The 113,674-nt window shown below is 43.4% G+C and overlaps 2 protein-coding genes and 1 pseudogene across 9 annotated transcripts; 1 reads left to right on the top strand and 2 right to left on the bottom strand.

The window, feature by feature from the left end:
• Window positions 1-21,627: 21,627 nt before the first annotated feature.
• On the bottom strand, window positions 21,628-30,904 carry LOC148814655 (C-C chemokine receptor type 7 pseudogene; annotated as a pseudogene). Of its 3 annotated transcripts, none has more exons than XR_016086100.1 (2): window positions 30,661-30,904; window positions 21,628-23,307 (listed from the first exon to the last, which is right to left on the bottom strand). The product of XR_016086100.1 is annotated as a C-C chemokine receptor type 7 pseudogene, transcript variant X3 (transcript). The 3 variants fall into 3 exon arrangements; XR_016086099.1 differs by lacking the exon at window positions 30,661-30,904 and adding an exon at window positions 28,515-28,611 and having other exon boundaries at window positions 21,628-23,330; XR_016086098.1 differs by lacking the exon at window positions 30,661-30,904 and adding an exon at window positions 28,515-28,611.
• A 4,166-nt stretch (window positions 30,905-35,070) lies between these two features.
• On the top strand, window positions 35,071-74,969 carry cntnap1 (contactin associated protein 1). The gene is made up of 24 exons (XM_088906024.1): window positions 35,071-35,248; window positions 47,385-47,486; window positions 48,443-48,636; window positions 49,264-49,411; window positions 50,548-50,751; window positions 51,383-51,567; window positions 52,176-52,328; window positions 52,582-52,843; window positions 53,276-53,425; window positions 54,100-54,271; window positions 54,921-55,027; window positions 55,845-55,967; window positions 56,440-56,643; window positions 57,339-57,495; window positions 57,792-57,919; window positions 58,141-58,314; window positions 58,646-58,864; window positions 60,061-60,300; window positions 61,645-61,878; window positions 63,519-63,646; window positions 64,243-64,336; window positions 65,646-65,876; window positions 68,953-69,000; window positions 70,155-74,969. The coding sequence occupies exons 1-24, from the start codon at window positions 35,185-35,187 to the stop codon at window positions 70,349-70,351; spliced, it is 3,918 nt and encodes a 1,305-aa protein (XP_088762150.1). The 5' UTR covers window positions 35,071-35,184; the 3' UTR covers window positions 70,352-74,969.
• A 151-nt stretch (window positions 74,970-75,120) lies between these two features.
• On the bottom strand, window positions 75,121-108,809 carry ezh1 (enhancer of zeste 1 polycomb repressive complex 2 subunit). 5 transcript variants are annotated; one of them, XM_088906019.1, is made up of 21 exons: window positions 108,598-108,809; window positions 107,721-107,787; window positions 105,586-105,719; window positions 104,331-104,456; window positions 102,809-102,931; window positions 101,664-101,781; window positions 100,136-100,354; window positions 98,909-99,008; window positions 97,536-97,699; window positions 97,279-97,370; window positions 96,397-96,568; window positions 92,736-92,914; window positions 90,567-90,658; window positions 88,468-88,508; window positions 87,655-87,780; window positions 85,527-85,705; window positions 84,610-84,705; window positions 83,620-83,701; window positions 82,479-82,559; window positions 82,068-82,152; window positions 75,121-81,098 (listed from the first exon to the last, which is right to left on the bottom strand). In XM_088906019.1, exons 3-21 carry the CDS (start codon window positions 105,712-105,714, stop codon window positions 81,038-81,040), a joined length of 2,265 nt encoding a protein of 754 aa, XP_088762145.1. In that variant the 5' UTR covers window positions 105,715-105,719; window positions 107,721-107,787; window positions 108,598-108,809; the 3' UTR covers window positions 75,121-81,037. The 5 variants fall into 5 exon arrangements, with proteins under 5 accessions (XP_088762145.1, XP_088762146.1, XP_088762144.1 ...); XM_088906020.1 differs by lacking the exon at window positions 107,721-107,787; XM_088906018.1 differs by lacking the exon at window positions 108,598-108,809 and having other exon boundaries at window positions 107,721-107,934.
• Between the last annotated feature and the right edge of the window lie 4,865 nt (window positions 108,810-113,674).

Here is a 113,674-nt window from a genome sequence, read left to right as displayed (position 1 = left end):
GAGTTTGTATACACCAGGAAACAGCTCTGTGTTTTCCATGTCTGTTGGCAATCTTTTTCTTCTGCCGGGAATCGCTGTTTTGTCATGAGAACCAGAATGTCAGTGCAGAATGTGAAACTTTTCCATCTACTGAGATTTTACTTAAGCACTGGAGTTAGATAAAAGTCGTATACCAACCTACAATGCGAGTTGATGACTTAAAATCCACACTATCAGGTTCAAATCCAGGCTATGCCATTTGCTGCAGCAGACAGGGGTCCCCAGAGAGATTGCTAAAACCCACTACACACTGCAGCATGCGATTCATTGACACCGACAGCGAAGGAAACATGAAGCAGTAACATCACACAATATAAAACGTTTGAACATCGCATACCAATTGAAATTGATCAGTCCTTCCTTTAAAAATGTATCTCAAGGCATCATACAAAGGTGACTGAAAAACTGTAATGTGCCGTGTGTGTTGATGTTGAAGTAGGGGAGCTGCGTCAGCATGCGTAGGCTGCAAAGGAACAGGTAAAGGTTTATTCCGTGCTGAAAGGAAAAGAAACATGACGTTTGGGCTGTGGAGCCTTCTTCAGGTGTGTCTAAAGAGAAATGTTGTGTCTCTTTTCTTTTCTTTTCAGCACAGAATAAACCTTTACCTGTTCATGTGTGACAATGAGACTTTTCTCAATCCCCATACCGCTGAGTTCAAGAGTAACTTTTTAAAGTAAAATGTTTAATTTCATAGCCAACATATTCCCTTTACAAAGGAAAAGGGAAAATCGTTTGTAGGGGATTAATTGTATCTGGCCAAGGTGCTGCCCATCATCTCCTGATGATTTTCAAGGGCAATAACAGGTTCTGACTGAAGAGTGAGCCCGCAGGACACTCTTAAATAAAAGAAATCTGGCTCACTGGGCAGGTTGTGGCAGTGAACTGAATTTGATAAATTCCGTGTTAGATACATTTATTAGCATGCCATTTAGCGAAACAAAAGCAAGAATGTTGCTTATTAAACTGAAAGGTATTAAGACATATTAAAGTATCAGGATTCTGGGAGAATTTATAGAGCCACACAATACCAAAATACCATCACGGTTACTCAGAAAGGCTTCAGTCCTAACAAATAGTACCAGTGGACTGCAGTTTTTACTGTTGACACTACAGTCACGCCTGCAAACTCACGTCAGCACTTGTGTTTCCAGGCTTTCAGTGTACCCAAAAGATGTTACGGCCCAGTGTTTGAAATAAAAGATGAGTTTTAACGCCCTGATGAATACTATTTTCTGAAGAACTTAACTCACCAGGCTTATTTCCTGGACGAACACACCCCTTTGCAAGCATGTGTTGTGTTGCATCTCTCTGCACAGGCCGGGACTCGAATGATCAATCCTAGGAGCAGGAATATTATCCTGGAAATGAAGGGAATACTGTGGAATTTGAACGCCCGTCGCTATGTGATAGCTTGTTTCACAATAAACAAATTGATCAAGAAAACAGCAGAATTCAAATTTGAAGTCACAGGCTGACATGAAAATGGATTAATTGGCAACACAGTTGTGCACAGAATTCTGGGACTAGATCTGAGCTCTCCAGGGCCTTTATCAAGTGTGCCTCCAGGAACATTCTTGGCAAAGGACTGAGACTGTACATGCAGTGAAGCCATAGAGTAGCAGGCATTTATATTGTTATTTAACAGACATTCAGAAGGAGATCAAGTTATAGTGTCGCACTTCAGCTCCCCCAGATATAAACACAATGCTGCACACATTGTTTCTAGCTCCCTCCACCCCATCTTCACTCTTGCAGCTGCCTCCCTGGCTCATTCCTCATAAGTGAGAGGGGGTTGTGTCATCACAGTCATTTCCTCAACCAGGCAAGTTAATGCCAAAGTGTTAAGCACAGTATTTCTTTATAGTCCTTGGTTCATTTTGTCATTATTACAATTTGACTGCACTACTGAAATATCTGCTTGCTGTAGGCGGGTTTGTTCTGGGGCTGCTTCGTGTGAGAAGTGTGGCTAGGGTGTGGTTAAGGGATGTGTGAGTAAGGAATCCCAGATGAGGCAGATCGTTGTTCCACGAAATGTCATGGGCTCTGTACAGATCTAATGCTCTTACTCCAAGTAGTGTATTGATGAACCCCTAATGGCAAAATCTGAAATTATATGGACATTTTCAATGCTGATCTGTGCATATACTGTAAATTGTACCATTTTACTAATTAAAATAGTGGCCTGAGCTGGAGATTGTGAGGTCACAGAACTCACATTTACAAATCTGAGCACCCCAAGCGATGACTGAATCATTAGTGATCATTCTTTTACAGTGGGAACTTAAATGCATATTACAATACTGGGTTAAAAAAAACAGATATGTGCAAGAACCATTTCATTGATATTTTTAAAATAGTGCTTCTTAGCTCAAAGCTCTTTTCCCCTCCAAAAGATTCTCGAAACAACCTGACTGAAGGTAACGACCCATTGTAACCAATATCTGTTAAGAGTATTGGAGTGTTTGGAAAATCTGGGCTTTCTGTGCCTCCTGTAACAGATTAAATACCTCAATGAGAAGCAGATGAAGTCTTGTTTGTGCAAAGAACTTCAAAACTTGACTCTGTCACACAGAAAGGTCAGTGCTGCTGGAAGGGTGGAGCGTTTCTGTAATGCTTTACCCCGTAGATGAGTGATGAACACACAATCAGAATTTCCAATGGCAAGAATAACTCACCATTTTTCAATCCAGTGATATTTTGCTTTGCTGTTTTCTTTTATTTCTTTCCAAAACAAACAACCTCTCTACTGGAAATGTCACGCAGGGGTAAGGCTTATTTACTTAACTTTTACCCAACTACTTCTTGGTCTTGCAGCCGAACTGAATGAGCAAATGGTGCTGCCTGTCAAGTCCAATCAGTCATACAGTACAAGAGTAGAAACAAAGAGCTCTTGCCAGACTGTTCACACGTGAGAAGTATCTCACTGCAGGAACACACTGTAAAAAAATCAAATCAAATGCCCTTAGTTGTGCTGTAAATAGGACTTGTTTTCCAATTTCCATGATGTGAGGCACATTTGTACATTTTTAACAAACCATCTAATTTTTCTGCTCATTTGCATTCTGGCTCGCTCTGGTGAGAGTGAGTTGAACATCTCAGGGTGGAGTCTGTGTCGTGTTGGAGACAGCCACAGATCCCCATGCTTCTGCGCGTACAGGACAGGTTCTTACTCCTGAGCACCGAAAAGGAAACAAAGGGATTTCTCTCCATAGTCTAGCCGGGAAAGCCTAGTCATTCCAGTAGTCCATTTACTTCCTTTCCCTCTGTTCCACTAATCACAGTTTGTATAATCAAGTATTACAATCGATTAGAGAGCTGCAACCATGTTACAGAGTGCAGGTATAGAGAGGCTTATTGGAAGCAGGTTTTACACCCTTATAAATACAGAAAGTATAGCATATTTAACATATTATACCCTGGTCTCTTCCAATGACTATTCAGATTCCCAGACTCAAGGGCCAGCCTTTAGGTCTGTTGTTTTCTGTGCAGATCCACTGGGAACTTCCAGATCAAAAAGGTTTTTTTTTTAAAAAAAACTCAAGTTCCGAACATACACAATATGTTGGTACCTGGGGCACTGGCAGATGGGGACAACCTTGGTAACCTTCTTGGTCAGAAGGAGGTAAGAGGACTCCATTCTGAGAGCTGTACTGTTTCCATTGAATCCAATAAGACACGTCTGTGCTGGAGTGCTGGAAAAACGTTTTTACTAGAGGATCTCTGGGCTGTCTTCACTTGCTGAGAGAAGGACAGTGATGGGGGGGGGGCACTTCCTACACAACATAGTAGTGATTTCCTATGTGTCTGCTCTGCGGAGGAGGTCGACAATTCCTGCCTAACCCCCATGTCCGCTCTCTCTCCACAGCTGCCTGATCGCTATGATATTCCCGAACAATAGGCAGGGGACCTAGCTTACAGGAACAGATGTTTTATTTTTAGAGTTCAAGAGACCCACATGAGTTAGGGAGAAGGAGGAAAAAAAACTTTTTTTTTCTATATATGGTCAGGAAGGGCAGTGTTTGAAAGAAGGCATATGGTTATTATTACACTAATAGATTTTCAGAATTTATACCTTAAATAAAGATAAAAGTGCAAATGATTTGTTTGCTGTAACAGGACAGCTTCTTCCAAGATATACAGAGCTGTGCAGAAGTGAACAATTACTGGCTTCTAACTTGCACAACTCTGCTGGAAAAATACAACCTAGTGCACGAATGTTTCAGAAAACCTGATACACTGTGTGTACTTGGAGAGGTTGTGGTATTTGAGGTTTTCTACTGAAATCTGTAAAATGTTCCCTTGCCGATCTTAAAGAGACAGGTTTCTCTCTAGTTTGGTCTGCAGTATTGCTCTTCACCATCACATCATTGCATGCACTGCTGGTTCACAACAATACAGACTGGTGAAGCTGGGTGAAGTATTGTTAATTTGGGGTTAAATATCTTGATGCGATTAATATTAAATTAATTAAATTAATGACATTAATTAAATTAATGTCTATTGTTTGTTTGCACTTTGTCTTGTTTTTTACACTTGTTTTACAATCGAGAGACTTTCTGTAAGTAAGAATTCCATTGTACCAGTACCGGTTACATATGGCAATAAAGTTCAAGTTCAAGTTCAAGTTCAAGTTAATGACACAAGAGGTCTAGGAGTTTGTATGTTCTCCCTGTGTTCATGTGGGTTTCCTAGGGGTGCACCAGCTTCCTCCCACAGTCCAAAGACATCGTGGTAGGTTAATTGGCTTCTGAGAAAACTGACCCTGGTTGAGTGTGTCTGTGTCTCTCTGGCCTGTGACGGACTGGCGTCCTGTCCAGGGCGTATCTTGCCTTGCACCTGTTGTTTGCCAGGTTAGGATCTGGCTTCCACAGTGATCCTGTACTGGATAAAGTGGTTTAGAAAGTAAACTGATGGATGTGACAGATGAGAAGCATCAAACAGTTTATCTGAACAAAATCAGTTTTTCACAGCAAAAAATATATGAACATGTACAACTGGAGTTTTAAATAGAAGTTCAGAAGGAGGTCAAACCCTAGTATCACCCATTTCTGCCTACCTACATATAAAAACCATTATTTTTGCATGTTTCATTTTCAGTACAAGCACTGATAAGGAGACATTTTACATGTATCCGTTTTGCAATTGCTTTTGCAACAGTTAGTACAGGTTTTGAGCATCTCAGTATGTGCTATGCAAACTGGAATACAGTTCTGATATTTGTGCTAACTGTTCTGAAAATGTGAACAAGGTTTCTAGAATTGCATTCAAGCAAATGAGAAAAACTGTTCCTCCATGTAAATGTATAGGGTTCCAGTGAAGCAGAATTTCCTCTTTAAGATCTAGACCAAACTAGAGTTCTTCTTTTTCAGTTGCAGTTTTATTTTAGTTGTGCAGAGTGTAACAGGAGATGATGAGATAATGTTCTTCTGGGACAGGACTGCTTTCGCCCATGCCAGCTAGTTACTAGCTGTGTGTTAGTGTGAGAGAGTGTGTGTATGCGTGAGTATTTCCTGAGAGAGTGTGTTTGTGTGTGAGAAAGGGAGGTTGTGCGATTGTGTGACAGAGAGTGCTTGTGTATAATAAAGTGTGTGTTTTTGTGAGGGAGAGTGCATGTTTGTGAGAAAAAGAGTGTGTGCGTTTGTGTGTGTGAGAAAGAGAGTATGGTGTGTGCTGAAGGAACTTCTCTACAGTAAATATCAATGGCGAATGGTGGCCTGGGCAGTTGTCATGGACTGGAAACAGCACATAACGGACATCCTCTCCAGACTCCTGTCCTCAACTCTATTATGATATTTCCAGTCTTCGCCTAGTCTGCCTCCTGTTTGCTCCAATACATATGAAATATAGATCTGCGAAGAAGTACAATTCCCAGCCAGTTTACAAACACTGTAAACACTACCTTTGGGACAACACACTAACATAATAATACAGGGAACATCATATTAACACAACAACCTTTACACCTCTACTTTCATATCTTATTCCATGCTAAAATTATTACACATACCAATTTCAGATACATTTCATACAACATTTTTTTAATCTAAAATAAAATTGTAAAAAAAACTTAAACCTAACAAACAAATAGCCAGCAGCCATATCACCCTGCAATGGGCAGCCCACTGAAGCTCAGCAGGTGGGAGGCTGGTCAGTAGCTGGATGGGAGACATCCTGGGAAAACTAAGGTTGTGGCTAGAAATGGTGTTAGTGGGGCCAGCAGGGGGCACTCACCCTGCAGTCTATATGGGTCCTAATGCCCAAGTATAGTGACAGGGACACACTATACTGTAAAAAGGTGCAATCCTTTGGATGAGACATAAAACCAAGGTCCTAACTTTCTGTGGTCAAATTTCAGGGAGTTTCTCTAACAGATTAGAGGTGTTACCCTGGTGTCCTGGCCAAATTTCCCATTGACTTTTACCAATCATGGCCTCCTAATAATCTCCCTCTATGAACCGGCTTCATCACTCTGCTCTCCCCCTCACTGAGAGCTGATGTGTGGGGAGTGTACTGGTGCTCTTTGGCTGCCATCGCATCATCCAGGTGGGGGGTACACACTGGTGGTGGTGGAGGGGATCCCCATTACGCGTAAAGCGCTTTGAGTGTAGGGTCCACTAGCTGTAAGTGTAGGAATTATTATTACTAAATACCAGATGGCATATCTGATTTTGCCCAGCAGTCTCATCTGTATCATCCATCAGTTTTCTAAACCTCTTTAGAAAGGTTTCAGTTCAGTTCAGTACAGGTTTGTGGGGGAGCCAGAGCCTATTCCAGGAAGCTATGGGCTTAAGGTTGGATACGCTCTGGATGGGACACCAGTCCATCGCAGGTCACATACAGACACAAACACGCATACACTCACACAAGGGTCAGTTTTTTTCAGAAGCCAGTTAACCTGCCAGTAAGTCTTTGGACTGTGGGAGGAAAGCAGAGCACCCAGAGAAAACCCAGGTAAACATGGGGAGCACATGGAAACTCTACACAGACAGGACCCCAAGAATTGAACCCAGGGCCCCAGCACTGCAAGGCAGCAATGCTTAAAACTGCACCACCATGATGCCCGTATTGTAACCCATAGCAACAAAACAGTTTGATTAACATTAAGATTAACTCATATAGGGAGAGTTCACAGGCCTTAGACAAAAGGTGCTGGAATGGTATTTGCAACATTCGCAGAAGTTTATACAACTGAATGTTTAAGAACGTCACTTGAAGATTAAGTTAAGTTTCTGTCTGAAGATAATGCACTAGTGCTCCTTTAAATGATGCCTTTAAAAGAGCAGAACTATTATTTCAACCTTAGGCATGACAATCTGGGTAATGCTATTCGGTCTCTTATAGATGCAGCATTACCAAGCCTGTGTTAAGTGCAATGTGAATGAGATTTTTACTTTAGCCATTGTTCGTACAACCTGAGGTTTGTGTCACCTACAGTACATACTCCCCCCTCCCTCCACACCCACACACTGTGGAGTGTGGAGGTCCCATGAGTGACTCGAGGAAGGCCTTCCATCCTGATGCAACAGGAAAATGAAAGACAAGAAACATATCCATTGAAGTCTTTACACCACCAGCACCTCAGCAAAGTTTACTATCATTTCAAATTGGGTTCAAAGTGAACTGTTATGAAGTGAGACCAAAGACTACACTGCAATCCAAACGTCTGCTCTTTATTCTTTCACCAGCCCCCAAGGGTGTGTGTCCTACATTCTGGGATTATAGTAAGTGTCATAATGTTTAGTAGCCCTTTAAGATTGTGGCTGGCACGCTGTAATCCTATCTCCCACTAGACAGTGTGTGAATGTTTCTGTATCTGCTCTGACTCCAAGCAGTCGGTAATACGCAGTCACCCATCCCCTGCACGAAGCTTAGTTTTCGTCAGTGCTCTGGTTTCTTAAATCTCCCCCTGTCATCACAACCGGCATGCATACATCACACAAAGTGCTTCTCTGGAAAACAGCTCAGATGCACTGCAGAGCAGCCTGATTCATTTGAAATTTTACAAGTTGTGGTCTGTTGTATAAACTGAGACCAGGTGCTGGATGTTTCATTCTTTATTACCTTGAGAAGATTTGCACAGACAGACATGCACAATGCTAAATGATATTAAATGTGTGTCTTTTAAGCTGCAATAGTACAATCAGTGCAGTTAAAAAAAGAGGAATGAATCAAGCTGCTATACAAAGCAATTTGCTATACTTTTTATAATAATTTATAATATAACTTTTTGCTTATATTATATTACTTGTGTGATATTGACATGGGTTGAATTCTAACCTTTTTTCTATGCCACTGCACAATACACAACGTTACAATCATTGTTTTTACAATTTGGCAATTGTGTTGGAGCTATGTCACCTTGGATAAAGGGAAAAATAAACAAATTAACAATTAATCTGCAAGCAATAAATCATTAATTCACCTAATTACTTTTTCCCAGCCATGTTAAGAGGAATCCTATTGCGGTTACCATCTTGCAGGATTTAACAGTATCTTTAGAATTATCACATGATTATAATTCAGAAACTCCACTCTCGCAGATCTGGCCTTATCAGTCCTGCTACTGTTTAACTTGGCATTGTGGGATTGGGTAGCACTGCCTTTCAGTCACAGCTCCACATGCTGCAAACTATTAATGACTGTATCAGAGCAAAGATCAGCTGCTGCCGGGTGTGAAAGCCAGGTTATTCAATAACTGGCCCCAAAGTGCAGTAAGTTAAAGTACAGTCTCACTCAGCAGCATTATCCTCACTCCCGTTGGCATTATTCAGAGATCATTTACCACATTTGCACTTTTTTATTGTGAAAGCATCACTGAATGTCGCCAAACCCCAGCTGTGCCAGTGCAATCTTGCTTTTCCAGGAAACACGCAATCTGAGTTTGAAGAAGGAAGGAGAATGTCAATCGTATTTTGATCATTTGCGCTGCATTTTGGTTGAAAGTTTTGGTTTGCGTGAGGGACATCTTAACTTTAATTAATGCCTGAATTCAAAGGTTGTTACTTTTTCTTTAATGCGAGTTAGAAATGGAAGTAAAAAGTAAAAAGGACATGTGGTGCTACTCATCTTTGAAAACACAGTTTAGTTGTGTGTGTGTGTGACAAAGGGCTGTGCTAGGCCCTTCTTGCATGGTCTTTGTGGTCTGTCACAGGACATTTGTGCATAGTTTTTTTTAAAGTATCTATTGCTGTGTTATTTCTGTATTATATGTATTGTTGTATTTTGTTGTCTTACCTGTTGTGGATCCACAGTGTTCTCTTGCACCTGTCTGTCCCACCATCTTGTATCAGATTACAGAGCCTGTTAACCTGCCCCTTGAAATGGAGGTTCACCTGTCCATCAGGAGGACTAGGGGTGGGGCTTATCGTATATAACATGGCCTACGTGGGGTATTGGTTGTTTAGTTTTGTTTTGTCCTGCTGTTTTTCTGGTAAGGGAATTGGGTTCCCTTATTAAATCTGCATTTATGTTGTTTCCTTTTCCTGGTGGTGCAGTGTGTTTTTGGCTGATTACTCATGCGCTATATACCATGCTGTTATTTTAGAGATTTACATTTCTTAGGGCTGCAGTTAGCATTAGACTGTAGTGTTTTAAAAACACAACTTGCACCTCTGGAGTCAGTACAGAGGGCTTTGCTGCTGTTGCATCATTGGGTTGCTCCCATTGAAAGCAATCTGATAGTCTTTTCTGTCATTGATATATTGCAACACATTGAAATCATTAGCATATTTGACTATTCAATTTACAGATATGAGGACACAGGAAACCTTGTTCTCAATTGAGCTGTAATTGCGACAGATAAACTAGACGCTATTGGACTTAAGTCCAAGCATGTGCACTGTGAAAAAGCTTGTTTCCGACAAAGCAAAACTGATATTTCCTCAGTGGGTCATGTTACAACATGAGATGGTTCTTTATATCGTCAATTTTCAAAGTGCTTTGTCCAATCTGGGGCCGCGGGGGACCGAGAGCCTGTTGTCAATGCAATGGGTGGCAAGGCAGGACACACACCGGGCTGGATGCCAGTCCATTGCTGGCCACACAGATACACACCAGGGCCAATTTTCCCAGAAGCAAATGATCCTACCAGCTTGTCTCTGGGCTGTGGGAGACCACCAGAACACCAGGAGGAAATCCACACGAACGTGAGGACAACATACAAACTCCATGCAGATAGCACCCTAGGAACTGAACCAAGCGTCCAGCACCGCAAGAGCAATGCCAACCACTGCGCCACTGTGCCACCCACATCTGGTATCTTCTGACCTGGAATTAAATCGTGAAAAAGTGTTTCATGATGTCCAATTAAAAAAAAAATCAAATTATTTCACCCATCGGGCCATGAGAACGGCTGCTCCTTCTTGGATGCAGCGGGTTACATGCATGAGGGTCTCGGGAACACATTGGGGGATCTGGAAGAAGCTTCTTCCCTAGGATACTGGATCGGGATGAATGTTACAGTCTGGTCAAAGCAAACATTTGCCCTGCGTCCAAAGTAGTCGGGCCTTTTGGCCTCCTTTCATTTTAAACCTTCTAGTCCTCCCATGTGTCACTGACCTCCAGAGGCAATTTCCGCCTGGATTGATGTCTCCAGTATAGATACAGTATATCAGTAAGACAGTGTCATAAGTATAGACAGATCAGTAAGTACAGACAGTAGAGGTCTGGTTTAGGGTTTGAATTGACACCAACCTCCCTTTGAAGAGGAAAAGCAACACCCAAGAGTTAAATGTGAAAATGAGTGCTTAGTGTTTAGGATTTGGCTTAACTGTCCTGGCTGAGACCATGTCCCCTGGCTGTTGAGCAGGAAGGCTGGGAACCCCCTGCAGAGTGAGGAGTGACCCAGGTGGAGACTGGCTGGGGGAGGGCTGGAAAAGACATTGTTGGTTTTTTTTTACTGTAGGGGACATCTGGAATGATCTCACAAGTGAAGAGTGAACTTGCCTGCTGTGATTCCTCCCATTTCTGCAACACAATTTCTAACGTTGAATAAGAAATTCCAGAATGTGGCTGGCTGACTTATATAAAATAAATCGTAATTAAATGTAATGCATTACAAAGAACTGCAGGGAATTCTAACAAAAAAAACCCCGAAAGGCAGGATGGCTTTCATTTGCGTTTTATGGCACACAAGACAAATTTCCTGGCAAAAAAAAACAACCTTGACATTTCATCGGAGGGCTGGCTGATCACCCTGGATATTTGAAAAAGATGTCTGTTCACGCAGCCACATGGGGTTAGGCTCGCAAAAGTCCCAGGAAGAAAGGGGAAGCCAATCCATGGGTGAAATTTGCAAAGTAATTATCGCGGTGTGCATCCAGACAGATACTCCACACATGATGACCTGATGACAGCAAAGACAAAGCAAAGAAGTAATGATGTGTGAGGGAGAAGAAACAGCCTCCACCGGGAAACAGCCAGACCCCACTCTCATGTCACTGAAAGGTACTTGCACTTTAAAGACAGACTGAGAGAATGTTGGTTCCTGCAGTTCAAGAGCAGTCTGTCCCTCTGGCTATATTTAGATCTAAAACACAACATAAATCTTCCCTTAGAATCAGACTGGATCTGGTTACTTATTTATGTGCTGGATGCAGAGTGTGATCGCCAACAGTTACAAACTAGATGCATAATATTAATTAAGCCCCCCTGCAAGGGGGGGAGGGGATACGTATTCTGAGAATTTTCTCTCAGTACAAATGACCTGAATTGTTTAACCATTCTCAGTTAACAGAAAAATCCATAAAAACATAACCTGTAAATTTCTTCTGGGCATCTGTTGTTCTATGTGGAGCTTAGGCTTCAAAATAGGGAAGCTAACTAGTTAGTCAATTAATTACGAAGTTTCTGCCTTATTTTGGAAAGAAGTTTACTAGCTTGGCTCTCAGTGCTTTTTTTTAAAACATAAACAAAGCTGTGAATGAGCTGAGCACTTTGCTCTCAAGCTTTGTCATAAACACTGACTTTTGGTAAGAAAAACAGGCTTTGATTTTAAGAAAACACAAAGAAAAGATCAAGACTTCCTAAAAGCTCGCTTGTTGTTTCTATGTTTAGGAAAAAAAAAGAAAGTTTTGATAGTGCTATACTAGTAGTGTTGAGTTTGACTGAACCGTCCAGAAATACATGCAGATAAACTTGTGAAAAAAAAACTAATATTATTTTAAGATTAAACAAACCTATTTTTTCTTCACCAAACAAGGCCTTTTATTCACAATTAAAAATGCAAAGGTGTCATTCAACATCCCAAATAAATCCTTGTGCCAATAACAGCTAAGTTCAAAGTATCTAAACTTTTATTTGTGCTTCTTGGATTTCAATACTATTATCAAACAAGGATTAAAAATCATGTGTTCTGTACCCATTCAGGGTTGCGTCCGTCTGAATGCCCAACAGAGATGAGGCTCAGTGGATTGACGTTGGTAAAAAACCTAAACCACATGGTGGAAGGCAGCCATCTCACAACCTTCTTACTGTGAGAAAAAAGAAACATTTGGACCTAGCCAGTTCTGTTGCATAACTTGTTTCTTTTTCACAGTAAAATCTGTCTTTGCCAATGCGATTCCAGGCCACACTTCAGCCAAAAGAAAGATCTGAAGAGCCTCACAGCTTCTCTGATCTCTCCAGTTAACACCCTTCAGAGACTACACAAGACCATATGAAGGTTGCAAAAGGAGCTCCAGGCATTTGGCCTCCTCCTACTTGTTTGTTTGCTAGTTGCTTGATGATCTGAGGACCTCGCCCAGTTCTCTGTTGAAGGCTCTCGGGGAAAGGGCTTCAACGCCTTGGTTTCCCAGCTTGTTCCAGACACCCACCACCTTCTCCTCATTTTGAATACTTGGATCAAGTCCTGTCTCAACCTCTGCTCTGCTCCAGACTGCAATGAGGTGGCTCCTTTTCAACCTGGGTGTCACGAAGTGTTCCTTCAGGACCCTATGCGGACAGCACAATCCGGAGAGGAGTGAGGAAAACACAGGGAAAAAGCATGCAAAGGGGCTGGAAGGAGAACTGGGGGGCGTGTTCGAGGTGCGCTGGTGTTCAGGGGGGTGTGTCCGAGGCAAACAAGTCTAAGGGAGTACGTAGCAAATCCAAGAATGTTTCAATGTCCAAAACCGGGAGATCCATCCAGACACAGACAAACAGAGTTAAAAGCCGGAGCAGGATCCGGCGAAGAGTCTGGGGAATTAAAGGGGGGTAACGGGACCAGACGCTCCCAGTCCCGGACCCAGATGGTCAGGACGCTGTTGTGAAGCCGATGCCATCGAGTCGCTCCTGGACTCACTGGAAGGCGGGTGTCCATCTTCCAAAGCCGAGCCCAGATTGACAGGAACGTCTGTCTCTTATAGGACGGGGGGCAGGAACTGGAGGCAGGTGCAGGAGATAAACACTAAACAAGGAAGGGCTGGAGCGTCCTTAAGAGGAGGGGTTTACGAGCATGACACTGGGATTATTGTGCTTGCGCAGGGCAACTCTCTTAGCACACAGGAGGCCACCTGGGCTGTCAGTGTAGACACAAGTGGTTTTTGTCTTGTTTGTGTTGGGGTGGGATGCTTCTCTCATCCCAGTGGGGTGTCATCTGTGTTTTGGAGTGCGCTGAGAGGGGGGTTCCACCTGTGCCACCTGGTTTCTCTGGGGCCAGCGTCTTGCGAAAAAGGACCAGGTGACTTTGCTTTGATGTACCAGCTGATGAAGCAGCATTTTATTACTTTTTGCAATTTTTTCTTTGAACTTTTTATTCTCTCCCTTCGTTTTTCCCTGGCGTTTCACGTGCACAGACTTGCAAAATAAGAGCCCCATCTTGCTGGGGTGAGAGATGCTACAGAAAGAAAACTCAGGACAGGCCTGAGAGAAGAAAAGTGTCCTTTCAACGGGAAAAGGAAAACCTCCAGCCCCAGACCTGTCCACCTTTGGTTGAACTAGATTAGTTAATTCTTGTTTTGTGTGTGAGTGGTTATAATTTCCACTATAATTTATACTATACTATAAGAGTGTAATAATAGGAAAGGAAAAATGAGCAATTGCTTGGCTTGTTTCCATTATTATTTGTGGTATTATTACACCATTATGGCATTATTTTGATATTATTACACTAAGGCAGGGGTTCCCAACCAGGGGTTCGTGAGATTGTGATGGAAACGTCAATGCCAAATTAAATAGTCCTACTAATAAATAACAATAATAATTGAATAAGAAAAACAGTAGTAATATTAATATTTTACAAAGTGAAAAGAATCATGTTAAGAGGGTTGCCGTAGCATTTATCTACATTTATTGAAAAGTTTAATTTAGTTAAAATCTCAAGGGGGTCCTTGAGGCAAATAATTTAGGTTGAAGGGGTTCAACTGACAAAAAAACCTTGGGAGTCCCTGCACTAAGGGAACATTATAGACCATTAAGACATGTTTGCCTCTATCAGAACTGCATCCTTTAAAACCAGAGCATTTCTGAGCGGATCTCGTTTACTTTTTATGTGTAAAGGTATACTCAATGAATAGACAGGTAGTGAAAAATGTCACATTTCATTTTCCATTCCATGCTGCAATGTGCCAGTTCAGGCTTCTTCAGAGGTAACAGGCCCGTCAACAAATCCTTAGCTCTGGCCTAGTTGGTTGCCAGGTTACACCAATTCCAAAAGCAACAGGCTTCTAGGCACAAGGCTGAAAACACAGCTGTGAGGTTCAATTATTACCCCCTTGTACTAAATGTTTACACTGTTTTTTTAGACATGGTTTCCAATAGTTTGCACCCTTCATTACTATATATTTTTAACTTAGCTGGATTTCACTACACTTTACTCGTGATTTACAACATTCTGACATTCTAATGTTTTGTGATCCTATTCTAATGTTTTGTGATCTATTGTCTCAAAAACACTAATTCAGTTTTTGAGACAATAGACAGGTCTATTATCTCATAGCTCTAGTGTGGGACTGGTGAAACAAAAAAGAAAGCCACTGGCTTGTTTTTAAAAACACTAAAGACAACAATAACTCAGACACCACCTAGTCATCTAATACTAATCCTTCTACAGAACTACAGACGCGTGTGTGGGGTTGATTGTGTCTGAATCGATGACAGCTGAAAGATTATTCTTTGCAGAAGCATATAGCTCTCTGAGACACAGAAAATAAGGACACATTATAAGACGCAGTGAAAGAAAAGCAGCACACAGACTAAACACCTGAGCTCGTGAGATTCTCAAGCTTGTGGGCCTGGCTCGGGCTGAGAGCTGTCATCTATGTTTTAAGAGGCCACAACAACAGAAGGCTCTTCAAGGCAGCAACAGCTGTTGATGTTTTAAATAAGAAAGAGCTGCACCATCTTTGGGGAGCTGTCAGTGCACATCATTGCTGGCTGATTTAAGGCATCTCCGATGTCTCTCTGCTTAAGACAGCCCTGTCAAAAGACACTTTGTTTTACCATGCAAATGCAACTGGAGGTGGACTAGATAAAAATGACAGCGCCACAGTAATGATGCATCTACTGTACTGTAGGGGAGATAGGAAATAACTTCATTAGCTAGAAGCCATAGCAGAGCTGGTTCAAGTGTACTGAGATAATGATTTATTGCACAATGAATGTCAACAAACCTGGGAAATCAGTTACATGAGCATGTAACATCTGCTCAAACACTTGACATTGGTAAACCTGTAAGATGTACCCTGACAACAGTTTATTTCTCACTGTATATTGGTAAAAGCACTAGTCTCTGGGTGATAATGCATTTAGATTACATAGAGAACAAATGCAAATTAAAGGAAAGGAATGCTGATGAAAAATGAAATCAACATTCTTCTGCATAAGTCTCTGTTTGTGTTATGCAGAGCTTTTTTTTCTGCTGACAGCAGGCCGTGGGAAAGAGCCTTGCTGTGTAATAGCAGCTGTCTCTAAGATACCAGATGAACAAACACAGCCACCAGGGAGCTGGGATGGAGACAGACGTACAGAAGCTGTCTGATAGGTGAGTTTGTGGATGGGTCCAGACAAGTCGAAGTTTGTATTCACTTCCAGGTAAACTATACACCGACCTCAGGCGTGGGGTCCTTCAAGACAGGGGGACCAGCTTCGTCCACCATAGCAACACAAAGACAAGCACAAAGCAGAGCAGGCACAAACATCTTCACACACGTTGCTACTGTATGCTCCACTACTCTGGGGGTTGGGGGTTTATGCATTAATATTGGAAAGCTCCATAGCTGAGGTATCAATGGAAATACTAGCCATCCGTATTATTCTGTGTGCAAAATTAGCTTTCCTACCCCTTCTGCTTTCAGATTTTGTACTAAAGAGATTCAGAAACCGTAATATGAAAACATGAGAAAAATATGGGAGATGATTGTTTTTTTAAACCACACTTATTTGCTTATTGGACAGGGAAACCTCATTTAATTTTACAACAACAACAACAACAACAATAATAATAATATTCATGGACACTCCACTCAAAGCAATTTACAGGTAATGGGACTCCCTTCCACCACCAGTGTGCAGCCCCACCTGGAGGATGGGACAGCAGCCAGAGTGTAAAGATGGGGATTATTAGGGGGCTATGATTGGTAAAGGTCGGGGGACAGTGGGGTAACACCCCTAGCATTTTCGAGAAACACCCTGACACCTGTCATGAACACGAACAGTCAGGACCTCAGTTTTACGTCTCATCTGAGGGACAGTGCCTTTTTTAAGTTTATGGAAACGATTGCCCATCGTACCAAACATTGCATTGGCAATGGACTCCCTGTGTGCTGCATGCAGTGCGCAAGGAGAAATCCTCATCTGTCATCAACTGCACGTTGTCAGGGAAGTGTGTCGCATTACCACCTTCCTCTTTCGGTGCTCGGTGTGTGTTGTGTTTGCTGTTACATGGGTGAGAAAGTCCAGATGACGTGACACTCAGTTCACCATTTAACCGCAGCAATCTTCCTCCTCACAGGCCTCCTGTGACAATCAAATACACATTAGTGAAACAGCTGAGGGTGAAGAGGCTGGCGATTTTTACTTTCACAGCTTGGTCTTTGGTTCCTTTCGGAAAGGGTCTCTGTACGATTGAAGGGAACAGGTTTCACAAAGGCTGGGACAGGCTTCACAAAGGCTTGATGGGGATGAAGAGGAGAGGAGCCTGTCAGGGCAGGTCAGCGGTCATCTGAATGACGCTGGGAAAGTCCGATTTGCTCGCTCCTGCTCCGTAATCACTCCAGACCCCTATGGAAAAGCGCCTGACCTGTGTTGGTTGAGGGGGGGAAAGGAACGTGATTCCTGTGGAAAACAAAAAAAATTCCCTGCGGCAATTTTTCGTGCGCACAGCTATCACAGGTGACTGCTGCCGATTCTTTATCTCACCATGTTTACAGTTAGACCAGCTCTTGTCCTAGTCAAGACAAAGTTTGTCTCTTGTGAAAAATGTGCTGGTAAGAAACAAATCAGAGCCTTTTATTCTTATGGTTTTGCACAGCCGGTGCTAGTATACTGTAAGCACAGCGAGCGTCACCAGGGTTTGTGTACAGAGAAACCCTCTGTTCTGTTCAAAACTTGATTCAACAGCTCAAGGTTTTGGTGGTGTAACATTAAAACCCCTGCCACAGAGATAAAGTGGTGAGGCTTTATTTGAAAGCAGTCTTATCTGCTTAATAACATAGCCTCATAGCCTCCACATACAGTGCTGTAATAACATTCATCATCTTTTAAAGGTGTAGGCACAGTGGCACAGTGGTTAGTATTGCTGACCTGCCGCTCTGGGGCCCTGGCTTCAGTTCTGGACCTGGGGTACTATCTAGGTGGAGTCTGCATGTTCCTGTGAGTGTCCAAAGACATGCTGGTAGGTTTATTGGCTTCTGGGAAATCCAGTCCTGGTGTGAGTGTGTCTGTGTGTCTGCCCTACAGTGGCCTGGCATCCCATCCAGGGTGTATCCTGCCTTATGCCTGTTGCTTGCCAGGATTGGCTCCAGCTCCCCAGTGATCCTGATTTGGGAGAAGCAGTAAGAAAATGGACGGATTAATCTTTTAAAGGCATTTTGAAGAAGGACATAACAGTTATATTAATGGTAAAGATGTTTCTAATCCTAATTCTGATTGCAGCTTGGCTTGTAACACATGCTATGAAGTCTGATGTGGCAAATATTCTGCATTATTATGACCTCTGTAAATGTTTTGAGTTTTGGAACAGTTTTATCACAGTGTCAGATGTAGCCTCTGAAAGATGTTATGCCAGTTATATAAGGCAGCTTGCACGTCCACGTATGTGACTCAAAACCAAATAGGGCCAGACAGGGCATGATAAACAAAACTGGCCATAAAATGAAATTACTGCTCTGTTTGAGTCTGCTCCCATCTATGCTTGAGCTTTTGTCGCAGCTGGATTACCTCTGTGCATACAGCCTTGTGCAGAGCTCCTGTACATGTTTCTCCCTCAGCTGTCCTGCTTACTCGCAGAAACTGCTCCTAGATGTATCTGGCGGGGCTTCGCCGGCTGCCAACTCAGGGGCAGTGTGTCGTTGTGAAAGTCCTGCTTTCTCTAAAGGCCGGAACCATCACTCCCCCCCACCTCCTCGTTCTGCTCTTCCGGAGTTGGCCCACGTCTGTGGCTCCGTCCTCTGCAAGAGGAAATGAGAAAGTGTGATGAAGATCAGCCATCGACCGGAGCCTAAGAATAAAGGAAATAAGGAGTTACACCTGATGAAGGGGCCACAGGCTGTTGAGAAGGGTCAAGACGTCCTCCACAGAACCAGGCTGTCTCACACTGGGTCGTCAAGGCAGCTTGACTTGACCTTCACTCTACAGGGCTCTGCATGACTTGGCACCTCAGGACCAGTTCCTGCTCCTCACCTCACAACCTTCGTTCGTCCGCCAAGCTCGTTTACATACTATGGATGTCAGGGCCTTTTCCTGCTGTGCTCCTAGGCTCTGGAAGTCTATCCCCAAGGAAATTAGAGAAGCATTCAAATCCAGACTCATAACTGCCTTCTTCAGAATGGCTTTTACGTACAGGAATTGGCGTCTGCGTCTGTTCCTTGCTTTTTTCACTAAATAGCTAATCCCTTGTGTTTCCTGCCAATTTTATCTCCTGTCTTTGTTGATGTTTTTCTCTTTACTTTTCTATAAAGTGGTTTGAGAAGATACTTTTAATGGCGCTATAGAAAATAAAGTTTCTTCCTCTCCTTATTGTTGTTGTTATTATTGTAGGTAGGGTTGCTGACTGCAAGTGCTTTCTGAAGCTCTGACTTCCAGGGACAGTGCTCTTAAGTGGTTTGTAGGTGAAGGTTTCCTGATCACCTGGAAAAATCTGCTCACAGAAAAGCAGGAGTAGCGCGGGTTAAGATCTTCTCTAAAATGTACTGTAAAACGAAATGGTCCACAAAAATCAGCCACACAGCTGAACATTGCTCTGCTCTCAACAGGTCTCATTAGAATACCTTCCACCTTCTTGGACTGCAGAGATTCATTTTTTCAGTAAAATACCATTTTTGCCAACCAAAGAGCTAACATTGATTGCTTACACTTTGCTACGGAGTCTGGGTTTTGTGAACCCTGCTCAGTTCCAGGGCTCCGATATCATATTTAAATGGAGGTACAGATCATCTTACAGGTGAATAACAGCTTCATGGGAATGCAATGTTTGTCCTTTCTAGAATTCTGGGAAATGAGGTTCCTGTACATCTTGGAACAATTAGGACTGTGGAAGCTTTCATCACACAGCCTGGCCTAGTGACAGGAATGACTAAGGTCACATGAACCTTGCCTGTATTGACGTCCTGCTCCCTGCTTTGTTTAAAGCCTCAGATTTGAAGAATGTCTGTGATTTCTGCAAATGTTTTAGGTCCACATCTCACCTTGACAAACAGGAGTGAGAAGGCTGGTCTTCTACTTTTGTTGTCACGAGATGAGAACTCAGCAGAAGGGTGGTGAAGGGCAACAAAAGTCACCCAATCAGTAACACAGTGTGTGCTCAAACAGCCAATAGCAACAGCACAGTATTCCTTTCATTTCACACAAAGGTGCATTGTGAATTTTGCCTTGCCTTCTCCGAACAGTAGAATGTGGTTTATCTATTTTCTACTTAATATACTATTTAGAATTTGCCTAATAGCTGTTTGTGTTAAACCAGGAATTTAATATCACAAATATTTAATATTAATATTAACAGTAGTATTAAAACATTAAGAAGATAACAATATTAAAAAGAAGGGAAAAAAGTTTGCTGGGTCTAAATGGATTGTGGTTCAGTCTGCTGAGGCCAACATGAAAGAAAATTAAGGCACAAGTGCCACCTCGTGGCCAACTGTGATATTGCATAACTAAACAAGCATTGTAAGATCTATCAGGTCATTGGTATATGTGAACCATCTACTTGTTGCCATTCCAGACTGAATATCACCTTAATCTAGGAATTTTCTAACCTAGTCTCGGAGAGTGTGCACGCAGGATTAAGTTTCAACTCTTAATGACCTTATCAATTCATTGATACGTTTGAAAGTAATTGCTTGGTCCAGTACTGTACAGGGTCGCAGTGAGATACACTTGGCTGAGGGGTGACCTCCTGGCCAGAGGACAAGGAGGCTGGGACCCCCTGCAGAGTGAGGAGTGACCAGGGGGCAGCTGGAGAGGGGCAGCTGGGGTGGGAGGGAGAGAAGGGGATTGCGCAATGTTTATAATCTTCAAGTGAGGAAATGGCATCAGGAGTGATTACTAACTAGGACAGCGGAGGCCAGTTAAACTTGGCTGCTGTCATCCCTCCCGATCTTTTCAATTAACCTACTAGGGAATCAACCCACACGTCATGTTTTTGCCAGGTCTGTGCAAGGAGACCGGTGCAATGAGAGAAAACCCATGCAGAACATGCACACTGCCCACTGAAGTCCAGAATCAATCCCCAAGGCCGAAGAATTTTGAGGCAGAAGCACTATCCAACACGCCACTGTTGTGCCATAAGCAACTAACAATTGGTTTATGAGTAATTAATATTTATAATATACAGTATCATACATTAACCAGTTTAGCTTCTCCACACAGTCCACAATGTAGCATTGCTCTCTGCTACATACTTTTGCTCTTAATTTAATCATTTAAATGTTCTGCATAATTTCCGGGCACTAAAAAGTGGCACATTTTAAGTTACTTAAAACATAGCAGTTAAATTTAAGACCCATTGCTGTTTAAATGCTGAAACCAAATAATAGCTCTAGTCAATGGAATTCTCAATTAAGGGGTCAACAGCCTAAAACGTATCCATTCGATTAAAAACCAGCATCCGAAAATCAAATGTCATTGTGGGAAGATGGAGACACCAGGACCAGGACAGGAAAGCTCTTAGGTTATGAAGTTTTGTTTTTTTTCATCTTAAAGCATCCAGCACGGCATGTTTTGCATGTCTGTTACATAACATAAAATGTAAAAAGAGAGAAGAAATCTGCTCTGCATTTGTTAAATATAAAACCAGCTGGCTTTTCAAATACTAGGTATCAATCACATTGTTTTTGTGTGGAATTGACTGGAATTGTATCTGAAGGGTAGCTGTTATAATGTACTTTACCCAGAGGGTCCTTTTAAACTGTTCTCATTTACTGCAATCTATTCTTAGACAATAAAGAATACAGTACATTTTTAGCAACACAAAAACAGACCTCATGTTTTGTTTTATTTACACTTCAATTATGCATGAGTTTTTCATTTTCAAACATGTGGAACTAAGCTCATGAACCTTTCCGCCCTCTAATGTTTTTACATAACTAATTCAAACAAGAACAAATAAAATATGAATACCTATAAAACTGACAAAATTCTAATGGCATTGCAGCGTTACACCACAATTATCCTTGAGAAAATATTTACAGCAGATTTTGTTTTTCTGCAAAAAAAACGCAGCATGACGAAAATGAGCTAAACAATGTCTTTTGAACCGTAAATGAAACTGACAGTGCGACACTACCAGTGTGGTCATCGTCAGCATCAGAATCCTTATGACAATGGTCAAAACATCTGTTTCACTCCAGAAAAACTGTCTGCCACCAAGACAGTGTTGGTTTGATCATGCCGAAAACGACTGAAATGGAAGACAGGTACACAGGGAATGTATACTGTATGTACAAAAACAACTAGCTTTTTATATTAGGTAATAATTCTCTGAAGAATGAGTCTGTTCTCTGCAGTCTGTCTGGGAGGTGGGGATGGGGGTTCGTCTGCTTTGTGTCTCAGAACATGGAAGAGGTGTCGGTGTTGGCGGCCGAGCCGGAGGCGAAGGACAGGCGCTTGGAGCTGCCGGCACGGGCCGCGATGTAGCAGGAGTACTGGGCCCGGCTGATACAGTGCAGGTCCCGCAGGAGCAACAGCACGTCGTTCCGGAAGCGGACGCCCACGAAGGCGTACAGCAGGGGGTTGAGGCAGCAGCGGATGAACGCCAGGCTGCCGGTCACGTACTCCGCCACCAGGGTGTTGTGCCAGTCGGAGCAGCTGGTCCCCAGCAAGCCGGCTGTCTTGAGGAACAGCACCACGCTGTAGGGCAGCTGGAAGATGACGAAAACCAGCACCAGGGCCAGAATGACGCGCAGGGCCTTGTGCTTCTCGAACCTGCGCCCCTTGAGCAGGGTGCGGATGATGACGGAGTAGCAGAAGAGCATGACGAAGAAGGGCACGCAGAAGCCCACCGTGATCTGGGCCAGCCGGGTCCAAGCTTTGATAGACAGGCTCTCCTCTGTCAGGAGGGTCTCACAGAGGAGATCTCCGTCCCTGGCTTCCACGGTGGTGAAGATGATTTCGGGAAGACTCAGGAGTATGGAAGCCACCCAGACCAGGACGGTGCACCGCTTGCTGTAGACGACGGTCTTATTCCGCAGCTTGTGGGCCATGGTGGCCATGACGATGACCACATAGCGGTCAATGCTGATGCAGGCCAGGAACAGGAAGCCGCTGTAGAAGTTGATGGCGTAGAGGCTGCAGGTGATCTTGCACAGGGGCATGCCAAAGACCCAGGAGCCCAGCACCATGTAGGTGGCCTTGAAGGGGATGGTGAGCAACAGGAACAAGTCAGCCATGGCCAGGTTGAGCAGGAACACGTCGGTCATGGACCTGAGCTTGAGGCGGCGGTAGAGGATGTACGTGGTGAGGACCAAGGAGTTGCCCAGAATCCCGATGAAGAAGATGAGGGCGAAGATGCAGGACTGGAAGACCTTGATGAAGCTGTGGGTGCTGCCAATGTCACAGAGCTCCGGGATTTCCGAATAGTTGGAGGTGTTGTAGTCATAATCCTGCGTGGAAGTGCTGTAGTCATCCACCGTCGTCATCCTGGAAGGGATGGATGGGGGGAGCTGTTACAGAGAGATCGTGGTCACAAAGGCATCCTCCTTTCCGATAAAGCAGGAGTCTTACACCCCCTTCCTGGAGTATACATAACTGATATTTCTTTCTCAGTGTGAATAACTTTTCATTTTTAGAAGTTTGCAGTTTTTGCATACAACAATGCTGCAAAACGTGAAAAACAAATTAAACTAAAAATAGGCTGCAACCAAAGCAACAGGTAAGCTCAGTTAAGCTCAGCTGATGGTTTACTGCTTCAGCATCTTCTGCCTCTTGTTTCAATCAGGACTCTGTATCTGGTTCTTAACAGGTCATTGCTTCACACCTGCTGCATCTCCTCATTCAATTAACCATTAGAGCAGAAAAGCAAGTGAGCTTTTTATTACAGTGAATCCCAGGGCTCTTAGAGACCCTTGTCCAGCACAGGTTTCTGAAGTCATGTGGAGAATGTGAAACTGACAGCACTGAAGCTTTGTACTTCTGTACACAGGTTTACTCAAACAGGAAACACACAGAACTAAAATAAAAAAATGAACCCCTGCCTTCAAAACACTCAGTAACAACCATTATCCTTTACATCCAATGCCGGTTCACAATTAATGCCTGTATACAAGGCACAGGTTTGTGATGCTGTCAAGGTTAATAGATCCAAGATTATATAATTACAGAAGGTCTATGAAAAAGCTTAAGGTTTTGTAACACTGACTGGACTACTTACTATATGTGTGCATGTAACTGTATGCACATTATTTTTCGGTTTACTTTTCTCTAGAGCTTCTGCTGCCTTGGAGGTTTCTCATTTGGTTTCCTTGTGGTGTGTGAAAGAGAATGTAGACAAGCAAATTGCAGATCTCACTCCACTGTTTTAAAGTTGCAACATTGTCCTGTTCGAACCCAGGGCCCCACCACTGCTAGGCAGCGACATTAACCACTGCACCACCATCCCACCCAGAAGTTTGAAATAAGTTACCGTATTACTCATCTGTCATGGTTAAATTCTCAGTCGTGTGAAGGCTACACCATTCTACCGAAGGGCTGTTTCATGCCATTATCACATGATCTCCAACCGTATGAGGTAAACATAAGCACTGTTTACTCACCTGGTCCCTAACATCTACTTCCAGGTTTTTCATTATCATCCATCATACCAGAGCACACGAAAAGAAAGGAATATTTCTTTAGCTCACTCCTAATTACTGTTATTATTATTTAGCTGTTATTCTTAATTGAGTATTGGATGCTGACTTTTGCTCTTGTACTTATGTGTTAATAATTTCTTATGTGTGACCACTTGTTGTGACTCCACAATGAGCCTCATTGTTAGGTTTGTTATCTTTCAGTCCATTCCACCATTTTGTGTTGGGTTACAGAGCCTGGCTCCCTATTGGTTCAAATGGATTCCTACTTGTCCATCAGAGGAAGTGGGTGGAGCCTAGGGTATTTAACCTGTTACTCATGGTGAGCAGCTAGCCTTTGTGTATTCCTGGTTGTAAAAAAAAAGAAGTTATCCTTGACTGTGTGATGTTCCACAGCTTGGTTTCCCTGAAAAGCCTGATTCAGAACTTTCAGTGGTGAGTTCCCTGAATAGCTACATTTTTGTGCTACTTTCTTGTTGTTTTTTTTTTAAATGTTTTCTGCCCTGGAGCACACAGAAAAATGGACACTTGTTTTGCTCTTCATTTTGGTTTCCTTGATTTTTTTTGCTACCGTGATTGCCTCTTAATTTACAACAAGGCTGTTCTGTCACATCTACACTCAATAATCTTTCAGGTATCTCTTCAGCTACAGGTCACATAGTTTGGATTGTGTGATATAGGGGAACATTTGAAGACTGCATAAAATATTTTTTGTAAGCAGAAAGTTGTCAGTGCATCAGAACCCTAAAACTTTCTGGAGGTTTTGTTGTACAGTCAAAACATGCTCTCAGTGTCATAGTGATTTTTCACAATCTTTATTATTCACACTGAATGATGGTACTGTGTCTTAAATTAAATAATCTCAGCTGTGTTAGATTCCAGGTCACCAGCTTTTGAATGATTTAATGTCCCTTTTTTAGTTTAGTAGGAAAAACATTCTATTTTTGCTCTGAACTGCAAAAATATGTTTTGAAAGTTTTAAGAGTGAGATTACTAAAAATATGTACTGTACATATCTATTGGGCGCATATATTTTTGTCCTCAAGGCTCTAAACAATGAACAGCTCTTCTATTTGTCAGTGATTTCAAAGCAAAGAGGCAAATTGGAAAAGAGAATTCAGGACATGCCAGAGACTTTCCCAAGATGACATCAACATATTGTGACTGACTTGTGTCTGAAATGCTGTGTGACTCATAGGTATCACAAAGTTGATTATTTTCATCTCTTGACAGGGTCAGGAGAAAATGAAGAAAGAACAAAGGTTTTCTTCACACATAACTCTCACGGCAAGGTCAAAGGTGAAGTCTCACTTACAGTGCTTGCCAGATTTCTGAGAAATCTCAGAAACGGAAAAATAAATAAATCCGATGTTGAAGAAAGAGTTTATCGTGGGACTATCAGAGTTAAGGTTACAGTTATAGTGAGAGAACTAATTTAACTGGTAAAATAATGTAAAAACAATTACAACAAAGTACAAGTTTAGTTTCTGAATTTAGAAATCTAATTACACCATAAGTAATTAGGACTCTGGCCTCTAATATTACAAGCCAAATGTCCATGGGTTACAGTATATACGATTTTGGAACAATATTCTGTAGCCTAGTTAATAAAATCTCTAATGTTACCAGTCCCTCCATTTTCTAAATTTTTCCTCCAATTCAGGGTTACAGGGGAGCTGGAGTCCAACAGGCACAAGGCAGGATACACTCCGAATTGGAAAGCAGTCCATCACAGGGCAGACACACAAACACATACACACTCACACCAGGGCTGATTAACCTACCAGCATGTCCTTGGACTGTGGCAGGAAACCAGAGCACTCAGAAACAACCCACACTAACACAGGGAGAACATGCAAACGCCACACAGACAGCACCCCAGGAATCGAACCCTGGACCCCCATATTGCTAAGCAGCAATTCTAATCACTGCACCACCAAGCCGGTCTAATATTACTTACTGAGCAATAACTCTTGTATATTTTCATGTTAACCAAGTAATAGATCATTCATAATTTCAAGTAATAGACTATTAATGGGCTATAAAGGCTGTTGATGGAGGTTTGTACTATTTCAATACACAAAGATGTAATAATTAAGTTTCTTTTAACTGAAAACTCATTCTTACACTGTATGGGTACTGCATATACTGTATAGATATATTCTTCAGCATTTTGAGGTTTTTTTTTTAAACCAGGGATTTTCTGAGGTAACTTTAGGGCATCCAACGTGGGAAGAAAAAGACACTTCAATCGAGAGTTTTTGACTAAGCCTTAACCACAGGCAAGTCAAAACTCAACTTAAGTTGCGTGACAAAGTCTGTTGGTCGTTGGGTGAGTTAAATCTGACTAGGGTTTGTGAAGCAATCCGTGCTTTGTGCTTGTTATTAGTAATGTTGAAAGATTTCTCTGCTTATGTAGAGTGATTATCTAAAGTGATTTGTACCATTATCACAAACCACCGCACTGTGAGAAATGTGCCTCATCTGGGCAGCTCGTTCCTGGGAACTCTTGAACATTTTTTAGATACAGTTTGAAAAGCAGAACTGAAAGACACTGCGAAGGTAAGAACTACATACTGTGTCTTTGATTATATACATAACACAAGGCTTCAAGAATCTGTGCATTCTGTCATAGAATATAAACTTAGTTTAATTTCTGTATTTTTTGGTTTTGTTTAATTAAATGTGCATCAGGAATAAAAATGATCATTTCGCAAAGTTATTATCGTACAAAAAATGTTTGTACCCTGGTCAGCACAGGCAGCCAGAAAAACGTTAGTCGCATGTTTTTTTTGGAGGGGGGAAAGAATTGGTACTCTAAAGTAACTTTCAAGGACATGACACTAATTTCCTGAATTCTTCTTAGAATAGTGGAGTTAACAGTTATACTATTTTACAGTCACAGGAAGAATCTATGTATAGATATTAGGGTGACCTTTCAATAACGGTTTGGAAAAAGTACATCACATACTTCAATATATATAGATTTACTTTCATTCTTGACATATATTTTTGCCTTGTGTATAATTTTTCTAATGTGTATGGCAGAATTTGACCAGATTCAAGAACGCCATTGCGTACTGTTATTTCTGTAAGACAAAACTAAAATGGCCCTAGGCTAAAAAATATTATCAGCACTTCCTTTTGAGCAATGAGGTTAATTTATTGCTTAAGAAGTATATACTTATTGAATAAGTAGCCTATTTTTCTCTTTAAGTGAGTCAAATATTATGTAAAAGCACAAAAAAACTGTTAAAATACCAATTCATTGGATGTGCAGTCAGCTCTGTTCACAGAGTGGTAAAAAATGTATGCAAGTAAGCGATTTCTCTTGTTTATCTCGGAACTACAAAAAACGGAAATAGACATTTTTTCCTGATAGTTCTTTAAACTTTTATTATTATTATTTATTATTATTGTTGTTGTTGTTGTTGTAAAACATTTGTCCTGTTGATTCTGTTCAGTGGTTTGAAATGATTACAGTTTTTTTAAACCATTTTATTTAAAAATCAAGCACATTTAAGAACACAAAATGAAGGCCTAAAGTCGCCATTCGTACTTTAAGTTTTTATACAGTGAAGGTGCATCACACAAAACAGTTTTTTACCAATTACTGTTTTTTACTAATTACCTATGTTCACCCTGACCGAATAAATACTTTTTAGGTATGCATTATTCATTTAAAAAAACAAGACTTCCGCACAGTTAATGTAAAACATTAAACATACCTCAGTGTTTAACATCTAATTACTTAACAATCTTGTATGTTTGTATACAAATAAAGATTCTTCTTGCTAAAACGTATCTACAATGTGTTGCATAAAAAAAACGGTTCAAGCAGATGAGTTTGTGCTAAAATCAGGACACACATACAGTACTGTACAGTATCATGCGTTTTAAAAAAAAAATCACGCCTTGTTTTGATAAAGAGTTGTTCTTACTATTGATTGCTCATGTGAAGACAAAAGCCTGTTGTTCCTTTTTTCAAAAGCCTCATTTTTGAATCTCAGACATTTTATTTGACATTTTATGTGCCCGACAGAGAAGCATTCGTCTTACCTGTGGAGCAGAGGCAGATCTCCAGAGATACTGGAGCGCAGCTCTTTGGTTCCTGTTTGCTGTGTGGTAGTCAGAATCTCTCACTGTCTTTGTGGTTGTCAACAAGTTATTTGATTGTAGCAACTAAGTCAGAGCCATCTGACTTTATTTGAGCCTATCCCTTGCGAGAATATTTTTATATTGCCCTTCTTCTACACCATGAAATACTATTTAAAAAGTGGCAATGCAGCAGAAATAACACAAACCACAGAGGCGTTTGCCAACATGAAATTGATGAGCTAGTCTGCTGTAAAATTGTAGGATCTGTGCAAGTAAAAGACAATGCAAAGATGGCTCCCCAATTTAAACACGAATTCAGGTATGAAATTATGAGTATTGAAATAATAATACTCTTTAATTTTTACATTTTACATCTGTTCACCGGTGAACAGATACATGATTTTTGTAAGAACTGCATTGCACAACAGCATCGATTTTATTTACTACCAGTCAGCAGGTAAAAAGCATTATGGTTACTTTTGAGGAAACCCTGGACAGTTTCTGAAGAAGCAAGACACTGCACACCTGGGTTGATAACCAATAATGGAACAAATGACAGGCCCTTAGAATTCAAAGTTTTGCGTTATCTATGTTTGTGTTGCAATAAAAATAAACTCTTGTTTCCTGTCATCTTGTTTGCTTTTTTTGAAGGTAAGAAATCTGTGGAAGGTTCCATCTGAAACCAATATTTAGTTAACAACCGAATACCCTTGGCAGTCACAAAACACTGATTTGTTACTTTATAGTGTTTTTTATTTCCAAACTCTTTTGGCTTCTACTCAGTTGAACTCGAGATGGATTTTTATGGTTTTGGGGCGGTGCTCTGTGGCTACGGGTCTGATCCTGTGGCTGAAAGGCTGCTGCTCATCCAGCAGAGGAATCCTACTCTGTTGGGCCCCAGAGCAAGGCCCTTAACTGCTCCAGGGGTGCCGTATAAATGGCTGACCCTGCGCTCTGACCCCAAGCTTCTCTCCCCGTCTGTGCGTCTGATCGAGAGCAAGTTGGGGTATGTGAAAAGACAAATTCCTAATACAAGAAATTGTATATGGCCAATAAGCTGATCTTATCTTAATTTGCATTGGATCACTAGGTTAAAAATTTAATTAAAACTGATCTTCAGTGTCTTGAAATACCAGAAACCTTAAGATGGAAAGTTGTATGCAAGTTTGATTTTGATAACAATGTCATGAACTTCTATGCTGATCTGGTCAAGCTAAGCAAGGCTGGGGCTGGACAGTACTGGAATGGGAATCTTGTAAGGAAAACCAGATTTGTGGTGTTGGTGGACCTTAGTAGCTGGTGCTCTATATTCTGTGGACCAAAATTTCCAAACTGGTCACAGAGAACACTATACTGTAGGATGTGCCCAGCCTTTGAAATGTCAGGACTTCGGCCTCCCTTAATCTGATCTTTAGTTCAATTGCTGATATAATTGCTCAGTTCTTGACCTGACCAGCTGTGCAGTGGGGAGCTGGTGCAGCAATGGGCTGCCACAGGTCACCCAAATGGGGGCTGCTCTTCTGCAGGGGATGACGTTGGTCCCCCTCCTATACAGCAGGTGCTTTGGGGTGATCCTTCAAGGATGAAAAGGGCCATGTCAATGGTTGGATTTACACAATAACATGCTTTGAGCTCCTTAGCCCATCCTGAAGCCTTCGGGGAAGGGGGTAGGGAGGAGACAAAGAAAGCCACAGATCTGCACTCTTAGATGTGGAGGGGGTTCAGAAGTTCAATGGGTGGGTAGACTTTTCAGAAGAAGAAAAAACACGAACTAGCGCAGAACACAGCTGGTTCGGTCAAGGTTGTTTTGGTGAGCGTTGCCCTATGGTTTTGGGTGTTGCCCAAACAGTTCTTCTAATCTCTGAAGGCCTGAGAGCTCTGCTTAAGGGCAATGGAAGGCACAAACCTGTCATAACCTGACTATAACCTTTAGTTTGTGCTGCTGGGAAACTACTGCCTAACAAACAACCCTTGTAAATACAATAGAGATTTGCAAATAAGGGCCCTGAGAAACTCACATATTCATGCTGGTTTGTTCTTAAAGCTTTGAAACTGACGATGATTTCTCAATCATTTAGAACTGCTGAATATTAGCCAGTTGACTCACCACCTCTCTCATCTGTGACCTTTCTTGGGTTCTGACTGTCTTGGTGGATGGAGATCGGCGCCTACATCTTGGTAATTGTCATCTGGCGTTAGACACATTGCGAAGTTCTCATGCAGGAGGGCTGGCGCTGCCTGGTGACGTCTCTCTCATGGTCGATAAGGACAAGGTGCCAGGCGAAGTAGCAAGCCGATGACCCAGTGCCCAGTTCATGCTCGCTCACACCCATCTTTGCATCTTGCTAGTTGTCCAGTCCTGTTTATCTGCTAATGAAAAAGCACAGGTTTGAACTGGCAAAGGCAGTACCGTAGGGCTCATTGTACAGTACAGTAATGAGGAACTGCCAATCAGTTCCTCATAACTGTTATATTGCTTTGTTTCATAACTGCTGTTATAGCAGTCTCCTATTGGTGGATGAATATTACATTAGTGCATCAAATTCCTTTTGAATAATTAAACGGTGTATGTTTCCCATTCTGTAAGTATTTAGTTGGTATCCAGGACAAGGTTGCATTAGATTGTTTCGCAAGCACAATGTTCCACACTCATTGCTATTCATCCAGTGGCATTTGCTGTTTCCTTATAGTGACCGTTTTGAGAATTTGAGGCCTTGTAAACGTGCGCTGCAGAGTGATTTATCTGGGGCAAGATGGGCGAGTCTTCACTAGCTGCAGCTCTGAAGTGAGCTGAAGTGATTTTTTTTCTATTTACTGTGGCTGGCTGTAGGACTGAAACTCCCCGTCTGAATCATAAACCTGTGGTTAGGAAGATAGAGGCCGTGTACCCGTTAACCACAAGCTTGTTTATGATGAATGAGGAAAGCAAAAGAAATAAAAAAGAAGTGTTTTTTTTTTTTAATCAGAGTCTCGTGGTCTTGGTTTACAGAAGGCTGCTGAAAGACAGACATGAACAAAAATCTCATGTGTTTGTGAGCTGAAAATGAAGGTGCTTTCGCCTGGCTTAATTGCCAGTTTAGGTTTTCTGTATAAAACATTGCGTTACAGCTTTGTGGATACCTGTAACAAGATGCACAGTTACCCTGCTGAAGCCAGGTCCTTGAGTTCTATAAAAAAAACTGCTGAATAAGATCCTTGAACCGATAAGCTACTAACAATCAATTGAGAAAGATGGATAAAACGCTTCCTCTCATTTGAAAAATATCAGATGTCCTTATAGCTTTGGCTGGTCCACGCAGTATCTTGAAATCTGTTTTATCACTATAACCGCTGTGTGCAACACTGCTATCACACAAAAAAGGTGCTGTTTCCAAATATAATCACTTAATGATTGTGAAGACTTTATCTTGAATTGTATAGGCTCTGGCTCCCGGGTGATCCTGAATACGAAAAAGCAGTTAGTAAAAGAATGGATGTCTTGAATTGTAAATTGTTCCAAAAAGCAGGTACAGAAATCTGAAAACCTTCCTTTTTCTAACCACTTTATCCAATACAAGGTTGTCGGCGAGTCAGAGCCTATCCCAGCAAGCAATAGGCTCAATGCAGGTCCACTCTGGATAGAGTCCATCACAGACATGGACCCACTCACACCAATCTTTCCCAGAAGCTAATTAATCTGCCAACATGTTTTTGGACTGTGGGAGGAGACCCACATGAGCACAGGATGGAAATACAAACTCCACACAGATAGGCAACCCAAGTCTGGAATTCAACCCAGGGCCCCAGCACTGGACCACTGTACCACCATGAAACATAATTCTAAGTCCAAACTCCATTATAAATACTGCACCTGCTTTTTGCATGACGTACTTGGTGTTGTGGCCCTGTGGCTGGAAGGTTGCCAGTTCATATCCCGCGGCCGGCAGAGGAATCCTACTCCGTTGGGCCCTTAAGCAAGGCCCTTAACCCCAGCTACTCCAGTGGCGCTGTGTAAACAGCTGACCCTGTGCTCTGACCACAAGCTTGTCTGTGTGTCTCATGGAGAGCAAGTTGGGGCATGCGGAAAGACAAATTCCTAATACAAGAGATTGTATATGGCCAATAAAGTGATTTTATCTTACTTGTTTGCTTGGGTGCACTATCAACTAGAATGCTGCCGAGAATTGTAAAAATATTTTTTCTTTGTACTTGTTTAGAAATCACAGAATGACGAGCACAATGTGCATATTGTTCTGTTTTCACAGATCATGAATAAATAGGTTTGTCCTTCATTCTATAGGATTCCCTACTTTGCCCCCTCATAAGCACGTTAGCAAATGCAACATTTGGTAGGTCTTTCTCAGTTCAGAAATAAAAATAAATCTCATGCAAATCCAGTACATGTTGTGCAGCGGCAACAGAGCTGCACTGTTCCATAAACCCGCTTCTTAATCCCAAAGCCTTTCCAGTTTGCCCCGCCTGTCATAAATCCATCCCAAATGCACAGCTGGCTCTGCAAGTCTTTACCCTGGTGAAGATAAAAAACAAATCAGCAAAGTGACATCAAGCTCACTGCTCCTGACAGCTCTGCCATTTGCAGAACTGAAACCACAGGTTAGGAAGTACCATCACCTGATGCTCTTGTCACTCGTGCAGAGGAGAGGCGTGGAGTTCAGGAGACATCGGTATCTTACTATGACTCACTGGATCATGGGAAAGCATCGCCTTGCACAATGCACTTCATCACTGTGCAGCTGGTGATGGCACAGAAAAGTCAGTTTACACCAAGCCACTCCTATTTTCTCACTTTCAAAATACCACCTGCAAATAGAATTCACTTTTTTTTTTAAAGAAATCCTCATTACCTAATTATGTGTAGCCATTGAAAGTCAGACTCGTAAGAACAAGAGAATGGTTTCAGACAACAGGAGGCTATTTAGCCCATCCAGTCTGCTCTGTACTTAATAGTTTAGTGATCCACTCCTTCATTTTGATAATATGTATACCAAATACCATGGGTTTTGTACATTGCTGTTACAATAACAGAAGTAAAGTGTCTCATTCAGATTTGCCAGATAAATGCCCTTACACTTGCATAACCCTAAAGTTTCATTTATTACTTTATTTTTCCAGGTGAGTCAATTATGAACTTTTCCATAGAAGATCTGGATAGTACCTACTGTATTTATGCAGTTGGGCATTTATTGGAGCAATTTGAGTGACATACCTTGGTCAAAGGCGCAACCAGAGCCCCTCACCACTACTCTATACTGCCTGATGTGTTCAACACAGAAACCTCTCACATGGAAAGGCATGGAGAATCCGGGGTTAAACACACACATTTTTCAGTTTCATGTTCCTATTAGTGCAGGAAAAGTGTGTGTGTGTGGGGGGGGGGGCTAACTAGCTGGTTAAAAGTTTGGAACTCATGAGCTATAATCCGTTTAGTCAGTTCATGTGTTCAGATCAATCAGGAGTGACCACCTGTGGGCCTTGTGAGCTCCAAGATTACAAGGATGTTGGGAGATTCATTCCAAAACGCTAAACTACATAACTGGTCAAATAACCTGCTCATGAACTCATGAACCCTCTGGTTAGTAGGGCTACAGAACAGGTTGATAGACAGCAGATGTCAGCATACAGTATACAGTACAAGCTATAGGTGACTGTACACAGCCACATGGCACTGTTTAACATGACTGTTTCTGTTCTAATGTTCAAGCAGCACAGGGTTAACAAACCGATGTAATTTAACATCCGTGATGATATTTGCTATAGTAGTAGTACTAGTGTATTTGCTTTGATTCAACACAATTTACATTTGCACCCATTTGTGCAAGTCTTATTTATGCAGGTGTTTCACAGGAGCAATTCAGGGAGGATGGGATTTGAACCCACAACCTTCTACTGACAAGTCCAGAACTGTGATCGCTGCTCCACACCGAGTCTGGAGCCAGGAGGAGGCTGGGGATCTGGTGAAGAGCTGAGTGCCAGATGGAGCTCAGCGGGGCCACTGACAGCCCGTCATGGCTGGGAAGAGGATGATCTGATTGCACTTTGGTAAGTGCGGTGCGTAACTCAAGAACCCGGAAAGCAAACACTGGGAATGAGACTCTGGCTCTTGGACGTCAGGACCAGCTTTTGTGAAATTTGGAAAATGCATTAGTGCACAGGAAGTGTCCATTTCATGGTTAAGGGGGGAGACGGCGGGAGGACGAAATTTAATAGGTCATTCCATCACGCTTCTTATTGAGCAGTAGCATTAAAATTAACGGCACTTTTTTCTTCTTTCGGAGGGATAGGATAATAAATAAATTCATATGCAACCCGCACATGCTATTTTAAAGCATCTTGACTTATAGTGTCCTGAAGCATTCAGACGCAGAAAAAAATAAAGCTATAGTTGGAAGGATTTATCCACTCGGACGGTGCGCGCACCCGTGTGGAGCGCCGCAGCAGTGATAGATGCGCGCCCCCGCTTCCAGCTGGGACAAGCCGTGTGGTCGGGAAGCAGAGTTGTGTCCAGAGCGTGCTAAAGTTGGGGAAAAGGGGGGGAAGAGGATGCTGTGGTGGTCGGCGGACAGGAGAAAATATTAGCAGAGGATTTTGTTTACGGCTTAGAAACAAGAGGAACACCAGCCTTCCATAAAGGATGAATGGCAAAATATTGAGCTCAAGCCTTTTATTTTTACTAGGTTTACAGCACTTCTCGGCACGTAAGTCACATTTTGTGTTATTTCTCTGATGTGGAGTGTTTTTGTACCAAACGCTGTGGGAAAATAGCATTACAGTGTCAATAACTAGGGACGGCCGTTTAAAAAAAAATCAGGTAGGATATCCCCGCACTGCAACATGAGGTGCGTGCCGTACAGAGGAAAAAAAAAATGTGGCAACGTGTAATAAAATGCTGCATTTTCGAAATAACTCCAAGCTAACATGTAACAGTTTCCCCCTGGTCTTTTAATTCAGATGATTGTATCCCGCTGTGCAGGACGCCAAGAGTGATAAGAGTGCAGTCCGGTAGATGATGCACAGTGTCAGCAGTCAGCGAGGTACTTCCCTGCTTCTGCATTGCAGTGCTAACTCGTGCCTCCTCGGAGTTTCTGCATGGAGGAGGGTGTCACTGAACGGCCTGCGTGGAGATCTGCCCGCAGCGCCCTGCGCTTTCGGGTCCAGGACAGGGCGGGTGAGCGGTGTCGGAAAAGCGGTGTCGGAATCGCCGCAGACAGCCGGGCGGAGGCGTGAGCCAGGGTGCCGAAGAGGGGCTCGGCTCCAGAGGCAGAGCTGTCTGGCTCCTGCTCACTGCGGTGCTCACCTGGCCTGCAGGGAGGAGTGCTTCTCCCGTGTTCCTCAGCCGTGCCAGAAGCCGCTGTGCACAGTATATGTAAAGACAGGTCTGACACTGACTGTAAGACCAATTCTTTTTTCTTTTAGTGTCTGTATATTCATTCTGCTGAGCGCGTTAGAAGGTAGATTAATGGATTAAATACGGGCATGTTTCCTTGTGGAATTTAAAGTAATCTAAATTATTAAGGGGGAAGGGAAAATGCAGGAGGGATACTTTTATTTGAGCTCTTGCCTGAACTCGGCTAGTCTGCCGATTTGTTCAGAGATTGGATGAATCATCCCCCACGAAAATAGCCGAAGGATGCCCTAAAGGCTTTCTGCACCGGGTTGGGACATTTGGTTTTTTCAGAAACCGTTAGGTGATATTTGTAAAGGAGACGTCCCGTATTGTGGTGCGCTTATACGGTGCCTTGCAATTCATTCTTTTCCAAGGGTGTGATACCAGTACTGTAGACTGCAGTGGTTATTGGGTTCTCCATTGATAAGCACCAGCCTTTAGAGCAACTGATGTCATCGCATTCAGATGGGTGGAGGTCAGAGTGAATTTAAACAGCATTTGAACAATTTCCAGAAGTAAAAAGCATGTATACTGTATATAAAACACGTCAATAATAGCCACAATACTACTAATACTACTAATAATTCCATTTAATTCTATATAAAAATGGGAATTTATATCAGGTAATACAGTAAGTAATAGAACCTGAAATTAGTTCATACATACAGTATGGAAACAGTAATTGGTGCTCCAACCTGTTCACTCCATTAAGGAGATACATTTCCATGTCAGTAGCTTCTCCTCCTCTGAGCAACATGCTCTGCAAACAAGAAGAAGAGGAAGAAGACATTATGATTTGCTTATTAAATGTGAGGTAAAATACAAAGTCAGATTGAAAAATAAGAAGATGGAAAACAATGAAAAAACCTTATCAGTAAATTGTTCATCATATCTGAATATATGCAATGACGAAAACCAGAAACTAATAAAAAATGATTTGGGCAGCTCACATGAGGAGTTGTGCACAATAAGATGAGAGTCAATAGAGCATGCACAGCTGTTCTGCAGTATATGCAGTAATTGTATGATATATTAATTAGAAAGGCATGAATGGCAATTACACAACTGAAATGTAGTTCCTCATGCTTGTTAAACTGCTATAACGAGTTTTCTCTGATGAAGATCTGGTGCAAAGGAACAGGACTGGAAGGAGATAGCTGGCTATTAAGGCAAAATACCGTAAATTCATTAGAAGCCTTTCACTAGGTTACTGAACTCCTGGAAACAGGAAAGTATTGCTCGTTAGACAAGTATCCTGGCACAGTCTGGATTGTGAAACCACTTCCGATTGCTCTTATCCAATCTATCTCACCGGAGTCTATCAGGGATGTTTTTTAATTGGTCTGGTAGCCCTGCCTACCTCTGATGCAATTTTTAGTTTAGAATATGGCACAGATATCGAACTAGTTTCCTAAATCGGTGCAAACTGGATGTGCATGATTGAGGGGGGATAGGAGTCTAAACGTTTAGTAAGGAAATGCAGTCCCCAAGAATCAGCTCTTGCTGTCGAGCAAAACAGCTTATATTGAAGGGGTAGACAAAATGCACATCTAGATACAGCAAGTCATGCTTTCTACCAGTGCAACAGAGTCATGAACTGCTCGCATTTGTGTATGTTTGATTTGGTTGATGCTTGAGCAAAACCCATCGTTTTGACCAAACTCAATGAGCAAAACTCATTCTGGTTTGGTTTTCAGATCCGTTCTTTAACTCCAGCACACTAATTAATTAGGTCAATTGATAGGAACCAAGCTGAGCCCAGACTGGCCCCATTAGGTAATGAAGAGTGTCTCTAGCGATAGAGGGCGGTCTTCTGACCGTCGTTTCTGCTGTCAAAGCATCAAGAATGATTTCTGCTCATTTTTGTTAAAATGGGTAACAGCATAATGACGGAGACGTGCAGCACAGAAGAAAGCTGACTCCAGCATTAATACCAGTCCAGCTGAGATTGCTATTAATCTAGCTCAGCCATTTTGCTGAGACTTGTGATCCACATGGGCACTCTTAGGAGACTGAATTTTCACTCCAACATTTTCTGTACTCATGCAAGAGGAATATCTACAGTATAATACCTACATATAAAGATTTACAAAGGACTGAAATCAATTCAGTCCCTATGGCCTGTTTGGTAGTTATTAATGAATAGATCCAAGGCTCTCAACCAGCTGTTTCCTGAAGGAAGTCAGGGTAGCAGCTTCAACACCATGGCTGGGTGGCGTGTTCCAGACTCCCAGAACTCTTTGTGTAGAGAAGGGCCTCCTGTTCTACGTTGTGTGTTTGTAACTGGGACTAATCCAAAAAGAAATTACCTTTCATTAGAGAGACACCTGGCAAGTGCTGGTCTTGCAATCGTTGTATAGGAGGGATCTGCTGCTATCTGTCCTACAGCTGCTCTACTGTACTTCAGTCAAATTGAATTCTTACATTTCCACTGGGCTTAAATGTGTGAGTCATCATTCTAATGCATTACAGCACTGGTTCACTTTAAAACTGAATCAAAACCTGGCTGCAGAGGCATAAAAAAATCACATATGTTCATGTGACTATACAGTATGTGATATCCACTCCTTGTATATGGTGCACGGATTAGTCTACATTTCACATGCTTTTGCTGTGTAAATTCATGTAATTGTAATGCCATAGTCTCCATTTTGACACTGTTGAAATTTGTAACTATATTATTTGTGTTAGGGGCTCACAAAAGCAGTAAGTGCAGACTCTTCACACAGGGAGTCCTTGAGTTTTGTGGTTTTCAGAACCTTTTCCAGAGAAGATGAAACACAACGTTCTGGCACAGACTGCAGTCGGATTAAAGCAGAGTCTGAACTGAAATTCGCTGGGCGTAATGATCAGGAGCTAAGCTGATTCCAAGCCTCTGCTACAATCCATTAATTTGCTATTCCCTCTATCCTCTGTCTGGTCTGGAGTCTCTGGAAATGCTGAGATGGCTCATACTGTGTTCTAAATATTCAATAGTCTGGCAGCAGGATCTGTTACTCCAAGTTACTCTGCGTTCATGAAAATGGAGTTTTAAATGTCTGACATTCTGGGACAGACAAAGATATTTTCCACCTCTGATTAACTAAATGTGTTTGGTACACAAAACAATTTATTGCCTGTATTTAATTAATGTATTGAAGTTTTTTTTCTCCTTGTGCAAATATGTATTTAAAAATATTGTTTTAGCATTTAGTCCCTACATAAACACCTGCACTTTTTGTTTCCTATCATTTTGGGTGTTCTTGAAAGAATACTAACGATAATAGCAACCACAGTTGCTCGGAACACATTGTAAATACATCTGTGTTGTTCTCTTTTATTGAATATTGTAATGGTGGTTTCAATGTTCCAGAATAGATACTGAGATGCATCATGTTATTGTAATGGAATATTCACTTTACCTGTTTCAGAATATTGATATTTTATATGTGCATCTTCATTTTCTTATTACTGTGACTGGAGATATCATGATACATCATGATATCTAACTCATTGTCATTTGTCGTTTTAAAAGCATTATCTTTTACCTTTCATTATCTCTTCGCTGAAGATCTTTTTCATTTTTTGTCATATTGCTGTTTTGCAGTCTTTCTCTGTGCATAACGATGAGCGTTGTAAAGATCTGAGATTATTTTTGTGGCGGTAGGGGGCAGCGACCATTAATTAAGAATAAATCACGAACAACGACGTGAGGCACGATGTATTACCTGGAGAAAATATTAAATATTCTGAACACAAGTTGATTTTTACTGACAGTGGAAATGTCCTGGATTTTAATTCTTCGGGTCAATTGCAGGGAGATTAATGCTAGGGTTTATAGTAATCGTACCTCTATTCCTATTCTTTGTAATGCCACAGAAAAGATGTGTGTCGTATTACTGACGTTGCAATTCGGTGTTGTCGCCTAAATCGTTGTGCTGGTGGTTTTGACTATCTTCTGTGGTATCGGTTCAAGCAGTGAGGTACAGTGCCTTCCTGTGTACCGGAGGGGCGGGTTAGCTACCAGAACAGTATTATGCTGAAATCAATGCACTTTGAGCAAAGTGAAGCCCGAGATTTGCTATTCTAGAATAAGAATCATTGCTTGGGAAAAAAAGAGTGTTACTTGTGTGAAACACAGGGAGATTCGGGTTGTCTTAAATTCTGTGCTTCAGAAATATTTCTCATGGGAAAAAAAATGTTTAATGACATTACTATCGAATATCAACTTTGATGGTATAATCGAACTCTTTGTAAAAGTCCGCATTAAAAAAAAAAACCTTCTCTACCGCAGAGATCCGTCCGTGTAATTAAACTACATAACTTCGACTAATTTAACTAAATAAATCAAAATTCGTCTTCGATTAAAAAATGCACACAGCTAGCATTCGAACTTTGAATTCTGGCGAACACAAAGGACGAAGAAAGAAGTGTTGATGAATCCCCGTGCAACAACTTTTGGCAGAAGGTCGGTGTTTAAATCTATATTTCTCTTATAACAGCGGGGATTTCCAACAGCCAGGCAAAGAGCGTGGAGGAAAGTAAGCGCTTTGATTGGCTGAGAGTGAGGCGACACTGTAAACCAATGAACAGGAAAGTGGATTTTAATTGGTTAATTCCCAACAATCCTTTTCCAAGCTGATTTTCCACTTTAATTATTGGATCACGCCTTGTAGTGTGCTGCAGGAACGTCGGGTTCATTCACGCTAAGGGCGTAAACACACGCTAAACGTGCTTTCACTACCTTCCTGAATCAGTTTAGTAAACGTAATAAGAATTGTAAGTAGAACAATTTTTGCTTAACCTGCTTGGTTATGAGACGGCCGCCCGGTCATAGGACTTAACCAAGAAGTAGCTACAGTATAAATGTTTAAATATTTTGAGCTTTTTTCCACCATTTCATTTTGCTAGATTTCCACCATATAAAAACACAAAAAAGTGTCTATATTCTATATTTTACGGAGACTATAACTAAATGTAAAGCCAACCAATATATTTCTGTATATTGAGGGATGGGGGTTTCATCTGAATGGATATTCTTTAAGAGTTGGCTGTTTTATGTGACCACAGCTGATTCGTGATATGCATTGTGCAGGCATATTCGTGGGCATGTATCTATGTGCATGTAAAGCAAGGATATGAAATACCGATTCTTGGTGTCTGTCTCAGCGAACCGCCACGCTGTGAGTAAAACACTGGTTCCAGTCTGAATACAATCCAAAAATCTAAGAACATCTCACAAAGGAAACTTCAGTGCAGTTCAAAAGCATTTTTTTTTTGCCACAGAAATTTCTGTGTGACGCCATTTGCTCTCTCAATGTGTGCCTGTGAACTGCAGCCACTGTGCCCCACTGTGAAATAGCTCTATTCTGATCCTCGGCTGAATAGACAATGATGGCAGAAAATTAAAATTAACGATGAATAAAAATACAGGAGCAGCTATAATTTTATAGAAACCGACTACAACACAATGTGATTAGTGTCTGTAAATCGAGGACATGGTGCTAATCTCTGCAGCGTGCGGCAGTAATGTGTCTGTCCTTCTAGACCTCTACAGCCTTCACAGATTTTCTAGAAGGATTGGGAACATGATGATTTCCCAGCAATGTAAAGTGAAGGATTCAACGAGAGATGCAGTGGTTTGTATCGGTGAAGGGCAAGGTATTTCAAAACTCTGCATTCAATTCTGTTTTCATTTATTAAACTCTTTAGCCAGCTGAGAGCAATCCTTGTTTTCAGTGATGAGTGGGTCAAGTGGAGTCACAACAGATGACCAACCAAAAGTTTTAAAAAAAGGAAATTAGGTCAAATGTAAATGATATAAGTTGAGAAAGCATTACAGAACAATGAAATATGAACAGGTGCAAGCATTTACAAGTATTAAAGGGCAAAACTGATCTTACCATAGAAGTGAAAACACTCTCAGCTGCACGTTCCTCTACAGATGATCCCACTGGTGTCAGCAAACTGGAATGATATGGGCTCTAAAATGATATCAAATGGTAATAGTACTTGGAACATGTAATGTGATATACTGTGCCTTAAAAAAGGCACAGGGAATTGCAGCAAATGAGGATGAGGAGACGTTTTCTTGGAAGATCTGCAGATTCACTTTGACCAGTGCAAAGGTAAAATGAGTAAAGATCACAAAGATGTGCTGAATAGAATGATTGAATAATTACAGAATAATGCAACTGAATGAGAGTGAACCAGTGCGCAATCTTACAGCTGGACTGTGAAGTGGCCAAAGGGAAAACGGCTACCTGAGTAATTGGGTAAACCTGCACTGAAGGAGCACACCAAACACACAGAGAAACAGGTGATGTCATTGGAAGAACACCAGACTCCCACACACTTCAGCAAAGATGATTTAAAAGGTTTTTCTTTTGCCTGTTGGCTGATAATTGTAGTTTTTAGCAAACTAGTTTTCATACTTTCCTCTCCCTCTTTTGCCTTTTTGCAAGTCCACAGAATAAGAAAAAAGACATTTTCTATTAAGTGTAAAGACTTCCAGACTTAAAGATACTGATGTTTAATTGAATGCTGATCAATTCTGAAACAGTTAATAGGCAATAGCGATGTGTAGGGTTATTAAAAAGTCCACAAGTCCACAAAGGACTTTATTTTGTCTTTTTTAAGTGAATACGTCTGCCCAAGACTAGTTTATAATCAAGTTGAAAAAAAACTCACACAACAACACCTGCCCTCACAATGTGTGCGTAAGACCTGCAGAACACTTGTTAATATGTCATAAATAATCGTAGCATTCTTTGTTGTAACTCTTAACATTCAGAGCTATTTCTTGAAAAGGGGATTCCCCAGACAGAATAGGTCTGGGAACCACTGTGCCATAAGAATGGAGTAGGAGTGTGAATCGTCACAGGCTTATCTGAGTGTTGTAAAGTAGCAGTTGTGTGGTTTCTGTGTAGGCTGACAATCATGAGGCCGTCTCTTTCCTTACTGAGAACAATCATGAGATGTAGATTACACAGAAAGAAACTCAATCTCACAATAGGCTTTTCTATATTATTTTAAAAAGGAAAATGATAGAGTTAGTTGTTAAAGTTATATTTAGATATTTATAGTTAATATATATATATAATATATTATAGTTAATAGTATGAGGGATTTGTAAAGTTCAATAAAATGGACTTTTTTAGGGGGACTCAAACATTTAGAAGTCATAACATACAATATGAATCCTAAAATATCATAGTCTCAGTCATACTGTACAGCCACCTTCAGGGATGTAAGGTAACTACAGTACAATTGCCAATGGCAATTTAAAAGCAAAGCTGACTGTTTATTAGACATTATAATATATGTCTCTCCATCACCCATCATTCATACAAGACAGTTTGCATGGTTTGCAAGGTTTAAGTAGCTTAGCCTTGACACATTGGTTACTTGTATTGTCTTTCTATAAAGTAAAACATAATATTGTTTTTAGAAAGCATCTTTATTCTTCAGTCTTATAAGATAATGTAATGGCTTGTAATAGCAAAACTCAAACAATTTGGTCACACTTCATTTGCAAAATTATTTTAAGACCAAGAAAATGAAGTCCAGTATTTGTCATTCATCACTGTAAATATAGATGAGGGGTTTCAAAATGCCTGACCATCTCCTGTGTTCATTGTAAAAGGGTGTGGCCTTCAACACCATGAGGTCATCAAAGCCCAAATGCCTTTACAGAAAAATTAGAAAGTATATACAGATGTCTGTTTTATAATGCATAAACACATAAATCTCTTGTAACGACTAAATAACAATTTGTTCTCAACTGATTGGGGACTGGTTTATAAATGAAGGTTTCATTAACCAGACAATTGCTGAAAGAGGCATCTGAACAGTTAAGAAGCGAAAAAGAGTAATGTTTTGCAAGTTACGGTTGAATTTATGCCAGTTCGGTAATAACCTGCTAATTTGTGTGAACATTGGTTATATAATTCAATCACAAAAGCTGGGATTTACAGAAGCTACTGTGTACATATATCCTGTGTATACACACTTTCATCTGTTCTCTGCTGAGTTTTTACAAAGGTTTTTATGACCTTTTCACATTTCACACCTCCGAGATTGGGTGGAGTTTCTAGGCCAAAAACAACAGTGTTTGCTTTGCACTTCTACAAACAGGTTCCACCCAGGTTTCTCTGGGGGTGACGAGAAAAAATTATTATTGTTTCACCATTTTTAGTTGTTTCCCTCCCATTGTCATCTCCTTCAGTCTCAATAATTCGTTTCGGTAACTGTGGTGCTTGGACCTTGTCCCTCCTTCAGGCAGGAGACTTGAAGGTTTTGAAGGTGAACACGCACAGAATATAGAAAAAGGGAACACCTGAAAACCGTGAAAATTGGTGCACAAGGAATCCCTCACTTTAGTGGCCTAGAAAACTTATCTGCCATTAAAACAACAGCCACACAATTTGCCAGCCTGGTAAAGGAGACAGGAGAGCAGCTTGGAAAATACACTTCTGACCTGCAAGAGGATTGTAGTATTTTTATCCTTCACTGGTGTCAAGTTCACAGGAGAATGCCTGTGCCTCGTCTTTGTTTTTGTCTCGCCTACCAATTTAAATTTATTAAGCTGACCCTTTTATCCAAATCTATGTGACTTACGTTCCTACTGTACCAAATTACATTTTGCTGGAGCAGGCTGGCTGAAGAGCCTTGCTCAGGGGTGCAACAGCTGCACAGATGTACACAGTAATGTGTAAAACCTCCAATTCACATCACAAAATAGGTGAAATTACTGCAATTCAGAATGAGGTAACACATCTTCCGGTGACGTGAAGAGACCTTATTACATTGTGAACAAGCAGGCTTGTGAATACATCTCTTTTAGTCGAATAGAAATGTTGCCCTGGGCTTTGAGACGGGTTTGCCGGCAGATACAACGTATTTGTTAACTCTGTCTGCAGATCATGTGGGAACATTGCTGCGATGAAATGTCTGCTGCACAACCTGTACTCATTCACCCGTACATTGCATTGCATCAGTCATCACAGTGACTAGTGAGCAGGAAGGGCCGCATCACGTCGCAATTCTCGCAGACTCTCGACAGCAGGGTGACTAACATTACCTTCACAAAGTTCACGATTTTGTGCTTAATTCGGAATTTGTGAACTGAGCGTTGGGATGTTGTACTTTTTCCATCAGTCTGTACCGTGTGGATGGTATCGGGATTCCGAATTAGGAGGAGATACAATATCCATCACTGTGGTTGTAGATATTTTTCACTTATGTGAAAAATGTAATATTTATCCTTCAGCATTGCTGATGTGTTATAGAATGTGCAGGACCCTCGAGAAACAATATGGATGGATGGTTTGATTAAAAAAAGAGCTTTTTAAAATGATCAAATAAAACAAGAACATAAATATACTCTGGTTAAAATACTTTTTTATATTAGCATATCGCTCCTAGGACTGGAGAACCACTGCTGGAAAGCAACAGTGATTTCTCTAATTAAATCAGTTAATATTCACGATGTATTTCAATAACCTAGAAGGTAAGAACAGAATTTGTTTGGGCCCATTTTGGTCGTTTGGTCGCGATAAGTAGCTTAACATTGTAAGTATTCTACTTATCCCACTATATTTGGTATGGTTAATTAGATTAAACGAAAAATTGCAACAGAAAAAATGGACTTATACCGTGTCATAGGCATTTACCTACACGACAACCACATCAGTTGTGGAGATTTGTCGGACGTCTTCCTGCGAAGTACATATTCAGGAGGGGAATTTTGAAAATAAAAAAGCGTTTCATTTTTGGCAACGCACCCGTTTCACAGATACGGTTCTTGAGTTGTGTATTCATTGCAGACCAAGAATCAGGTCCTCAGCTGCACTCTGGGGTGTGATTCTGATCAGCACTCGAGTCATTTCTCGTGACACGGCTGTAGCTCGTGGCTCCCGCCGTCTGGTGCTGACCACATCCTCCTACGTTTTGATAGATCGATTGCCTCTGCACTTTCACAAACTGCAGCCCCAGTGTAAGAAATATCTCGATCCTTAAAATGCCCGAAGTTAAACACGAAAGGAGGCCGATGGCTCTCTGACGTTTCTCTCCTTAAATCTACAGGCGTACACCAACCCTCTGCATAAAGAATGCCCCCTTGCTCGTACATAATCGTTATTCTCTTGTGTCTGCGGACCTGAGAACTCAACTTCTCTTTGAACAATGTCCCAAGGTGGTTAACAAACAAGGAAACACACAGAAAGACACCTTCAACATAAAGATAAAATATTCATAAAAAGAATAAAGCATAAATGAAGCCCATTACTGTAATGAAAAATATAATATAACATTCATAACATTTATAAAGGACAGCATAACTAAACAATAAAATTATCTAAATGGAAAGACTTGGATTAGAAAAATAGGATAGAGATTTAATCTCAAGATAACACAGGCTCTGAGCCCCTCTCGCATATTGGAAAAGAATCCAAAAGATTCTTTCTTTCCCCAACTTGCTCTCCATGAGCCACACAGACAGGGAGAGAAGAGTAAACCTGTGTCAGCTGACCTTAGGTAACATATGAGAGAAAGTGGCTGTGTTGCAAGTCCATTTAGAGCCCTAGATTTCAACGGCAAGGTTATAAAGCCAACGTTTAACTTTACAAGGCAGTCAGTGAAGAGGTGCTAGGACAGGAGTTATTTAATCACATGACCTGGACCCAAATATAGCAATATACTCCAACCTACTACTAAACGCCAGAAAACCAGGCATATGATGCTACAGTATGTGACGATAGCATGTGACAATGAAAAGTACTGTAGCCCCACTTCCTCATGGCACTGAACTGCTTCTTGACCTTTAACCCGTTACCTTAGCCAGTCTTATTCCTTCCTCTGCCTTAAATAGCTTGCCTCAAATACCAGCAAACCTGGCAATTGTGTCAGGTTAGAGGTCAAGGAGAAGTCCAACACCAGAGGTGCAAGATTACTACAGCATACAGCAGCTATATCAGCCTGCAACTCACAGCTGGCAGCCCAATGAAGGTGTTAGCCTGGCCAGTACCTGGAAGGAGACCTCCTGGGAAAGCTAAGATTGCTGCTGGAAGAGGTGTTACTGGGGCCAATAGGGGGCGCTCATCCTGCAGTTTGTGTGGATCCTAATGCCCCAGTATAGTAATGGGGGATACTATACTGTAAAAAGGTGCCGTCCTTCAGGTGATAGATAAAACCAAGGTCCCAACTCTCTGTGGTCATTAAAAATTTCAGAGCACTTTTCAAAAACAGTAGGGGTATAACCCTGGTGTCCTGGCCAAATTTCCCATTGGCCTTTACCAATCATGGCCTCCTAATAATCCCCATCTATGAACTGGCTCTGTTCTCCTCCCCACTGAGAACTGGTGTGTGGTGAGCGTACTGGTGCATCAGCATACAGTATGAATAGAAGTCCATTATCAGTGTCTTCCATTAGTTTGTTGTTGTTTAATTCCTTTCCTATTCTCTTTCAGGACCCTGTAAGGATCCACTTGTCTCTCCACTCTACGCATCCTCCTTCTTGGCATCATCCAGATATAATTTTTTATACTCTCCTAATTTTGCAAGGTTATACGGTAAGGAGTTGGAATTGTCCATGTCTAAGCCATGACCTGTCTTTCTCTTTGTTATTTTAAATCTTGCTAACCTGATGGCGTTTTCTTACTTCTGCATTGCATGCAGCCTGATTCTGTGAAGCACTGTGCTCATATACTGTACATTAAGAGGTATTGAGCTCATTGGTACGAAGCCTCTCACAGAAAGAAATGATACCCCCTTGGAGCGTAGATAGCAATACATTTTCCATCTGTAGCAGCCCAGATGTTTTGACATAGCACATAGTTTTTCTGCTGTCTGGGAGTGGTGCTGTGTAACTCTGAAGCCAGAGACCTGGAAGGCACATGCCCACTATGACAGGAGACATGGTCTTTCATCGTATCAGAATTCAGCACTGTGTGTCTCTTGGGGGAATGGAGAAATAGGAGATAGAAATAGATTGAGGCTCACGCTATTGAGGCACCCATAGTGTAGGTCGGGCTCTTTAGTCTTTGGTGATCCCTGGTTCAAATCTGGGCTACCTCACTAGCTGACTGTGACTGGGTGTGCCCAGGTGCTGAAGCACCACTGTGCCTTGGTGGATGTTTAACCCTTCAGGATGTCCTGAACCAGCTGCACAACAGTCACCTGGGGCTTGTCAGACAACTGTGGTTTTGTCAGTGAGAACTACATCTGTCCTCCCTCAGGTACCTCACGTCAACTGTTGGCACTGGAAGCTCACAAAGTGTACAATAAGAGAAGGAGAAGACTATGCATTTTCCTCAGAATGCTCGCATGTTGTTTTCATGTTTCTTGCACTTAGCATGAGACTCTTTTATACCTAGGAGTCATTAATAAGACGCAATTCCAAATGAGGGAGCTTATAAGGAAAAGGAACTGCTGATTCTTAATTGAAACATTTCAGGAGAACAGTGGTGGGGCTTCAGCTGACAGTTCACTGTCTCCAAACCTCGCTTTTTGTGTGGGATTGTTGCAGGGAGCAGTGGCTGGTCTCCAGCCCCCAGAGATCGTCAGCCTTGGCTCCAGATCAACCTGAATCATAAGTACAGAATCACTGGCATCTCCACCCAGGGCACCTTCAACTCCTACGACTGGGTGACGAAGTACACCTTGCTGTATGGGGACCGGCCCGATGCCTGGACGCCATACATCCAGAGAGGGGGGAACTCGGTGAGTACAGGAAAGGGGAGTTGGGCTCCTCGTGTGACCTGGGGCAGTCGTACACACACTCGAAGCATTCGGCAGGGTTTGCAGGAGAATTGTTAATGGCATCCAAAGGCTTGCATTCGCAGATAAACATCTGACCATTAGGTTCTGTTAATACTATCTGGGCAACACCAAATACCTGACATGCAGTAGACCCAAAACAGTTTTCTGAACTCAGCTATACAACAATCTGTTAGAACAGTACATCGTTTTCCAGTTGCAGAATGAGGTTGAAAGCTTTTTGGCTCAAAGTCTGATCCCGCATGGGTAGTCGCTGTGTTTTATTTCAGAACGAAGCATAAACTCCGAAATTCTAATCGCGAGCGAACAAGTAAATGTAAATGCCCGTCACACCTGAAGAAATGTTATTTTTTCTCTCTGCCTTCCAGCGTGGAAGTAACATCTACTCATACCTTTTCCACCACCAACACACACTGAGGCGGCTCCCCGCCCGAGCATCTTGTTTTAAAGACTATTCCGACCTGAAAAACAAAAGCAAAAAAGCCTTAGGCACCACCGGTTTAGAAATAAGAGGACTGTTGTGTAATCTAATTATTATGATGAAGAATACAATGCTGGCTGCTTTGTCAGACATTTTCAGGGAACTGGAACTATTACCAGGTGAAGAGGCACAACTTTCACCATGCTATCACTGCCAAGCATCTGCGCTTTCTGCCGCTGGGGTGGAACCCTGCAGGCAAGATTGGGGTTAGGCTGGAGGTCTACGGCTGCTCCTATGGTGAGTTGCTCTTTGTACACTCTTCTGTTTCTCACAGGCAAGCCCAATCATTCTGAGAACCCAAAGCTCTCAGTGGGTAGCCGACAGCAGAATCCACACCCCTCTGATTAACCTTTACTCACGACGCCGTGGCTACATTCCCAGAATGAATCACCAGTGGCCACAATTTGAAACCACTGAGAGGTTTTACTTACATGCAGATGGGGAGAATGTAAGCCAGGCACTTTCCTCTCCCACTAGACCTCACTGGGTGTTGTATCAGCCCTTGATGAAATACACTTTGTAAATGGCCGTGCAAAAAGTAAGTGGTTACAGGGATAGAGATGAGGGTACATTTATGCCAACCTCAGCTTTATTAATGATGTGCGTGCATATAGAAATATACCTAAAATGCACTCAAGAGTAAAACAGACCATGCACGTGTTACTGGAGGGTCTCAAATTCAGTTCCTGGAAGTCAGAAGGACTTCTCGTTCTTGTTAAAACCTGGCTTTCCCTGGTCAAACTTTTAGGAACCTTCTCCAAATGACATGTTAGACTTGGTAATCCACAGGAACAGGTTTGGTCCGGATGTGGCTGGTTGTTGCCATAGGTTCAGTGGAGGTGATAGCAGGAGCAATGGTACCTGGGATTGAACTGCATGCTCCGCTAGTTTGGAAGGTTTCCAATCCGATTGAGATCTGAATCTTGTTCTGGCCAGGAAGGTGACACTCCTTGAGACAACCATTCACTGCGGATCACTAAGAGAGTGTATCCATTTGCCTGGGGCAAGGACTAAAGGAGAGGGGAGAGGCTAAAGGACTCTCCGTGGTCATTAAAAAATCCCAGAGTGTTGCTGAAAAAGAGAAGGGGTGTTAATTCCGGCTTAAATGGCCAATTTTCTCCCTGGCCTTTTCCAATCATGGCCTCCTATAACGCCCTTCTTTGATTTGGCTTCATTACTCTGTTCTCTTGAGTAATAGCTGATGTGTGGTGAGTGTATTGGTGCACTTTGACTGCTGTTGCATCATCCAGGTGGTGCCACACATTGGCAGTGGTGGAGGGGAGTAGTATTATTACTACTTGGAGTACAGGTTACAGGCAATGGAGTGTGCTGTGCATGACCCTTTACCTGGATGTGTCCCTTGGCTTTTCCAGACTCCTACGTTATGGCTTATGACGGAGATGACATGGTGTCCTACAAATTTCCACGGAGGACTAACAGGACCCTGAGGGACCACATCGCTCTGAACTTCAAAACCCTGGAGCGCGAAGGGCTGCTTCTGCATAGTGAGGGGTCTCAGGGGGACGTCTTCACCCTGGAGCTGAAGAATGCCCGGCTCTACCTGCACATCAGCCTGGGTCAGTAGCTCTCGTCCAATTACCAAAGGCATTAAAACGAGATAAACATTTATCCTCCCTTAACTCAGAGCAGGTCAAGACACAATCACTGCTGTGTATTCCCATGGCCTTGTTCACAATACAGGGCCTGAAGCAGATGTTCATACAAAAGACTCATGACTATAGAACGGGCATTGGAGTGTTGTACGAAAACTGGTCTGTCCTTGGCGGTTGTTTTTTTATTGTGGGGCTTTGTATATAGAGTCATAATCACTAAAATTGCCTTGAGTCTTTTCAGTAAAAACTCCTCATTTTAAATGAAAAAAGGCAGTCACTGTAACAATGCGGGCTTGAAGGAGCCGTGGTGCGCACCGGTTGAAGACGATGTCCCGTTTGAGGGGACAGAGGCACTGGCGTGAGGTCAGCTTGGAAGGTTTAAAAAACCCCACTTTACAGCGAGGTCCAGGCCAAAAACCGAGAAAAAGAAAAGAAAAGGCTGCTTTTGACAGCGGGGCCCAGAGACGCGGAGGCGGAGAAACAACGGCACTGGGATTCGCTAAGGGGGGACTAGCAGAGTTTAGAAAAAGAAATACTCCGCCGAGTCACAGTCACCTATCCCAGATGTGGATTTCAAGTGAGTTTTTCTCTGCAGGGAACAGCACCGTCCAAGGGATATCAGGACTGACCACTCTCACTGTGGGAAACCTGCTGGACGACCAGCACTGGCACTACGTCACAGTGAAACGTTATGGTCGCCACGTCAACCTGACAGTAGACAGCCACACGGAGGGTGCCCTGATGCATGGGGACTTCACTTACCTTGACCTGGACACTCAGGTAGGGCACCACCAGCCGCTGGAATGCTGTCAATCAGGCGTGCTTTCTGTGCTACACTGTGGCGAAGAACAGAGGTGCAGCATGAGCATGCCATGCAAATTTAAGGGACACTAGAAAGCTTAAAGGTGGGAGATCACCATTACCTCAGTGTATTCTGGTACTGGGCATTATTATTGCCAGGCTTCGTTGACCCAAATAGAATAGATCCTGCTGTGGCAAAACCACCATGATTTTGGCATCAGACGGGAAAACTAGAGGCTCAGCCATTTCTTGCCCAGGGTTGTGAGGTTAATATTTGCTCATTTAGGCAAAGCTCGTCTGCAGTAATTTAGATAGCACTCAATAGCTGTTAGCTGTTGCTTGTTCTGTCCTGCACTTTCTTTGCAAACAAAAACCAATGACCTGATTCTCAGATCTAGGATCAGCAGAGCTGGATTGAAGAGGTTTCAAGTGAGCTCTCATTAACGCTTTTTTGTATTTGTTTATGTTATATTTTGCTACATGAGTGAATTACATTGAAATGCATTAAGCGCTATTTTAGAGGATCAGACTTTGCACAGAACATCAGCAATACGTGCTAAGCAGAGCTGTATGTCCTCGCCCCCCAGGTGTACGTGGGAGGAGTAATAGAGCCTAATCATCCACATTTGCCAAACGCACCCAACTTCCGAGGCTGCCTGGAGAACGTCTTCTACAACGGGATCAACATCATTGACCTGGCCCAGAGGAAGATGCCACAGATACGGTTCCCTCATCGGCAGGTGGAGCATTTAGCATAGAGTACACTAAAACAGACCCACCTGCATCAGTAGACTGCAATATTTCCCTGTCTGTGTCTTATTTACTAACAAAATGTACCTTATATGGATAGGACTTGTAACCAGATTCTAGAGAGGCAGAATGTGTACAGTAGGCTTGCAGGTCTGTCTCTAGCTTTGTAGCCAGGGTGCAATTCGCCTTCTTACCCCGAGTTGGAATGAATCCTGGATGGCTGTTTCCTTTCCCCCCTCTTAGAAAACGATCCGCTACGCCTGTCAGGACATCCTGCTGAAGCCCGTAACGTTCGCAGGGATCAACAACTACCTCCAGGTTCCCGGGTTATACAGAAAGAGCCGAATGGCTGTCAAGTTCAAGTTCCGGTCCTGGGACTTCACTGGCCTGCTCATGTACACCAGATTTGCGGACAACCTCGGCTCCCTGGAGCTGGGCCTGAGTGAAGGCCAGGTCAACATCACCCTGATGCAGCCTGGGGTCAAGCAGCTGAAATTTGCTGCAGGTACCTCTCACCTGTCTCATTCGTAGAGAATCCTGATCAGTGTCTATGCTTTCATCCTACTCAGAGCTGCAGCAAAACCCCAGACACGCAATTAGTCATTTCACTGATCATTCTGATCATTCTGATCCTACGTACACCACAAGCTATAAATGCAGAAAGCAAAGCATTCCTGTTATTCTGCAATTTTTCAGCCTGGACTTTCATTTCAAACATCACGCTCTATATCATAAAATCCAGCATTTAAGGCCAGCCTTATGGATCTCCTTATGAGAGTTTTCCATGGTATTTTTTGTAGATTTTGCTTCCCTTAAACTATAAGCTCTCCTTAGTCTGAGTTTCCCAAAGATCATATTATTCTGTACTGCTCACTCTTATTGTGCGCCAGCGGATCCCACAGCAAACCTCTTTATGGTTTTGACATTGTGCCACCAGGATATCGTCTGAACGATGGATTCTGGCACACGGTGGATCTGGTGGCCAGAGATAACTCTGTGACGGTGATCATCGATGAGAACGAGGGCTCTCCTCTCCGGATCACCAGTGTCTTCACCATACGCACTGGTGACATTTACTATTTCGGAGGTGAGCGGAATAGCAGCGCACTGGCGGTTGGTTACCTTTGGGGGCTGAGGTAGAACAAAACCCTTTGGAATCTTTGGTCTTTCCATTCTGGAGTTCCACAGTTAAGGGACACTACTGGAGCAACACCGATCTCTTACATCAGAGGGATGACCTATATCCGCAGATAGTAATTCTGTACTCTGCAAAGAAATAGGTAAAGGTTTATTCCATGTCTTATTCCAGCAACTAGCATTAACAAGGTAAAAAAAAAATTATAAAAGACTGGACAAGTCCTATTTTGTCCTGTTGTCCTATATGTCCTATATTGCTAACAGAATACTAATTGGACAGTCTTATAAGTGGTTTATTGAAGGATCACAACACAGTACGGGTTGGTAGCTAGTTGCAAAAACTCACTGCTCTTGGTGTAAGACATGCATGCCGTTTTCATCTTGTTTTAGGGATCTGAATTCTTGTACCAAGTCCACTCATGGTAACCCTTGATTGAGTCTGAAGAGATTCAAATCTTTTATTACTATAGTCACTATATCTACTCAGTTTTTTATGTTGGTATTACACTTCAATCATATAACTAATGAACACATTGCTCTGCTGGAACTTGTTGGAAACTCTAGGGTTTAAATACCATTTGTTGGTGACGTCTCTGCTTGTATGGGTTTCTGTCTGGCTTTCAGGATGCCCCAAGGGAAATAATGGTGAAAGATGTGAGACCAAGCTCAAGGCTTTTCATGGCTGCATGCAGCAGATCTTCATCGATGGTGATCCTGTGGACATTGACATCATTCTGAAGTGGCGCCGGGGCCGGTACTCTGAGCTCCTGCTGGGCACCTGCGGAATCAGTGACCGGTAGGACAGGGACATGCAAGAGGTTGGGAATTATGGGAATTATGGGCGGTGGCACTGTGGCTAAGGATCTGCGCCTGTGGCTGGAAGGTTGCCGGTTCAAATCCCACAGCCAGCAGCGGAATCCTACTCCGTTGGGCCCCTGAGCAAGGCTGACCCTGCGCTCTGACCCCAAGCTTCTCTCCCTGTCTGTGTGTCCTATGGAGAGCAAGCTGGGGTGTGCAAAAAGACGAATTCCTAATGCAAGAAATCGTATATGGCCAATAAAGTGATCTTATCTAATCTTACTGCTTCCACATTGGCCAACCAACTCTGAGTGTGGTCTACAATAAGATCAGACGACCCACATAGATGTTCTTCTCTGTAGATCGGTAGAATACTTTGTTCTCCATGGATGTCTGTTTAAAACCTGTAGAAGATGCTAAAAGATTTTGAAACGCACCCATTGGTGGGGCTCAGGGAAGCTACTTTAGGCATGCCAGGCTGTTTGGTCCTGATCCTTTCAGGCCTTGTAACATCCTTCGAAATGCTTGAGTGGTCTTCAAGCAGCCGTGAAATATCAATCTGTTTGCACTTCCCCTCTCTGCAGTGAGTAATCACTCTCGCCTCTTCTTTTTGTTCCTCTCTTTCTCTGCGTCTGGGTCACCCCCAGGTGTACCCCGAACCTCTGTGAGCATGAGGGGAAGTGTATCCAGTCTTGGGATGACTTCATGTGTCTCTGTGACAATACGGGGTACAAAGGGGAGGTCTGCCATAAATGTGAGTGTACTGTACGTACTGTTGAGTTCTGTGTTTTCTTGGGGTGTCCTTGCCAAACCTTGGAAGAGCCACTGTTCCTTTTATCTTTTCCACAGAATGTTAGGTATCTAGTCCATATCACTTCACCACTGACATGTCATTGACTTTTGAGTTGTAAAAAATAACAGCATGCTACCATTTTTGCTCAACAGAAAATAATCTGTAGACAGTTTTATGGTATGACTGATTAATTGTTTTCAAACAGGAACTGTAATCTCTGCTGTGTCTTGCCATAGGTGAACGGTAAGACTGACACAGACTGCAGTTGGTTTTTTATGTAAAACTCCAAAAATACAACTGCCCCAAGATATCTTCTTTAAATATCATTATTAAACGACTAGCTAGCTATCTAAATTTAAAATTCCATGTGGAGTCGTATCATGAGTTTCTTATTTCTAAGCAGCAGGTAATGGTCTTGAGACCAGAGCCAGAGAATTAATCTGGCTCCATCTGGAGAGTTTTGCAGCAGCTTCATTTCTGCAGTTGGTAATCAGTAGAAGCAATATAGCAATTTAGATGCTCTTTGTACTGAAGTACTGCAGCTGAGCAGAGAAGAAGGGCTAAATGTTGAGCAGGCCTCAAGTACAGAAAGAGATTGTAATGCTGTTTATTTTTCTCCAGTCATTCCTAGAGTCATATATATCTTTTCCAACACTTTTTTGTTCCCGTTTTTTGGGTGTTATTGTATTTTCACATACTCGTTTTCAGTGTGTTCGAAGTCTGTTTCCTACATAAACGATGTGACCTGAGTGCAGCTCTTGCTTCCCTGTGCTCTCAGCGGTCTACAAAGAGTCATGTGAGGCGTACCGGCTCAACGGGAAGACGTCTTCAGGGAACTACACCATCGACCCGGACCTGAGCGGCCCGCTGAAGCCTTTTGTAGTCTACTGTAACATGAGAGGTAGGGATAACTCCCATCGGCTCCACTGGTCTGCCCAGGGCTGGATTGTGGTGTTCGTAGGCCCTTGGCACTTTCACTCCCAAATGTGCAAAAAGAGGGTTAAATGCCAATTGAATGACCTCGACTGACATGATGCACTTTAAGCTATTCTAATGCTGAACCACGTGATTGATGGAGCGAGTCGTGCGACCATTGCTTCGATTCTTCTAGTTTCTAGAACAGCCGCTGGAGAGCACGTGATTATTGACTTGGAGCACCTAGAGTCGATCGCAAGCATGGTGTTTCAGCTCGTTTTTCCTTAGTCACTAGTGTTTCCCTCCTTCGTAGGCCTTAAAAGTTTGGTAGGCCCTAGGCACTGTGCCTACAGTGTCTGATGGGGGAATTTGGCACTAGGTTTGCCCCCATACCTCCCCGCGCCCCTCCTGTGGCAGAAACAGGCCGTCCTGACGAGACGCCCCGCTCTGTCCCTTAGCGACCAAGGCCTGGACGGAAGTGAGGCACAGCAGGATCGTGGCCACCAAGGTAACGGGCTCCCGCGCCAACAGGCCCTACATCGGCGACGTGCAATACTACAACGCCTCCTGGGACGAAGTGACAGCTCTGGCCAACACCTCGAGCTACTGTGAGCAGTGGATTGACTACTCCTGCTACAAGTCGCGGCTCCTCAACACTCCTTGTAAGTCTGTTCACACTTCTGACCCTGTTCGGATTGGGACTCCTGGTAGTGAAGACGGGGCTTCATCTCCATACTCACTTTGGACTCCATTTATATTTTAAATGTTTACCATTGCTGTTCCTCTTAGTGTAGATTTTTCTCCGTTGAGAAAAAAGAAAACGGAGAGCAGACCGGCTTGTTCTGGGGCTCACTCAGTTCCTGGCGAATGCTGGGTTGGTTCTAGGGCTCTTGCTGTAATTTAAGCACACAGAAAAACCTACAATGCTATGTATTGTTGCAGGTGAATATTTAAATAGAACTGATCCATTTTTCCTAGAAAAAAAAAGCCATTCTAACTTGTTTGCTTCATTCGTTGGTGTTGCTTCACCAATTAGCAGTAATAAAGCTTTTAAAATGCACTTCGGAACTTATGCAGGTGTATCCAGTCTCAGCTCTGGAGGGCCAAGTGTGTTTGTGTGTTTTCATTCCAGCTCAGCACTTGCCCACCTCAATCAGCTCTTGATCGGCTTATTTGGACACAACTGCAAACAGTCCTCAGGTGCTGGTGCTCTAAAGAGAACTGAAAACTTGCAGACTCCGCAGGATCAGGAATCACAGCGCTAAGCAGTTGCATTCTGTGGATTTCTTTGGATTCTCACTGAAAGGAGCCCTTTTGGTTGACTGTGTCGATCATTTCAATCTCTATCCTTTCCCAGCTGGAAAGCCCTTCAGCTACTGGATTGGGCGTTATGGCGAGAGACACATGTACTGGGGAGGCTCCTTTCCTGGGATTCAGAAGTGTGGCTGTGGCATCAACAGGACTTGCACAGACATCAAGTTCTCCTGCAACTGCGACGCTGATTACAGGCAATGGTGAGAGGAAGACATGCAGTTCTGCCCAATTGCAACTGCATTTGGAATGAGATGCAGATCTGGAAATGGCTTTGTCCCCCTCCCCCGCCTTTTGTCCAGATTCTTGGTTTGTAGAAAAAAAAATTTCATCCACCAACCTTTCTGACGCGTGCATTTTTAATAAAGGATCGTCGGAGGGAACGTTTTGACTGGACGAAATTGATATCGTAGATCTGCCTCGACTCCAAGTGCACCCTTCTCAGCCGACACCCGAACGGTATTGGCAGTGTTCCTGATATTTCTGCCTCTCCACCCAGGCACTATGACAGGGGGCTGCTGAACTACAGGGATCACATGCCCGTGACTCAGGTGGTGGTTGGAGACACCAACAGGACCGGCTCTGAGGGCAAGTTCAGCGTTGGGCCACTGCGCTGCTTCGGAGATCGTAAGTCATGTCACAATGATCTATTACACAAAGGCAAAAAAGGCCATTTTGAATCTGAAAGAGTTACTTGGCGCTGTTAGGCAGTAGTTATTTTTCTGCAACCGATGTATTACTGTCCCCTGATATTGAGTCGGTGATATTTCTGATTGCCTGTGACCCCATGAAGTTTTGATCTCCTGCTGCTACAGAGCCGTTTTCTGTTGCTTTTTATTCCCCAACAGGAAACACCTGGAACACTGTGGCCTTCACAAAAGCCACGCACATGGTCTTCCCCACCTTCAGGCCCGGCACCAGCGCCGACATCACCTTTTACTTCAAGACCACATCCGATCACGGCGTCTTCCTGGAGAACTCTGACGACCGCCACCGCAACTTCATTCGAGTGGAGCTCAACAGTAAGGCGGCTTCTCCTCTTCCCCCAGCTTAGAGAAGGCAAATCAAGGCAAAGCAAACGTCCGATCTTTTCAGAAGCAAAGGGCAGTAAACGCTCTAAACATACCGTATTCACAAAGCAGATGAGATCATCATTTTTAGGTCAACAGGCAACATTTTGTTTAAACCTTAATAAGGCGATAATTAGATGTTGTGCATGTAAATTCCTTTTCCTGTAATTGTTGAGAGCATGTTGCACTCAGGAACCTTTCCGAAGAAAAAAACCTAGCAGCTTCTTCACCTTCCTCCGGTTCTCCATAACGGTCTAATCAGCCGCCTTGTTCTGTGATTAAGGCACCACGGAGCTGCTTTTCATCTTCAGCGTGGGCGATGGAATCATCAACGTGACCCTCAAGTCGCCCTGGCACCTGAACGACGACGAATGGCACCACGTCAAGGCTGAGATTAACGTGAAGCTGGCCCGGCTGAAGGTGGACTACCAGCCCTGGGCTGTGCGCAGATTCCCACCCCAGACCTATGTCACCATGGAGTTCACCAAGCCTCTCTTTGTGGGTGCGTCTGGGGCGGAAAACTTTCATTCATGAGCAGTGCTTCACTGCTGCAGCAGGGCATGTCTGGACTACCTATTGCAAGGCAAGATTTAGGGGCAGGCAGATACACTGTACAATTAAGCTGATGTATGTAACATTTTACCAACTAAAAGTCTCTACCTGAATTGTATTGCTGAAACAGAAAAGCTAGTAGATAAATCCTTGAATTTGTACAGTTTTTTGCCCAGAAGGGGAGGGGACTTCCTTCTCCACTGAAGTACAGCATTACCTGGGTGCCCCAACCTACTATATACAACATGAGGTGGAAAATAGTGAAAACCGCCTTTTCAATTCAAGTGCATGGCAAATTTATCAGCTATTCAAGTCTGAAAGGGAGTTTAGCCAGGGGTTAGCACAACCGTTCTTACAAATCGTCCAAAAGGTGACCTTTACTAACCACAAGTACTCAGGAGTTTGGTTAATTTTCAACCCTGAAGGATGGCTTTTCCTTCAGCACACTGCCCCCCATGACGATGCTGGGGCATTTGGAATTTAGGAAATTAGAGTGTTTAGGAATTTCTTTTTCTAAAAGGAGGAAAGACACCAACTGGTCTACCAACATCACATTTTTGACAGATGTTCCTTGAAAGACATATTCTACATGCCAAGTATATAACATATGATACATGGTATTGTTGTAGCACAGTGTACTCAAAATAAGTTAAAAACACAGAATATACAAAACATTTTAATGTTGATTAGAAATGACAGATTTGGAACCAGGGTTTATCTCTTTCTTAATAAAACAACAAGTTCCGAGATATGTTGAAATGAGTGTGTGTACAGGTAACTCAGGGATTTCATGTTCCACCAGGAGAACAGAATTGCTGGTATCCGACACAAACTGTTGCAGACACCCCTTATTTGTATGTATTTTATACTTATTCATAATACAATTAAGCTTTTGTTTGAAAAAAAAAGTATATGAAAGTACAATAAAACACAACATTTAACAAGTCCATTTTGTGCCTTAGTCCTCTAAGGCAGAAAATTAATGTATAGTTACCTACAAGTTTTTTCAAAGAGAGGTTAATTGTATTTAAACAGAAAGCGCCGAAATTCTGTGCTTTTTCCACCTAAACCTACATGCCTTAGCAATTTAGTGTACAATTAAAGTGTCACTGAAGTGCAAAGGCTTGGCTTGTCTCTTCCAATCAGGTGCCGCCGAGCACAAGCTCAGAGCCTACCTTGGCTGTCTCCGGGGGTTACGGATGAATGGGGTGACCCTTGACCTGGAAGGGAAAGTCAGCGATAAGGAGGGGATCAGGCTGAACTGTACAGGCCAGTGCCTGAACGCCACAGTGCCCTGCAGGAATGGGGGCCGATGCGTGGAGAAATATGGACACTACTTGTGCGACTGCAACAGCACTGCCTTCGAAGGGTTCTACTGTTCCAAAGGTAAAGACTTCTCTGTGCTCTGCAGCCCTTACAAGCTACTTTTTAAAAAGCGTTTACAGCCACCAGAGAAAGCTAGAAGTGCCTGACTCACTGCAAACAATCTGAACAGTGTCAGTACATTGTCTGAGGAATTAGACTCCTTCCTGAAAATCACATTCTGGGCTCACTGGTTTGTGTTCCAGAACTGTGACTTGCAACTTTCCTGAGATAAGGATCTGCTGTACATTTCATTTCTACTACAGCACTTTCTTATCGGCCTCCTTTAATCTCTGAGGAGGCACTGTGCACTTCATGTGTCCCTGTGGGTTCTGCTGCATGCTCTGTTGTGGGTATTTTTGTGGGCAACATGCCAGTAATTGTGAAAGAAGACTCTCCTGAGCAGAATTTTATATTTTAGTTAGTTCAGCTTATTCAGTATAAAACGTCTGCAGAAACTTTAGAATAGGGAATAATAATTAATTTATAAACCTCTCAAAACATAATATAATAAGAGAAGAGTAATACAGTCTCAATAACCCTGTACTAAGAGAAACTTAGTAATGATTAAGTGCATTATCATATTATTAATTGTATTAATAACATTGACAATAGCTGGAGTCAAATATTTGTCATTTGTAAATATTTTATTCATTGCTACATATAAAGTGCGATTTATGCTCATTAAAATCGTATACCAGCCCGCATTTGTGCATGAAGTCAATAATTTGAAGTGAATACATTCATTGTTACAATGGAGACACATTAAATTAAAAAGCAGAAACACAGGGTAACAAACCCTCTGTTCACTGCTGGGCTGAGGAGGTGAAAAGTTTCCCCATTTTTTTCTGGGGACCCACTGGACAGTCTCTGAACACCCCAAGAGACTAAAATCGTGACCTGAAGGATCAAGTCAAAATAAACTACAGTACATATTTTCTATATTATAGATATTATACACACTGTAAATCTGGGTGTGCACAATACACCAGAAGTGACAGCAATAACTGTTTGCCAGTTAAAATAAGAACTTCTCAAACTTCTTGATCAAGTATTCAGTCACCTCAAACTTTTTGATTTCTAAATCATATCCAGCAGAACCTGTGAAAGTGAATACTTACCCCCTTGTGCTGTTGCTAGTTCACATAAACCTTCAAAAAACCAGTTTGCTCTGGAGTGAAAAAAATGAATGACTCCATCTGGCGCCCAGATAAATCTTCGGTTCATGGAAGGAATGATGATGCCCTGAGAAAACAGACAACAGATCTCAGATGTAAACACTGCTGAACCCACTAACAGTTCTGGCCCTTCTGTGATCCAGATTTGTGGAATCCTTACCTGGAATTTTCTCTTTTTTTCTTTTGCCAGACATTGGAGGCTACTTCGGGCCCGGAACCTGGCTGCGCTACAATATCCGCACGGAGGCGATTTCGGAGGACGCGCGGTTCGCCAACACGCTGGACCCCTACAACTTCAGCCTGGGCTACAACCAGACCAGCGAGGAGATCGAGCTGAGCTTCAGCACCACCGAGAAGCCGGCTGTGCTTTTTTACGTCAGCTCCTTCGGAAAGGACTTCATCGCCATCATCCTCAAAAACGATGGTAACTGGGACGCGGTGCACAGCCCCCCGCCAGCATCAACACTCCACACCCCCACTCACTCCGACTCCCCACGCTGATCTCTAGCCACTGCTAGTTTAGAATAAGAACATAAGAAGGGCGACACTATTCATATGTTCTTATTAGAAATTAAATGTGAATAATGAGTGAGATGTGTTGGAATGACTTTAAGAATGATGGCATTACCTATCTATCCATCCATTCTCTAATGTGCTTCATCTATTTCAGGGGCGCAGGGGAGCTGGAGCCTATCCCAGCAAGCAGGGGGCACAAGGCAGGATACACCCTGGACAGGACGCCAGTCCATCACAGGGCAGACACAGACACACACATACTGTACAGTACACACTAGCATCAGGGCCAGTTTTCCCAGACCTACCTACCAGTAGGTCTTTGGACTGTGGGAAGAAACCTGAGCACCAGGAGGAAGTCCACGAGAACACAGGGAGAACATACAAACTCCACACAGACACAACCCCCAGGTCTGGAATTGAACCCAGAACCCCAGGGCTCCAGCGCTGTGAGGTAGCAATGCTAACTACTGTTCCACTGGGCTGCCTGGCATTTTCTATAGAAACAGAAAATAAGTAGTATGTTTTCAAACTTGTGGCACAGTCATAGTGATCAAACTGGTGCAGACTGGAAGTCAATATGACAATGATCAGTTCTGTTCAATCATTTCTGAGAAACCCATTTCTCCTCCCAGCTACCGTAGGCCTGCTGGTGGAACACAAAGACATGAAAACTGCATGCGTCATCCCAGGCTCATACTGTCAGGCCATCTGCTGCTCTTTCACACTGTGAGCCTGATGCGCCAGCAGCAGAGTTAAAACCTCGAGCAGCACACCCACAGGCTGTCAGGTGTTGGACAAACCACAGTAGCTGATTGTGCAAGGAGGGCAGAGAAAACACAAATCCAGTTCAAACCTACCGGCAGTAGTGTGGAATTGTACTTGTGGCTCCAGACCAAAGGGTCGTTGGTTTGTTGTGGGAAAGATAATTCTCAGGACCCAGAATATGGAAAATCTCCTGTTTTATTTACTGCAACTGTTGTAGCTGCAGCTTAACTGGTTTTCACCCTCTAAGGCTCACGTGAAGAGATTACTACCCAGCCCACTGCCTCCAGACCTGAAAGTTTTACAACATATTGGGGTTACCGTAGCATGATAGCTACAGAATGCAAGTTTTCTGTGACTTATATTCATTACCTGTTAGAATTTGTGCTAAAGCTATATTTCTTGAAGGGGCTAAGGGGTTGAGGCCCATATCTGGTCATCTTCCAGCTTCTCCTAGCAGACCTCTGACCTTCTCTGGCCAGTGTGTGGACACCTAGGAAAGGCCCCTCCTATCTATCTGGTGTTGCACTACCATTCAGTCCTTTATCTGGAAAGACACGGGTTTATACCACATTGTTTAATGGCAGCCTCTTCCTGCTGCACCACAGAATCCATAAACGGTTCTTAATTCACTTTATCTGGTGAATTAAGAAACGGGAGTATACTTACCTTTTCTCGTTCTTCTCTGTGACAGAGGTTGTTGGGGCTCGGACATAAACAAAGGGCAGATCACCAGGTGGATTTAAACTAAACGAGTCCTGAAGCTTTTTTGTTACCCTCCTCCAGGTAGCCTGGATTTGAAATACAGGCTGGGATTATTCGCCCATACATACCTCGTGTCCTCAAGGAACCTGGCTGATGGGTACCCTCACATTGTGAACATTACCAGGACGGACAGATACATCCGCATTCAGGTACAGACCAGCGGCTCCGCAGTCGTCCACACCAGTTATAGGTCTCAAGTGTGGGACTCGCTGCAAGGGAATATCCCTCAGAGCTTTACAGCCCCAGGGCTAAATGTACACGGACTGAGCATACCTCATTCTCTGAGATTCGTTTGAAAAGGCCCACGATTAATGGCCCACAGAAAATAATGAGATACAATTAGAAAAGGAAGATTGTGTTTTTTATTAATTAAAATATCTGCAGGAGACTTGCTGTGGGTTATGTTTGTAGTTTGTGGAGCTATTATTCTTTAATATTCCTAAAATAATATAGTAGTATGTAATATATTATAACAATTTAATGTCCTTCTATTTGATCTTCACCATTCTTCCATGCATGTATTTTCCTAATCTCTTTACTGCCAAGTCCATCCTTCACTATTACATCATAATCCTAATCCTTAGTTAGTCTTAAAATTTGAAAATTTTTAAATTGCAATCGAAGAGGCTTCTGGTCCCACCCAAGACCACTCCAGTCTCGCGCAAAATTCATTCCTCAATTTGCCATTGCTTTCCCCTGGGTGTTCTTCTGAGCTGTTTCGTCCTGTTTCGTGTTTAAATTGCAGGTGGATTACACAGCCCCCATCTGGGAAGCCATCCCTGTGCTGCAAGAAACCAAATTTGACTCCCCGAAGTCCCTCTTTCTTGGAAGGGTGATGGGTAAGATGCACCCCCAAAATGACTGTGACCATTGCCACCTTCAGCTCTGCTTTGTCCAAGGTCCATTCACAGATTCCCATCTTCTGCTCCTTGAGTCTGAGCAGACTTCTTCATTTCATCTTCCCATCTTCCACATGGCCTCCCTGTTGGTCTACTGTTTTCCCCTAGGTGTCCAGGTTGTGCTTTGTCCAATACTGATTCCATTCATTCTTACATTCGGGATTCAGCCTTCACATCCATATTGGAACACTGCTGGGTAACTTCATAAGCCTCTAGTCCTGAGGAATATTCCAGGACAAGGTGGAATTTTAAATTTAATAATAATAATAATAATAATAATAATTGCTTACACTTATATAGCGCTTTTCTGGACACTCCACTCAAAGCGCTTTACAGGTAATGGGGATCCACCACCACCAGTGTGCAGCCCAGACTGGATGATGCGACTGCAGTCATAGTGCGCCAGAACGCTCCCCACACACCAGCTCTCAGTGGGGAGGAGAGCAGAGTAATGTAGCCAATTCATAGAGGGGGATTATTAGGAGGCCATGATTGGTAAAGGCCAATGGGAAATTTGGCCAGGACGCCGGGGTTACACCCCTACTCTTTTCGAGAAACGCCCTGGGATTTTTAACGACCACAGAGAGTCAGGACCTCGGTTTTACGTCTCATCCGAAGGACGGCGCCTGTTTACAGTATAGTGCCCCCGGCTAATGGCTCATTGGTGTTACTTGTTGGATGTGATGGAGTAATGACATCCCTATTAGTATGGTAAAATGTTGAGAGCACATATGCAACTGAGTCCCACACTTCGCACAGGGCCTCACACAGACAAGTGACGTCAAAGCCGTGGATCCTGGAGCCTGGTGTTGAATTCTGTTGTGGAGGGAGGCCTGACCTTCTGGCATACTCCAGCAGAGTTCTGTGCTGTCTGGGAGGTGCTGCTTTGTTATACAAAGGATGCTGGGAGAATTACCTGGTTCAGGGAAGCAGGGGCCTGAGCGCCGAGCTGTGCTGATTTAGCTGCATATTGGGAAAAGCAAAACCCATTGGACTTTTGTGTTTAGGCATACTGTGCTGTACATGAAAAACCAGAGAATTCCTGAAAGTTGTACCATCATTGAGGCAGAGGAGCTACTACAATTATTTTTGGCATTGTACTGCACTTATTTCATGTCGGTTTGTAATGAAATGGTAGCGTAGATGCACCAGTAGAGGACTGTATCTCACAGGCACCAGAGAAGGGAACAGTTACGGGTGTGAACTGATAACCTTTGGGTTTTTGTTCCTGTTTGGTTCCGAACTGCAGAGGTGGGCGAGGTCGACTACGAAGTCCAGCGGCACAACTCCCCGGGTCTGATCGGCTGCCTGTCGGGGGTGCGCTTCAATAACATCGCCCCACTCAAGTTCTACTTCAGACCCAACGGCACCGAGTTCAACCTCACCGTGCAGGGAGAGCTGGTGGAGTCCAACTGCGGCACCTTCCCCCCGGTCCTCCCCCCCATCCCGCTGGAGGCCGACCCCTGGTACAGCGGACCCGGTGAGGCTCCTCCCGCTCCACCAGGAGCGATGCATTTCCTAAGCAAACACGCGAAGCCTTTGAACAGAGGGAATCGGCTCTGGAGACGAGGAAATGAATATTTGCATTTTGTCGTATTTTTAAAATCCCAAGTTTGGGATTTTATTTCACTTACAAAATACCACAGTTAAAGCTCCAAAATGTTTAAGAGTTGGGAGCGAGAAGTTCAAATTAATCTTATTAAGACAATGAAGGGTCTGATGGTATCACTGAGGGCTCGGCTAGAATACAGACCAACAGGTTTGTGGGTCAGCAGGACCAGGAACTTCTAAAGGAACGGTGTGGATGTTTTTCGAGTTGATCTGTGTCCACAAGACTCAGCTGTGGCTCACAAAGCTGCTGAACACCTCCTGCCAAGATGGTCTCAATGAACGTGCAGCAGTGTCACGCTGGAATCCAACGGCTGCAGACCAGGGGGATCGTGTAGAGTAATAACATGCTCATGTTTTAGTTATTGAGCCACAGTATCGGGTTTACTAAGCTACTCACTTGAAAAATCACATGTGCACTGTATTGCTTCACTGTAATAGTTGTACTTCTCTTACTCTGGATCTTTCCCAATTGTGCCTCACTTGTATCTCGTTGCAGTTTTTATTGGATTGATTATGGGCATTAAGAGGATCTTCAGGCTTAACAGCAGCTCACCTGATCCAATAAGATTTCTCTTTAGCACTAATTAGAATCAAGTGGCACAATAAATCAGAACATGACCTGCTCTCCGAAATCTAGGCTGTCCAAGGCTAATGCTCAGTGTTTTTTCAATTTATTAATTTCTCTCAGTTTATTTGAGCCATAACCATTAATTATGATCCAGATATTTATACATTACTTCCAATCAACTGTAATTCACAGGTTATTGGTCAGTCAGACAGGACAGTTGCTCAAATAAAGGGAATCCAATCATCTCAGAATTACTTAATTGATCAGATCACAATCCAAGCATGTAAAAAGTGTGCCGGTTTAATGTCTCCTTGCATACAGGAGCAGGCATGGAGATCTATGAAGTAGACCTTTGCTGCTTGGCTTGCAGCATTTATTTCTGTTTTTATGATGTCTCAGGCCCTAATGGCTGAAGGAAACCAATTAAGTGAATAAGAACTCAGATCAGCTGTGTTTTCCAGGTCTTAATGAGGTGTTAATTGAAAGACGCCTCAAAATCATGCAGGAACCCAACACTCCAGAACTGGAGTTCCTCATTCCTGTTATCTTAAATCTGCTTTATCTATAAATGGAGATTTCATCTGTTCACTTCTTTAATATTTGCATTCATTGCATATGCACTAATGAAAACAATACTGTTTGAAAGGTTTTGTGTACAATGCAATGACACATCAGAAAGATGAAATTCCAGAATAATGACAATAATAAAACATGTTTTAGTGAAATGAGTATGCATAATCAGTGATGCTATTAGCACTTAGAGGCTCTAACTCTTTAAAGGGGAACTCCAACACTATTTAATCGGCATTGATGAGTGCATTTCAAACCACAATAAAAATAAAATGTACACAGTAACTTGTAAAACCTCCAATTTACATCACAAAATAGACATTGTTTCCAGGTACCATAAGTGCAGCGTCATGTTCTGAGAACGAGGTACCAAAACTTCCAGTGAAGTGAGGTGGCCCTATTACATTGTAAACAAGCAGGCTTTTGAATCCATCTCTTTTAGTCCAATAGAAGTATTGCTCTCGAGATGGTTTTGGCAATAAAAGGAACTTGTTAACGCTGCATGCAGATCATGTTGGAAACTTTCTGTAGTGAAATTTCTGCTGCATAACCTGCACTTATTCACTCGTACATCACATTACACTAATCGTTACAGTGACTAGTGAGCAGGAAGGGCCACATCACGTCACAATTTGTGAGAACTGTGATGAAGACCAGAGATTTACGACAACATGGCAACTTAAAATACTTTCATAAAGTTCACGGTTTTGTGCTTAATTCAATATCTGTAAAAAATTTCTATGCCATCAATTAATGTATTTTGTTACCGAGATGTAATAAATGGTCTGAGAAATTGGGACTGCAGTTCCCCTTTAATGCAGAGATCTCAGCAGGATTTCCTCTACAGTCCGTAATTCTCTGTGTGTTTGTGTGCTGAGAGGCAGAGAGAGCTTAACTCTCCTTTTCACCTGCTGGAGCTGTCTGGCTTTTCCCAGCCACCCCACAGGTCGCAGCCAGGCCACACAAGGAGAGCGTAGGCAGGAATCCAGCCTTAAGAACGTCTGGGCTTCAGTGCACTTGCTTTACCTGCTGTCTCTCCACTTCAATCCCTCTGCCTGTCAATAGCTCAGTCATGCCTTAAGCTGGAACCATCCCAAGCACAGTGTCAGTCTGCTGTGTCACATCAAGCTGTGGTCTTTTTCCCTTGTCCTGTTCCATTTCTCTGTTGGACCAGGGCAAAGGTTTAAATGAAGCAAGTCAAAGGGATGCGTTATTTAAAGGGCATACAAATAAGGGATTTAGAAAAAAATCATGTTGTGCCTAACATCAGATTTTTTTTAAAATAATGATTTACCAACATGCCCCCACCACCCTGCGCTGAGCTCCATACACAACACAAACAGGTGTTCTAACAGCAATGCCGTAAGAATCATTAATGGTCCCCTCTTAATCCAACGCATTCGGTTCTGAAAACTGTCCTATAACCTAGCACGATCACTGTAAATGATCTGCAAACTGACAATAAATTGTGCAAGTTTAGCATTGACACTCTGGAAATAAAAGGAAGTGAATATTCAAATATGCAGCCAATGCTGTAGAAAAAGTATAAAGTTTCTATTTGATGTGGTCTCTACTGACTTGCATTGCATGCCATTTTGACATTTTAGTATATAAACATCTTCATATCTGACCTATATCTCTATGTCAGTTTGTGCAAGAACTTTGAATTAATTATGATAAGCATGTAGACCGTATTAGTGACATAACAGTAATCTGTCCATCCGGAATCCCCACCCCCTTAGAAAGAGTTGACAGTAAATGTCCTTCCTCTACATTGCAAAGCTAATATTTTTTTCTATCATTTCAGTCTTCCATTACATCCATGACGACACCCCCAGTGGCCCCGTCCTCGCACGTAAGTTGCAGTGTGCAGAAAGTCACGCTCCATATTTAGACCACTGAGCACAGAACCTCTGTGTTTGCAGCTGTGCAATGTTACTCATACTTTCTGTTCGACATGGATATGTTGCTTCAGAAATATTCAACCCGGCTGTGCAGTTTCCTTGAGCAAGTAATGTGAAGAAACTCAGTGTCCTGGCACTTTAAGCTGCTCTCTGTACCGGCTGTCCATTAAATCCTCCTGTGTGTTTTCTTCATTGACCTCAGGTAGTCTGTCAGATACTGACACAGTTCCCCTTGCCTAGTATTTTCACTGTAAAATCTAAATCCTCTTATAGCGTAATCTAAAAACAGATGGGGACATAACACAAACAACTGAAAGCTGGCTTTTATGTATAGACATACACATCAAGCAACTGCATCTGTATAGCCTCTCCACTGTTCCTAATAGCAAATAAAACAGATAATGCTTATTACACATGATTAAAGACACAGTATATTCCACAAAGTCTTAAATTTGAGCAGTTTAATAGGCACTTTTCTTGCATACACCTGTACTGAGCTGCCAGTTGTGTCAGTCTGTACTAGCTACCTGTGAACAAGATTGCCCGACCAGCATGCAACTAGCAGGTTTGTGGATGTAATGCAGTTGAATTTATAAGTTCATGGAAAAGAAAAAGACATTGAAACCAAAGAATCAAATACTGGCCTCCTCTCAGTGACAATCTCAATGAACATCAACACTGAGCACAGAACTCTGCAGCCCTGGAGAGCTCAAATAAGAGCCACTAAGGTTAATATCCTTTCTCCAAGGTGCCTCAGTTTGGTTTGGCTTAAAAGCTTTTGGTTTAAAAGCTTCCCCACTCTCACACAGAAGACATCGGTAGGGTGCACAGAAGTATTCAAAATTGGAAAGGTATCAACAAGCTAATTCAACGACTTCAGGATCAACGAAGAAACTAGGACCTTGGATCACAAATGGAAATTAAGAAGTAGTGCACCTAGGGTAGACTTCTCCTCATGAAGATGAGTGGATTCCAATAGATCGTTGAAGAATTGGCTGGATATGACCTTTGCAATATTGATATTTAGCACCTAGTTACCAAGTCGGGCCCAGCCCTTCTCTCCTGTGTATCTGCTTATCGCTCTTTTCTCCTTCGTCTCTTCCAGTCATTATCATCCTGCTCCTGCTCCTTCTTTTCGGGGTGCCGTTTGCTCTGTACATGTACCTGTACCGCTACAAAGGGACCTACCACACCAACGAGCCCAAGACCGTGGAGTCCCCCAGCAGCGCCAAGCCCCTGACCGAGCCGCCCAGGAAGGAGAAAAACCTGCCCAAAATCCAAGAGGAGGCCAGGAGTGAATAACTGCTCGCCGCCTGGGTGGAGAGAGGGTTTCAGGAACACTAATGCCTGTTAATGTTTTCTTTGTCCTCCCCCCCCCCCCAACACAGGTTTATTTACAAGTCAGACACAAGGTTTATACTGGATCTCTGGTGTGGGAGTGTTACACAGCGGAGCTGCGGGAATTGTTTAGTGAGAGCTTGAGAGAAAAGGTGAAAACGAATCCCATCCTTCACTACAGGGCTGACCAACAGAAGTGCCTGAATGAACATTCTTAACATGACCTTTAATGCACATGCTCTAATATTTCCTACCTTGCACCAACTAGGTAATTCAGACACATTGGTATGGTGTCATGTAGTTTGCCCAGGTTGCAACTTGGATGACTTTCAGAGCTTTCAGTGCTCTGTCCGGTCTTCCAAGTCCTCAGAAACTCTGTCTGGTCTCTCCCATTGCCTCCAGCCTGCATGGCAGAGGAGGGAATACAATACTGGTGCTCTCAAGCTGGAGGAAGCTTCACAAAACTCATATTAACATAGCAACTACCGAATGCTGAAAAAAATACCAATACAAAAGAATCATTAAGCAATGTGTATGAAACTCCTCCTACCATAACCTGGGAATGTTTAGTCATGTAGAGCCATATCCAATTCTACAAAAACATGTGTGAATACCTACAGTATAGTGCTTATGTCCCCTCTGCTCTTTTGAGTTTCAAGGGACCCAAACTTGCCTGTGATTTATGTGAACATTTTGCAGTGAGATGGCTGGAATTTTGTTTAATTATTGGGATCTCTTTTTGTGTTCAAAACAAGTCCATGAGGTTTGTTTTCTCTCAATAGGCAGTTAGTAGGATAAGCTACACCCCAGAATGACCAGAGGTGAGTTCTGGATTTGTGTCCATCAATTGCACAAGTGCTGTAACTGGCCCAATAATTACTGTACCTTTAGGCATCTCTGAGCAGGCTTTTCGAAGACCAGTTCACATCCATCTGCTGGATCTTTCTCAGGTGCCATTAGAATTCTTGGCACTTAATCTCAGCGGCCAAGTGAGCACTGTCTCCAAGCACTCTGACGCAGCCTGTCTCATCATACTTGAATCACAGTCTCAAGTAGCGCTTGAAAATGATGAGGAACTTCAGGCTGGTCTCATGTCTGCAGTCCAGTCAGCTGGGAGGGCGTGGGCCTTCAACTGGGAATTATTCCAAGGATATTGTTAAAGTCTTGCTTCTACTCTGGATGAGCAAGACTTCCAAGTTTTAGTTAGCAGAAATGTTGGTATCACTGAGCTGATCTCACATTTGAAAAGAAAAACAACCAATATCTTAATCTGTGGGGACTTGACAAAGCTAGGTAATTGGGGCATCACTCTCCCTAGCTGTGCTGCGGCTGTTGACAGCGATTAATAATTATCTGACCGAATTCGAGGACAACGACTGGGCCAAGATAACCTGAAACAGAAATGTCAAACTGGTGGATAATGGCAGCCCTGTAGTATGTGATGCAGATTACTGTATGTCTTTTCAGGACTCCATTTGATTTAGACCAGAAAGACGCGTGACCCAGGTGCAGAGAGGGTTGTGCAGATGTGCTGCACTGTTCTGTAACCCAAATCTGTTCTGTTTAACGTTATTTGCAGTTTAATATTTTTAAAATGCTAACTGGAGGCCGAGGGGTCTGTGCTACTTAAGAGGGTCCAGGAGCCCCTGTCAGTACATGCTGGACTCTGAGACTCCAGCTCAGAAGACAAACTGCCAAGACCCAGAAAAGTACAGTAAAAATGCCTGCTCATGATATCGTCAAGGTATCTATCAGAAGACACTGTTTTTTTTAATATACAGTAGGCGATCACAGTCATGTAAATGTCTGCCTTTTACCCTGCTTTGATAGACTGATAGTATTTAGGGCGCTGCTTCTTAGCTGTTTAAACAGAAGGATCATAACCAAAGCCTAGAGAAATAAAAAAAGAACATAATGCTGTGCTATTTGAGCCAATATGTACTGTGTTGTTGAGAAATCATGAAATTTTTAGCTATGCATATTAAGGCATGTGATCTGCACTTTGCATTGCAATGCAACAAGCTACTGCTTCAGCACAATCACCTCAGAAGTATTTTAGCAGTTTTGTTTGCAAATTCTAAAACTATATTATATATAAATACTATATAAATAAAGTGTATATCATTTTTTAATGTACTGGTTTATATAAAAAGTCATAAAATCTTGAATGTACGTTTGTGCTGTTACTGTGATGTGAGACGGTGGATGCACTATAACGGTCTCTGTCCCAATGTTTTCCATGTCCTTCAGAAAAAAGACAATTAAATGCCCTTTCCACCGATACTAAGCCTCAATTCTGACCGTTTCAGAATTTTTGCTTCAGAGAATATAACCAAGTCTGAAATTTTAAGCAGCCGTGAAACTACTGCGGAATTGTGCTAGTCTTTTTGTGGCTATGTTTTTAACTGAAAAAACACTTTTTCCTTTATGCCTCAGCATAATTGTTTTTTTTTTAATGAATTAGTAGTTACAATAGTGCTCATGAATGCACAATTTAGATTTACTGGAACTAAAACACACTGCAGTAAGGAGCTACTGTATATAGTCTTGTCTATCAATTGGAATTGAAATAGAAAAACTGTGAAATTCAGATTCCAGTCTTAACCAAGCTGAAATATCTAATAATCTAATTAAAAGAGTAATAGACATATAGCACAAAGTAAAACTGTGACTTAATTCAATAACTTTCCTTAAGCCATAACTGCTCTACATTTCAGAGGTCCTTATCTTAATGATCGTTACATCAGTAAATCAGGATCAGACTCAGAAAGCAAAAAGCAAAGGAAGAGACTAGGGCCTCCAACCCAGAACCTAGAGAGCTACAATCCAGCACGTTTTAAAGGTCACCATTAAATTACTGTTTATTAAAAGATTTGGAACTTAGTTGTGATCAGTTAGGCAGGTGATTTGTTAAAGTAAGCCATTTAGTGATCAGCTGGGAGCAACATGTAAGTTCTCTTCAAACTTCAAAGAGATTTCTCTCAATCGAACAGATTACTTGCAACATTCATCAATAATTTCTGGGTGTTCCCAGTCAGTAGACAAAGGTGACCTATAAAACTTGTCGGACTGGGACTCTTCAGGACCAGGCTTGGAGATCCAATCTTAAAATCATCCAGCTTTTAATTGATATTGCCGTTCCAGGAGCCCTTGCTACACTTTTCCACTGTCCTGTTTTCTATCAACATGAGCTCTGTTACTAAGGAGAACCTTTATTGAATTAATAATTTAACTAATTAGAGTAATTATACAGCTTTTGAGTCTTAACCTACAAAAGATCCCTCAAGAAATTCAAAATTATAATATGTAGCTTAAAAGCTGCAAACTAGCAATTAACAATGATGACAAGCGTCCAGTTAAGCAGAGTAGTTCAATTGTGGGTTTAATTAACAGTTCTCAGCTGGAAAGAAAAGACAAGTGGACACTAGAGTCACTAGGATCATAATTCAGAAGTACAGTATATAGCTTCAAATAAGCATATCTTATCCCCATCAAAACACAAGTGTTATTGAAAGACATTCAAAAGCAGAACTTTGTTCCATTTTTGCTGACTTTGGTAAAAATAAACCATCCTGTCCAGCAAGAAAAGAAACTGGAGAGTTTTGTCACTGTATATACAGTACTTGATTGGGGCTGAGAGTAAAAACAGGAAAATCTGTTGAAGCAGAGGACTGTCCGACACATCTGTAGTGACGAGGCACTTTGTGCTTTTTGTCTTACCCTGTGTCAGCAAGTTGAGTAATCGTGTACAAAACTGAAAAATCAGCTTGGCGGAAACTAACACTTCTCATCACGTGCTTTTACACATCAGTCAAGTTTTTGATTTGTATTTTTGTTTACATCGAATGCATGTATTCTTGAACAACAGCAAAGCACTAGGTTCTGCCCACACGACACTGTGACCAAGAATGTCTCCTCACACTGTGTGCGCGCGCTTAAGTGCACCGAGAGCAAATTGTATCTACAATCAACACTGAACTGCACATAAGAGCGCAACACTTACACCATGTGGCATCAATGACCCACATAAAAAGTGCTGAAACGTTTTTATATCGGCTTGTCAGACAAGGAGGCTAATGAGGCTGCAGGACGTAGTCTGTAATGAGAGCAGAGACGCCCGAGGAGAGAGGTTTCTGCAAGCTGGGAGGCGGTGGGGATGAGGTCTCACAGCTGGATTGGATGTCCATCCAATGTGGAGTTTAAATGGAAGAACATTATGTTTTTATTGGGGCAGCAAAGTTTCTCCCAACGTAAACGCACTCACTAGTAAAAGGAAACAGCTTTTAATAATTTGGGGGTGAGGGAAATCCGGTGCTTCCTTTTTATGTGCAAAGACATTTTTTTTCTTTTCACTGTGGGTTCTACTGCCACCATGTGGGGCAAGCGAGACATGCACACCAGTCTAAAGTAGTAACTGGGCTACGCTGAGGGATACGTTATCATGTAGTAGTCCTGCGTTTTGCTGCATCGCTTGGAAAACACAATTGTAAATGTCCATTGTAAATGACCATAACTACAAAAATGAAAACAAGCTTGTATGAGTATAAAGAAACTGGCATTTCAATAAAGAAGCGTGAAGGAACCGTGTGATGTCTATTACCTGCATGTGTTTGTTTGAACAGGTAGCAAAGTCTCGCCTACAGTACATAACCCTGATAACGTAACCTGCTAACCAGTTAGTTCTGAGTTTTGTGGCGAAAGTGAAAGTCCTGAAAAGGAGACGAGGCACGTGAGATTAAAGGCTTTCCTTTTAATGAACGAGAGATTTTTACAAATAAGTTACAGCAAACCACATTACATTACAAAATGTTTCACATCGTTCTGCAGTTGCAAATGGTGAGTTCCCACAGAAGGGAACAGACAATGTTAACAAACTGTGATCTGCACAGCTAAAGGAGACTAAGATATGGCAACACATACTACTGTTAAAGAGACGGGCTGGCTTTGGAAAAACATTATTCTCTGTGTCACAGAGGTGATTTTGATCCTTTTCTGAAGAGAAGCAAGAACGAATGGACTAACAGTCAGCAATATGCATCAGTTTGCAGCATAAGCACAACCTTTTATATTCTTTCCAGCTCAGGAATATAGAGCTTCTAAGATTATTTTGCAAAATAAGCAGAATGATCACATTCACTACTGAGATCCTTTTCTCTGTCAAATGCACTTCCACATCAGCTTGTCTTCAAAAACGGTCCTTTTTTCCCCCCACAGCATTTTTCTGTTCAGTCTAATAATTACAGAGTTGGACTGAAATGTGTGCTTGCCTGCCCTGTGTGCAGTGAATAGCTATATCCTGACATCCGATACAGAGACTTTCCTTAACAATGTGCACTTGTTAAAACGTTTTGCACCCTGCGAATCTCACAGTGCTTGCAGGAGAGTTTGCGTCCAAACATCCATTCATTTTCAGGGTTGCGGGAGAGCCAGAGCCTATCCTGGCAAGCAGTGGGCACAAGGGAGGGCTCACCCTGGACGGGCCACAGCACAGCGAGGCAGCAATGCTAACCTCTATGCCACATCAGAACACCTCTCCTCCATGTGGTTCTAACCCTCCAGTCAGGCGAGTGCCCGTCACAGCCGAATGGCCCTCATGGGCATCTGTGTCCATCACTGCTTGTTCACACTGTGCAGTACAGGAGCTCAGACATAACAGAACGACTGGCGATTTCACACCGGACAGTCAGAAAATGAAAACACCCCAAATTTGGTCAAAAACACACGTGCAGCTTGTATTTTATAACGACGTCTTCTATTTTATAAAATTGCTTTTACTTGCTAGTTCTTTTATGCAATCGGGTGAATTGCTCTCCATTGCGGCCAGGTTATCGCTTAAATGTGGCTGAAACTTCAGTGATCTTTGTGAGAACGCAAGTGGAGAAAAACTGTACGCTTCCTCAGCAAAATATCTGAGAGCTCGGACAAAACCCAAACCTACACATCAGCTTCAATCAAAGCGGAATCCTCCTCAAAATATCCCATTTCTTTCTTTACCTTCTGCTTTCAACACCTCATGATTTACGTGTGCTTTTATTAACCCATCATTTTGTGGTGGCGGAATACAAACTAACAGAAAGTTAAGAAAACATACCGGACATATACAGTACTTCGTTTCCTACCGAATATTAACCAATAAGTTAAATTCTAATGATCAATTTGACTATATTTTTTGTAACTGTTTAAATTAAAGAATCATCAGTAACTCAAACTTTAAAATATGTTAAGTCACCTTTATACATATACATTTCACACATAACATCGTATTTCAAAACTGCTCGTTTGCTCTGACTTGAAGACAAAGTCCAGGCATCTCAGGGCAGCTTCATCGTGCGGAATGAAAGAACGCCCACTGTAAACTGTATGCATTATATTCAAGATATATAAATCAGTCTAGCCTTTGGATAAAATAGAGATACGTGGCATATGTTAGATATGATCAGGAGAAAACAAGCAGAGCATATATTCCATTGCATAAATGACTGAAATACACATTCACTCTGGCAGTCTGCGAAAGCACACACACTTCATAGGAGATATAGTTTCACCTCATCGAACAAAAACAAAACAAATTTTATTAGACTTAAGTGTTTATAACAACAAGTTAATACCTTTTTATATCATTTACCGGACTCAAAAACCAAAGAAAATTGAAATGTTAAAGATTAAAGAAATTTAGCCTACTTCAGGCATAAAGTGTTGTATTTGGTATATATATAGTTAACTGTTACAGCAGGAGCAGGTGATGTCCTGCTACCAGGGCCAGGCCTAAATATCTGACTCACACCTTGGTCTCCATGCCCGGGAACTCCTTAGATACCACAACAATGGCAGATATTTAAATCCGTGATTTTCTGGGCTATTAAAAATTAAATGTTCCAACACATCTCACTGCATTAAAAAATTGTGCTGATGAGCCGAAATGCTTTCGTAGTGCAGCAGGTTTTCCAAAAATTGGGATCTCCCAGGTTGATTAAATGACATTATTGGCCCGAAATCTCTTGAAAGAGAGTTTTAATGAAGACAGGTCCCACATCTCAGCTTCTTTATTCAGGAAATTTGCCAAGAGCAAGGTCGCTGCAATCTGCAGTATACATTTGGAAACCAACTGCAAAAAAGTGTATTTTTTTGCAGATAGAAAAGGGTGTTATTTTCTGACAAACTGGCCTACTGTATATTTAGGAATTATTTTGTCCTATTGTTTTCCTTCTTTCAGTAAATTTCTAAAAGATCCCACCTGATGGAAGGCAATTCACAACGCTTGTAAAGGCAGGTGGAGAGGTCAGTAATAAAACCCATCTCTGGTGATTCCTTCTCCCCATCACTGTATTTTTGTTCTTTGTAATGTTTGTTTTCAGTTTTGGCACTTCAATCTCATAAGGGAAGACTACAGTACTCACGTTTCTATATATACATACAAGAAATTAACACAAGGTTCCTACAAAATATGTTCATAATAAAACTGCATTTGTTAAATGGCACTGGTTCAGGTCATTATCCAGCAAGAATGACAAATCAATCCCATTCATATTAATTTTTTCCATTAAAAATAAAGCTAAAAACAAGTACCTTTCTGAATGTAACATACACACATGCGTGTACTGTATACATACTTGTTTTTAAGAACAGAAAACAAATGACAGTGCTAAAACTCTCGATGGGACTGTGGGTAATCCTGACAAGCCCAGGTTACATCTTTAAAATAAAGCATTTTTATCTCATACAATACCCTGTCTTATATACAGTACTGGAAATAACTTAGGGTACCTATCTGGGCTAGTGTGCTTTATCTAGTGTGAGTATTAAAAAAGGATTAAAAGCAGTTGTTATGTCATTATTGGAAGTAAGGTGTTTATAAATTATATTACAAATAAATGTATTGACTTGACTTGCTCACTAATCTGGGTATATCCTGAAAAACAAGTTTCTTATCCAGACCCATGTGAGGCAGACTGCATCACACTTGCACTGTCCAATCACATGTGCCACCTCACACACATACAACACACTCAGCTCATTTTACTCTGTCAGGACATAGTCCCCTTCCTCCCCAAGCACATATTGTTTATAGCAGTAGCTCCCAGTCCTGGTCCTGGTGAACCACACACCTGCTGGTTTCTGTTCCAGCCCAGCCCTCGGTGACACAATCACACCCTTCCCTGACTTAATAATAATTAAACCCATGGGTTTTGTAAGTAAAATAAAATCCCAAACCTGTGACTAGAAACAAAATGCAAATATTCCAACGAAGCAACATCTCAGCTCAAGTGAGGCTTCAATGCTCTAATGAAGGTGGGCTGGAATGAACAGTAGCAGGTGTGTGGGTCACTAGGACCAGGACTGGGAACAACTGGTTTACAGTGTCACAGCTCGGCAACACCTGCTCAAGGGAATAAAATCTGCCCTTCTCTCTAATATGTCTCACAGCAAACAAATTCAGGAGTCTCCTCAACAACTCAGCTTTTAACTCACCTCTAAACCACCAGTGAATGTGGAAATCAATCTGGATTTAAATTATGACTTCCACTCTTTTCGTAACCTTTCTTAGATCTGGGGTTCTTGTGATTGTCTGGAGTAAAGATAAAGGGCTTTCTTGAGTATAGTCAAAAAGTCTTTTGCATTGAACCCTAAAGTATAACTACACGTCGTTTAACGATAACATATTCAACTGGTCTTTTTCTCGCTGTTTGCCCAGTCGGCCACAGAACGCAGCTGAAAAAGTCTGTGATTCATTCGAGAGCGAGAGCGAGAGACTGCTACAGCGGTTACTGAACTGTGGTCAGAATGAAAGCAATGTTTGCCTCCACACATTCCAAGTCTCAGAAAGCAGCGTGAGCTTTTATGAGTATACAGCTTATACGGCAAACAATATTGTGTCTCCATTTCCTGATTTTATTTTCAGTTTTCTGATCTGCTTACATATGAGAAAGATTGATCTGACATATATTTTGCACATACTGTAATTGTGCAGATGCTTCCTTTAGAATACACACCTTGAAATGATGATAACACAAATATGGTTTAGAAGCGAGTTAAATTACCACAATCTGCCCAACGCTTGATCAATTCCCTGCTGTTTTAATTGTTGAGACTCCTGGAATGGGAAGCCAGCGGGGAATTTTACGATTCAACAGGAAAAAAGGAACATTTACCAAATGCAACGACATGAGTAACACTGAAGTTATTTACTCAAAGCATTGAGACAAACCACACATATATCCAGTAACAAGTCATTTCATACCAATGTGTGTTTCTGGCTAAGGACACATTTAGTTAGCAGAGACGATTATCTCAGAAGGACGTGCACACCACACTCTGTCCTTTTAAAGCATGTGCACCCTTCCTCTCTCCCGTCCTGCCTCAATTTCAGAACATCCACATCACAGCCTCTTAGCATACTGTGGCTACACATGTAGTTTATACAGATCAATGCTTGTTTACTTTACAGGCAAGGCAGAAATTCAGCTTTCCTTGCTGTGGCAAAGAAGGGAGTGGAAATCACCAACCCTCCCTGTCTTTTGCAACAGCCTCCATCCTGCAATTAATTCACTGCGCCTCTCCACTGCACGTGGCTGCAACCAGCAGCTGTAGGGCAGAGGAACTAGAAGCACTGCAGTGCATTTCACTGGGAAACTAGCAAGCCCTCCGTGTACTGTACAAGCTGCCACTCTGGCAGAATGAGTCACTTTAAAGGAAAGCACACATTCATTTTGTCGGTTTCACACTGTTGCAAGGACATCTACTACAGCTTTGCAAAAGCCATCGAGGAAGCAGCTTCGAATCTGCCCCACGAAACCATCTCGTCCTCGTCTTCCTCCTCCAGTGAGGCTGAGAATTTCACGGCATTTCAGCTCACCAGAATGACGACGTTAATGTCCTGTACAACAGATCTCGGATCCTAAAGTACCAAGAGCTACTTTCAGACTGTACCCTCCATCTGATTATTAACAAAACCATATTTTAGCATAAGAGTTAAGAGATCGGTATATTGCCTGGATAGACACAATGCTCAATGGGTACATCAAAGCTAGGTTCACTGAAAGATCGATACAGTTTTCTCCACTATATAAGACTCAGGTTAGAGATTAGAGGAATATATATATTTCCTTTTACAACATCATATATTACTAAGCAACAGTTAAACAGTCAATCTGAGAGACAAAATGAAACATGACACACCATATTACTGTAGTGTGGTGTGAAATGGAAATTATGTTTTGGCTGCATTTACTTAAGACTAATACACTACAATGAAGTCCATAAAATGCTGCTGTCCTAGCATAATATACAGTACATTTGATATATTTTTCGGAGCAATCATTATATGCATTTGTCTCTACTAGACTACAATTAGGCTTTTTGACCTGCTCTAGTGTTTAGACTTTAGATCACAAATCGCAAGGAACTCTGCCTCTGGTTCCAAGTGGAGACTGCTTACCTAAAGAAATGCACAAGGTCTGCTGCGTATATACAGTACAGTCCAGATTTACAGCACAAGTGTCTATCTTGGGAGTAAAATGAGCAACAGACCAAGTTCCTCATTCTGAGTGAACCCAACTAAAACCATAACATCTTCTGATGCCGAAAGCATTGAAAGAGCTTTGTCATGTGCAGACATGCAGAACACAGGTAGGAAGGTTCCACGCGAGCCAGTTACATGATATCGATCTCTCTCTCGATCCCAACGTACTTTAAAGCATCTGCTTGGCTGTATCTGGAAAACAGAATCAGAATCAGCTCGGCATGATTAAAACACCACCTTCAGAAATGCGTCATTCTGAGCTGGCAGCAGTCCCTCAGTAGTCCCTAAAGGGGATTTTCTGGATCCAGCCACAGAAATGGCCACTTGCAACCTCAGAAGATTTGGTGCACAGCATGTCCCTTTGCCTTATAATAAATTTACAGCTTTCTACATCTCCAGAGACCCCGTTCCCAGCCAGCCTACAATCTGTTTACATTAAGCTTTAAGCACTCCCCCAGCTGACACTTCACTGGCTAGATCTCGCTCACTTGTCAGCACGACTCTTTAATGTGCCCACAGACAGCACCATAGAAGATCATGTGCAGGCGTCACTGTCAAGTTCAACATGGAAACCTGTATTTAATGTCAAACATTTTGACAATGAGTGACTGATAAAGACCACACCAGTTCAGCACATCTTCAAAATACTTTTTGGATTACGAATCTTCTACAGAACTGCTAATATTATTTACCTTCCTCAGGGCCCTTTAACAGATCGCACAGGACGTTTGGGGAAAGTTAGCACTCAAGTCTATTCCTCTGTCCAGATCTGAACCCGTCCCATGAGCTGACTTTCTGATTGGCAAGCAATGTGCACCTGGCTTGGAGAGCCCAAGACAGACTTCCTCAAACAGACCTCAATCTGTGATGAGCCCAGTCCCAGATCTCAATCCGGTGACAAGTGGGAAGGAAAACTAGCTGACAGAGGGGATGGGATTGGGAAGCACATACTTCAGAACCACGTTCTGCACTATTCAAGCTGTTCTTGCAATTCACAGGGATCCAGCATGTTATTTGCCAAAGGTTTTGCCAGTGAGCTACACAGGCGCTTACATAAACTACAATTAACAATTGTTTGTTAATAAATTAAGCAAGAAAAGAAACAGGATCATATGTTGTCATGCTGCAGTCACAGTTGACTTATACAGACAAGATCTTTACCTGTAGTCAAAGAAAAGCTCCTCTCCTTTCTGAATGGCCCTCTTAGCAAAGATTCCTATCCGGTGGTCTCCATTCACCATCACAACTGAAATAACAGACAGATAGAAGCAGGAAGATGTCCTCTGACACAAATTCTAAAGCTTTCTGAGCATCAGGGGAAAAACTAAAGACAAATTGGGAAGGCGAAAGATGAGAGTGTCAAAGGAGCTGAAAGACATGTCTTGAAACCTGATCAACATCAAGTGAATAAGCGACGATGACTTATACAACAGAAAAATAAGGGAAAAAACTTCTGCAGATTTGATCATTCAAGTTCACAGAATTACAAAGGGCATTCCTCTGGAAAAACAAACTTTATAAAGTATTAAGCGATAACCCGAAAAAAAATAGTGTACATCTATGGGTTCTTACCTTTAGCGTAACAGTTGGGGTTCACAGAGTGATTGGCAAAACGGATTTTGTTTCCTTTGCGGGTTGCATCAACGACAAAATCTGTTGGGAGGAAAAAAAGCCCATGATGCTTGGCGACAATCGCCTCGTTGAACAGTCTGCCACTGCAACCAGTTAAGGCATCTGTCCCATCCAGACATTGCTGGTTCGGTCGGTTCAACCCGAGCAGCAGTGAGCGATAGGCCCAGTGCCAGTGTGTTCTCAGCTGGCTGAGCAACAGCGCCCCACTGTGGCTTTGGAACGTCAGAACACCAAGACAAGCGGACAAAATTCCAGTATTTCTTATTTTTGGCAATATATAGAATTTTTAGGAATTGAATCCTGTATTTTTTCTCATCTGGAAATGCTAAATAAACCTACCTGATATTAGTAACCAATCAAACAGGACTGCTTAGAAAATACATCTTATTTTAAAGGGTTAGATGAGTAATCGACTTATTGAATTGGTAACTCAATCGACCAAGATGCTGATGTTGCAAAAACAACTGGCAAAATGTTCGTCTAATTTGATTGTTATTTTTGAGACAAATGTACAATATGTCTACATGGTCTTTCAAACTATATCAAGGCTCAGTATATTAGACATGAAAATATACTGGCTTGCAGCATGACGCTCATTCCAGTGAATGTCCTTGGCAAGCTGGAAGCCAAAATCCTGAGAGCTCACAGCCGCTCTTCCTTTGTACAGGACACCAGCCCATCCCATCCAATCGACCCAGCCAACAAAGTCTTTGGGGCAGCCGAAACACAAAAAGCAACGCAACCGGCCCAAACCCACAGGAGCACAGGGACAAATGCAGTTCGGCCACAAGCTGGAAGCCAGAATCGAACCTAGGACACTGCGGCTGTGAGACAGGCAGTATTAACGACACTGACATTTTTCAAATAATCGTCATGGTAAGGATGCAGGTTTTTCGTGAACGAACGAGTCTAAAGATGTCGAGTGCCAGGGCATACTGTACAGTATGTCCAAAGACCGCACGTACATTCACAGGCAGCGTGAGACACACAGATGCACTGAAACTCCAGTACGTGAGCTGGCGCTGCACGCCAGCTGTACAGAAAAGACCCCTCATTTCATCGCTGCGATGCCGACACGTACCGTTGTTCAGGTTGAAGAGGAAGCTGGACATGTATTTATCGTAGATCCTCCCCCTTCGGTCAGCTTCGTCCTGGGAGATCAGCTGCAAAGAGAAGCACAGGGAGCGGGAAGGGTCAGTCTGTCGGCTCTTCTTCTGGCCGCAGACCTCCCTAAAGCAGCGGTTCTTGACCTCCACTGCAGCCCGAGATCTGTTCTCACACCCCTGATAAAGATTCGCTCACGCAGGTCACTTCTAAGATATGTCAGAGCTATAGAATGAAAGAGGTCAAAAGATCATATATTTTTGGAATACGTCTTTTCATTTGGCAATAAAACTCAGAATACATGACAAAATAAAAAATACATTAGGTTTATTTAAATTAGGTGGACCCAGTGGTTCTGTACATGAACCAGATTCCACTGCGCCACAGGGCACAGTTCTTACAATGCTGGCTTCTGCTTCTCTAGCAACCTGCACATTCAGGAAGAGGCAGGAGTGGGGGTGTTGTCTTCAAAGCCTCTTAACTAGGCCACAGGCCTTCACTTTTTCAGTGTAACTGTGTATAATCACAGCTGCTGTGACTACAGACCTAAGCAATAAGGAAACTGAGAAAAGGCTCAAGACATAAAAGTACAGAAAACATGCCACTAAGCATCCACTTTTCTTTAAAAAAAATTATTCACCCATTACTTTAAATTACATACCCATCCAATGTGGAATCGCTAATTATATGTGTTTTGAAATTCCTTCAGCTCTTGAAACCAAATACGGAGTGCTGTTAGCCAGTCTAAACGAGCAAGTGGATCAATTACATTCAACAGTCAAAACTAGTGATTAAGAGCCCCACTGTAAAGGAGACCAGCAGACCCTCAGGACCAGGACTGAAAACCGCTGATTTAAAGACATGGTACAGTAACAGTAATAAGCTGGTGCCAGGACTTTATGCCCCTGAAAACTGTACTGTTACACTGACTTTATTCACCATGAAGTCATAGTGTTGTCAGACTTGCCTCTCCACAGTACTCGGAGATGAACTCATTCTTCTGAACTGGCTCCTTGATGAAGGTCCCCCATCCAGCAACGTCTGATGGAGCCAGTAAGAGATGCTGAAAGGCAAGAGTCAGGGCATAACGGCAAGGGCAGCAACACAGCAACTGATCTCCCTGCCGCTCGGCACTGTGCGACTGCAGGAGCTCTGACTCCACAGGATCTCTGCTGTCACTGGGCTCCATCGAGCTGATTAACAGTGAAGGACAATGACGGGTTTGCAGCATCTTCGCCAAACTAGAGTGGATGAAGGGTGTTTCAGACCGTGTAAGTTTCCTAGAAGAAAGTCTCTAAAGGAGGATATTTTTTGGTGTTTTTGGTGTGTAGGTATTGTGTTAAGCGCCTCTAATGTCTGCTGTTCAGAATATACTACTCTGAAATGCATATAGAGCAGTGATTTAACAAAAAAGTGTGACTGAGGGCGTGGTAAAAGCAGCACATTATGTGGGCAATTCTGGGCACACAGCAGGCTGGCAGCCATGCCCTAGAGCAGTCTACACAGTCGTCCTGGGTACTGACCCAACTATGCATCTAAATGCACTTAAATGTGAAGAACATTAATGTTTTATTTGCAGTCTAAGTGCAGATTTAAAAATTAGAAATCAAGTATCTTGATTTCTGCCCTTAGCTCCCGTAAGTTACTGGCTTTCATCGAAGCTGAGCTCTCAACTCAGTTAAGCTGAGCTCTCAAGACATTAAGCAATAAATAAACATCTAACACGCTAAATCAAAAGGGTGTGCAGGTCTGATAAAGTCCACAACTGTCCAATGCTTTTAAATGGCGTGATGTCATTGACAAGCGCGGATCGAGCCCAGGAGGCCTGCAGTGAAGTGAGGAGGAGCTCTGACTGGCTGCCTGTCGCCGTGGCGACCCCCCCACCTTCTTGAGCCCGCGCTGGATGCTGCAGTTCTTGCAGGACAGGTTCTTGCTGTCCCAGTGGTCGGCCGCCCCGCAGGTCATGCAGAGGTCGGGGTCGCACTCGCGCACCGCCAGGTAGCAGGGGCACTGCTTGGTGTTGCACTGGGTCTTGCAGCGGCAGCCGGGGAAGCGGTTCTGGCCTGCAGGGAGAACGGGGGGGGGGGGGGTCAGCGTCAGGTCAGGAGAGGTGGCGATAGGACGGGGGGGGGGGGCTGTCTGGCCACGCACCCCAGTTCGCTGCTCCCCACTGCATTCTACAGCTTATACCATGTACTCAGCAGCACTCAATGCCGTCCAGCATTTTATGCCATCCCATTTAAAATTTCTGGTTCTACTCAATACATTAAGGATGCAAATGATTTTCTTCTCATTTTCTACGTGCCTAAAAAGTGTTGCCCTGTCCCAGAATGTAAATTAACTGCACAGGCAAGTTAAGACCATTTACCAGCACCTTCGGGAACTCTCATTCCCCGCAAGACATGCTGTAGTACAATTCACTCTGCACATCTTATGTCTAAGCATCCCGGAGTGTGTTAAACCATGAAATGCAAAAGTATTATGCAGTTCTGGCCTTACTGACAACCCACACTAGGTCATTTTTGAACAAAAGCTTTTTTAAACTGACTTTTCCCTACAGATTGGGTTTGTCAATTAATTTTCCTTCTAGGCATTAGTACGGCAGCTCAGCTTTCTGAGTCTAAAACCCTTGTTCGGGCACAAGATGGACTAGAATTGAGCAAGCTTTCCTCCAGAACAATTTTCCTCCACAATATAAGCCATGCAGGGCCCAGGAGGTCAGGGTGCTGATGTCATGTCAACACCTCAAGCTCACAGGGATCATGGCCGCCTGGCAGGTTGAAGGGCCTGTCTGACTGCTGCTCACAGAGACCTGGCAGCGCCCAGACTACTGGAGCACCCTGGTTCAAGCTGGCTAATAAAACAGCCTCTCACGAACGGGAGATGTCTGGACTACACTCAACGAGGGTCTTCACTAATGGAACCCTAGGAAATGTCCTTCAAGCCTTGAAAGTCTCACCAGCAGAGGAAGTTTATGAAGTCTGAATCTGGACATCTGTCCTGGTGGGATTTCTAAGTCTTGCTGCCTGTAATTACTGTTGTCCAACAATGAAAAGTTTTATTGATAGTCATTTTCTATTAAATGAAGCATTCCTATATGAGCACATCTTCCTTTATTTTTTTTACAGAAAAACAAAAAGTCTGGCCGTGTAAGCGCACAGCTTTTCAGTTATTCCCACTGAATCAGAACCACTTCACCGCCTCGTTCTCTGGTGATAAACATTCTCTGGTGCACTGTGAACACTCTCCGAAGGCACCACAAAGCTCTGCATTCTGACAAGAACATGCTAATGATTTTGAGACAAAGGGAACCATCAGCATACTTTCCCTCATGTCGCTTTTGTCGTAGATCTTTTATGCCTTTGCTATAAAAAAAAAATCCCATTGAAAAACAGAGCTTTTGAAAATAGATTTGGAAAGCCTCCCATGAGCACAACAAAGAGAATCTTATGAAGTTCCTGATACTCATCCAGCCACCACAGATTTCTAATTACACTGAGCCCTCTGTGTATATTTAGTGCCTCAAGCTGAGGTCCTGAAAATAAAGGCTCAGCTCTGGAAGAGCAACACATCCCGTGTTGTAGGCCTTCCTTATAGTCTCTTAACAGATACAGTAAGAGGTACACTCGTTGACATCCGCGCTGCTCTGTCATTCTTTCTTGTTGAGGGTACAGACTTCTGCACATGGTCTGGGAATGCAGTCGAAATATCTGATGATATTGATGATCCGAGTCTGTTCTCCTACTCAAAGTTTTTATTTCTTCATTAGCAAGATTCCTCAGCTAATTATTAATCCAAAGGCTAGGAACCCATACATGGGTTTAAAGGTTTCCAATGCATTTCGATATAATTAACCTTCGTATATTCACCATTTCCTGGATGTTCTGATGTGGTTTTCTTTATGTGCTTCTGCTGCGAGGCACTGCAAGTTTAACACGGTAAAACAATGACCTTCAAAAGGACGGAAATTCAAGCCTGAAGTTACATGAGAGATGGAAGGAGAACAACTCACATTCATGGTCACACTGGCAGAACTTCTCGCAGAAATTCTGGGTCATGACACAGGGGCAGGAACTGTCACATGGGTGCTCTGGGTGGTCACACGGCTGGTAGTTGTACACTTGATTGGATGAATTGTCTGAGGAACATTAAAAGGAGGAGGAGTGTTAAGTTCATTTGTTTCATCAGTTCTTTTCCCCTTATGTTGGAGGGACATCTTATAATTATTCTTCTACAGCATTTTACGTCACAAAGGATCCAGCAGAGGACACACACACAATGGTTTCACCACTGAAGTGAGCATTAAGGATGCCAGATTGTTCAAGCACAAAGTGGAATATAACCAGGACATCTGGTAAATACCATGGTAAACACCTCTACCCTTATTAGTATGGGATCTTAAAGCACATCTTTAATGTTTAATGTGTTGTCTCATTGAAGGCACCTCCAAGAGTGTCCTCTGTCACCACACTGGTATTGGAAATTCTTGTCCAGGGGCAAAAACTACTCATACTGTTCCACCAGTAGCACTCAAAACTTCAACCTGGTTTTCCCATGAGGTCTCCCACCCCAGTGGTGACCAGGCTGTGCCTTGCTGAGCTTGCTGAGCTTCCGAGACGCTGTGATCTCTCTCCTCACTCTTCAAGAGCTACCTACGCGAGTGGCTGTTTGAGTGATTGAAACAGCACTAACGCTGCGTTTTTTCTTCTAGATATGTTCAGACACAAGTCCGAGACAGCCACCCGCAGTGGATTAAAGCCGTCACCTCTAATCCTACCTCTGAAACGTGTACCGTTTTGAGATCAGAGGAACAGCAGTCACTGACCTTTCTTCAGCTGAATCTTCCGACAATGTGCTGCCCACAGCCTGAAACCAACAAACACGACATTTCACACTTGTCTTTCGAACAGCCAGATACTGAAACCAGGAGGAAGTATGCAGTCACAGTAGCACTTTTAGCCCTTTTCAACAAGTCCAGTACAGGTTCTCTAGTGGCTAACTGCTGGTCAGCTACCTCACTCTGCAATGAGTCCACAGCAGACCTAGACTTATCAATTTACCACTGGCTACACAGGAATTAAAATTAAAAACGGAGAGGTGTGGCAGCTACCAATTTTATAGAACTGGGGGAAATTTCACAGTTCCTTATTTCATCCCTTAAATTCCATAGGACATTTTTGTGTGGAAAACAAAAGGGGACTGGGTTTGGTAACCATTAAATATTTTCTACTGTGTTTCTCAATGTGAGACACTATTAGTGACACAGAAATATCCTTTATAGGGAATCTGACACAGTGTAAACAAGTAATATTATCTGTCAGATAAATAGCCATGGGACAACGAGCTGGGCTAGCTTATTACTTCTGGCATGTCCATTTTCAAAAATATTACAAATCCGTCGTGCAGCACACTGGGGAAGGTTTTCTTCTAGGGTGAACTGTGTGTTCAATAAATACAGAAGAGCGGTCATTTGCAAACAATACGTATCACACATAATGTGTGAATAGTCTGATTTCAGATACAGGGTGCCATTCCTTATCAACGGGGTCTCATATAATGTGGTATATATATATATTACATAGAGTCCAAGGGCTATATGTCATTGCTGATTGACATAAATGCATGAAATGTGTTGACAGCATAACTCAAGAAAAGGAAAGCACACAAGAGCATTTACTGACTCAGACTGCGGAGCCAGAGGGTACATGAAATGCCTATTCAGAAACAGCATGCATTCCTGTTGTTTGTTTGTACATGGAACAATGGCTCTCAGACAGCACTTGACCTAGATTTCACTGCTGGCTGTTCTTGAGATGCTTTTAAAGTTTAAAAGGTAAAGGCACAAGCCCAGACTCCCAGCACACAGAAAGCTGACCTGTGTTTTAAGGTAGGCGAGGGAGTCATACTGACCCATTTAGGCTATCCGATGTCAAAGGATAGCAGTGGGAAATTCAGCAGAGTTTGTATTCTTGACTTATAAAAATCAAGCATCCCTTCCTACTGTATTAATCTCTCTAACATGCTTTGGATATTGTTAACCCATAGATATGGACAAACACAATCAATGACTGCAAGTGGGTTAGCAAAGCTTTTTTCCTCAAATATTATTTTTTTACATTCTTTTCATTCATTTCTTACGTGCTTACAATGAATAACTTCCCAACAGAAACAGAGTGCAAACTGTTCTCAGCAGTATATCGTCTTGTACACCTTGTATATATTATGTTTCAGTTTGAAATATGTTTGTGTTGTGTGCCTAGCTTTTGTGTTCGTGAAAGGACCTGGAATCAGAAAGCTAGCGTCAGTAACTTGGGACAGTGGAGAGGCTGACGTTTTGTAACAAAACAGATTGTTCTAGGATCAGTTCCAAGAAGGGCAACGAGACCGACCCCTGGCTTTAAAGATTTACAAAGGGCAGTTAAAAACTGAATTTTTTCGCCTTGGCAACATGGAAATCGAAGGGACTGGATAGAAGTGTTTAAAATCTTCAAAGGTGTTGACAAAGTCATCCAGCAGAGTGGTAACTACGAGGAAGCATATGCAGAACCAGGAAGTAATTCCTTACACAAAGGGTTGTGGGAGTCTGGAATAACCCACCCAGTTAGGGAATCAGTTTAAGATCCTTGGATCATTAAGCCATTAGAAACCCAATGATCAAGATCTGCTAAATGGTCTCTTCTCATTACTAACATGTCTTATGTTTTAACATTCATGCTACGAAGAGGTACAAGGTCTTGGTCTCTGTCTCATAATTAATTTCATGATTGATCTGTGTTTAATGGCAACCAAAGCGGTACTAACTCTTCACAATTTTCTGATCTTTAGCTTTGAAGCACATCTTCTAATCTCAGCATCTGGCTCCCTCCCAACTCCACCTGTTGTGACTGCACAGGACTCACTTCATTTAAGATAAGAATGTCTTGCCTGTGTTTTCTCTTTTTCTTCTGAGGAGAAATCCCTCCATCTTCAATGGGTACACGGTGGATGAGGGCCTCTTTCACAGCAAAATCGTAGACCTGCAAGGAGTCAACCACTCTGCTCAGACACCCAATCTGTGAGTGCTGTACTCTTCACAGCAAGGCATGGAACACCATGATACTTTGTAAGGCCATGCTGCAAACAAGCCATTAACCCCACAGATGCTGGTAATGTGCATTTATACAATAATTTAAGCAATCTTTGAATTACTAGCAGTTACTGTACGTCCACATTGTAATACTGTTTCATAACTGAATTATTCAAACAACAAATGATGATTGACATTTGACATCCCTTCGGACAAAGTTTTAAAAAATTATTAGCGCTCCTTTATAATAAAGGCTCTGTGCACAGATTCACTTAAGGTTAATGACAGTCCCAGTTTTCTGTGACAGCAGCTTGTGTTGATATCAAGTCAAAGACATTATCAACGGGTGTTACCCTAACACAGCCAAATATAGTTTAATATTACACTGCAGTGTGCTAGAACTTGGCTAAACCCTTCATCCTAAACTTCTCTCTGCCAAGAATGGATTTGGCAGCCTTTCTTTCATTAAAATAATGTTCACAAAACTGAAGCTGGTTTCAAGCTTTCCAGTTAAAGAAACCACAAGGGTTCTGGGAAAGATGATATCGGACGCAAGAAGAGTATTGAGTGACAATACACAAAAACACTGAGGGTCTTTATGAAACAACATCCTATTTTTTCAAAAAATATTTGAACTAGATAATTTTTCTAGAACATATAACTAGGTGAAAGAGAGTCTGGCTTCTATGCCGTTTTGAGCAGCTCAACACAGGAATTCTGCATTAAATTTTTATTCCTATCAGCAATGATCATTCAATAACATTTCTCTTAGAACAGAATTTCTCTTAGACTCTTAGACCTAGAATTTGCACCAATGTAAGAACTTTTAAATGCATGAAAATACACTGAGGCACCACGTATTTTTCAAGTTTCCTGCTTCTCCTCAAACTCTGCATTATGTCAACTCAATATTTGTATGATTATTACTATCTCATTGTCAACCACCTATCCTCTGTCAGAACGCTGCTGTATTCATGCAGCACAACAAATGGACGATTTAGAGACACCAGTTAACCTAAACTGCATGTCAATGAAAGGTGGGAAGAAACCAAATTAAAGAGCTATGAAGCTCTGAGTTTGTAGAGTTATCCACCTGCCACTGTGCCTTCCTTCCCCAGTATCTGGTTATCATTTATAACTGCCATTAAGTATTTCTCTAGCTTAGTGACCTCAGAGGCTGTTTGGACCACTGTGGAACAGCTCTTAGCTCCCTTTACTGAAACTGAAAACACACTGGATAAAATACATTTATAAATGTATATAAATTTGCATGCAAATGTATATAAATGTGTAAGAACAATGTTAACTTTCTGAGGTTCAGATTAAGCTGGTTGTAGTTTAATGATGAATAAAGATACTTTAAAACATGTTTTTGCTGGTGAACCATCAGGACAGGATAGATCACTGCAAAATTAAGAACCTAAATAAAGTCCACACACGACACCCAGATAACAGGACATCTTCCTCAATTTGCTCATAATTTTAAGTATTGAAACTGGTCAAGTTTTAAAGAATTATGGAGTCGAAAAGAGATGAATGATTCTGCTCGCTCGAACACATGCTTGGAAAATGAGCTGAATTTTAAAGATGTAGATGTAGAGGTGCTGGCACTGTGACAGGTAATAATTAAGTTCATATAGCGCCTTTCATCCCAAAAAGGATCTCCAAGGATTCTACCTTTAAAAGGGGGAACCCATTTCATCCACTGCAACACCCAAGTGGGTGAAAATTACTTCACCATTGGAATAAAGGGGGAGATTTAGGGAGGTCAGACTGTGCACGCCTAGAGTGGAATTGAGCCAGGACACTGGGGTTAACACCCCAGCCTGTATGAACCGGACGGCTTCTCCTACACACAGGCAACTGCGGTCACCTGGGCTTTGGATTGCAAAGAGCACCACCTACTGGTCTACACCCCTTATAGCAGCAGCATGGTTTTCCTTAGTGGTTTCCCATCCCAGTACTGCCCAGCCCCGGCAAGCACGGGCCGGACGGTGATCACGGCTGGCGTGTGAGCACGCGAGTACCTGCTTGCAGGTCTTGGTGCCGATCAGCTTTGAGATGGAGCAGAAGTTGTTGTAGTAGGTGCCGTGCAGGACTCTGAACAGTGACTCCTCGGCCCCATTCCACTGCACTGCCTCCACCTCCTCCAGCGGCTCGCCGCCCTGCTTCATCTTGATGGGCGTCTGGCAGCGCGAGTTCCCCTCTGCAGCCAAGAACAAGTTTAATGAATTTAGTGGCTCACGCAGCAAAGGTGATTGCTGGGGGCACAGGTAACCTAGCCGAGTGCATAACATCCTTATAGTAATATTTCTTAGACTTATATAGAGTTCTTCTGAACTCCAGGGGGCTCCTCTCCACCACCAGTGTGTAGCCCCACCTGGATGATGTGATGGCAGCCATAGTACACCAGTACGCTCCCCACACACCAGCTCAGTGGGGAGGAGAGCAGAGTGATGAAGCCAGTTCAGAGATGGGGGTTATTAGGAGGCCATGACTGGTAAAGGCCAGGGTGAAATTTGGCCAGGACACCAGAGTAACACCTCTGCTCTTTTCAAGAAACACCCTGAGATTTTTAATGACCACAGAGAGTCAGGACCTCGGTTTTATGTCTCATCCAAAGGACAGCATTTTTTACAGTATAGTGTCCTCATCACTACACTGGGGCATTAGGACCCACACAGACCACGGGGTGAGCGCCACCTACTGGCCCCACTAACACCTCTTCCAGCAGCAGCCCCAGCTTTCCCAGGAGGTCTCCCATCCAGGTACTGGCCAGGCTCACACCTGCTGAGCTTCAGAGGGCTGCCGGCTGGGAGCTGCAGGGTGATAGAGCTGCTGGCAGAGACCCCACTGTCTCACGGGCTGACTGTATCTAGGTTTCCCTAAGTGATGGTGCACACCTGGCCTGGTGCTACCAGGGAGCGAAAGAACTGGAATAGGTTATGGTTTCCTCCACCTGCTGCTCAACAGCACCTCCTGAGTATACTGGACCCCCGCAGGGGGCAGGTGGGAGCACCACAGGGGTGGGTCCTCGTTCTCACCATGCAGTGCAAAGTTTGCAGCGCTGAGCCGACATCACGAATAAACGGCGATTCCGAATTAAGCAGGCACAGAACACAAAATAATAGCCCGTTTACATTTTTATAAAAACACATTCTATCAGAATAGCACAGAGACAAAGTTCACAACAGCACAGTAATTCACTGAATACATGCCCTGTACATTAGGCCTATTTGACTCCTGCTTCTACAATGAGGGCCAAAGGAGTATTCCAGTTAGTAAGCCAAGGCAATGGCCAGATGTGCTAACAGCTGCAGGGGTTCCAATCAGGGGGGAAATGCCTTCACAGTGTGAACTTCGAACCTTTGCCACTTGTTTCCACAGCTGCGCCCCAAGTGCAAACACAGAAAAACACCATTAATAAAAATCACCGTCTGGGCAAATTAATTGTGATGGTTATTACGTACTTTCAAAGCTGTTTGTCATCCAGAGGAATGCATTCTAATGAGAAAGTTGGTGCTGGCAACACAGCAAGGCAAGAGAGAGGAGATTCTCCTGCTGGGCTTTCCCATGGAGCCAAACACGGTTAAAATAATATCCACCCCCCCCTCCCACCCATCCCACCTCCCCCAGTAAAAGGCATCCAAGCGTGCAAGACCACAGGAAACCACTCGGCGTTTTGTTTTTGTTATTAAGGGATCTGTGTATTATTTTTTCTGAGGAGCACAGAGGAATTCTGCGAAAGCGTTCGTGCTGTCCAAAACAACTGATGTCGTAAGTCAAGCACATCACCACCCGTCTTTTTAAAGATAAGAAAGAGGAAAAAAAACAAACAACGACGAAAAAAAAAAAGAACGCAGCCACACAGGAGTTCATCGGGAAAGAGAGAAACAGGCGGCTTGATCTTTCCATTCCCTTCTTGTGCCAAGAAACTAAAACCCAGCGCTGCTTGGCGACTCGTCAACAGCAGAGCTGCAGCCACAGCCTGTCACTCAGCCTCCTGCACAGGCAGCTGTTAAACCCTCTTGCACAATGTCAGTGGTTTCGGCCTGCATCTGTTTTTGTCATGAAGAAGTCTTCCTTCAAGACGCACGTCTGCCCTTTGCTCTGTGTACGAAGCCCGGTCTGTGTGGGGGGCCCTTCTCTATCACATCATTAGGGGCTTCTTGTTGACACATTACACCGACTGCACTCTAAAATGTCTTTTATTTCTGCCGGCGGGTGTGGGGGTTTGAACAACAAACCCCCAGCCTGTCTGCTTGTTGCGTAAGACAAAATTAAGATCGCTGGATCTAATCAGGATCTTAAAAAACCTATTTATGCACCAAAACAAATGAAGATCTTCTCCATGGACTTTCTATCGCATTAATCAATGACCGTGACTACCTTACGTATGCAGGCTGAAAGCAGAGGTGTGTGAAGAACCTTCTGTGGATGCCGTAAGAGAAGATCGCACAGAACTGAGTGTCAGACATGAATGAAGACCCCAGATAAAAACTTAACACATTCGTGTGCTGAATGATTAAAGGACAAAGTGCAGACAAATGGGCTTTACTAGCAAAAAAGTTATAGCAAGGCAGCTTATAATGTACTGGAAACAATATGGTACACAGATACAGCAAAGCTGCAAGATGTGTTGGGCTTATCTTTAGTAGCTGCTCATAAGGTGAGGCACATGCTACGTTCCAGGGATTTCCAACCCCACCACCACCACCACCAAAACACACTGTAACTAGTTAGATGTCAGTTCACACAGAGCAAAACTAGTCAACCACTTGTTGATAGGACACAGAGATTGCTGTCAGAACCTGCTTTCATCAAGAGGACTGCATGCCAATCATCAGACAGGCAGCAGATTTGTGGCAAAACAGACTCTTACCTGCATGTGATGGTGCCAAAGTATGAAGCATCGCATTCTAGGTTATTTAACACGGACCACTTTGGCACAAAAGAAATTTGCCTGAAAAAGCGTGCTGTCACGTTTTGCTAAACTTAGTAGGAAGCGCCTTTCCCAGTATGAGTTACGAATACAAAAAAATAACATGCACACTGAAAATGAAGAAAAATGTGCAGTATGTCACCTTGGGATTTCTAAAATTTAAACAAGTTCCTCATTGTGTTACCTTGATACCTGCTGCATGTTAAAACGTGTTTTAAGAGGATAATGTTAGGAAATCCCCTTCAGGGTATTAAATTACTTTCCACCCAATAGGCTTGAGAGCAGACCAATATGAAAAGTTTACATGTGGGCTGAGTTACTGTGGTGTTACACTCGGAGTTCATAGGCAATTCATCACCTCTGTCCTCTTAAAGGCAGTAATTTCTTACAGCGCAGAGGCTGAACAAGGCTGGGCTTGAGCAGGACTTGGAAAGAACACACGTAATTAGAAACACGGACTATTCTGAAAGGAAAGCGTGGGTGCATCTGGAAATGTGGGTGGAGAAACAGGAGGAAAGCTTCCTTTGGACCACAGATTACAAACCTGTGCTGTAGGAGCGTACAGGAATTCTAGGATGTGCCATCTCACAGACATTATCCAAGATCCTGGCTACGGATGGACAGTAAAGATCTCACTGTCCAGCTGCTCTCTATATTAAGACTACACAATTTAATACGCTCTATACAAGGTCTCTGAGCTGTTATTAATGTGGAATGTTAAGGCTGCAGCACACTCCCGAGCGTACCTGAGGAGCTGGTGGTCTCGTGGTCACTGTCCCCCTCCTTGCTCTCTCCTGCAGAGTAAGACGAGGTGGACGAGCTTGGACAGCTGGAGCTGGGCACCCGGGGGTGGCGGCGCCGTCGCCGTGAGCGGTGAGACCTCAGCATGTTCAGGTCAGCAAACTCCTTCGCCCCTTTCTGCAGGACAGGAAGAGAGCGAGGCCAGAGGTCAGGGGTAAAAAAAGATTTAAAGATCACTTTATTGGCCATATACAATTTCTTGTATTGGGAATTTGTCTTTTTGCACACCCCAGCTTGCTCTCCAGGAGACACACAGACAGCTTGGGGTCAGAGCGCAGGATCAGCCATTTATATGGCGCCCCTGGAGCAGCTGGGGTTAAGGGCCTTGCTCAGGGACCCAACGTTCCTCTGCCGGCCGCGGGATACGAACCAGCAGCCTTCCAGCCACAGGCGCAGATCCGTAGCCACAGAGCCACCGCACCAACATGGGGTTAGACAGTCCTGTTGAAGCAGTCCCTCACTGATACTGTGGCCATTCCACAAAGGGAGTTAAGCACTAAAATCACAACAGGTTTTGGGAGTGGGACAAAAATAAAGTACTTTTGATGAGCATAGACTTTTGACTAAATTAATTTATCACTGCTGGGATAGTCTCACTCAACAGCAGTAATGCCTTATTATCTTGAAGTTAATACCTTGACAAGTAAGCCTTGGAAGGGATCGCATGGGTAGAGCTCCAATCTCTGGAACCCCAAAAATAAGATCTAATACAAAGCCTGGTGTGCGTTAAGGACATCAGTCTTTGATTTTATACCAGTGGGTTTTTGTGAGCAGAGCATTTCCAAAACCAATCTTTTCTCATATTCAGCACAGTACAGAGGCCTCACCAGCAGAAGAAAGCATTCCAGTCCACAGGGCTCTGTCTCTATGCGAATCTCTTTATTCTTCCTCTTGTACGCGTTGGGAGTGGCATGGAAAGCTACAGATGAAGGAAAAAGTGATTTAAAGAGCTACATAATAACACGCTTGTGGAGAGTCGTCGGGATGCTTGGACGGGTAGGAGAGCGAGCGAGAGAGAGAGTCGGAAACGGGGGGGAGCAGGGGAGGGCTGACAGGGGGCGAAGGAGCTGCCCTGTGACCTTACGGTGCAGGAAACAGTCGTATTTGAAGCAGCGCCGGCAGAAGAGCGTGTGGAAGGAGTGGAGGGACTGCTCGCGCTGCACAGACTTGGCACACGGCCCGTCCATGTTGGGGGTGCACTGAGGGGGCAGCTTGACAGGGCTGGGGGGCTCCAGCAAGTCCTTGTACCTGCGGGAGGACAGGGGGCAGGGTTGGTTGGTGGGTTAAGTACAGAACTGGTGAGAAATGTCCAGTTGAGAATATGAAAAGGGTTGGAAATGAAAGAAGGCTGTTCGGCCCACCAGGCAAAATATGGCTTAAAAGCAGCTAATTAATCCAAGGATCTCATCTTGTTATTTTTTGAAAGAAGCCAGGATATCGGCATCAACAACATGGCTGGGTAGCTTGATCCAGACACCCACAACACTTCGTCCAAGTAAGTGCCGCCTGTTCTTAGTTATAAACACACTCCCCCACAGCTTCCACTTGTGTCTTCATTGACTCAGTGCGTCACTGTTGAATCTGAAGAAGTCCACTGGGCTGACTTTATCCATGCCTTGAAGTCCCGTCTGGCCAAGACTAAAAAAGATTCAGTTCACTGTCCACTGGATACAGACTTCAGAAATTTCTGCAGCTATAAAGACTGCCCTTAACCCCCTGGGAAAACTACCTGCGCTGTGCTTTAAACAACATCGAGAGAACGTCTGTCTGTACTGTTGCAGAAACAAAACATAAGGAATGATAAATTCCTCTTCCACACAACTCCACTTCTTCTCATTCTTAACCAGCTACCCAACTCTGTTCATACCTAGTTCCTTACCTACTGCTCCCTTCATCTCTCTGCCCCCTCCTCTCTCCAATCCTCCTTACTCTCGTCCTCTCTGCTCCTCTTCTGCTGGCTGTTCCCTCTCTTCACCCTCCTGCCTCTTGAGCTGCTTGTTCTCCTCCCTCTCTCCCCTGTGGCGGAACCGGATACCTAAGACACATCAACACTGCACTGCCTCTGACCAGCTTCCAAAGTCTCCCGAAAACACACCTGCTCAGGACTGCGCCCATAGATACCAAAAGCTGTCCCCCATTCCTGGAACCCCTAATCCGTTATCATGACACAGCTTTAATTCGTAACTCCACAGTGTGCCTGCTGTTCAAGGGCATTGAAACACCTCACCTCATTCGCAGTAATCGCTGTATCTTGTATTGTTTTGTCTTACAATTTATTACATATCATATTGCATTTTTAACTCTTCTGTTAGGCCACCATAACCATAACATTATACTTCTGTCTTTTGTTTGCCATCATTTTGAATTATGTAACTGAGTTTAAATGCCAATTACCTGGGACAAAGGCATCAGCTAAATAACCAGAATCAACCATAAAATAAGCAAGTAGCTCCTTACTTTTCCTTCAGCTCCTCTGTAGTGCCTTTGTAGGGAAACATCGAAGCTATAGCTTTGAAAATCTTGTCATGGGGAATCTTCTTATCTGCTGGATCGTTCCCTGGAAAATAAGAGGAAATGCGCATTAAGTCAGGAATATCCAGCATAAACAGCTTCAGTACGATGTTATGCTTAAAGAAGCAGAAGAACGTTTTATTTCATACCTGCTAAGGCCTGGTTCCATGTGTTTCCAACAACTGTTTTTTATTTTTTGCCAGGCACACAGACATTGCAAAGGTACAACAAGTGCTTTATCAATGTGTCTTGGACCCCTGTGAAGGGTTAACAAGCTCCTTCTGTACAACGTAACCGACCACTTAACTGCTGAGCAGCTGAGCCGCTGACAGCTGTGGAGGTTTCCAGCTCATCTTTGATTAGCGTTTTGGCCAGCACTTACAATGGAAGTGTGTGCTCTAGCAGAAGCTCCCAGATTTTCTTCCCAATCCCTACTGAGAGCGTGTCCGTGCTAGCCAGTGTGATGGGAACAGAATGTCGGCACCTAGTTATGCAGGAATCCCGTTAACGCAAACAAGCCTACTGCAGGCCTACTTCATTGGCCCGATCATGAAACCGTAGGCAGGGACTTTGCAGTAAAAACTCTACAGCTCCCAGAATTGTTCTGGCAGATTTCTGAATGAAGGTCATAAAGACCTGAAGTATGACTGGGTGTATCAGCCTCGTGTACAAACAGGTTCTCACAAGGAATGTGCATGGGCCAGTCCAAGGCAAACATGGAGTGCTTTGATGTGGCAATTTTCCTTACGGATACTATGTGAAACCTCATTACATACCCCAAAATGTTTCATTCTCCAGTTTATTTGCCGACATTTCCAAAAATAATGATATTGGTAATAATAAATAATAATCGATAAGTAACACTACATACTGAAACACTGCATTGCATTCTGCACCTTGTCATATTATAATGCACACCTCCCCCAGCACTAGAATCATCCAGGTTTTCCAGTCTTTCTGTGGAAGTGCATAAATGACAACCTACACCATGACCATCTACATAAGGCCCTGCATTGCACACAGAGCCACAGTGCTGTACACACTTTCTGTGCTTGATACTCTGCTGCGGTTTCATGGAGAGTGAGGTTGAGAGGTCCCAGTCCAGCAGGCGGGACTGGGAAGTGTGGACTGGGCAGGAGACAGCGGGCCTGCAGCGAGCTCCAGAGCCCCTACCCTCAGTCATGCTCCTCCTCTTCCTCCTGAAGAAGGCAAGAGCCTCCACGTTGGTATCTTCATCCCCCTCCCCAAGGCTCTTCACCTCCTCTGCCTCCTCCTCCTCTTCCTCCTCCTCCTCCTCCTCCCCTTCCTCTCCGTCCTCCTCCTCTTGATCCGAGTACTGGCTCAGGGCCTCCACCAGATCCTTGAAGATCTCATCGTTAATGAAGCCCCCCTCTTGCAAACAGGAAGACAGAACCCCCAGACAGAAGAAAGGGGGCAAGGAGAAACTGAATGAAAAGTTGAAAAGTTCTATCACTGAGCCCAGGTTTGAGCCCAGTTTCCCCCCACCTCCACTCTCTACAACAGACCAGGAATAATTTAACAAAGCTTTCCTCTGCAGGCAGACAAAGCACTCTTTCATATAATCACCAGCAAGCCACGTGTGAACCGACGAAGAACTGGAGACATTCTTCTGAAAGTACACAGACCCTCGCTGCCAGCGTTCTTAACAAACAAACAGTATTAAATGTAATATACCTCCCCTAAAAAATTAAAATGAGCCATAAATCTCTTTACTCTGGAATACAGACAAAAGCTTTTTGTGGAAGACCCAAATCCTGGATGTTGGAGCCACTGGTTATAGGGCAACTACACGAGTCTGTATTCACTGCGGCACTTTGAGACACTAAAGGACTGTCAAATTTTTCGTGGAAAATGGAAATGGAAAGAAATTAATGTTTAAATTAAGTATTAGGCTTTTTCTGAAATGAATACTGGTGCTTAATGGTTGTGCTCCATAATCGCTATTTACTCTCATTTGCTGTTCACTCTTCCTGTCACTGAGCAGACAGATTAATGTTACTGATTTGCTCAGTCTTTGTAAAATAGGATTTGTATATGATTTATTAATAACACAAGCTAAACATGTTATCATATCAGTAACTGCAAAAACACAGCAGAGCAACAAGATAAACAATAAACATGAAGATTTAAAATAAAAATATACTTTCTGAACATTTTCTCTTCTTAATTCTCTCCGAAATAATTCAGATCCAGTACCCGATTTAGCAAAGGTGCACCATGTACAGTAAATACTAAAAATTTAAAATATTTGAAAGACATTTTGTGGAATATGGCAGCATGGATAAACGAAGTGTGTGGTGTGGTGTGTGTAAACCTCCACACTTTGGGCTCGTTCATTTCAGCGTTTGTTCTATTTTGAAAAAGAGAACAATGTTCCAAGTTGCAAGCTAATATAGTTTCCATTCTGTTTTAAAAGTTCCATCTTGATTCTACAGGTCCTGATGAAAATGAAGTCATGCAATCACCTTTATGCAGTACCCGAGGGAGTCCAGCGGCCATCCGTAATGTGCACCCCCAAGAGTCATGTGATCACCCTTATTGGGCACCTCCAGAGGGGGTCACATGATCACCCCTACCATGTACCCCCAGGAGTCACGTGATCACCTTACCCAGGTGCCCCTAGCATTGAGGTCGTCACCCCTACCCTGTAGTGCTAGGGACCATGGAGGTTCAGCATTACCTTTGTCCCCATGGACACCGTCGTAGTTGTCTATCAGCTCTTCCAGAAAGGCCTCATCTTGCTCAAGCACCTCATCCCCCATGTAGGGAATGTTGTGCAGAAACGTTTCATCCTCCACCTGCAAGAAGAAGCCCTGACGCAGTTAACCAAGCCCCTGAGCACAGACATTTCACAACTTCAAGCTCGCAGAAAAAGTAACAATGCCCTGACTCATCAGCGGAGTGTCATGACAAACTGCACTGGGAACAGGCTTCCTGGAACTTGTACAAAAATGCTCGGCTGCATAAATCAACAGATGCGCACGTCGGGCTGCTAGAGCCGAGTGCAGCTGAGAAAGACATGTCACACTTTCAGCCTTTCGGTTTACGAGCACATTTACAGAACTCGGATTCAGTGGGGTAGTTTGTGGAAAGTTACTATGTTACAAAACACATGACCTCACCAAAACAGTTTCTCCCAAAACTTCTTGCTCAGAAAATACTTCCTTACAAAAAGTAACGTGAAACATGAACGGAATTCTTTATAAAAGCAACCTTCTCCGACGCCGCTCATATTATACTTTGGAATCTGACACATAGAAAAGAAAAGGTTATAACAGCACATTTCAATCCAAAAACTGAAATCTTTTCTGTTCTCTCATTTCGTAGATCAAATCCTTCTAACACTCACGGAATGGTAAGATTCGAGGGCTCTGGGTTCGATTCCACTCTGTCTACCGCAGCAGTATCTGCCTGCGAGGAGTGCGTCGGTTCTTTGCTGTTTGCGTGGGTCTCCTCCTGCCTCTCTGAGAGTCTGACAGGCTCCTATGAATTGTGCCCGTCACCCTGTGGACCTACAACTGACTGTCAGTGTCGTGCTCGGGGCCGTCTTGTGCACTCCGTTTTGGGAATAGGTTCCCAGCCCACACCGAATAAGCAATTCATTTTTAAACAGGTCCTCTAAAACGTAGCTATGCACAGTTATTTTAACTCAGTTGCTCAGATTGAAAGAATACCTTTTTTTGGTCGTGCTGTCATCTATGCCCATCTGGGAACCGGCTTCTGGCTACACGGTTTGACACAGTTTTTCGTGCACTTTGAGAATGTTAGAACTGTAAGTGCCGTCTTGTTAAATCAATGAAGGTATCAAAGCCACCACTCGTTTACCATGAAGTTCTGCTGCAGAGGGGACCAGGAGTACATGAAAGGGACGCCTGCCACTGTGTTCAGAGTCCTCATCACGACGGTCTGACTCTTGAACCCGGGGAATGCAGACTCCACCACGCACTGCTGAAACAGCACATTAGAGTTGGCGTGTTATTACAGAGTCCCTCTCCACAGAGCGCGAGCAGCGCTGGCGCAGTGCTGTTAGATCAGGCCGGCCAGCGGCTGGGATGGATCCCACTGGATGCTCCTGGAAACATACTGGAAGTGTTGAGTTTTTTCTCAGTACTTGCCTGCCTCTGGATTAAAGATCAGTTTACTGCAGGGATATCTGTACGAGTCTCTGCCCAGCAGTGTCTTAAATAAGAAATGCTCATACACCAGCGCTCTCTGATACACAGTCACATGTGATGTATACTATTCTCCTGACCTTCAAGTAACATACAAATGTGTATAACAAGGTTTATAATGCACAAGGAGCCAATTTAAGAGACATCACTCCCCTGGGCTCTCTAAAGCATTCACATGTCAGCTGATCTTCTACTTCCATAGGATTGACGCTCGTTTAGGCTGTGCAGATCGAGGCGTCAATGTCAAAGCACAACCATGACTTCCAGGGTTCGCCCTCAGACAACACAAGGGCGTTCATGACCGTTTCTCTCTGCTCTTATCTGACTCTTGTGGGCGGCGGTGAGCTCATCCGCAAGGACTGAACTATACATTTAAAAGCTCAGGACCAGACTGTCACCAGGCAAGGACAGACAAGGAATGCAGTTTTATCACATTAAACACACCACAAGTTCCTTTTCCTGCCCAGCGCTTCCTGTTTTTTTTCACATCGCCGTGTATCAAGCTGTCACTCAAGGAGGGACGGAGACAATTTCCTCACAGCATGAACTGACTGAAGCCTGATTCCGATTCCCTTGCTCGTGGGGAGACGGGGCCTGCTCTTTTTGACGCGGTGGTGCTCGGAAAGCGATTGCACGCCTGTCTAAGGATGCAGGGTGGGGAGTCTCCAGCCCACCCCCTTGGAGAGAAGAATGCAATGCTGTGGTGCCGGAGGAGGTAGAAAATGGAGGTCACGGGAAATCAAAAATATTTTATTTATAGGCAGACCAAATCTGGTGCAGGAAAGGGAGTGAGAGGAATGACCATAAATAAGTGAAGAGCTGTCTAGCAGTCTCTAGGAATCACAGATGTAAAGACTCTACATAGACGAGATGTAATGTGAATTGTAGCCTTTATTACAGTACACCAGGGAGTAAGCTCCTCTGACCCACCCACCCTTCAGAGCTACACAGCTTTTTAAACCCTACAAGCTCTGCGGAGCCCGACAGAGACTAGAAGCAAAGGAGGAGGAGCAGACACATCTCTGACTGACGTCCCTGTCTAGCAATCATCTGTCGTACTTACTCCCATCAACTGAGGAATCTCAGTCGCTTCTGGTGAGTGACATGACCCTGGCTCTTGTCCAAGACAGCTCGGTCTGTGCCTTTATAACTCCATACCTATCTGGAGACTTTACCTTCTTGCTGGTAAGCGATCCCATGGAAGGCGCCATTGGAATGGGTTGGATCCTCAGGTTCGACCACTCGTCATTCAGCAATTCGGTCTTCTCCTTGATCTTGCTGCGGTTGGCCATGAACTGTGACTGGGAAAGAAGTGTTCACTTCAGCTAAAAAAAAAAGAAAACCTCATCCTCCTGGCTTGTTTCAAGCCCAGAACAGACTTTCATGTTTAATAAAATCAAAGTGAGAAGTGTCAGAACCACTAACCTCTGCACCAGAGGATGTGACCTACACAGAGAGCAAAAGGCTTCACTGGTCATTGCCAGCAGCCATGTCGCCCTGCAGCTCACAGCTGGCAGCCCACTGGAGCTCAGCAGGTGTGAGCCTGGCCAGTACCTGCATGGGAAACTCCTGGGAAAAACTGAGGTTGCTACTGGAAGAGGTGTTAGTGGGACCAGTAGGGGGTACTCACCCTGCGGTCTATGCGGGTCCTAATACCCAGTATAGTAATGGGGACACTATACTGATGTCCTGACTTCTTGTGAGAAAAGAGTAGGGGTGTTACCCCGGTGTCCTGGCCACATTTCCCCCCTGGCCTTTACCAGTCATGGCCTAGTAATAATCCCCATCTCTGAACTGGCTTCCTCACTCTGTTCTCCTCCCCACTGAGAGCTGGTGTGTGGGGAGAGTACTGGTGCTCTTCGGCTGCCATTGCATCATCCAGGTGGGGGGTACACACTGGTGGTGATGGAGGGGATCCCCATTACCTGCAAAGGGCTTTGAGTGGAGTGTCCAGAAAACTGAATATAAGCGTGATGATGAAGATGATGATGATTTATTATTATAAATCACTTGAGGAGTCCACAATCTAAGGCTGACAGAAATAACCTCTTTCTGACCCTGTACACTACCGTTGGGGTCAGTTAGCATAAGCCATGTCCATTTTGTAACAATATTTTTAACATTAATAAACATTAATAAACCACTAGATTAATCAACTCATGTCCAGTCTAAAACTGATGTTTAGATGTACATGGGCTTTACTGGTGACACCACGATCCTGACCACCAGTGAGCGCACCTACACACAGACCGCCAGAAAATCAGGGATGCATTTTGCTAAATACTGTATGTAACCTGGACTAGAAGTGCGGGTTGTAGAGCCATCTCAAGGAGCATGAGGGACATTCCAATACAAAGATCTCCCCTGCAGGGAGGCGGAGTATTACTGGGGCCTGCACGTGTGTAGTGAGCGCCGGCGCTCAGCCCCTACCTTCACCTCCTCCGCCTTGCGGAAGCGCTTGAGCTGCCGGAGCCGCATGTATTCGGACTTGACCCTCCTCTTCCACTCCACCAGGCCCCTGGGCGGCTTCCTGGGCTGGGGGCTCGCGGGCTCCTCCATAGCTCCTGCAAGAGAGCACCACAGACTGCAGAGCCAGCCTCACGTGGCCACCTGCCCCGCGGCCCAGACGGCCCAGGGACACACCAGAGGCCTGTGCTGCGCGGGTGGGCGCGTTGTCGTTGTTTTTTTAAATTCAAGCATCCCGAGTTTGATTCTATAAAAAAACGCTATTATTATTATTGCAGCTGGAGATAATACGGATAGGGAACCGGAGGGTGACTGACAAGGCTTCACTGCACAATGTATCATTGGCATCAGTGGTGGCAAACCCGAGCGTCACTGCAGGAGCAGCAGGGAGGCATGTGGAAGCCAGGGCCGTCGAAAGGAAAGCCAGGATCGAACCCCAGAGGGGCGCTGGCAGGAAGGGCGCACTGCACCCCGATCTGTTTCTTGCGCCAGCTCATTCAGACTTCCCGTTTTCTCGCGCGTTTTCTGGTCTGCTCTGCCGCCGCGCTGGCGTCCCGGCCGGGGTGTATCCTGCCCTGTGCCATTTGCGTGCCGGGACGGGCTCCGGCTCCCCGCCTTCCTGTATCCCATCAAGCAGTGGGAAGACGGACCCAGGAGAGGGCGAGAAGGGACGGCTGTGGTCACCTCCCGTGTCTCTCCGGCTCCAGTGGGGGCTATGGTTTTGGCACAGCCCACCTCACCTCGGACTGCTTTTGCCTGTCTGACAACTCCTGGACACACAGGACACCTGTCCACCACTCCACCGCCAGCTGAGGGCTTGAAGAGCAGCCCGATTCCTCACCCCACCTGCTTCACTGTTCCCAGCCCTTTCCTCCAGTCTGGCCCAAAGGAAGCAGCTCTCTGCGGTCAGGACAGCAGTGCAGGGACCAGCACAGGAGATCCACCAGAACCACCATACTATTACAAGGGCGTCCACAACCTTTGCGAAGCAGTGGGGGTCTACAGGGCAAACGTGCTGAAGTGCGGGGGCGCCCCCCCTCCTTGGAAACTGGTTTGGTGGACTAACCCTCATATGCATGTATGTCAATTACTGCACCCTGTATCTGAAGCAGGTTTCAAGTTAAAAAAACAACAACTCTCAAAACGTTTACATGATAATAGCACTGGCGGGTGGTCACGAAGGTGGTTTAATGAAATAATCCGATGCTGGGTGCCCATACCGCGAACGTGCAGCCCCTCTGCGAGCATGAATTGCTCGTCTTTGATCATTTTTTTGCCTCCCTGAGCACAGAACTGCTGCCGCCTGTCGCCTGCAAGCGTGTACTGTGCACGCCTGCATTTAAACGGGGCTTTTAAAAACTCTACCGCCACATCCTGGTTATGGACGGTCTGTGGAAAAACGCATCGAGTCGTGCGGAGACTAGCTGGCAGCGCGGGGTGGGGGAGGACAGAAATCACATAAAAACACATAAAACAAGCAATGAAAACACGCATCGACAACAGAAACGGCCGGCAGAGAATCCGTGATCCGCGGCCGGAAAAATCAAACATGCTCTGTGCACATACAAGACAGCGGAGTGCGAGTGGGCGTGCCTCCTCTCCCACAGCAACATTATGAAAACGGTGCAGCAGAGAAGTGCGTATCACTTTTACACATTCCTGGTCGTTTTCGGAAAAGCTAGAAGCTTCTTCGCATCATCACGCTGCGCAGCTGAAAAACGGCCCAAATTCACGGCACCAAACACCGCCTTTCCTTCCCTACGGGGATTTAAAAAAAACGCTCCCACGACAAACACGAGTCGTTTACATATCGAAAGATTTTTTTTTTTTTTAGCCAGCTCGGTTAGTACTACAGTCCCAGCCGAATCAGATCGGTCACATCATTTTTTTTTTTACGTGCGCGATTACCGGACCAGCGAGCAGTAAACATCCTCACACGACTGCTATTCGGTTTTCTCGCTAACATGTCCGTTTCTGAGGCCAGGGTTTCTCGCTGTTGGCGAACGCACATGAAGAGATACTCAAGGCAATGTCGCAGTTCGGAAAAAAACACGCACAGCTCAAAACGAAAAAAAATGCGCAGAGGATTCGTCTCCTACCTGTTATCGGCAGTACACTCTGCTAACGCTCTGCGAAGGGAACTCTGGCCCTCCTCTTAATATTGTCCTACAAAACAACGACGCTCTTTTAGTTACAAGCCCGATGCCGATTTCGAGTCAGCTGTGCAGATGCGTTAATGTGCGGATTCCAGTGTTGTCCGCTACCATGCTGAGATTGTTGTTGTACTACAGTTAGGAGCTGCGCACTTAGCCCGGCAGGAGCAGCGAATGACGTCTTTATTATTATCTTACACTATAGCGACCTGTTTCGCTGGACCAGAGGAGGGGCGTTGCGCTGAGCCCGGTTTCCAAATAACTGGAAACCGCTGCACATTTCTTTAGTTTATTTTCGCAATGCATGCGGTCTCTGTCATCCTGGACTGCAGTTTTATAACGGTACCGTGTTACGTTACCCCAAAATGAATATTTATACGTCAAACTTTCCATCGGGGTTAAATTCTACGGGTGAGCACGATATCAGGGGGGGAAATACAAATATATATTCTGCAATACTGAAACCAATCTTCTGTTTTTGGTAAATTAATAAATGGCCGGAGATATACATTTATAAACTGAGCAACTATTACTTCGGAGCACTCAGAGCAGGTAGCACGACAAGACAGCCGACACATCCCAGGTTCTATGCATGTGTTTCTTTTAAATGGTCATGACGTTAAAACACCCCAGGTGGCCAGGCGTTACGCACCAGCGTGTTTGTGAATATGCCCTTTTCCACGATTTCCGTCCACAAGTTACATGACTCATAGTCTGCAGTAGGTTAACGGGAAATTGTTAATGCTATTACAGAAAACAAAAACGCTGCCTATTCCTGGAATACGACGACAGGCGAATGTTGAAAAAAATGCACAGAACTAACCTTGTTGGGTTTTTTCCCCCGTTGTAATGACCGCACATGTGTTAACAGAAATTGAAGACACGGCGTTGCCAATCACGTCTAACTAGTTATCTGATTTCTGGCCGTGTGAGAATGACACTTTCCTGCCGTTAAGAAGCTGTCACCTCCCTGCCTATACAGTGCAAGTGGAGGTGGTAATGGAGGGGGGGGCACAAGCGATAGTCCTTGCAGTTTAGGGCACCGTGTCACCGAGCGCTGTGCCACCCGGGCCTGCGGGGACAGCACAGCCCAGTACGGGCCGCCTGCTCTTTTCCTGCACCAGAGGTGTCGCCCTACCAGCCTGCCTGCCTGCCTGCCTGCGCGCCCCGGCTCACATGACTCTGGAGACGCGAGCACGGCGAGGCCCGCCGGCGCACCGTGCGGCAGGGCCGAGCCGGGAAGCGCAGCGGAGGAGGAGGAGGAGGAGGGCCGGGCTCGCCGCTGGCGGAGCATTGAAAACGCTGCACCCAGCGGCCGGAGATGAGGCGAGCGAGCGAGTGCGTGTTGTGGGCGGGTGTGTCCGGCGTCTATAGTCCCAGATCACGCACTGATCCTCGGGGGGGGGAATCGAAAAAGAGCTATTGTATTTCCGCACTTAAAAAAAAAAACTTACTTAAAGGGAGAAAATGACAAAGGCATGCTCGTTTGGAGCTCCTGAATAGCTTATTTGCTGGCTGCCTGCAAGAAGGGGAAAAAAAAGACCCATCTCGAACTTGAATAAGTCGGACTTTGAAAGTATCCCCGTGGCACATTTCATACAAGAAGACACATTTTGCTTCATATACAGAATGTATACCGGGTAGATAAGAAAAAAATTACTGTATGCATTTTTTATATACAAATATATTATTGTGGTTATGGATAGAATGTTATGATGTCATTTTGATTAAAAATGACAGACCGTGATACACTCGTGACTTGGACTGTTGCACAAGCAATATATCAGCTCAATAATACATAAATCAGCCTTACACTTCTATAGCACCATTTTGGACACTCCACTGAAAGTGCTGTACAGGTCATGGGGATCCCCTCCACCACCAGTGTGCAGCCCCACCTGGATGATGCGCCAGTATGCTCCCCACACACCAGCTCTCAGTGGGGAGGAGAGCAGAGTGATGAAGCCAGTTCAGAGATTAGGGTTATTAGTAGGCCCTGATGGGTAAAGGCCAGGGGGAAATTTGGCCAGGACACCGGGGTAACACCCGTACTTTTTTCAAGAAATGCCCCAGTATTTCTAACAACCACAGAGAATCAGGAACTCGATTTTACATATCAGCTGAAGGAAATACATTTTTACACTATAGTGTCATCAGTGTCATCTGTGAAAATTAACAAAAAACTGAGAGGGACCCTTATACCCCTCTTATCAAGAGAGCAGACTTTCGTACCATCAGTGTTCTGGAGGCTGGACTCGGTGAGTTCTCTGTTGCGTCTGAGACAATCTTAGAAAGCAGTTTCTAACCTGTCAAGACACTCTAGCCAGAGTCTGCGAATGACAGGCCACATGTAATGTCACCTCACCAAGATCCTAGTATAGCACTCGGACCAGGAGCGTTTGAGTACAGGAGGTGGGTACAGTTTTGGTTGGTGAATTACTTGCCCAAAGACACATTCTCTATAATAATAGTTATCTGAAACTTGATTAAGTACACCAACACTACATAAACAACTGACCAACAGAACTGTACATCTGTGCAACCCAGACAAGTGCATCTTGTCTTGTGCATCTAGAAGTGCAGTATGTCGGAACCACTAACCTCTGCATGAGAGGATGTGACCTACACAGAGAGCAAAAGGCTTCACTGGTCATTGCCAGCAGTTATATCACCCTGCAGCTCCCAGCTGGCAGCTCACTGAAGCCCAGCAGGTGGGAGCCTGGCCAGTACCTGGATGGAAAACCTCCTGGGAAAAACTAAGGCTGCTGCTGGAAGAGGTGTTAGTGAGACCAGTAGGGGGCACTCACCCTGCGGTCTGTGTGGGTCCTAACGATCCAGTATAGTGATGGGGACACTATACTTTAAAAAAGGCCTTCCTTTGGATGGGATGTAAAACCTGACTCTCTGTGGTCATTACAGATCCCAGAGTGTTTCTCATAAGAGTAGGGGTGTTACCCTGGTGTCCTGGCCAAATTTCCCCCTGGCCTTTACCAATCTCTGGCCTGGCCTCATCTCTGAACTGGCTTCATCAGACTGTGAAGTGGTTAGGCTCTGTGCATTAGTTCAGAGCTGAACATTTTAAGTCTGTATCCAATCTTGAGCCTCTGGTATCAAGACACAAGGCAGATATTACCCACTCCAAACACAAGGTGGCAGTAAAGAGCCACTCAAGGGAACAGGAGGCCTATAGAACTTCTTGACGGTAAAAGAAACAGCTGTTTTGAAACAGCTGTTGAAACTACTCAAAACTATTAAACATGAAACCCAAAAATATAATAATTAATAATTAATAATTCCTAGCAATTGTGTAAATGTTGGACAAATTATTTAAGAGTCCTCTTCTGGACTATCTAAAACTATCGCATTGCTTAAACGTGATATTAGTACTTTAATTGATGTTCTCGAATGCCAGACAGAGTTTTAGTTTTAGTTGTTCTAATGCAGTCACTCATATAAAGCTCATTCACTCTTGAATTTCAGAAACGCACTGAAGTCCGTGAACTCAGGGAAGGGAGAATGTGAAAGTCAGCAGTTGTTTTTTTAAATGTTTTAAAGAAGCAACATGTAACAAAAATATTGGATTGGAAAAAATAATCAAACCTGTCCTTTCGCAACTACAACTGAGGGTGTTAGGTCTGGTTTTACAGTACTGGTTATACGCCATGGGCTGGCACCAGTGAATTGTTTTCTAGGATAATAAAACTGGTAGCTTCACTTACTAGATCCAAGGCTGATGCGGCACTAAAATGCTTGTTATATGTTATTTGGGCTGGTGTTCAGCCGTGGCAGTGATTGGTGGGATGAGTTTTCATGAGGTCTTGAAAGTATGTAAAAAGATGGTTGACTTTTCACCCTTTTAGACTTGTGTCCTATCTTCTCCATTGCGAAGGGATTTCGAAAAATCTGACAAAAGTTACAGCTTGTGAATTTCCGCCACAGGCCCGGCCTCATTTTACGATTAAAAATGCTTCAGGATGTGGCCTGGATCACATCATCCTCGAGTGCATAATGAGTCTGCTGTTCCTTTTATTTCACCTGCTGTACATCGTCCCATTTTCTTTCCCATTCCCACGCCAGAATATTATCCAGCACAGGCTGAACGCTCCGAATCGAAAGTTGCGGGTTCAAGCCCAGATCATGTCGCTAGCGGGCGTGAATGGGATTCACTCAGTGGTGGTGCACAGGTGGGATAAGTCAGCCAGGGTTCGTTTATTAGAAACAAAAACTCCCTCAGGGTGGCACAGTGGTTAGCAGTGCTGTCTTACAGCACTGGGTTTGATTATGGACCTAAGCTGTTATCTGAGTGGAGTTTGTATGTTCCCCCGGTGTTTGCATGTTTCCTCCTGGGGCTCCAGTCTCCTCCTGCAGTCCAGAGACATACTGGCAGGTTAATTGGCATCTGGGAAAATCGGCCCTGGTGTGAGAGTGTGCATGTGTGTGTCTGCATGCGCACTGTGCTGGTCTAGCGTCCTGTCCAGGGGGTAGAATGCCTTGCGCCCTTTGCTTGCTGGTATAGGCTCCTGCTCCCCCCTTGACCCTGGGGTGGGTGGATGGAAAAACTGCCATGACTTACTGGGAGCCTGCAGGCTTAGAAGGCCATACAGACAGAGCAGCAGCTCCCCCACCTGTGGAGCTCACGCCAGTCAGGAGCTGAACGGCTCCGCAGAGGTTCACCTCCACACGTGTCAGGCTCTCCCGAGTGGGTGAGAGTGTTGCTGCAGAGTCCTGAAAAACAACATTCCCGACTGAGCGGGTAGAAAATAAAATAAGAGTATCATCTCCACGGATTTCATTTTCACGAGAAGTCACTCCGCGGGTTCCTTGCCAAAGCCTTTTGGAAAACCCAGGTGCTTGGTATCGTAAGCCCTACATGTAATAATAGATGTCAAGAAGATTTGATAAACAAGCTGTTGCCCTGCAGAACCCACAGCGGCTATCCCCTGCAATGCCAGTGCAGTCCTGGTGTGATCCTACAGAAACATTTGTTAATTATAGGCTCTGAAATTGCACATAACACACATGGCAAGCTGAGTGACCCATGCTGTCCTTAGTCAGCACAATCCTGCTGCCAGCGTGTGGCAATTCTTACCTACTGTAGGTTGTCCCAGTTTTTATGACTAATAAAGGCCGGCTGCTAACACATTTAATCTAGTCTGATCTGAGTGGTCACTATAAGAAATCAACAGTATATTTTCCTCTGGCCCTTGTGTCTTTTAAAACGGATTTCATTTTTTTAGTGTATTAATTGCTTTACATACATCTGAATTTAGTTCGAAGAAGCAGGTTCAGCCCATCAGGTTGAGACTGATACCATATTTTGTTTTTGATCTTGAAACAGACAGAAAAAAACATTGTGCCCTCCAGATTTGGACATGCCACCCATCACTGGTGTGACCTTTGACCCGGCACTGGTTAGAATGTGGACCAGATGTGTTTTCCCCCAACATTTTTTTGTTGGTTGTTTTCTAGGCTGTGAGTTCCATACTGCTTCACTGGAGTGTTGTGCTAAACGTTTTCTCCCAGTGAAACTTTTCCAGCGTCTACTTTAATCATCCAAATTGTGTCCTGCCTGAACGAAAATATGTTGGAACCACGGGCAGGAAATCCAGATATTTGCATATATTTTTCAAATTAATTGGAAAGCAATAATTTACAATGTTTCACACAACTGTTTTGCAATATTTTGTCTAGTTATCAAATTATTGACATTTTCCTACCATTTGTTAAGTGATCTTGTTTTAAATAGCTGGGATATTCAAATGCAAGATAAGTTCATTCAAACAGGACATCCTGCAATGTTCTTTCCAAGCTGTGCAAACATATTATCACTCTGTGAAAGTGTTTCCTTCTCACAGCTGTTGGAGTGCAGGATAAACAGAGTTGGTCTTTTTTAAAACTTT

This window comes from Atractosteus spatula, chromosome 26, assembly GCF_055471065.1.
Source record: "Atractosteus spatula isolate fAtrSpa1 chromosome 26, fAtrSpa1.hap1, whole genome shotgun sequence".
NCBI lineage: Eukaryota > Metazoa > Chordata > Actinopteri > Semionotiformes > Lepisosteidae > Atractosteus > Atractosteus spatula.
This window is presented reverse-complemented; position numbering and strand designations above follow the sequence as displayed.

Bases quoted from the DNA above. Each gene is read 5' to 3' on its own strand.
- cntnap1 (XM_088906024.1), top strand. From the start codon at position 35,185: ATGAATGGCAAAATATTGAGCTCAAGCCTTTTATTTTTACTAGGTTTA. The intron at 51,568-52,175 runs GTAGGGCACCAC...CTCGCCCCCCAG, and splicing joins ACCTTGACCTGGACACTCAG to GTGTACGTGGGAGGAGTAAT. The intron at 65,877-68,952 runs GTGAGGCTCCTC...CTATCATTTCAG, and splicing joins CCCCTGGTACAGCGGACCCG to TCTTCCATTACATCCATGAC.
- ezh1 (XM_088906019.1), bottom strand. From the start codon at position 105,714: ATGGAGGAGCCCGCGAGCCCCCAGCCCAGGAAGCCGCCCAGGGGCCTG. The intron at 96,569-97,278 runs GTGAGGCCTCTG...CCTGTCCTGCAG, and splicing joins TGGAATGCTTTCTTCTGCTG to AAAGGGGCGAAGGAGTTTGC. The intron at 87,781-88,467 runs GTCAGTGACTGC...AATGTTCCTCAG, and splicing joins GAAGATTCAGCTGAAGAAAG to ACAATTCATCCAATCAAGTG.